This window comes from Eurosta solidaginis, chromosome 1 (genome assembly GCF_040869045.1).
Source record: "Eurosta solidaginis isolate ZX-2024a chromosome 1, ASM4086904v1, whole genome shotgun sequence".
Taxonomy (NCBI): domain Eukaryota; kingdom Metazoa; phylum Arthropoda; class Insecta; order Diptera; family Tephritidae; genus Eurosta; species Eurosta solidaginis.
Window position 1 is genome coordinate 390,917,867 of NC_090319.1, and position 144,179 is coordinate 391,062,045.

General features: G+C 40.1%; 2 protein-coding genes across 3 annotated transcripts; both read left to right on the forward strand.

The window, feature by feature from the left end:
* Positions 1 to 7,017: 7,017 nt before the first annotated feature.
* LOC137245638 (cyclin-dependent kinase 20) lies at positions 7,018 to 57,695 on the forward strand. The gene is made up of 6 exons (XM_067776620.1): positions 7,018 to 7,218; positions 7,284 to 7,472; positions 30,588 to 30,827; positions 30,890 to 30,996; positions 56,943 to 57,066; positions 57,466 to 57,695. The coding sequence occupies exons 1-6, from the start codon at positions 7,018 to 7,020 to the stop codon at positions 57,490 to 57,492; spliced, it is 888 nt and encodes a 295-aa protein (XP_067632721.1). The 3' UTR covers positions 57,493 to 57,695.
* A 20,129-nt stretch (positions 57,696 to 77,824) lies between these two features.
* Positions 77,825 to 107,218, forward strand: Nse1 (Non-SMC element 1). Of its 2 annotated transcripts, XM_067763530.1 has the most exons (4): positions 77,825 to 77,982; positions 78,046 to 78,521; positions 95,159 to 95,363; positions 95,424 to 95,633. In XM_067763530.1, exons 1-3 carry the CDS (start codon positions 77,844 to 77,846, stop codon positions 95,324 to 95,326), a joined length of 783 nt encoding a protein of 260 aa, XP_067619631.1. In that variant the 5' UTR covers positions 77,825 to 77,843; the 3' UTR covers positions 95,327 to 95,363; positions 95,424 to 95,633. The 2 variants fall into 2 exon arrangements, with proteins under 2 accessions (XP_067619631.1, XP_067619632.1); XM_067763531.1 differs by lacking the exons at positions 95,159 to 95,363; positions 95,424 to 95,633 and adding an exon at positions 106,995 to 107,218.
* Positions 107,219 to 144,179: the final 36,961 nt, after the last annotated feature.

The window sequence follows — 144,179 nt, forward strand, 5'->3', positions numbered from 1 at the left end:
TTGCCATCGTACTTAATTCCCCATTTTCGTGCTCGATCCATTACGCAGACGGTAGACGGAGGTTGGGTCAGTTGTCCTGCAAATTGATATGACATATTAGGTATCGTAGGTATGCTTACGCTTTCAATGTTGTTGACTGGGGTTGCTGGTCGACTTCCGAAAGCGGTTCCACTGTTGCCTTGACCTTGTTGATTAGTGGTTAATGTTGTTTTGGAATGCTTTGTTTCCAGCTCTGCGAAACGTGTTTCGTAGCTCGGATTTTGGTTAATAAACTGGGCGAACTCCTTCCTCAACTCGTCGACGGTTCCGCTGTTGTTGAATCCAAACTCGGCCGCGTATGTCAAAAGATCTTCCTTCTTCAGATAATAAATCCAATTTACCTTGACCATGTTGTTTTGTTATATGTTCCGGTGAAATAAAATATATGTCCCCTTATATGTATAAGAGTCCCTGCTCGGGCGCCAATTGTAACGAACCCCGTTAGTCGGGTTTATAGCTGGGGTATAACTCAGCGAATGGGTTCGCCTATACAATAAAAGATGTTGTTTAGCGTTATAAAATAACGATTTATTTAAATCAATAATAAAATCTATATACATACGTATATGACTATAATATATACGTAATCGGTGAGCGTTTTACACACCTCACCGAATCCCTAGTAAAATACGTAATCGGTGAGCGTTTCACACAACTCACCGGATCCCTAGTAAAATACGTAATCGTCGAACGTTTTACACGACTCGGCGGTATACCTAGCATAAACAGCTGGGGTTTGACACCACCAGTTGCTCCGTAGTGGATGTTTAACATAGCCCACTGTATAGCTCACTCTACGACTTCTAAGCCAAGAGTGCCTTGCTTATGAATTTGCCGCTCCTTTTATACCATTTTTGAGTCGGCTTCCGTTGATTTTACAATAAAAGTTCTTAAAGCTAGCTAAGCATCCTAAATGTATGTTTGATAATTCCATTTCTCCTTGTTTGCTTATACGTAAGTATGTATGCTTGTGTATAATTATTTGAGTTCTTACACTCTGCGATAAAAGTTTTCATTATTCTATATATAATTTAATATGTGTCATAATTATATATGTTTTAAAATGTATTTAATTCCAAATGTATGTAAATTCATTTCATATGTATAAATTTTTATAATTCATTTTATAATTGAAAGGTATATCTATATAACAATAGGTAAGTTCATTATATATAAATTATTATAATTTCAGTTTATAGCTGGGAAGCGTATATACATGTATGTATAAGTACATTATAATTCAATTTATACAAAATCCAAATTTGTGGAGGCCCCGAAAGCCTGTAATTTTGGGGTCTTCACACTATGTCGTGACATTTTAAACACCTGTAAACATTTTTCTGTTAGTTAAACTAAAATTGCTGTTAAAGCCTTATTTTATTCATAACTATTGTAACGTTTTTACAAATTTTTTAAATACCCGTGGCAAATTCTTTTGATGGGACCCTATCAATAGAAATCGTTACGTTGTACTCAATTTATGCATATGTCCCACTATGGCGATATGCCTCCTCTCTTAGGTACGAGAAAATGGTCGGTGATCCATGCTGGCCCAGTGCGGAAACATGAAATAAGAACAATTTAATTTTAATAAGATATTTATTAAGAAAAATCTATTTTTCCAAGATTTCTGTTCCGCAAAAGTTTCTATAATATCATAAAAGTTTAAAGATCAGGCTTTACAAAATTGCAATAGAAAGAATAGCCAAGTTACATAAAAAAATTTAGTTTGGTTAGTGTCACCTCTTAATATTTTTTGAGGGTGTGCTCGGCAAATAAATACGTTTACCTAGTGATCGCAGTAAACGCTTCTCACGGTAGGTCGAGCCTACCGCTAAGAACTGATGAAACGCCTCCTTTAGACACAACATTTGCTTCTCTCGGTGAGCTAGACTCATCGTCAAGCATAGAAAAAGCAGTACATCTTATCATCAAATCTTGTAACGCTGCCTTCACAGCAACCTGCCCGGAGATTAAGGTAAGGGGCAAAAAGAAACCCTATTGGTGGAACCAAGAAATCTCCGAACAGAGGAAAAACATCAGAAAACTGTTTAACGAGGCTAAGCGCACTGGAATCTAGGCCCATTATAAGGACGCCTTAAAATCTTTCAAGAAGTCAATCCAGAAAGCCAAACGGGACTCCTGAAAGAACTTCACCAATGAAATCGGAGAAGTCTCAGAAGCCAATCGCCTACGAAAGGTCCTCTCCAAAAACCCATACCTCCCAGCTGCATTCGCACAGCGAACGGAGAATGGGCCACTTCTAGTACGGAAATTCTAGATACCCTGGTCAGCACTCACTTTCCAGGCTGCACCTCTCAACCATATCTCTTAAACACGCAATCTAAACCAGGGCCGTTTCGACCCCTGCACCACATAGTTAGCGAAAAAGGAGTTATATGGGCAATCAAGTCCTTTAAACCCTTCAAATCTCCGGGAATGGATGGAATATTTCCCGCTGAATTACAAGCTGCAAGCGATCTTATAAGCCCGCTGCTAGCTAAAATCTACAAGGCTTGCCTCAACCTCAACCAAGACAAAGATAGTCTTCATACCCAAAGGAGGCAGGATATCGTGCAACAGTCCAAAGGGCTTCAGACCAATTAGTCTGACCTCCTTCCTCCTAAGAGTTCTAGAACGATTGCTGGGCGCCTATATTAGACGATCGGAAAATCTAGCACTAATCTCCAACAACCAACACGCCTACTCTAAGGGCAAATCCGTAGAGACATGCTATCATTACTAAGTTACAGAAGGGACTTGCCTATAAGGAATTCACGCTGGGTATCTTTCTCGACATAGAAGAAGCCTTCAACAACGTTCCACCAGCAACGGTCACAAAATATCTACGTTCACTAGGGGTATAAGAGCCTCTTGTGGAATTCGTCGAGCTCCTTCTAAACAAGAGAAGCATTATTTCTGAGCTGGCCAACTCCTCGCTAATAAGGTATACCAACAGAGAAACCCCCCAGGGGGGCGTTCTTTCTCCTCTACTATGGAACCTGACGGTGAACGCTCTGTTATCTATACTACAGCCCACCGGATGCCAAGTGATTGCATATGCCGATGACATAGCCTTGACAGTTACCGGCAAACACCTTCCGGTGCTTGGCGAACTCTTGCAACATGCTCTTAATCTAACAAATACTTGGTCTAGGGAATGCGGACTCAGCAACAGCAGTGAAGAAACTGAGATGGTGCTTTTTACCCGCAAACGCATTATACCGGAATTTACCCACCCGTCCCTAAATGGAAGGGAAATCAAACTCTCTACCGAGGTTAAATATCTTGGAGTTATTCTAGACAGGAAGTTAGACTGGAAGCGAAATGTGGAGGAGCGATCCCTAAAAACCACAATGGCTCTCTTCGCTTGCAAGTCGACAATAGGAAAAAGGTGGGGTCTCCAGCCCCGCATCGTCCATTGGATCTACACAGCAGTGGTGAGACCAATACTCTTCTACGCCGTCACCGTATGGTGGACGGCACTCGATATCGAATCTAACAGGAGCAAAGTAACGAGAGTGCAGAGGATGGCGGCAACTCTTACTAGTGGTGCCCTTCCCTCCACTCCCACCAAAGCTCTTGAAACCATATTATTCCTTCTCCCCACTGATCTGTTTGGAAAATACTGTGCCTCCTGCAATGCAGCAAGGCTCAACGCCATCGAGCCATGGAGGGACTACAGGTTTGGTCCCACCCGGATCCTGAAGCAGGTCCCAGAAACCTTCTTAAAGTTGGACCATACAATACCGTCCCCTTGCTGGGACAACAAATTCTCCACAAGAATCCCAGAGAGGAACGAGTGGGCAAACGACAGGGAGCCGGGATGTCACGAAATCTCCGTTTCTACAGATGGCTCTAAACTGAACAACAGAGTCGGCAGCGGAATATACTCAGAGAAGCTCAATCTAAGCGAGAGCTTACGCTTACCAGACCACTGCAGTGTTTTTCAGGCTGAACTTATATCTATCTGGGAATCAGCCCTCTATCTTGCTAACCTGCAGGTGACCAATTCTATTTCAATTTTCTCGGACAGTCAGGCTGCCATAAAATCCCTGCAATGCAGCAACATCTCGTCACTAGTGGGTTCCTGGCCACTGTGACATTTCAGGAAACTGCGCTGCGGACGAGCTAGCTAGGGAAGGCACCAATCTGCAAACAATAACCTCCACTGGTTGGGCCAGCCCTCCTCTAACACCTCTCTACGATCTCTATTCACGCATCAAGCAAACGCCAGATGGGCCATGAAAGCTACGTGTAGAATATCCAAGCAAACCTGACCTAAGCTGGATGAAAAGAGATCGGAATCGGTGATACTGTTAAACTGTATCTCTATAAGACCACTAGTGGGCCTTCTCACTGTCTCATGGGCACTCATGGAGCCTATATGGGCCTACAAACAAATGACTTCTGCCGCAGCTGTTGGGACGAGGAGGAGATAGAGAGCGTCGAGCACTATCTGTGCCACTGTCCGGCACTGTCAGAAACCAGGTACCGATGCCTCCACAGACACTCCTTTGAGGATCTTGCGGAGTTTGAAACTGCACAGACAAACGACATATTGTGTTTCATCAGGAAAACGCGCTGGTTTAGCCTCACTGGGGTCTAAACATTCTTCGGAAGTAGGGAAATAGGAAATAGAGCACGCGCGTGGTAGCACAACGGGCCACAACGGCCTACGTGAGTATACGCTTGGACAGCGGAGGTAGCCACTTCAACTTAACCTAATCTAATGATCGCAGTATTTGGTTTCAATGCGAATATATTGAAATGTTGGTAGATTTTTGGGTTTTGGTGGTAGAAGTGGTAAGAAATGAAGATGGTCTAAAAAGTTGGTAGATCTACCAATAAAGTGGTAAAGTCCGTGCACTGGTCTTCAATTTTAATTTTGAAAATGATTGCTCATCTCTAGCTGTGATCACAGGAGATGTAAGAGTAAACAGTAATGCAGTGTATAATTCAGAAAAGCTGCAATACATAAAATCATTTTTTATTATTAATAAATCAGCGCGGTCTCTAATACACGACGATTCTTCTATTTCGTCTCTGAAAGTGGGTTCAAAACTGGGAATTTCTCTGGCAGATGATTCTGATATGTCTTTTTTTTTATATCTTAACAAATTGTAGAACTTTTTAAAGTGGAAGGCTGCAAAAAACTGGAATTTGAAACAATATCATTCATTGCGCGATTTCAGTTGGTTTATAATTATGTCCAATACTCGATAAAATATTTTCACTTTGTACAAACTTTCCGGATCTTGGAGACGCTCATCTACGCAAAGCTCATCAAAATGGCGTTTTACCATCTTCTGGCGAGTTTTAGAAAATTCAGGGGTGATTGATCATTTTTCTGCTACACAATTCGCTTCCATTTTTAAATTTTCAAATTCATGTCGATACCTTTCCAATTCTTCTGAACAAATTTTCAAACGTTTTAAGGCATTTGAAAAATCGATGGCCTTAGACTTAAGTGCTTTAGAGGCTGCATAGATAGTAAGTAGGATCTTGCAATGGAAACCCAATAACATAACAAAATTTTCGTTGTCGATCTTCTTTTTGAGTGAAGCGGTTTCATTTCTTTCATCTGATTTGCAATTTAACAGAATTTTATCGTTAGCGCTTTTTGGACCTCAACAAACCGAACTTTTAAAGCAAAAACGACTTCATAATGTCCAGCCCATCTAGTAGGGTTTAATGTTTTTAATGTTATTGAAGTTAAAGACTCACTTTCTTCATTAGATATAAAACTTGATAAAAATGTATCAATTGAGCATGTTGACTTATTCATTCCGTATGTTCGGAACAATCGTCTCCATTTAAGAATTCGTGGTTTCGTCTTATATTTTGAAAATTATGTATGTACTTATTTGGAATACCTGTTCCGAAAATTCTAAATTAACGTGAATACTTAAACGGAAAAGAGCTTTCCGAAGTTTCAGAATAAAAAGGTAAATACGCCCTGTATAGCAGAATCGCAGCAAACTCTTCTGTCAAAGTTAAGGGCGGAATATAAAGTTCTAAGGCAATAAGCCATTTTCTTTTATTTATTTTTTTTTTTTGATGTCAGTTCATTTTTCATTGAAATCGTCCTATCATAAAATATTTTTCAAAAATTTCCCATTTCAGGCTTTGTTACAAAAACGTCCTATATCAGAATTAGGTTAAAGAACGCTTTATCTCAGAATGCTTTTCATTAACTCCCTCTTATGTCAAAATCATAGTGTACCTATACCAAGTGTGTTCACTAAGCGATAAACGTCAAAACTACAAACAGCCTCGCTCACCTGATGGAAATCTCAGGTCTAGAGTCGCATTTTTGGTCTCAACGACAACGTTTTTGTCTACCAATCGTCTCGACTTTTTCAATTTTTCAATCATTTGGAGCATTCGGTAATGGTATCCATTTTGAATTCGCTGTCATTCCGAATCCAGCGAGTGCCTGTCAGAATGCTTGACAGATAAGTCAACACACTTGTACTTGTACACTATGGTCAAAATGCATTGAAAGAATGACCAAACCAACATAACTCCTTATCGGATCCCGAAATATTTAGTAGAAAATGAATTATTTCCCCCATAACCTATTGGCTCTTACAAATTTATTGTCACTACTAATATACTACTAAAGCTACTTTTCTACTACAACTTTCGCTGAAAGGTATTAAATTATACCCCGTTTTCCTTACTTCGTAAAAGCAAACCGACCAGATTTTTAAATTTGGGAGTGTCAAAGCTCTGTCATCATTAGAGTAATTAATTGGTTTTTTATTAAAGCCAAGGACTGCCATGTTGAGTAAACATTCTTACTTATATAACACCATTTGGAAGCGCGTCAATGGTTGCCTTAGCAACGTTGCATAAATATTTTTAATAACACAAAAAAGGATATCACAACGATTTATTTGTACAGGCGTGGTCATTTAAAAAAAAGTTAAAGTGATATTAAGCTTACTATTAATTAATATAGCATTTTAAGAAATGGAGGACTATGCGCCTAGTCGTTATAAAATTATAGACAAAATAGGCGAAGGTGTACATGGATATGTTTTCAAAGCAATCGATTTGCAAAGGCAAAAGCCTGTAGCTATTAAGAAACTAGCTTTAAAGAATAAATTTGGAAATATTTCTCTAAACACTTTGCGAGAAATAAAGACGTTACAATTTAGCCATTCTGAAAATGTTAGATAATCTTAATGAAGTCTACTTTTCAAATTCTGTATTATGTCTATTATATTAAATTTCAGATAGTATCAATTATTGATATATACCCTGACTTGACTGGACTATCTTTAGTATTGGAATACATGCCGGAGACCTTATACGGAAAGCTAAAACACGAGCCTGCATCATTAAACAGGCAAAAAATTCGAGACTTCACATCAATGATGCTCAATGGGATCAAATATCTGCACAGTATGGGTATTATGCACAGAGTGAGTAGTGTTGGATGTAAAGGTCGTATTTTGAACTCTTTTTTAAAAGCTTATTATATTTGGCTAAAAAACTAGAGATTATAACTTATCATAAGCATAAAGGGAGCCTTGCAAACTACCCCGTCAGAATGCCATTCTGCACATCCAGAATATAGCTTTAACAACTGCAACTTAAGGCATCAGGGCCGCGTGAATGCATGCCGTAAGGCCATATCAGGGCAGCGTCATTTAAAATAGGGCATATAGACTACATAGTCCAGTGCCTGAGAAATAGATCTTAGAGCCACAATAAAAATGGAGGGTTGACGTAAGGATGAGGATATGACAGAACTTTATGTGCATGTGTAGGAAGGAGTCGAATCTGCTGTTTAATGTGTTGATTCAGTGATCAGTAGATCCTACAGGCTGCAAGATCACTGAAACGTCTTCCAGGCGGAAATCGTAGTCGTGTAGAAAGCAGCAGAAATGCTACAGAATGCGTGCTTAAGTTGCATATACATTTTTGAATGAAAAAAAACTTGATTATTCTGTCAATAATGCACCTACAACAACCAAATTTCACGTGTAAGCTGATAGGCCAACTACTAACGACCAGGGCAACCCCAAATATCCAACAGCATATTTTTTATATCACTCCTAACCATTTATGCAGGCGCGATAACCTCTGAAGGGATTTGAGCCCAAGCTTCTCTTCCAATTTGCATCGCGCTCTTATTCATTTTTCCAAATTGGCGAGACTGGACCTACATGCTTTATGTAAACTCCGAACGGCATCTGCAAGGCAGATGAATTTTCACTAAGAAGCTTTTCATGGCAGAATTACACTCGAAGTGTTTCACAAATCACTGCCGAGGGGCGACCCTGCTTAGAAAACTCTTTTCTAATTGAAACAACGTTTTTCCAAACTTGCGATGTTGCTTTTCCCAGGGCGTGAACCCAGGATAGGGCGGCCGCCATGGTAACCATTAAACCATTCAATTATTAATAGATTTCAAAAAAAATATGAAGTTTGAGGTATACTTTATATACTACACTAGAAGACCCGGCAGACATTGTCCTGCCCTAAATTTGGCCTATCTGCATACATTTTAATAAACTTTTCCCGTCTGACTCTGGCCTCCCCCCTCTTCACTTTTTCCTAATCCTTTTATTCACTCCTTCCTCCGTCTTTTTCGCTTCATCTATCTCCATCTTCGTCTCATTCTATCTCTTTCTCAATCTCCTTCTCTCTTTTCTCTTCTCTCAATTCCTTCTCATTCTTCTGCATCCCTTATTGCCTGTCCCAGAGGGTGGTATGTATTTTATTCCAGTCCCACTCCGAGTCAGTTTAATATATATAGATTTTTATTTTTCACACTTCACTATAATATTAAAACAAAATGCAGATATTCGTTGCTTTTGAAATTCGGCTTAAAAAATGCACATAGAACAACTAAAGACTCTCCTGAAAAAAAAATGTCTTAGTACCTCATATCGCAGGCCCCTCAGAAATCCCGGGCCTCTCGCCGGCCCTGGTGATGTGCTATATATGTATATATATACATATTATATGTATGTAAAGTTAAATAAGCACGTGCACAAATATATCCATACCAACTGAAAAGAGGTGTACCACTGCGTATACGTAACATTTTATTATTACGTATAAACAAATAAAAAAATTTGCAATAAAATAATATTGCGACTATAAACTGAGATATAACCTATCCTATATTTCAAGTTAGATCAAACTACACACGGGGTGCAAAACAAATTCAAAATCGGTTCAGTAGGTTAGGAGTCCATTGGCCTCAAAACTGTGACACGTGTTTTTTATATATTAAGATTTTACCATAAATGCATATTTCTGCATATTTTTCAATTAATACTTATTTATAAACACATTTTGCAAAAAAACTTAAAACCAAATGTATGAAATGTATTATTATTCAATGAAGCCAACTTGAGTTTTTAGCCTCTTTGCCAAATTGGCATAGGTATAAAGGACTTAGACGATGATTTTTTGCTGTTATATTTTTACCTAGCTTTTTTCAGCTTGGGTTGTATGTATGTGTGTATGCATGTATTTATGTAACGTAATCTTTAAGTATAACCCTGCAAAAAATCGTGCGATTAATCCCTCAAGAGAATGGACTCCGATTGATCTCTTTTGTATACATTAATTGATCCCCTTTAGTCCCTTTCGTGTGCAGTTGGGATTAGTCAATTTGAAATCTATGTAGACTATTTTAAGAAATATCAAAAAAAACGGCAACGGAATGAGTAAAATAAAAAAGATTACAGGTGATTGAATTGAATTATTCATTAAAAATGCGGAGCCCTATATGGAACCTAATCTACTAAGGCTTAACGACTACGCCAAAGTTAGGGTTACAGTTTAGGATAATATTTTTTATTCCTTTTTGAAAAGCGGGCAAACAACTTTCATCTAATAGATTTGGTGGATTGGCAAATCCTTCGATTGTATTTCTGCCATGAAAAATGCGACTTCTCCCTATTTGAGTCCTTATTGAACCCAAAAGGGACTGGTCTTCATATGTTCTCATATGGGTACCAAGGGGATTGGTCCTATAAATCCCTTTCGGGTATAAATGGGTACGATTATTCTCTTCATAGGTCATGCTCAAACAAAAGGGAACAGTTCAACTCATACAAAGAGATCAAAATTGACAATGGCCGCATACTTCTTTGCGACCCTCCCGGGGTTTCTCAGGGGCCCGCGATTTAGAGGTACTAAGACATTTTATTTTTAATTCAGGAGAGTCTTTAGTTGTTCCATGTGCAAATTTTAAGCCGAATTTGAAAAGCAATGAATATTGATAATGATTTTTTGCCTGGGCCTGGGGAGACAATAAAAACATTAAACAAAACTGTATGTTTACATGAATCCGAAATCGTAAAGTTTTCGTGATGACACTGATGAAGGTTCATCTTCAAAAAGTCTTCCAATAATACCACCAACGCTGTATGAAAGTCCAGATTATTTAAACGACTTCAATATCGGTACCGTGAATAAGGAGTTTTTGCGATCTGAAGAAGTCAACGAAATAATTCGTCGAGGTCATCAAAAGTGCCCTGTTATTTTTCCACGTGATTGTCATGACGAGGCATTTCCTACCCTGCAAAAATTGTTGGATTACGTGTTCCATTTTCTTCATGTTGGAGTACTCTAACAATACTCCTTTGCACTGCGTTTGCGGACCACCATCAGCCGATCATTGCTCGTTTCTTAACGACAGCGATCACGACACGATGACGATCGAACAGAGTTCGCAAAAGTAAAATATCGCATGCAAATAACTAATAATACAATTTTACTTTGGCAACTCTGATAAAATGCAACAGCCCTGCAAAAATTGTTGTATTACGTGTTCCATTTTCTTCATGTTGGAGTACTCTAACAATACTCCTTTCCAATGCGTTTGCGGACCACCATCAGCCGATCATTGCTCGTTTTTTAACGACAGTGATCACGACACGGTGACGATCGAACAGAGTTGCCAAAAGTAAAATATTGCATGCAAATAACTAATAATAAAATTTTACTTTAGCAACTCTGATAAAATGCAACAGCGCACTGGTTTTATTTATACATACTAAAGTATGTATAGAGAAATATTAGTTTCTTTATTTACGCAAATGCTAAATAACATAAGAATATTCGTAGTATAAAATATAAAAGGTGTATTGTCCCTCTTCATTTACTTTCATTTTAAATTAAATTCTCTTCGATAATTCTTTCCGACACAATTCCTCTTTATTACTTTGGCATATGATCCTCTGTGGGTGCTCCATGGAGTACTACAGTGAAAGTACTTTGCAAACAAAGCGAGAGTGGGATCACCTACTCCTCTCCTAGGACATCGCAATGTTAATTGGAGCACATTTTTTGTATGAATACAGATTACATTTGGAGCAGTCCTATACTCCCAAAGGAGTATTCCTTACATTATTTATAGAGTACTCGCGTTTTTTGAAGGGTACCTCGTTGTTAAACAGAATATTGCCAAATGGAGAGAAAGTGGAGTGTGACTGGTTAGTGTGGAGTGCCGGTAGCAATTCTTTTTATTGCCTACGATGCCATCTGTTAAGCACCAATATTTTAAATTTTCAAATTTTTAATCGACCTAAAATTTGTTTTGCGGTTATTCGAAATTCCAGGTATGAAAGAAAAGCTATACGATAAACTGCCATCATACGAAAATACTCAAAATCACATTAAATGTTATATTCAAGGGCGATCTTTACAAAATCTAATTCAAAAGGGGGCTACAATTGATACACTTATCAATGAACAGCTAATCACTGAAACTCAAAAGTGGAAAGAAATTTTATATAGAATTTTGGACACTATTTTGGGTGAAAGAGGCCTAGCTTTTAAAGGCGAAAGTATATATCTTGGTGAACGAAACGATGGAAATTTTTTTGGCATCTAAGATCGCATAAGCCATTATGATCCGATACTTAGAGATCATTTGGTGAAAGTTAGGATTTCACAACAGCACACAAACGTTTACAAGTTCACTATCTTTCCCAAGACATTCAGAACGAGTTTAAAATCACATGAGGGAAACTACATATGTATTATATTAGATCATGGCAAGAAAGCCAAGTATTTTGCTATTATTGTATAGTCTTTCAGACAAAAGCCAAATTTGACTGCGCAAGCACATGGAGATGTTACCGGCATTCTCAAGTACATCAACAAGTTCGAATGTATCTTGCTGTCCTCAATTTGGTTCAAAATACTGACTACCATTAATTAAAGAAACGTGGTCCTCCAAGCTAGAGACCGACATCTAAATGCCTTATTAGCTGATTTGAAGTTGATCAGGAACCGATGGGAAACAATTTTAAACGAATGCAAAACAGTTGTTATTCAATTGAACATCTCGCCAAAGTTTCCGGACATTCAAAAGAGAAAACCCAAAAGACGCTCTGAAGATAATTTAAATGAGATGATTACGGATGATTCAGACTCTGATTTTAAAAACAATACATTCCTGCTGATCGTTGATTCGGTAATCACTGGCATTACTCAATGATTAGCAGCTATGAGAAATTTGAGCGAAACGTTTTCCTTATGTTCAAAACCTGTATACAATTTTCCCCAACATTTGTGTTGCTTAACGTATCTTTTGCACTATACCTGTCACTGTAGCTAGTGCAGAACGTTGCTTCAGCGTCCTTTCAAGAATCAAAAACTTTCATAGATCGTGTTCATCTCAAGAGCGAGTTTTAGGACTTGCCATGCTTTGTTTTGAATCCGTTTTGGCAAGCCAGTTAAACTTTGATATTATTATAAAAAATTTTGCAGCGAAAAAAGCAAGAAAAGCCACTTTTTCATATCCGAATCTTCTATATTGAATAATTAAAATTTATAATCATCATTAAATTTATCAGAAATGTATTAAAATGTTTCCAAATAACTAGAAAAGATTATTTGAAACAAAATGTGGCTGTTAAACAATAATTCTATTTCTATGTTACAATAAAATAGTATAAATAGTAGATATTCTGTGTTAATTTTATTTTCACCTCTTAGTCCAAAATTCACTTAGTTGATGTGGGAAATTTTTTTTTATGTAATCCATTAATAATGATTTATGAATGAGACGTCATTAATTCAAATTAATCAAATGTATTGGTGGATTTTTTTAGGGCGCCCGTAAATTGTTTAGTCCCGGGCCCGGATTTTCTCTCTACGGCCCTGGTAATACGTTCATATTATTCATTAGAATTTATTCCGTAAAGCCATAAAACTTACATACATCGGCCAAGTGGTCTCCCCCAGAGTTGATGACCTGTTTTATTATAATTCTATCACCCTTGCTAGAACTTAGGCGGCAGGTCTTATCATCCCTGTCGAATAATTATGTGAAGAACTTCAAGAGTCCGAAGTTTGTATTCACATAAGCCCCGACTTTAAAAAACCATAATAAAGTCTGGGTAGGTTAAAATGGTGTAATCTGGCTGGCCAATGAGAATTTGTATTTAGATTTTATAATATTGTAACGAATGTTAGCAGCACTGAGCGATGCTATCGTCTATAAGCCGATGCTAAGCAGTGACGTGAATTCACATCCATAAATCAATCATTATGTATCTACATAAACGAAACAATAATTGCGTCTACACATATGTACCATGTACGTATACGAGCAGCGGAGAATCAATGCACAAACACATGCATATATCTGAGATACTCCTGAAAGTATGCAATGAGAAAAACTATAAAATTGTGCAATTGTAGTTACAGCTGAGAAGTTTGAGAGCTGCTGGACTAGTGGATTCTGGCAGCGCCTAGAAGATGCGAACGTTGAAATCCAAGAGTATAAAGGGCGGCAATTATGGAGGCGCTGGAGTTCGGTTTGATTTGAGTTGTCAAGCAGTTTCGACTAAGACGCTATCTAGCGAGCAAGAGCGGTGTTGTTTTGAGTAGTAGAGTTTCATTTGAGCTATCAATCAGTTTGGTTATTAAGCAAGCTATTCGTTGCTCAGTTTGAGTGTTATTGTGAGGTACTTTAATAGAGGCTATTTTGCATTATTACAAATTGGAGTTATTTATTCAACAGTTTAGTGATTCGAGCAGAGAATGCAAGTAAATTCGTTACAATATATATGTAATTTGTACCAAATTTTAGGCAACATGTTTTTGGTTTTAATGTAAAAATACCAAAATGTTGACTTTTTTGGCACAATATTGCCCGCTAATGAAAAGTAACGTTCCGAATTTACTGAAGTTGCGGGATCGAAATAAACGATCTAACTTACTCGGAAAGAAAAGGATATTTAAATTTTCTTGAGTACACTATTGGAAAGGATATTCATCATATAAAATTTCTGGTTTACAGATGTAATAACTCCATTCCGTTTCAAAAGAGCTCTTAGGCATCAAAGGAGTATTAAAAAATATTAAAAATTTTGATGTCGCTTTTTAAACCACAGTGCAGCCATTTATTTTATCCGCACGTTCTATGCTATATTCATCACTTAGTTCGGACTTAAGATAGCAAAGTAGTTATTGCACACATATTCAGTTTCAGACTTTAAGGACTTAAATCTGTGGTCGAATAAAATAATTAAAAAAAAAAAATTTGTTAAACGGTTTTAGGTAGATCCTAGGTATTAGTCATCACAGCCCTCATCAACCTAGGGCGTTGATCAGACAAATAAATAACCGCGTGGATCGCGTCTCTTCTTTTTTTTGCATTGTAATGGGGTTGTGAAATATATTCCAAGTTTCAAGCTTGTACATAGCTTATCGGGAAGTTTCTTAAATTTCAATTACAAAATTCGTAAACAGCGCTCGCTACGCAGTCAAACTAAATAAAACCATTTAAAAAAAGGATATGTAAGAAAATTTGGTGTTATGCCCTAGAATTGAAAAATAAGAATATTATGAACAAAATTGTACATACGTATATGAATGGATTGAAAATATTATTGGTAATGCAATATAATGATAGCGGCTAAATACAACGTTGAGAAGCTCACGAGCTTTATGAGTATTTCGATAACCTCACGAGAAACCGAGTTCTCGAGTCTCGCTTGTGTTCGAGAAGGAATCGTAAGCTCCAGTCTTGAGCTAAACTCTGTATTGAAAACATGTGTTAACTCGTGGAATAGGCTTACGTGGGAAACCACATACAAGAAACGCGCTAAGAACATTACCCATAGGTGGCGTGGAAACGTGTGAACATATTTTATCACGATTACAATTTTTACAACTTTGACCCTGAACATTAGGCCGGGTAGATTTGTGGGGAGGCAAAAAAATCGCCCATTGCTCTGTGAAAATCATATTCTAGGGATAAAAATAAGAAACTTTGCCGAAGGAACCATACCTCTAAAATGAATTCTGATGCCCCCCAATTCGGGTCGAACTTTTGGGTAGGGGCAAATTTTGAAAAATCCCACTTTGACCCATTTAGAGGGTTCCAATCGAGTCCAAATGTATGACCGACCCCCACTAACTTTGGAGGCACGACACACCGATGCCAGTGGCACACCTCCTGGAACTCCCCTGGGGGTTCGCCATACAAACATTTCCAAAAATCGCCGGTTTTGCACTTTACATGAAAAAATCAGCTAAATGGCTATGTTTTTTCTTTATTTTTATTTATTTATTTATAATAATATTTATTATTTATTTATAATAATATCTATTTTTTCTCTTAAGAAATTTATTTAGTCAGAACATATTTAAATGAAAAAATTAATTTAAGTGAGTTATAGAAAAGAAACTAAAAAAAATTATTGTTTGAAGTCTTTTTTACTTTCAAGTCTGGGCAATTTCGCACGGCTCTCTAATTTCGTCGCCATAACAGCCTCTACATTTTCCGGTATAACCCGTTTGGAAACGCTAGCTAGCAATTGAACATGTCGTTCCGTTCCTTGTATGTGTGATGGAATTTTTGGATCATTAAACGGTGGATCATCTTGATTTAAATATTCTTTCAATGTATCGTACGGAATGCTTCGCGTGAATGGTGGTTCAAATACGATATTTATATCATTCAAATTGATCATTTCCGTATAACTTGTGCAATTAAAGTTTATATCTGGTTTTTTATAAACTCTAAGTTCCATTGGCTCGTCAACATCGGTTCGATAGCGTAGAATTTTCTTGATGGCACAGTCGCGCTTTTCTTTGCTATCATCAAACAACATTGATAACAAGATATTTTCCGAATGCGCATAATATGAATTATCTTTAATTACTTGATTGACAATTTTGCGTGAACGAGGTTCTAGAAATCGTGACCAACAAATGAACTTGAAAAATAATGCACTGCCGTACACGACAGAGCTGTAATACTTGATATTGAAGTACATTGGCACATAACATTTAATTATAAATTCAACCAGAATTCTTAAATTTGCATCTGGATTTTCCGTTGTCACATATAATCGTAATAATCTAGCGGCCTTGGTGAGCCACCGAGAATGTATAATTTTTCCTGGTTTGATGTTAGCCAGATCCACCGGAACCACGCCGCTAGAAATTGCATGGGCCACATCGTATAAGTACTTCGAACCGGTGGAAAATTCAATTTTTTCTGGAGCAGGGGGCATATTTTGCAACTCAATTTTCTGGAAGCCGTCCACCACCTGAAAATATATAATAATAAAATAATTAAAAATGGTTGACAATTATAATAAATGAGTGATAGCAATAACTTACCGGAAGAGTTTCACAAGTTTCGATTTGACGGCTTAGTTTTCCGGTCGCCGATCTTGGTCCAGTGCTGGTTGATTATCCAAAGCTTCAACCAAATGCCGAAACGGAAGTTCGTTGAAGTATAGAAGGAAAACGAACCAATGCAATGGTCTTTTTAACAGCAATTCGAATCGTCGTATAATTCCACCGTGTGGGCCAGTGTTTGTTGGCTCACCGTCAGTGCATATTCCAATTAACGCATCCAGTGATATATTTTTATCGTAGAAAAAACCATTTAATTTGGTTGTTTTGTATTCAGCGGTTTCATGTTCCAGTCTTACGTAACCAATCAATTCAGAATTGGGTTCTCTCAAAATAACAAGATGAGGTTCGAATGAAAACGCTAACAAATTGGTATCATCTAACCGTTTGCGAAACACTTCTTGTCTGCATTTCTCTTTTTCTCTGTGAACTTTCGATTTATCCATGATGAGAGGCTTCCCATGCTTATCTTTAATTTTAAAATCTTGCAAAAGAGCGGTTCCCAATGCTGATACTACTCTGTAAGGCACACCAAATCTGTCACATACCAAGGCAAAGTTAAAACAATCGTATCTCCCTGTGTATTGTGAACTTGTGCTTCTAACCATATCTTCTTGAATCGGTGGCGGTGCGTGTGTTGAATCATCGGGATCTTGGTATGTTGGCATTGATGACATAGACGTTGCTCCTTGCTCTTCAGTTTCCATCAGAAATGCATCCATTGTTAGTCTTCTCTGATTATGTTGATCGTGCATGAACTCTTTGAGGCGTTCGGGAACCCAGCCACATGCACATGGAGCTGCCATCAAATCGCATTTACATGTTCCAATGTAAAAAATTGTTTCCAGAGATTTTACATACTCTGTAAATTTTTGGGTGTTGTTTCTTCTCTTGATTTGCTCTTGATACTTGTCAAGCAATTTATTCAATTTATTAAATACACTTTTTTTCAGCATTATTTCCATACCAAGTTTTTCCCAAATTCCAAACAACTTATCTTGTACTTGAATAGTGAATGATTTATGGGAAAACTTTTTTTGTTCTGTTTTAGCACGTTCGCTTAAGTAAAAATAATATCTCAAGATATCCAGATGGGTTGATAATTAAGATCAGTTAAATCAGTAGACACACCAAAAACAGTAACATCATGCTTGGGTATATGACTCATTCGACTTTCGATAGTTGCTTCATCTTGCGGTGTAGAGGATGGTGGATTCATTGTAAACTTTTTGATTTGGAATGGTCACTTCACTTATTATTTTTGTTGAAATATTTTTTTATCTGAAATTAGCACTTCACACTTTGAGTTCTTCACAACGACTTAATGCATTCACAAAAACTGTTGCGTTATGTATGGTCTACGAGACGAGGTAATAAGAATGAAATGGTAATTTCAATTATACCTGCTGTGTCTTGTGGTGGCTTAAAAAAACAACACAAGCAATTTTACGATCTGCAATTGTGTCACAGTGATACATTCATTTTTTAAAACGTGTTATGGTTTCGCATCTATGATGGAAGCAGTAAGGAAGGCGGTCGGCATGATGTGGTGGTGCACAGTGGCTAGTCATTGTCGGCTGGGGCGGGTCCTTGCAAACCTTACTGTTCCTGCTCCATAATCAGAAAAAAAGTCATATCATGCCTATCAAAACGAAAAGCTGTCAAAATCAAAAACCTTGACAGAAGCGCAGAGACCGACTCAAAACGCTTATCAATACAAATTAAAACGGCATCCGGTCGAACCGGATACATTCAAAAATTTAAAAATTCAAAATTCAAAAAAAAAACTAACCGCAAAAAAAAATTACCGAACCGGACATGGCCGGTTACTAACGCTGAAAATCAAACCCAAAAAAAAAAAACGCTGAAAATTTAAAAGAAAACAAACAAAAACAGAAATGGGCCGAATATATAGAGGGGGCGCCGCGGGTGGTGTTGCGACGCCCGGTGCTTTGCCCACCCTCAAAAACCATGGCCACCGACGCACCTAAATTTCGGTGGCCCCTTTATATATTCGGCCTATTTCTTTTTTTATTTGTTTTCTTTTAAATTTTCAGCGTTTTTTTTTGAGTTTGATTTTCAGCGTTAGTAACCAGCCATGTCCGGTTCGGTAATTTTTTTTGCGGTTAGTTTTTTTTTTTTTAACTTTGAATTTTTAAATTTTTGAATGTTAACGGTCTGTCCGTGGCATCCGGTTCGACCGGATGTCGTTTTAATTTGTATTGATAAGCGTTTTGAGTCGGTCTCTGCGCTTCTGTCAAGGTTTTTGATTTTGACAGCTTTTCGTTTTGATAGGCATGATATGACTTTTTTTCTGATTATGGCGCAGGAACAGTAAGGTTGGCAAGGATCCGCCCCAGCCGACAATAACTAGCCACTGTGCACCACCACATCATGCCGACCGCCTTCCTTACTGCTTCCATCATAGATGTGAAACCATAACAAACCGAAACCGTAACCGTAGACCATAACAGCAGACCGTAACAAACGGTTGAATAAAAAACCCACACAACTATGTTTACGACATGAAAATGCATCACAGTGATGCCTTGGTTTTAAAAGGGTTGTAAAAACGCTAATTTCTAATAATTTTTTTAATTTCTTTTCTATTACTAAGTTAAATTCATTTTTTCATTTACATATGTTCTGACTAAATAAATTTCTAAAGAGGAAAATAAACTCCAAAAAGAAAAAACATAGGCATTTCGCTGATTTTTTCATGTAAAGTACAAAACCGGCGATTTTTTGAAATGTTTGTATGGTGAACCCCCAGGGGGTTCCAGGGGGTGTGCCACTGGCATCGGTTGGTCGGGCCTCCAAAGTTAGTGGGGGTCGGTCATACATTTGGACTCGATTGGAGATCTCTAAATGGGTCAAAGTGGGATTTTTCAAAATTTGCCCCTACCCAAAAGTTCGACCCAAATTGGGGGAAATCAGAATTCGTTTTAGAGGTATGGTTCCTTCGGCAAAGTTTCTTATTTTGATCCTTAAAATACGATTTTCACAGAGCAATGGGCGATTTTTAAATCGACCCGCCCTAATGTGCGTGCAAGGCGCTGCTTAGCATCGGCTTAGAGATGGCAGCACCCCTTAGTTTTGCTAATATTCGTAACACTGCCCTTCACCTAAGTCTGATCGTCCCGATCAGACAAATCTCTTGATCTAAACGCTGCTAGCCTCTCCAAATGAACTACTTTTCTACTTCGTGGTTTCCCAATGGTTTGTATGCGGTAGATGGTGTCACTGATCTTCTTCACAACTTTGTACGGGCCTTACCAACTGCACCGAAATTTGGATGGAACACCTTTCCGCCGGTGAGGGTTGTATAGCAGTACCAGATCTCCCTCCAGGAAACCTTCCGAATTAAAGTTGTTGTCATGCCAGTGTTTGATCTTACTACTTATTACCCTGGGCCGTTCCCTCACACTCTGTTGTTTAGTCAATGAACTACTTCATAGAGCTTGCACTTGACGGATTGACTTCGCATAATCAGTATCGTTCTCACGTTTCACAACAGTAGTGCACACCTTCTTGAAACTACACTCGCATTTTTTTTTTTTGGAAATTCGTTGCTTCGTTTTTGTGCGTCCATTAGTTTTTGTCAATGTCAGTGTTTCTCTCGCAGGTACTTTTGATTTTGCTTTATTTGGCCCATTTGATCTTTGACTTTCGTGGTCTTTGTCGAGTCTTCTCCACCAGTACTCGATTACTACTGAACCCTTTCTGCAAACTGAAGTTAAGTGGTATATCCTGGTTCTTATAACGCATCAGCCTTCTCTGCATATCGATCTTGATGTCATGGTCAACCAAGAAGTCCACTCCCAATATGACTTCATCAACAATCTCCGCCACAACGAATTTGTGTAGAACTGTGACCTTTCCAATCAAGACTTCACAGATCACTTCTCCCTGGACTTGGTTATACTCGCCAGTGACCGTACGCAACCTTGTTCCAGGTAACGGTTTTACTCTCCTGTTGACCAAGACAGATCGGATTAAGGAATAAGATGCGCCCGTATCTACAGTCAGTACACTCTCCTTACCATCCAGCTTTCCTTCGAAGGCAAGACTGCTCGATTTTCTTCCAATTTGCGACACAGATATCACAGGGCATTTAATAGCTGGATGTAGCTCTCGATCTCTACATCTTACTCGCTCTTGCTCATCTCCACCAGCTTTGCGTTTATGGCCACACACATTGTTGGAAATATTAATTCAATTCAATTCAATTTATTTAACCAAGATCGCAATTTATTAGAACCAAGATTGCAATGACGATCCTTTCAACGCTTCCATTATTGCGTCTACCCACTCTGGCCTTTCTACTTTCACACGGCGAGCTTTGTACGCTGGATTACACAGAACCGACGCTGTTTCCTGAATCAGAGCTTGTGACACCGTTTCTGCGTATGTTGGCTTTGGATTCGCATATGTAGCCCGCTTCGTTTCCACATCTCGTATACCATTTATGAAGCTCTGGATTTTTACCCTTTCAGTGTATTCCAGGAGTGCGTCCTCATTTGCAAGATCAGCCAATCTTTCAATATCTGAAGCAAACTCCTGCAATGTCTCATTTGCTTTTTGTTAGCGGTTTTGCAACTCAGTTTGGAATATCTGTTTTCTATGCTCGCTTCCATAACGTCGTTCTACAGCAGCCATCAATGCTTCATAGTTGTTCCGCTCTCCTTCGGGAATCGTCTGTAGGATTTCGGCTGCGGGCCACATCAATGCCACGAACAGTGCAGCAACTTTATCTTCCGCATTCCAGTTGTTCACTGCTGCGGTCTTCTCAAACTGTAGCTTGAAGACCTGGAAAGGAACAGAACCGTCAAAGGATGGTGTCTTTACCTTCAGATTGCTTGCTGAAACAGCTGGGCGATTTAGTTGTAACTGCTCCATACGACCTTTCAAATCATCGACTCCTGCCTGAAATTGAGCGATTTTTGCATCCTGCGCTTCCAGTTTTGATGATACCCTTGCTTCCTGTTCTGACAGTTGCGAAGATATGCGAGATTCCTGTGCTTTCACTTGCTCAGCCATATATGTCTTCTGTTCTTCTAACTGTGTTTCCATCTGAGATGTTATACGTTTCTCCTGTGATTGCAGTTGGGATGCTATACTTCTCTTTTGTTCTTCCAGTTGAGATGCCAGTTGAGGTGTTATATCTGTCTTGCGATTCCAGTTGAGATGACATTTGCGATGACATTTCTGAAATACGTGCCTCCTGTGCTTCTATCTTGGATGTTAAACGTGTCTCTTGCGATTCCAGCTGAGATGCCATATATGTCTTCTGTTCTACCAGTTGAGATGACACTGTCGTTATTTGAGCAGATATTGCAGCTAAAATCATGTTCAAGTCTGTGCTCGTAACTGTCTGCGGTGTTTCTTCCATTTTTGTTGTTTCCTCGCCATCAAGATGAAAGTCATACTCTTCCACGTCAATTCCTTCTAATTCCATTGCCTGTCGTAGTCGTTGCTGAAGTTCTAGTTTAATGCCGGTTGTATTCAATCTACGGCTCTCCAACTCCTTCTTCAGTTGCTGGATCTTCAATTCACTTAACTTTGGCATGTCCAAGTTGTATTCGAAGTCTTCGGAATGTATTCAACAATTCCTCTTCTGACACCAATTGTGACGAATTTACCGCAATTCCCCTTATTTGCAATCTTCTGCTAACGTTCGTATGGCTAAACTGTTGAATAAATAACTCCAATATTGAATAATGGAAAAATGGCCTTTATTAGAGTACTTCACAATAACACTTAAACTTTGCAACTAGCTTGCTTAATAACCAAACTGACTGATAGCTTAAATGAAACTGATCTATTGCCCGACAGATAGCGTGCTTAACTGAAACTGCCCATAGCGCCTCTACCGCTGATGCTTTTACACTCTGTGATTTCCTGGTGGCATCTTCTAGGCGCTTCCAGAATTATTTAGTTAGTTATAAATTTCTCAGCTACAACTACAGATGTCTTCTCTCATACCCCATGCGCTTGTATGTGTGAGCGACACTTCCACAATCACAATTGCATACCTTTGGGAGCATTTCAGATAAGATATCTGCATGTGCTTGTGCGTTGCTCTCAGCTGCGTGTACCTACATATGTGTAGACATAATGATTGATTCGTTTATGTAGATACATAATGATTGATCTATGGATGTGCATGCAAGGCGCTGCTTAGCATCGGCTTAGAGATGGCAGCACCCCTTAGTTTTGCTAATATTCGTAACAATATAATAGTATTGGACATTTTCAAGAATGCGGTATACGTTTAACGACAATCGCAAATGGTTGAATCCATAGTCCATGAACTATTTTGAAATGAATTTTGAATAAACTTTTGTAATTAAAAGGGGAATGCTGGCATTCTTTTGATTTAGAAGGCATAGGTAACACAGGTAAGGGGCCACCGAAATATAGGTGCGTCGGTGGCCATGGTTATTGAGGGTGGGGTCAAGCACCGGGCGTCGCAACAACACCAGCGGCGCCCCCTATGTATATTCGGCCTTTTTATTTTCAGCCGTTTTAGTTTTCTTATGTTTCAGCAAGTTAGTAACCGGTCATTAAGGCTGAGTAACACAGCACTGTGCTGTGTTATAGTGTTAACACTCAGTAACGTGCGGCACGCACACGCACACTTATCGATTAATTTATAACACAGTGGCACACTCGATGGCACAAAGCTGACTGTGCAATGCCGCTCAAACTGGTAAATGCTCATAACACAGTAACACGCTCTATAGCACAGAGAATGACACTCAGATCGTAAGTGCACATACATACATAGTCCATTGTGCGTGTGTGTTGATTATATTGCTTTCCATTGACACTTCGCTCAAAACTTATTTATACACATGATACAAATATTACAAGATAAAACCGGAGAGAGGATAATGACATTTAAAAGGATTTTAAAATTCTCACTGCGCTCTCATAATTTTTATTTTATTTTGAGTTTTTCATAAAAAAATGGTGTCCACAGGGGCACTTACTATTCTGTTGATCAGATGATATGACTTTGAAAAATTGGAGTATGAAAGAAGATAAATGTTGCCATGATTTACTCGTCTACGTGGCGTCAAAGGTGGCGTTAGAGGTAAGTAACACAGTACTCTGCTCTGATATTGTGCCTACAGTCATATCGACTTTCGATAATCAGTTATAACACAATTGTGTCAACGCAATGTGTTAACACTGCAAAGTGTGCCTGTGCTACTGTGTTAACACTCAAAAAATAGTGTCATTACCCACCACTACCGGTCATTGCCGGTTCGGTTAATTTTTTTTGCGTTCGATTTTTTTGAATTTTAAATTTTGAATGTTTAACGGTCTGTCCGTGGCATCCGGTTCTGCCGGATGTCGTTCTATTTTGAAATGTAAGCGTTTTGAATGAGTTCTACGCTTTTTGACAGGTTTTTTTTTAAAGGCATGATATGACCTTTTTTCTGTTTATGGCGCAGGACAGCAAGGTTGGCAAGAACCCCGCCCAGCCGACATGACTAGCCACAGAGCACCACTAGATCATGCCGACTGCCTTCCTTGCTGCTCCAATGAAAATGCGATTCCATAACAAACTAGAAAGTCTTAAATCGTGGCGTTCAAACATAAGACATACAATAGTACTTCATAGCAGATTTGTGATTGTGATTGATATCAGGGTTGTAAAAGAATGCACTTTATGCGAATGAAATTCATTCAGTCGTGACTTATTAGTAATTTCGAGAAGTCACTTACTGACTTCTTTTTTTTCAGTGAATTCCTGACACTCTTTGAAACAAAATGTATACAAGGTGCATATAACCATCAAAAGAAACCTAAAGGGAATTATTTATTTTTAGAAGCAACAGCTCTTCAAAACTGTCATTTGATAGAGGTCCTCGAAGTGGCGTATTTAGTATTGTGGAAAATAGTGTCTCCACGGCGTCTGAAGTAGACAGAGGTGTATTATATTTGAGGTACGCCCTTTCAATGGTAGGATAGCGGTGCAAGATGGCTATGTTCGGAGATTTATCGACGATATAAGCTCAGAATTCCTCTTCAATAGATGATTCCGATACTTCAGCTTGCTGGGATGTCTCTTCTGAAAATGATATTAAAAATTGTTTCCAAAAATTATAGCAGATACTAGTAGTACAAGTACATTGTAAAGGTCTACAAGTTGGATATGTAGCAGCACGCATATACTCAGCCACGCTCACCTGATAAAATGCTTGTTGGTTTTTATTGTGGATGCTATTTGGGACTGTTGTACTTCTTAGGTCCAAGAAAAGTGTAGTAGCTGCTAACGAAAACTGCGTAAAATTTTTATTGTAAAATTGCAAAGAAATATCCCTATTTACTTTCGAACGAGCACTTAATTAGATATCTCCTTAAAATTTATATATTTTGGACCATTTTAGTTAACAAATTGTGATACTTTATTACCGGGGGCAATTGCTAAAACACGACCAAAACCGTCAGGGAAGGTATTATTAGAGGCGTTTTTGCGTCGCTTCCAATAATTTGATGCCTTTTTCGCCTTTGGATTATTGATACCAGGACAAAACGCGTCTTTTCATATCTCTTTCCACATTTTTGGACGGGTTATTGCAGTCGACCACGGTTTCAAACTGTTTTTCGCGGAGAACTTTTGAACGGGTAGAAAAACTTAGCACTCGTGTTTGTATTCTTAATGCCGAAATAACTACGTGTCCCCATATACCCAATTGAAGACTTTTGTATAATTTTCTGTAGGACCCATATAGGTGCACTACATTTTCATACTAAATTCGTTCAAAAAAATTTACCATCACAGCAACCCATATCTGATACACAAACAGCGTTGCCATATATTTTTTTTCCAAGTCGTCAAACGCCTCCAAAAAATCGTCAAAAATCTTCATATCTATGGCAACAACCAAAGTTGAGTTAGGACAAAGTTGGGTTATTACCAGGTGACGTACGTTTGTATTCACCGGAAACCAAAATGAGATCGAAGGATTTCATTCAACAATATTAACTTTAAAAGCGCTTTTCTGAAAATTGTCTTTGATTGTTATTTTTGTTGCTACATACCACATATAAACTCGTTTTTAATTCATTTTATTTTATTTTATAAATAACAAAAACGTCTTAAAAGATAAATTTTGTATTACATACAAAAGGTACTTCTTTTCAGTAATTTTAACAATTATTTTTCTTTTGTTTTCTTAGAGCTCGAATCGAACCTCGCATAAACTCCTATATCATTTAAGTTTCTTAGTTATACATTTTCGGGTAAATTCTTTTTTTTAACATATTTATTTGCGCTCTAATTTGATCACACAGTTCAATATAAAAAATAATACAATGTTGTTTAAATTTGACTTCTTCTTGCTCGGAAATGTTATAGGCGATAAGCTTAAGGCTTTACCAAATTATACAATATACTTAAATAGTATTTTTATTTCTGAATACATATTATGTACTTGAAGCCACTCATTCTGGAAAATTTTATTAGCTTTATTAATATTTTGCAGGATATACTTTAGTATGGAGAGATAAATTTCATTCATATCATCCAAGTTATCATTTATACAATTATACACATTGCGCATCAATGTTTCTACACTGCAGAGTAGCTTTAAGTAGGCATACGAAGAGCAAAGTGCCAAAGAATGACATATATATGTAACCTGGAATCATGAAAGGGACCTATTGTGCGAAAACAAGTTTTCGAGAAAATGTGTTTAAAGTTTTTGTTTAACTTGACTCTGTGTAGCGGCCGGCCGTTGTGAACGAATTTTGTAATTAAAATTTAAGTAACTTCCCGATAAGCTACTGAAACTTGGAATACAGTTCAGAACCCGATGACAATGCAGTAATAAGAAAAAAATCTCCAATAGGTTGCGCATGGAGCGCAATATTTCAAAAAATCGTATTTGTGGTCCGATTTGGCTTTAAATGCGATGTGTGTAAGAAAGATAGAAAACTGCGGATTGTTCCATTGGAAAGAGCGTTAAATTTTTTTTATAAGAATCACTCAAAAAGTTAACAACGGTATTTTCGCACAATAGGCCCCTTTCATTATTCCAGGTCACATATACATTTAAAAGCAATAAAGTTAGGAATTTCTTTTTCAAAAATTCGGGCGACCTATGCTTCAAGCCGGTCATGTTATTGGCCCAGTCTGCAGCAAAATCTAGCATATTTTTAGTATAAGGTATACAATGTTCAATAAAGCTTGTCAATTTTAAATAAATGTAATTTCTTGGTGTTTGAATATTTAAAATAAATCTTTGATATTTAAATATTTAAATTAAATCGTCATTTTTCATTACAAAATCGTCCAAGCGTCATTCTAGTTGACAATCGTCAAAATGACGGCGTCGTCAATCTGTCAACGCTGTACACAAATCACACACAGAAGATTGCCCATTGCGCATGTAAACGAAAGATCAGCTGTTTTTTATGGGCAATTCATACGTCATTTACCTTTAGTTCTTGTTTTTTTCTCTCTTTCATTCGCTCAAGCAGTCGTGTGACGTAGATGCGCAGAACGAAGCAATTTTGAACTCGTAAATGCGCAATCTGGGTAGGTGATTTGTGGTGTCAAACGCATGTTCCACGCAAGTTGCACTGAGTTCCACAATAGTTTGGCACGCACTGACTGAAGAGTCAAACGGCAGTGTGCTAGAAAGAGAAAGGAAGTGTTTCCTTCTCATACATATCATACTTGTAAACCTGTACTATGAGTAGTATCTAGAAAAGAAAAACGCAAAGATCGGCTACCGCTTTCCTCATGTTTGTCGTGTCGTTCCGTTTGGTTGAAATCGAATTCGTTGATCACAGTACTTTGAGAAACTCGTTGATATAGGTTACATGCTTGTTTGTATATGACGAATCGAGTGATCGAACCCTTTTTAGTTGAACTTTAGGGCATAGCGCTTCTTCTAAAAAAAAAAATTACCTATCACATATTGTTTTCCAGGCTTCTTCCAAACGGCGCACTGTTTCATGGAGATTATTCATGGCATGGGTTCCTTGGTGGTGGGGAGGGACGGATGGCTTGAAGGTTTAATGTGGCCATATAAATCGTTCCCGAGATGGTCGGGCTAGCACCTTAATGGTGCTGTGTTACCGGAGCATACCGGATCTGTATACGACAAAGGACTATTACATCGATAACACTCCCCGAAGGCTTATCGCTACAACAACAACGACATTTAATGGTACTTCGTTTTAATTGTAGCTTGCGTGAATAAAAGGAAACCTTACACCATACCGTTATCTTTTTGTAAGAACTGTATAGCATCTGCGATTAGTTGCAGCTATTGCAAATATTCCACCTTATATCTAATATCTATAGGGGAATTTCGTCAATTCTAATTTTTCACAGACTACTCAATTTTTCTTTATGGAAAGTTAAACTTTTGGTGGAATCATAAAATGAATTCGTTCTGGGTTTCAATCATATACATATGTTTTGTCTCGATACTGTCCTTGTGGAATGACTTAAAAAAATCAATGATTGCAACACATGAGTAATACGCCAATTACACAGCTCAAGTATCCTTGTGCCAATTATCAATTTGCACAAGGATTTGCCCCGTGTGTGCACTGGTTGCGCTATTTGCGTTGAGAACTGCGCTAAAATCAAAGCGATTTTGATATTTAAGCATGTCTGCAAATATTGCACATGCTTTTTTCTTCGTGTGTGGTGAATGTTACACAGTTTACCTGTGGTTTCTGATAATATAACATCAGTAATTGTTAATATCGAAGGCGTAAGGACCATCTCTAGCTTGTAACAGGAATTCACACAAATTCAATAATACATAATAATTTTTTATACAATTAGAACACGTTTCATTTGTTGCGCTAGTTGAAAAATGAATATTGCGCAGTGCTGCGATGAGTTGAGCTGGTCTTGCAACTAAATATAAAAATTATAAATACAATGGACAATAAACGCTTCTGGTGCGAGTTTTTCGACTTATACTGTGAATTACCAGCACTGTGGAAAATAAATAGTGTTTTTTTATACAATTAGTGCCTTTTTTATACAATTAAAACACATGTTTCGTTTGTTGCGCTACATTAAAAGTGAATATTGCGCAGTGTTTTTGAGCCGTGTATGTCAAAATTTTCATTGCACAAATTCCGTCGTAAGGGAAAATAACCATGTAGGAAAATGAACCTAGGGTAACCCTGGAATGTGTTTGTATGACATGAGTATCAAATGGAAGGTATTAAAGAGTATTTTAGAAGGGAGTGGGCCATAGTCCTATATGTGGATGCTTGTCGAGATATCGCCATAAGGGTGGACCAGGGGTGACTCTAGAATGTGTTTGCACTATCAAATGAAGGGTGTTAATGAGTATTTTGAAAGAGAGTGGGCCTTAGTTCTATAGGTGGACACCTTTTCGAGATATCGCCATAAAGATGGACCAGGCGTGACTCTATAATGTGTTTGTACGATATGGGTATCAAATTAAAGCTATTATTGAGGGTTTTAAAAGTGAGTGGCCCTTAGTTATATATGTGAAGGCTTTTTCGAGTTATCGACCAAAATGTGGACCAGGATGGCCCAGAACATCATCTGTCGGGTACCACTAATTTATTTATATATGTAATACCACAAACAGTATTCCTGCCATGATTCCAAAGGCTTTCGATTTCGCCCTGCAAAACTTTTTCATTTTCTTCTACTTAATATGGTAGGTGTCACCCCATTTTACAAAGTTTTTTCCAAGGTATATTTTGCGTCAAAAAACCAATCCATCCAATCACCATGTTTCATACCTTTTTTCGTATTTGGTATAGAATTATGGCATTTTTTTATTTTTCGAAATTTTCGATAGCGAAAAAGTGGGGGTGGTCATAGTCGGATTTCGCCCATTTTTAATACCAAGATAAAGTGAGCTCAGGTAAGCACGTTAACTAAGTTTAGTAAAGATATATCGATTTTTGCTCAAGTTATCTTGTTAACGGCCGAGCGGAAGGATGGACGGTCGACTGTGTATAAAAACTGGGCGTGACTGCAACCGATTTCGCCCATTTCCACAGAAAATAGTTATCGTCATAGAATCTATGCCTATACCAAATTTCACAAGGATGTTCGACTTATGGCATTAAAAGTATTCTAGACGAATTAAATGAAAATGGGCGGTGCCACGCCCATTTTGAAATTTTCTTTTATTTTTGTATTTTGTTGCACCATATCCTTACTGGAGTTGAATGTTGAAAGTTTCAGTTTTTAATAGAGATCCATTATAAAAATGAGAGTATTCTCTAAATGTCAGCATAATCTCCGCAGTTGGTTTTCTTAGTCTGTCATAAAATCGAAAAAAAAAATCTAAATTTTGAGTTGAATCAGTTTACAATAAAACGTGCGAATTATTCGCAAGAGGATGCATCCTTTTACATCTCTGATCACTTTTCCATCGATGAGAATTTTATTATTCTGGGTTGTTCGGCACGAATGTTCGTCTGGTGTTTCAATTTTAAATATGTTGACAATCAACTTAATTCGAGCGAGTAATCTTTGAATATTTCCCACGATATTCACATTTGGAAGTTAGCTCAGGTGGTTAGAGTACTACACTATAAAGTTGAGCATCTCGACTGGAAATCCACTGCAGCAAAAGTTACAAAATTTAATTTAATTAGAATTTTTTTAAATTTTTCTCCTTTGTTAAGAAAATTATTCCTAAAACCAAGGAAAGAGAAAATCTTGATTTTTTGAGAAAATTACTTGTCTTGATTAAGGCAGGCATTTCTATGGCCCAAAATCAATCCCATTTTGCCTTATTTTGATGGCTCTTTTCCTCGTTTGAAGGGATTTTTTTTTAAGTGTATGACTATGCGCCATAGTGTTTAAATTTTTTTTTATTTTTCGCCGATATCTCCCAAACCACTTACCATGTATGTACCATTTACATTTTCAGGACATAAAACCAGCCAATCTACTAATAACTGACAATGAAAAGCTCAAAATTGCTGATTTTGGTTTAGCTCGTTTATATTTTCCAAAGGATGAAAACAAATTATATTCACCGCAAGTCTCTACGCGTTGGTACAGAGCACCGGAGATACTTTGGGGAAGTCAAAAGTATGGTCCTGCTGTAGACATGTGGGCAGCTGGATGCGTTTTTGCAGAAATGCTAAGAGGAGTGCCGCTATTTTCTGTACATAAGACATAACATTCGTTTTAATCTTTTTTAGCCACGAAAAACGAATTTAATTTTAGGGCTGCACAGACATTGAACAATTGGCTCTAGTTATAAGGACGCTGGGGAGCCCGAGATTAAATGAATGGCCAGAATTGACGTCATTACCAGATTACTATAAAATAAGGTAAATCGTATTAGGCTTCATCGAATGAATCATACTAAAACGATCAATGATCACTTTTAAATGTTTTATGGAGTCAATCTTAATGATTTTTCGTGTCAATATTTTTATAGCCCATTTCGGGATCACTTAACTACAATTTCGGAATCTTTCGAGGAATGGTTTCGTAGTCGTTTCGAATAAATCGGTAATTTTCCGGTATAATTTCAAGATCCCTTCGGGAAATGAAAGGTGACAGAAAAACTGTTGTCTCTGTGTCATTATAAATTGGGAGTGACAAGGGCGAGTATTGTCCGGCTAGTTATTGAACATCCGTTTGATGGCGAGCTGCATGTGAGAAAGTGACTGCCTTGCTTGCTAGAGGATTTCATCGGCAGCGTTCACCGGGCTTCTATTTTGGATCAAACGCCTCGCTATACAAGCGGGTAACAAAATCAAATTGGGTTGTGCGTTGGGACCCACCACATAAAACCAGACTAAGATGAAAATACCAAGACAACTTAGGATAATAAGACAACTTTTGGTGTGATCCTTTTTAATTTCTCCTACAAATTTGCGGGAAGGGATCTACATGTTTTATGCCGATTCCGAAAGGCATCCACAAGCAGATGAATTTTCACTCAGAAACTTTTTTAATGGCAAATAATTGTTTCTAATTGAAATTACTTAGCCCGGGACTTGAACCCAGAATCTTTCAACTACCACCATGTCACAGTGCCCGCGCCCCTCCCCTCGTTGACCCCGCGTTAATATAAAAGTGGTACTTGGTGCCTTTAACCCACCTGTACAAAACTTTAGCTTCCACTACGTAACCTCATCTAATGGATTCATATTCCTTCTAAGCAAAACCTCGATGAAGCCCAAGCCCACAATCCAAGAATGTAGAATTAATGCTCTCCTATCCAATAATAAAAGATACAATATCCAGTTAAAAAACAGTAAGATTATGTTGAGAGACGCAAACAGCTCAATCAAAATTGGGATGGACTTCTTCAAACCTTTCGAAACTAAACGCGGTTTCAGACCGGCGCCCCTAGGAAAATATATGCAAAATCAATGGCGTATGATCACGCCATTAACATCATTGGCCTTAACATCCCGAGAAGCGGAAGGAAGGACTATGTAACGAGGATGTAAGGCAAAACCGTTTAAACAGTGCAGTACCAATTAAGTAAGTAAAGAGGTAACTTTTGAATTGATCCCGAAAAAGTACTGCATTAGCCTGAATTTATTATGAAACCCTAATTTCTTAACATTCCCGAAATGGTTCCGAAATTGTGGAGATTCCATTAGAAAGTGCACCTTGGTGCGGATATAATTTTTCTGATAAAACTGAAGACAGTGTGGATACAAATGTTGTAAAAGTACCAAATGTAACCTTCAAATGAATTTTCAATACGTTTTTCCCCTCTTAAAGTAAAGTGATGATTTAAAAATTTCAATTAGGTTGAAATAGCTCGTTTTGAAAAAGCTGTCAACCAATTTGTGATTTACCTCACAAGTGATTAATAAGAAAAATAACTAGCTTACCATTGTGAATGATAACTAAGTGTGATATCTTATCTGTAAAATGCCTGACAGGATGTTCAATATGGCTACTTTTTAGCGTTTTGACAGGGTGTTCAATATGGCGGCGCCTATCTTCAGCGGGTGATAGAAAGAGATACAGAATGAGACACCCTTCAAAAAACGCGAGTACTCTATAAATAATGTAAGGAATACTCCTTTGGGAGTATAGGACTGCTCCAAATCTAATCTGTATTCATACAAAAAATGTGCTCCAATTAACATTGCGGTGTCCTAGGAGAGGAGTAGGTGATTCCACTCTCGCTTTGTTTATGAGTATTCCATAGGGTACATACGTGAGAGTACTTTCCAAAGTACTTTCACTGTTGTACTCCATGGAGCACCCACAGAGGATCATATGCCAAAGTACTAAAGAGGAATTGTGTCGGAAAGAATTATCGAAGTGAATTTAATTTAAAATGAAAGTAAATGAAGAGGGGCAATACAACTTTTATATTTTATACTACGAATATTCTTATGTTATTTAGCATTTGCGTAAATAAAGAAACTAATATTTCTCTATACATACTTTAGTATGTATACATAAAACCAGTGCTCTGTTGCATTTTATCAGAGTTGCCAAAGTAAAATTTTATTATTAGTTATTTGCATGCAATATTTTACTTTTGGCAACTCTGTTCGATCGTCATCGTGTCGTGATCACTGTCGTTAAAAACGAGCAATGATCGGCTTATGGTGGTCCGCAAACGCATTGCAAAGGAGTATTGTTAGAGTACTCCAACATGAAGAAAATGGAACACGTAATCCAACAATTTTTGCAGGGCAGCGATAGTCAAATACAAATCAGGTGATCCAATCACTTTGGAATTTTGAGGTCTATGCAGAAGATATCACACTTAGTTATCATTCACAATGTAGCTTACCTCATCTTTATTCAATTAAGCTGAATAAGATACCAATTTATGTAAGCCATTTATTCATTGTGGATAAGATAAGTGTGGTAACTTCTGCATAGGCGTCAAAATTACAAATAGAATGGATCACCTGATTTGTAATTGACTATCGCTGTCTCATTCTGTATCTCTTTCTATCACCCGCTGAAGATAGCCGGCCCTATGCGCCGCCATATTGAACACCGTGTCAAAACACTGCCAAAACGCTAAAAAGTAGCCATATTGAACATCCTGTCAGGCAGTTGACGGATAAGATATCACACTTGTTTTATCCACAATGCATTTATTCTTATTATTAGATGTATCGATAAGTATTAGCCTTGTCCCACCCATGACAAAAAAGTCGAAAGTTGTTATTCTAAATTTTGCAAGTCGTTGTTTTATATCATGTTTGTTATACAATGTCATAGGCTCATTTTAACTTAATACAACAATTAAACTTTGACTTCTTCAAAGTTGTTAAGGAATTATTCAACAATGAAATATGTCATAAGTACGCACAAACAGTTGTAAGGAATAAGTAGGTGTTGCTAATACGCCTTATAGTCCTAATCTAATCTAATATATATTATAAATGGGAAAGTTTGGATGTTAAGATGTTTGGATGTTTGGATGTTTAGATGTTTGGATGTTTGGATGTTTGGATGTTTGGATGTTTGGATGTTTGGATGTTTGGATGTTTGTCCAGACGTTTGTCTTTGTGACTCAATAACGCAAGAACGGCTGGACCGATTTGAATGGAATTTTGCACACATATAGCCAATAGTCTAGAAGGATCTACTAGCTATATATTTTTGAAAAGGGGCGTGGTCCCCGCCCCCTAGGAACAGTTATAATTTAATTATTATATTTTTTCGTCTTTGCGACTGAATCACGCCAGAATGGCTACACGGATTTTGATGAAATTTGGGACACAGACAGTAGTCTACTAGCGTAATTTTTTTCGAACATGGAAAGAGGGGTGGGGTCCCACGACCCTTCGAGAAATTATTTTTCATAATTTTTACACATTATAACTTTACGTGTACTGGCCTTCACCAATATCACAGACTCAAGGGGTCAAATAAGTCGAGGGCTTACAAAGTAAGCAGTGACACCCTCCGCCCCCCCCCCCCCCACCCTTTATCACTCCTCTGGTGTAAAATCTATAAATTGTTATAACTCAATATAAATTTTCTCCTAAATCAATAGTTTTTGGTATCTGGTACATACAGAACGAGATCTAGACAATTTTGGAGGAACGATCAGTGGTCCTCTCCTCTACTCCCGCCATCCGCCCTCAATCAATTGTTTTTATTAGCACGCTTTTATTAGCTTTACCTGTATGCTTCTATGTAACTTTTTATTCGCTCCAATGCGCCTGCTGCCTTATTAACATGGTTTTATAATTAGCTTCACCTTATTTGTAATTCCGTAAGGGTCATATCGAGACCCTCCGGGATCATTTCTGGATGGTTTTCGGGATCGGTCCGGGATTACGCCGGGGTAATTTCGGGACTTTTTCGGGACCATTTCGGGATCATTTTGGGACCCTTCCGGGATCATTTCTGTATAGTTTTCGGGATCCGTCCGGGATCCCGTCGGGGTTATTTTGGGACATTTTCGGGACTATTCCGGAATCATTTCGGGACTATTTCGCGATCATTTGGGGACCCTTCCGGCATCATTTCTGGATGGTTTTCGGGATCCGTCCGGGATCCCTTCGGGGTACTTTCGGGATCATTTGCGTACCTTCGAGAGATAAATTCTTGATGGTTTCCGGGATCATTACGGGACTTTTTCGGGGTCAGTTTGGGTCCTTTCCGTAATCATTCCTGGATGGTTTTAGGGATCCGTCCGGGATCCCGTCGGGACCATTTCGGGGCTATTTCGGGATCATTAGGGGTATCTTCCGGCATCATTTCTGGATGGTTTACGGGATCCGTCCGGGATCCCGTCGGTGTCATTTCGGGACCATTTGGGGTCCATTCCGGCATCATTTCTGGATGGTTTTCGGGATCCGTCCGGGATCCTGTCGGGGTCATTTTGGGACTTTTGCGGGATCATTTGGGGTCTCTTCCGGCATCATTTCTGGATGGGTTTCGGGATCCGTCCGGGATCCCGTCGGTGTCATTTCGGGACCATTTGGGGTCCATTCCGGCATCATTTCTGGATGGTTTTCGGGATCCGTCCGGGATCCTGTCGGGGTCATTTTGGGACTTTTGCGGGATCATTTGGGGTCTCTTCCGGCATCATTTCTGTATCGTTTTCGGGATCCGTCCGGGATCCCGTCGATGTCATTTCGGGACTATTACGGCATCATTTGGGGTACCTTCCGGCATCATTTCTAGATGGTTTTCGGGATCCATCCGGGATCCCGTCGGGGTCATTTCGGAACTTTTTCTCGACTAATACAGGATCATTTGGGGAACCTTTCGGCATCATTTCTGGATGGTTTACGGGATCCGTCCGGGATCCTGTCGGGGTCATTTTGGGACTTTTGCGGGATCATTTGGGGTCTCTTCCGGCATCATTTCTAGATGGTTTACGGGATCCGTCCGGGATCCTGTCGGGGTCATTTTGGGACTTTTGCGGGATCATTTGGGGTCTCTTCCAGCATCATTTCTGGATGGTGTTCGGGATCCGTCCGGGATCCTGTCGGGGTCATTTTGAGACTTTTGCGGGATCATTTGGGGTCTCCTCCGGCATCATTTCTGGATGGTTTACGGGATCCGTCCGGGATCCTGTCGGGGTCATTTTGGGACTTTTGCGGGATCATTTGGGGTCTCTTCCGGCATCATTTCTGGATGGTTTACGGGATCCGTCCGGGATCCTGTCGGGGTAATTTTGGGACTTTTGCGGGATCATTTGGGGTCTCTTCCGGCATCATTTCTGGATGGTTTACGGGATCCGTCCGGGATCCTGTCGGGGTCATTTTGGGACTTTTGCGGGATCATTTGGGGTCTCTTACGGCATCATTTCTGGATGGTTTACGGGATCCGTCCGGGACCCTGTCGGGGTCATTTTGGGACTTTAGCGGGATCATTTGGGGTCTCCTCCGGCATCATTTCTGGATGGCTTACTGGATCCGTCCGGGATCCTGTCGGGGTCATTTTGGGACTTTTGCGGGATCATTTGGGGTCTCTCCCGGCATCATTTCTGGATGGTTTTCGGGATCCGTCCGGGATCCTGTCGGGGTCATTTTGGGACTTTTGCGGGATCATTTCTGGATGGTTTACGGGATCCGTCCGGGATCCTGTCGGGGTCATTTTGGGACTTTTGCGGGATCATTTGGGGTCTCTTCCGGCATCATTTCTGGATGGTTTACGGGATCCGTCCGGGACCCTATCGGGGTCATTTTGGGACTTTAGCGGGATCATTTGGGGTCTCCTCCGGCATCATTTCTGGATGGTTTTCGGGATCCGCCCGGGATCCCGTCGATGTCATTTCGGGACTATTTCGGCATCATTTGGGGTACCTTCCGGTATCAATTCTAGATGGTTTTCGGGATCCGTCCGGGATCCCGTCGGAGTCATTTCGGAATTTTTTCTCGACTAATACAGGATCATTTGGGGACCCTATCGGCATCATTTCTGGATGGTTTTCGGAATTCGTCCGCGATCCCGTCAGGGTCATTTCGGGACTATTTCGGGATAATTTGGGGTACCTGCCGGCATCATTTCTGGATGGTTTTCGGTATCCGTCCGGGATCCCGTCGGTGTCATTTCGGGACCATTTGGGGTCCATTCCGGCATCATTTCTGGATGGTTTTCGGGATCCGTCCGGGATCCTGTCGGGTTCATTTTGGGACTTTTGCGGGATCATTTGGGGTCTCTTCCGGCATCATTTCTGGATGGTTTTCGGGATCCGTTCGGGACCCTGTCGGGGTCATTTTGGGACTTTTGCGGGATCATTTGGGGTCTCTTCCGGCATCATTTCTGTATGGTTTACGGGATCCGTCCGGGATCCTGTCGGGGTCATTTTGGGCCTTTTGCGGGATCATTTGGGTTCTCTTCTGGCATCATTTCTGGATGGTTTACGGGATCCGTCCGGGATCCTGTCGGGGTCATTTTGAGACTTTTGCGGGATCATTTGGGGTCTCTCCCGGCATCATTTCTGGATGGTTTTCGGGATCCGTCCGGGACCCTGTCGGGGTCATTTTGGGACTTTTGCGGGATCATTTGGGGTCTCTTCCGGCATCATTTCTGGATGGTTTTCGGGATCCGTCCGGGACCCTGTCGGGGTCATTTTGGGCCTTTTGCGGGATCATTTGGGGTCTCTTCGGGCATCATTTCTGGATGGTTTACAGGATCCGTCCGGGATCCTGTCGGGGTCATTTTGATACTTTTGCGGGATCATTTGGGGTCTCTTCCGGCATCATTTCTGTATGGTTTTCGGGATCCGTCCGGGATCCTGTGGGGGTCATTTTGGGACTTTTGCGGGATCATTTGGGGTCTCTTCCGGCATCATTTCTGTATGGTTTACGGGATCCGTCCGGGATCCTGTCGGGGTCATTTTGGGCCTTTTGCGGGATCATTTGGGTTCTCTTCTGGCATCATTTCTGGATGGTTTACGGGATCCGTCCGGGATCCTGTCGGGGTCATTTTGAGACTTTTGCGGGATCATTTGGGGTCTCTCCCGGCATCATTTCTGGATGGTTTTCGGGATCCGTCCGGGATCCTGTCGGGGTCATTTTGGGACTTTTGCGGGATCATTTGGGGTCTCTTCCGGCATCATTTCTGGGTGGGTTACGAGATCCGTCCGGGATCCTGTCGGGGTCATTTTGGGACTTTTGCGAGATCATTTGGGGTCTCTTCCGGCATCATTTCTGGATGGTTTACGAGATCCGTCCGGTACCCTGTCGGGGTCATTTTTGGACTTTAGCGGGATCATTTGGGGTCTCCTCCGGCATCATTTCTGGATGGTTTTCGGGATCCGTCCGGGATCCTGTCGGGGTCATTTTGGGACCTTTGCGGGATCATTTGGGGTCTCTTCCGGCATCATTTCTAGATGGTTTTCGGGATCCCGCCGATGTCATTTCGGGACTATTTCGGCATCATTTGGGGTACCTTCCGGTATCAATTCTAGATGGTTTTCGGGATCCGTCCGGGATCCCGTCGGAGTCATTTCGGAACTTTTTCTCGACTAATACAGGATCATTTGGGGACCCTTTCGGCATCATTTCTGGATAGTTTTAGGGATCCGTTCGGGATCCCGACGGGGTCATATCGGGACCATTTGGGGTACCTACCGGCATCATTTCTGGATGGTTTACGGGATCCGTCCGGGACCCTGTCGTGGTCATTTTGGGACTTTAGCGGGATCATTTGGGGTCTCCTCCGGCATCATTTCTGGATAGTTTCCGGGATCCGTCGGGAATCCCGTCAGGATAATTTCGGAACTATAAGGGGATCATTTCATTTTTCATCTTTCTTTAAGGGGATCATTTCACCTTCCAGCATCATTTCTGTATACTTTTGGGGATCCGTCCGGGATCCCGACGGGGTCATTTCTGGCCTATTTCGGGATCATTTTGGGGTACCAACCGGCATCATTTCTGGATGATCCGGGATCCGTCCGGGATCCCATCGGGGGAATTTTTCGGGATCATTTGGGGTCCCTTCCGGCATCATTTCTGGATCGTTTTCGGGATCCGTCCGAGATCCCGTCGGGTTTATTTTTTTACTTTTTCGGGAAAATGTCAGGGAATTTCGAGACTGTTCTTGGATCATTTGGGGATCCTTCAGGGATAATTTCTGGATGGTTTTCGGGATCCCGTCGGGGTAATTTCGGGACTTTCACGACTATTTCGGGGTCAGTTGCCCTTAAAGATCATTTCTGGGTGGTTTTCGGGATCCGTCCGGGATCCCGTCAGGGTTATTTCGCGCCTTTTCGGGACTATTTCGGGATCATTTGCGGAACCTTCAGAGATCAATTCTGGATGGTTTGTGGACTTTTCCGGGATCATTTGGGGATCCCTCCAGAGTCATTTCTGGATGGTTTTCGGGATCCCGTCAGGGTCATTTCGGGCCTTTTTCGTGACTACTATTTCGGAATCATTTTAGGACTCCTCCGGGATAATTTCTGGGCGATTTTCGGGATTTGTCCGGGATCCCGTCAGAGTTTTTTCGGGACTTTTTCGGACTATATCGGCATCATTTGCGGACCGTTCAGGAATCAAATCTGGATGGTTTTCGGGATCCGTCCGGGATCCCGTCAGGGTAATTTCGGGACTTTTCGTGACTACTTCGGGATTATTTTGGGACCCTTCCGGCATCATTTCTGGATAGTTTTCGAGATTTGTCCAGGATCCCGTCGGCATCATTTCGTGACTATTTGGTGTCATTTAGGGACACTTCCGGGATCATTTTAGGTCCTTCGAAACTGGTAATTCAGCACACATGGCCGTGGATTTACGGCAAATTATTCGTAATTAAAATTCGGTATGTTTTATCTTTAATATATCACAGCTTTTTCGTTCTATTTTTAAATGAATCCTGTAACGAACTATTACAACTATAATTAAAATTTTTGTAATATTTTAACCAACTAAATACCCGAAAAAGCAACACTGCTTTTATTTAAAAACTTCTTTTTGGTTTTAGCTAATTGTAGTTTCACTCCTTTGTTCTATGAGTAGTAATTCTTTCACCCCTGTCATATCAATTAATTTAACTTAGAAACAAAATGTATTTTTTTTAATTCGAAAAAAGTGTATTGTACTATTCATGTAGGCGTGCCCATCAGCTCAGTTAGTTCTTTTTTTTTACTGTATTAAAAAATAAAATACATTGACAGAAAAAATTTTTAAACAGACAACTTGATAAACAGGCTAACGTGAATAGCACATATATTTTATTTTCTCCTTGCGGACGGGGCCGCGGGTAAAGGCTAGTATATATTATAAATGGGAAAGTTTGGATGTTAAGATGTTTGGATGTTTGGATGTTTGGATGTTTGGATGTTTGTCCAGACGTTTGTCTTTGTGACTCAATAACGCAAGAACGGCTGGACCGATTTGGATGAAATTTTGCACACATATAGCCAATAGTCTAGAAGGATCTACTAGCTATATATTTTTTAAAAGGGGCGTGGTCCCCGCCCCCTAGGAACAGTTATAATTTAATTATTATATTTTTTCGTCTTTGCGACTGAATCACGCCAGAATGGCTACACGGATTTTGATGAAATTTGGGACACAGACAGTAGTCTACTAGCGAAATTTTTTTTGAACATTGAAAGAGGGGTGGGGGTCCCCCCACCCTTCGAGAAATTATTTTTCATAATTTTTACACATTATAACTTTACGTATACTGGCCTTCACCAATATCACAGACTCAAGGGGTCAAATAAGTCGAGGGCTTACAAAGTAAGCAGTGACACCCTCCGACCGCCCCCCCCTTTATCTCCCCCTCTGGTGTAAAATCCATAAATTGTTATAACTCAATCTAAATTTTCTCCTAAATCAATAGTTTTTGGTATCTGGTACATACAGAACGAGATCTAGACAATTTTGGAGGAACGATCAGTGGTCCTCTCCTCTACTCCCGCCATCCGCCCTCCATCAATTGTTTTTATTAGCACGCTTTTATTAGCTGGCGGCCACCGTGGTGTGATGGTAGCGTGCTCCGCCTATCACACCGTATGCCCTGGGTTCAACTCCCGGGCAAAGCAACATCAAAATTTTAGAAATAAGATTTTTCAATTAGAAGAAAATTTTTCTAAGCGGGGTCGCCCCTCGGCAGTGTCTGGCAAGCGCTCCGATTGTATTTCTGCCATGAAAAGCTCTCAGTGAAAACTCATCTGCCTTGCAGATGCCGTTCGGAGTCGGCATAAAACATGTAGGTCCCGTCCGGCCAATTTGTAGAGAAAAATCAAGAGGAGCACGACGCAAATTGGAAGAGAAGCTCGGCCTTAGATCTCTTCGGAGGTTATCGCGCCTTACATTTATTTTTTTTTTATTTATTAGCTTTACCTGTATGTTTCTATCTAAATTTTTATTCGCTCCAATGCGCCTGCTGCCTTATTAACATGGTTTTATAATTAGCTTCACCTTATTTGTAATCCCGTAAGGGTCATATCGAGACCCTTCCGGGATCATTTCTGGATGGTTTTCGGGATCGGTCCGGGATTACGCCGGGGTAATTTCGGGACTTTTTCGGGACTATTTCGGGATCATTTTGGGACCCTTCCGGGATCATTTCTGTATAGTTTACGGGATCCGTCCGGGATCCCGTCGGGGTTATTTTGGAACATTTTCGGGACTATTCCGGAATCATTTCGGGACTATTTCGCGATCATTTGGGGACCCTTCCGGCATCATTTCTGGATGGTTTTCGGGATCCGTGCGGGATCTCGTCGGGGTCATATGGGGACTTTTTCGGGATCATTTGAGGGCTCTTCCGACATCATTTCTGGATGGTTTTCGGGATCCGTCCGGGATATCGTCGGGGTCATTTGGGGACTTTTTCGGGATCATTTGGGGGCTCTTCCGGCATCATTTCTGGATGGTTTTCGGGATCCGTCCGGGATCTCGTCGGGGTCATTTGGGGACTTTTTCGGGATCATTTTGGGGCTCATCCGGCATCATTTCTGGATGGTTTTCGGGATCCGTCCGGGATCCCGTCGGGGTCATTTCGGGACTTTTTCGCGACTAATACGGGATCATTTGGGAACCCTTTCGGCATCATTTCTGGATGGTTTTCGGGATCCGTCCGGGATCACGTCGGGGTCATTTCGGGACTTTTTCGCGACTAATACGGGATCATTGGGGAACCCTTTCGGCATCATTTCTGGATGGTTTTCGGGATCCGTCCGGGATCCCATTAGGGTAATTTCGGGACTATTAGGGGATCATTTGGGAACCTTTCCGGCATCATTTCTGGATAATTTTCGGGATCCGTTCGGGATGCCGACGAGGTCATTTCGGGACTATTTCGGGATCATTTGGGATTCCTACCGGCATCATTTCTGGATGGTTTTTGGGATTCGTCCGGGATCCCGTCGTGGTCCTTTCGGGACTTTTTTTCGACTAATACGGGATCATTTGCGGACCCTTTCGGCATCATTTCTGGATAGTTGTCGGGATCCCGTCACGGTCATTTCGGGACTATTAGGGGATCATTTGAGGACCTTTCCGGCATCATTTCTGTATTGTTTTCGGAATCCTTTCGGGATCCCGTCAGGGTCATTTTGGGACTTTTTTGGGCTAATACGGGATCATTTGGGGATCCTCTAGGGGTCGTTTCATGACTTTTTCTGTTTTATTTCGGGATCATTTGGGGACCCTTCCGGCTTAATTTCTTGATGGTTTGCCGGATCCATCAGGGTCATTTCGGGACCATTTTGGGATCATTTGGGGACCCTTCCGAGATCATTTCTGGATCCGTCCGGGATGCCGTAGGAGCCATTTCGGGATTTTTTGTTACTTTTCCGGGATAGTTTTTGGACCCTTCCGGGATCATTTCTGGATCTGTGCGGGATCCCATCTGGGTCATTTCCGGACTATTTCGGGATCATTTTGGGATCCTTCCGGAATCATTTCTGTATGGTTTTCGCGATCCGTCGTTGATTCCCTCGGAGCCATTTCGGAACCTTTTCTGGAGTATGTCGGGGTCATTTGGGGACTTTTTCGGGATCATTTGGGGCTCTTCCGGCATCATTTCTGGATGGTTTTCGGGATCCGTGCGGGATCTCGTCGGGGTCATTTGGGGACTTTTTCGGGATCATTTGGGGGCTCTTCCGGCATCATTTCTGGATGGTTTTTGGGATCCGTCCGGGATATCGTCGGGGTCATTTGGGGACTTTTTCGGGATCATTTGGGGGCTCTTCCGGCATCATTTCTGGATGGTTTTCGGGATCCGTCCGGGATCCCATCAGGGTAATTTCGGGACTATTAGGGGATCATTTGTGGACCTTTCCGGCATCATTTCTGGATAATTTACGGTATCCATCCGGGATGCCGACGAGGTCATTTCGGGATTATTTCGGGATCATTTGGGATACCTACCGGCATCATTTCTGGATGGTTTTTGGGATTCATCCGGGATCCCGTCGGGGTCATTTCGGGACTTTTTCTCGACTAATACGGGATCATTTGCGGACCCTTTCGGCATAATTTCTGGATAGTTGTCGGGATCCGTTCGGGATCCCGTCACGGTCATTTCGGAACTATTAGGGGATCATTTGAGGACCTTTCCGGCATCATTTCTGGATAGTTTTTGGAATCCTTTCGGGATCCCGTCAGGGTCATTTCGGGGCTTTTTCGGGATCATTTAAGGATGGCTTTCAGGATTCGTCCGGGAACCCGTCGGGATCATTTTGGGACCTTCCCAAGATCATTTCTGGATGGATTTCGGGATTTGTCCGGGATGCCCTCAGGGTCATTTTGGGACTATTAGGTGAACATTTGAGGACCGTTCCGGCATCACTTCTGGATGGTTTTCGGTATCCGTTCAGATTCCCGTCGGAATAATTGCGGGACTTTTTCGGGATCATTGGGGTCCCTTCCAAAATCATTTCTGGATGGTTTTTGGGATTCGTCCGGCATCCCGTCGGGGTCATTTCGGGACTTTTTCTCGACTAATACGGGATCATTTGCGGGCCCTTTCGGTATCATTTCTGGATAGTTGTCGGGATCCGTTTGGGATCCCGTCAGGGTCTATTCGGAACTATTGGGAGATCATTTGAGGACCTTTCCGGCATCATTTCTGGTTAGTTTTCGGGATCCTTTCCGGGTCCCATCAGGGTCATTTCGGGACTTTTTCGGCATCATTTAAGATTGGTTTTCAGGATTCGTCCGGTATCCGTCAGGGTAATTTCTGGACTTTTCCCAGACTATTTCGGGATAATTTTGGGACCCTCCCAAGATCATTTCTGGATGGATTTCGGGATCTGTCCGGGATGCCGTCAGGGTCATTTTGGGACTATTAGGTGATCATTTGAGGACTTTTTCGGCATCACTTCTGGATGGTTTTCGGTATCCGCTCAGGATCCCGTCGGAATTATTGCGGGGCTTTTTCGGGATCATTTGGTGTCCCTTCCGGCATCATTTCTGGCTGGTTTTTGGGATTCGTCCGGCATTCCGTCGGGTTCATTTCGGGACTTTTTCTCGACTAATACGGAATTATTTGCGGGCCCTTTCGGCATCATTTCTAGATAGTTGTCGGGATCCGTTCGGGATCCCGTCAGGGTCTTTTCGGAACTATTAGGTGTTCATTTGAGGACATTTCCGGCATCATTTCTGGATAGTTTTCGGGATCCTTTCGGGGTCCAGTCAGGGTCAATTCGGGACTTTTTCGGGATCATTTAGAGATGGCTTTCAGGATTCGTCCGGGAACCCGTCAGGGTAATTTCTGAACTTTTCCGAGACTATTTCGGGATAATTTTGGGACCTTCCCAAGATCATTTCTGGATGGATTTTGGGTTCAGTCCGGGATGCCGTCAGGGTCATTTTGGTGTTAGGTGATCATTTGAGGACCTTTCCGGCATCACTTCTGGATGGTTATCGGTATTCGATCAGGATCCCCTCGTAATCATTGCGGGACTTTTTCGGGATCATTTGGGGTCCCTCCCAAGATCATTTCTTGATGGATTTCGGGATCTGTCCGGTCATCCCGGTCATCCCGTCAGGGTCATTTAGGGGTGCGTTCGAGATCCCGTCAGGGTCATTTCGGGACTTCTTCGGGAATATATCGGGATCATTTCTGGATGGTTTATGGGATCCGTCCATGACCCCTTAAGGGTCATTTCGGGACTATTAGGTGATCATTTGAGGACCTTTGCGGCATCACTTCTGGATGATTTTCGGTATCCGTTCGGGATCCCGTCGGAATCAATGCGGGAATTTTACGGAATCATTTGGGATTCCTTCCGGCATCATTTCTGGATGGTTTTCGGGATTTGTCCGGGATCCCGTCGGGGTTATTTCGGGACCTTTTCGGGGCTAATACGGGATCATTTGGGGATCCTCTAGGGGTCGTTTCGTGACTTTTTCTGTATTATTTCGGGATCGTTTTGGGACCCTTTCGGCATAATTTCTTGATGGTTTGCCGGATCCATCAGGGTCATTTCGGGACCATTTTGGGATCATTTGGGGACCCTTCCGAGATCATTTCTGGATCCGTCCGGGATGCCGTAGGAGCCATTTCGGGATTTTTTGTTACTTTTCCGGGATAGTTTTTGCACCCGTCCGGGATCATTTCTGGATCTGTGCGGGATCCCATCTGGGTCAATTCCGGACTATTTCGGGATCATTTTGGAATCCTTCCGGAATCATTTCTGTATGGTTTTCGCGATCCATCGTGGATCCCCTCGGAGCCATTTCGGAACTTTTTCTGGAGTATGTCGGGATAATTTAGGGACCTTTCCTGGATATTTTCTGGATGGTTTTTGAGATCCGCCCGGGAGCCCGTCAGGGTCATTTCGGAACCTTTTCGGTATCATTTTGGAACACCTTCAGGGATCATTTCTGTGTGGTTCTCTGGATACGTCTAGAATGGTGTCGTTGTAATTTCGGGTTTTTTGGAACTATTCCGGGAACTTTTAGAGACCCTTCCGGGGCATTTCTGGATGGTTTTCGGGATCCGTCCGCGATAGCGTGGGGGTCATTTCATAGGTTTTTCTGGATAATTTCGGGATCATTTGGGATCCTATCAGGTTATCAGCTCATTTAGTTCTTTTTTTTTACTCAATTACAAAAATAAAATGCATTAGACAGAAAACAAAATTTTAAACAGATTACTTGATAAGCAGGCTAACGCGAATAGCCCATATATTTAAATTTCTCCTTGCGGACGGGGCCGCGGGTAAAGGCTAGTAGATATATAAACTAATTAGGTCCAGAAGACATTTTAATCAAAATGCGACATCTATGAAGTAAGTTTTCTCTTGCCCCTTTAATCTATAAACATTTAATACTTGTAGTTAAAAACTAAAATGACTTTGTATTCCAATTTCAAAGAAATTTAATTTACAGCTTAGTGTCCATCTGTGTTTTATAAAAATTGTTTAAAGTGACGCATTTGATACTCTTCTACTATTACTACTACATCATGCATATCTGCGAAGTTGAATACACAATATAGTAAAAAAACAAAAACTAGAGCTCTTGAAAAAAAAAGTTTTGCAATTCTAAGCCCAATATTATCATTTTTCCAAAAGTCGAAAATTTAAAAAACAAAAACTTTAAAATTATAAAAAAGGTGGGTAATAGCCTAGTTGAGGGGTCGACTGCTAATACGCGTCCGGAGATATTTGCAATTGAAGTTGGCGATTTTCATGTGGTTGTTGTTGTGTGGTACCCCCAAAAAAAATTGTGCATCACCGTGGCGATAGCCACGGTTATAGCACACACCCGGACTTGGCATGGCGTAGCCCAGGGTTATTTTTTATAAGCGCGGCCGAGGGCCGCCAACGCAGAAAGGTGTTCTGCGCAAAAATACTATGGATCCCACCCCCGGTTTCGGAGGTACCCGCGGGTCTTTTTTCGGTTTTTCGTTAATATCTTTTGAACGAGTTAAAATTTTTCTTTTCCGCCTTCGGATTATTGTTTTCGAGATTAATACGCGTCTTTTGACATCTCTCTCGATATTTTTTGACGCGTATTAGCAGTCGAACCACCCTTGAGTAGCTTTTCAATAGCTCTGGAGTTCCTAAAAAGGAGAAACGAGTTCTGCAAAATTTCGGCCAACATTCACATTTTTCCGAAAGTCAAATTTAAAAAAAAAATGCTTTTCAATAGTTCTAGAGTTCCTGACAGGGAGAAAATTAAAAATAAATTGGTGTTGTGAGTAGAATTTCGATAGTTCTTAAGTTCCTCGTTTTCAAGAATTTTCGAGCTTCTGAAAAGCTACTCAAAACCCCTATTTTTTCATTACGAAAATTTTTCTAAATTTTGAACTTTTAGTAAAATATTATCTCATTCGTGTAGAGCAGTTCGCAATGGTTCCAGCTACACTCTTAATGAAACCAAATAACATTGTATAGCTCATTTGTCTACTTGCGAACTTAGAAAAAGAATTAAATGTTTTTGAAATCAGAAATTTAAATTTCCAATGGCAAGCACACAGCCACTATTTGTGTTTCCAATCCTTATTTGATTCCAGCTGAAGGTAACAAATTTTGCAAATTCAAATTTTTCCAATTGGCTTTGATATTTGCGCTGTCGGAATGTATAATAGAGTAAGTGCCCGTGACGGCCAGACCTTTGTCATTTTATAAAAGTTGAAATTTCGTCAGTGCATACTTCCAACTGAAGCAGGATCGTTGGTCTGTTATAAAACTTGAGTCATTGTGACTTTAACAGATATCGTGCAAAAATTTTGCAGAAAAATACACCTTTCTTTCGTCATTTTATAAAGACTGATTTTCATATATGGTCTTCGTCACAATATAAGAAGCCACTAGCCTCATTTCCAAACACTTTCCATAGTAGCTTTAATTAGCCAGACACTTTCATCCTTCTAAAGTCCAAAAAAACTTTCAGCTTTCATTTTATGAAAAAGTAAAGTTTTGCATTACAAAAAGTGTCTGACTGGACAAAGCCACTATGGAAAGTGTCTGGCAATAATGCTAGAGGCTTTTTATATCGTAACGAAGACCATATATGAAAATCAGTCTTTATAAAATGGCGAAAGAAAGGTATATTGTTCTGCAAAATTTTGTTAAAGCCACCATGACTCAAGTTTTATAATAGACCAACGATCCTACTTCAGTTGGAAGTATGCACTGACGAAATTTCAACTTTTATAAAATGACAAATGTATGGCAGTCACGGGCTCTTAGAGTCTAAGACTTAGACTATAAGACTCCGATCAACACAGCTGAAGTTTTATTGGGAAGCTTTTTGTGTTGGCCTCATATTTATTTTTACATCATATAATTTTATTGCATTGGTGCTTTATCGGTAACCGTATCGGTAACCTTATAACAGCTGATTCGACCAACCTTATGGGAATCAATGCAATCGATTATTGGTGCCGCTAAGGTCGTAACCGTATCGTAGCCAACCAATTGGTTTTTGGTTTACCGTCGTAACGATAAACAGCTGATTACGTTAGGAATACGACTACAGCGATACGACATACGGCACCAATGACTCCCGCTTAAATACCTTTCCGTTCGCAGTGCAAATGCCCACCGTAGGTACTTTATGGCCCAAATAACTTATGCCAGTTTCACACAGAAGCTTAATAAAATAATTAGTCCAGTTTTCTACATTAAAGCCCTACCTGAACTCAATCTTCCATACAAAATACAAATTCTTAATTATCTCATTATTGCTTTATTGAATGCCTAATCGAGTGAAAAATCCAGTCGGTTTTGCTTGGTGCTTCGAATTTTATTGTCAGTGTAACAAATGACAATCAAAAATATTTTCAATAATTTACGAAAAATAGAAAAACACGAAAAAATTCAAAATTTAATATTCGCTGCATTTGCTGCAAAAGATAATATGGCTTTTTCGAAAATAGGCACATATGTATTTGGTTAGGTGCAGCATCTATGTGTAGTTGCGCACGCATTTTATTTTGATTGTATTTATAGTGGCAAGCACACAGCCACTATTTGTGTTTCCAATCCTTATTTGATTCCAGCTGAAGGTAACAAATTTTGCAAATTCAAATTTTTCCAATTGGCTTTGATATTTGCGCTGTCGGAATGTATAATAGAGTAAGTGCCCGTGACGGCCAGACCTTTGTCATTTTATAAAAGTTGAAATTTCGTCAGTGCATACTTCCAACTGAAGCAGGATCGTTGGTCTGTTATAAAACTTGAGTCATTGTGACTTTAACAGATATCGTGCAAAAATTTTGCAGAAAAATACACCTTTCTTTCGTCATTTTATAAAGACTGATTTTCATATATGGTCTTCGTCACAATATAAGAAGCCACTAGCCTCATTTCCAAACACTTTCCATAGTAGCTTTAATTAGCCAGACACTTTCATCCTTCTAAAGTCCAAAAAAACTTTCAGCTTTCATTTTATGAAAAAGTAAAGTTTTGCATTACAAAAAGTGTCTGACTGGACAAAGCCACTATGGAAAGTGTCTGGCAATAATGCTAGAGGCTTTTTATATCGTAACGAAGACCATATATGAAAATCAGTCTTTATAAAATGGCGAAAGAAAGGTATATTGTTCTGCAAAATTTTGTTAAAGCCACCATGACTCAAGTTTTATAATAGACCAACGATCCTACTTCAGTTGGAAGTATGCACTGACGAAATTTCAACTTTTATAAAATGACAAATGTATGGCAGTCACGGGCTCTTAGAGTCTAAGACTTAGACTATAAGACTCCGATCAACACAGCTGAAGTTTTATTGGGAAGCTTTTTGTGTTGGCCTCATATTTACTTTTACATCATATAATTTTATTGCATTGGTGCTTTATCGGTAACCGTATCGGTAACCTTATAACAGCTGATTCGACCAACCTTATGGGAATCAATGCAATCGATTATTGGTGCCGCTAAGGTCGTAACCGTATCGTAGCCAACCAATTGGTTTTTGGTTTACCGTCGTAACGATAAACAGCTGATTACGTTAGGAATACGACTACAGCGATACGACATACGGCACCAATGACTCCCGCTTAAATACCTTTCCGTTCGCAGTGCAAATGCCCACCGTAGGTACTTTATGGCCCAAATAACTTATGCCAGTTTCACACAGAAGCTTAATAAAATAATTAGTCCAGTTTTCTACATTAAAGCCCTACCTGAACTCAATCTTCCATACAAAATACAAATTCTTAATTATCTCATTATTGCTTTATTGAATGCCTAATCGAGTGAAAAATCCAGTCGGTTTTGCTTGGTGCTTCGAATTTTATTGTCAGTGTAACAAATGACAATCAAAAATATTTTCAATAATTTACGAAAAATAGAAAAACACGAAAAAATTCAAAATTTAATATTCGCTGCATTTGCTGCAAAAGATAATATGGCTTTTTCGAAAATAGGCACATATGTATTTGGTTAGGTGCAGCATCTATGTGTAGTTGCGCACGCATTTTATTTTGATTGTATTTATAGTTAAGAAGAAAATTGCTGCTTTCCATTTTAACTATTTTTTGTAAAAACGGAATATTTTTTGGGGCTGCTGACAGATGTTCCCTTAATGAAGCAAAAGGCCCTGTATGAAACGGGAAACATAATTATTTCATTAAATATAATTGTGATTCGATTAAGTTTCTGTATGAAAACGGTATTACTCCCTTTTGAGATAGTGAGCACTATGTGAGATTTAGTTGCAGACCAGCACCAGCTATTCTCTGGAAAGCTTCCTCCAAGTTCTTAAGATGTCCTTCAAAGTTCTTTTCCAATGCGATAATGCCCTTAGTGCACGCGAAATCTCATTTTTCAATCCTTTCTTTTCACAAGTACTACAGGTGAGCTCCATGAACTAGCTGATAGGTCTATTACGCCGCAGTCACTCTTCCCGCTTGGCCAGTGGAACACTACGAGGAGCTTGACGGATTGGCCTCGCATCACCACTGTTAATTTTATGAATAACAACGTTGGTTCGGCCTGGTTTGGAACCATCCTGGTCAAATATGCTTGCGTATTTCAGGAGTTGTCTTGTCTTTCTCTGATAATCCTCCTCTACCCCTCCCGTTCATGCAGTGATGTCATCTGAAATATCAATCTTGCTAGTGGAAATGTTTTCCTGAAGCTGTTCACAATTAATTACTACTTCAGCCTCTTGGCATCGTCCCAATATAGTTGCTTTGGTCTGTTTGAGTGGTGACTTGAACTAATCGAGTACTCTCACCTGAATACGTCCATCTTGTTTAGTCATAGCCAGTGTTTTTGTTTGCTGCATCGGCTACCCACAATTTGTTTGTCTCATAATCTCCATCAATCTTTGCCAAGATTACTGCCCCCGATTTTGGTGGTATTTGCTGAATCTCCTCCACCAGGACTCGTTTATTGATGTACCCCTTATTGTAGCCAAGATTTAGTGACACATCCATGTTCTTATTATCTGGCTGTGCATGTCAATTTTGATGCCTTGGTCGACTAAGAAGTCCACTCCAACTATGATTTCTTCAACAATCTCTGCCACTATAAAATTGTTTAGCATCGTGGCGTTACCCTTTGCGACTTAACTGTTATATCTCCCAGAACTTGAGTGTCCACGCCCGCAGCCGTACGCAGTCTTGCTTCATGCAAGGGTCTTATCTTCTTGGTGACAAAATTAGATCCAATGATGGAACGAGATGCGCCCGTATCTACAGTCAGTAACCGTTCTTATCCATCCACATGCCCACCGACCTTCTTCCAATTTGCGAGACAGAGATTATGGTGCATTTAACTGCGGGAGCCAGCTGTCGCCACTTGAGGCCGACTCACTTTAGTTTAATGATTGAGTTGACCTGGAGACTTGACCATCTCCTTCAGCTCTGCGTTTACGACCACCCATATTGTTGGAACTACTAGGGTTGGTACTGCAATAATGTGCAATGTGCCCAGGCTTTCCACACTTAAAGCATTTGACGGCACCATCATTTTTCTGCTGCGTTCCTTTTAATGCTTCCAAAATTGTGTCTACCCAGTCTGGCCTTTCCACTTCCACGCGATGAGCTTTGTATGCGGGCTTACTCAAAAGTGGGGCAGTTTCCTGAGTTAGTGCATGGAATACCGTTTCAGCAAATGTTAGTTTTGGATTCGCATATGTAGCTCGTTTCGTTTCGACGTCTCGTATGCCATTTATAAAACTCAGTTTATTCCACAGGTGCGTCCGCATTTGCAAGATGAGCCAATCTTTCAATGTCTGAAGCACACTCCTGCAAAGTCTCGTTAGATTTTTGGTAGCGGTTTTGCAATTCTATTTGGTAAATTTGTTTCCTGTGTTCATTTCCGTAACGTCGTTCTACAACAGCCATCAACGCTTCAAGCTCTCCTTCAGGAATCGTCTGTAAGATTTCGGCTGCTGCGACTGGAAAAAGCAGAACCGTCAAAGGATGGAGTTTTTACCTTCGGATTAGACGTTGAAGTAATTTGGCGGTTCAATTGTAATTCCTGGATCCGATCTTTAAAAGCATCCATCTCTGCCTCTATTTTATCCTGTCGGCCACTGAAACCTTCATGAAACTGGGTTGTTCTGGTTGTGTAGAGATCTTAAATGATATCTGTGCTGAAATTTATGCCGACATTATAAAATGACCCAAGTCGAACATGTTTTCAAATTGTCCTCAAGTTGTTAAAAAAAAGCAAGTTACCGGAAAATAGTGCCGATTTTTTTTCAAATTCAATATTGGTCTACATTTTAAAAACTTTATCCAGGGTCCTTGTAAAGTTTAAATTATGCAGATGCCCCGAGGGACTATACGATTTTCACGGATGAGTTACGCAATAATGTGCTCTTAGACAGCTTATGATTTCGACGTCGGCGTCCGTGGCCGAATAGTTACTCCCTAACACTCCAAGGTGTTTCTCTGGTGTAGCTCAGCCACATAGCGTCACAAAAACATCCGTCAGGAAGTCTTCGGAGCTATACCTTGAGCTTCTAGGAACGTGACATCGACGAAGGCATGAGTTTGAAGTCGCAGTACTATAGCGTCTGTGCTGGCATATGGTGTGAGGGCCAGGAGGCATTGTAGCGAGTTGTGGTCGAGATTTCTACTGACCGTTTTAGGTTTTCTTTTTTTTCACAGACGCAGTAATACTAGTCCCTAAAATCCTCCCTGGAGTAAGTGATCGAAGGAAGGAGTTACTCCGCAAGGAGTTACTACTGAAATCATTTGAATGATCCGCGATATTTTGTGAAAAAACCCGGGATCTTTACGAAATGGCAAAAACGTTGATTCTCTTATATATAAACAAAACCGTTCCTAAATACCATTTTTTTAAATAGAAAAATCAAATCGCCGCCGGTATATAATAGAGCCTACGCCACCGCCGCCGATAAAGTGATCGACGTAAACCTCTCCTTCAATTACAGCGTTTTAATTGGAAACTGATTGACCATCGCCCGGACTGCGCTGCTTTTATACTCTCAGTTTGCCTCGTTCACCTATTTCTGCCATGGTCTAAACTTTTTGCGAACAGCCATCTCGAATAGTTGCTTATTTATTTTCATTTATGTATCTCTTACTGACTTTGGCCACATACATGTATATCTGCTTGCCTTGATATTGTTTTGCATTTATTTACTAGCAACCAAGGCGAATTTAGTACCAGGTGCAGAGACGTAAATCTGTAGAGAATATTCAACGACGGACAGCAAGAAAAATTGTCAAACTGGCGGTAGGTAATTCACCACATTACCTACTTGAAGATTAGCAAAAAACGCGGTGTTTTCGTTAAAATTTCACAAGAAAAGGTATTGAAAACGTAAAAAAAAGTTTAATTGTGCTTATTATATCAAAATAATATGTGTCTAGCATTGGAATAGACGAATTTCATGCCACATTTCCCCAATGGTGAAGTACACACTCGCGATTTGATGGTTTACTGTTTCCCGCTATTCGTTCGGTTGGCTGTTCTCTATTTTTATACGTTCTCTGACCAGCTGTTGTTATTCCAACAGCGGATTGCATCTTCTTGATTATTTTTCATCAAGCGAATTCAGTATCAGGTGTTTTTATATCAACAGCTGATTGCTTCTTCTATATTATTTTCCATATGTCAGTTAATCGAAATCAATTAAAATTTTCTTTTGACTTGACATTCTTCTACACGGCGAATTGGTTGAATTCGCTTTGCCACCACCTGGTATAGATTCGCCTTACTAGCAGCTTAGTGATGTCGAAATGCTAATATTCGCCACAGTATTGTAACAAATTTACAGCAAATCCTCTTATTTCCAACCATCTGCTAAGTTCGAATCACTAAACCGTTGAATAAATAACACCACTATTCAATAATGCAAAATGGCCTCTCTTTGATTTCCTCGTTGCATCTTCTAGGCGCTTCTGTTCTAGAATCTACTAGTTGGTTATCTGTTATAATTATAACTACAGATGTACATGTATAGCTCTCATATGCGCGTGTGTTTGTGAGCGACACTTCTACAATTATAATTGCATATCTCAGATGAGATATCTGCATGTGTTTGTGCGTTGCTTCTCTGCTGCGTGTACGTACATATGTGTAGACATTATGATTGAATTTTTGATGTGCATTCACGTCACTGCTTAGCATCGGCTTAGTGATGGCAGTACCCCTTAGTGTTGCTAATATTCGAACAGTATGTTAAAGCCCCGCCACATAAGTAGTTTTTCATATAGAAGCGTTTAACGCAATCTTGTGCATGATGTGTAGATTCCAACTTTTATTGCAAGCAAAGCATAAGAGGAAGAATTCGACATTTGTTTTGACTAAGTGTGCTTTCACACTTTGCAAGTGGAATAATTTTTCCTTCTTGTTGGTACTTTTCAAACAACTAAAAACTGCATGTTAACAAATGAATAGGAGACAAAATATGTTAGCAAGTATTTTTCTTGTATAGTGGGTATATTTATAACAGTGCTTCGTGAAATTTTCTATGTGAATGGGCAAGGCGAAAAAACTTCAATCGCCAAGTCTGAAGTTCCTCTATATTTACAAACGCAACATCTTGCGTGAATGTGGCGATGTCACTGGCATGCATTAAAATGCGTTGAACGCATCTACATATATAAAAAATATAATTGTGGCCATTAGTACAATGTACGAAAATTAAAAAAAGAATCTAAATGGTCCCTTCCTTGTAATTAACCAACAATTTAAAATTTTACAAGAGAAGCAAACGATAAAAGTCTAAAACAGGGGTCGACTGCTAATACGCGTCCGCTGGCGAGCGCAGGACATGAACACAGAACGTACTCAACCGTTTCTTCCTGCAGCGCACACTTCCTACACTTTCTGTTACTGACGAGGCCTAACTTATAAGCATGTGACGCCAGAAGGCAGTGCCCAGTCAGTATGCCCATCGTGAGCCTTAAGTCTTCTCTCTTCAGAGATATGAGCCACTTTGTGAGTCTAATATCGTAGGGATTGCACATTATCTTAGAAATTTTGCAGCCCCGCGCTTTTGTTCACGCCTTTCCTGCTTGATGGATCATATGCAACTCCTGTCTCCTTTTGATTTCTCCCAAACGGATTAGGACGTCGACTCAGCGAGTGTTGCACCCTCCTTTGCCAACTCATCGGCCTTTTCGTTACCTTCTATCCCTTTGTGACCGGGAACCCAGTAAAGATGTATGGTCCGGCCTGAGCGAAGTTTATCCAATGCCTCTTTGCATTCCAGAACACTTCTTGATGAAGTACTGTGTGAGGTTATTGCCTTAATCGCATCCTGACTATCAATATATAAATTGACGCGACTGCAGCTTAAGCACGCTTCCTCTAGAATTTCTGCTGCTTTCTTTACTGCTATAAATTCCGCTTGAAAAACGCTGCAGTAATCTGGCAGCCTGTAGGATCTACTTATTTCTGGGTCGACACAGTAAACAGCAGACCCAACCCCTTCCATTAATTTGGAACCATCCGTATACACGTGTATAGCATGTTCTACCATTTCTGCACCCCGACACCAACCTTTCGGTTGCCCGATATTAGATGGCGCTATACTGCTGTGGCCATAAGGCCTGCACTCAAGCTGCCCCGAGCCCTTAGCCTTGTTGCCGTTGCTAACGCGATGTTTGTAGCCGTTAGGTATGGAGGCGCGATGTGTAGAATGGCATACAAAGCTCCTGTCGGGGTAGTTTTTAAGGCTCCCGTTATGCTAATCATTGATACTCTGCATACCCTCTTTAGTTTTTTGGTATACGTACTTTTTGTGTGGTTGTCCACCAAACAAGAACCCCATAATAAAGTATGGGTTTGACAATTGCCGTAAATACCCAATGAGAGAGTTTGGGTGATAGGCCAGACGTGCATCCTAGCATCCTTTTGCATGAATAGAGTGCCGCGGAGGCTCTCTTTTCCACATGGAGTTTCTACAACTTACTATCAAGTATAACTCCTAGATACTTTGTGCTATATTTTTCTTGCAGGGTTACCCCTCGAAGCTTAGGCTTAGTCCAATTAGGGACCTTATACTTCCTATTAAATAATACTAAATGGGTTTTTCCGCGTTCGCGTTTAACCCGACTCCTCCAGATGCCCAGGAATGCACATCCCGAAGTGCCTGATCCATCAGAGAGCTAAGTGTTGTTAGGCATCTGCAGCTTTTGATGACAGAAACGTCATCTGCATATACCGTAAGTTTGACTGTTCCTCCGCCGAACCGCCTAATCGTTTGACTACCTCTCCCAAAATTTTTGGACTCATATTAGCAGTAGAGCGCTGTTCTAGACTATGACCAAGCCAACATATTAACAGTTTCACATTTACTGAATGCAGATTGGCATTTTAAAGTTGCATAACTTTCTTGTTATTGGTACTTAAGCTCTCCTATTTTTAGCGAGGTTTAAGCTAACGAGTGTATTTATGTGTCAGAAGAGAAAGAAATATGCATACATACATACATATGTATATTTTCCAACTTTTATTTTTAAGCTTTCCAAACGCTGTCGGAGTTCACTGGGATAATCTTTTACCTAGTTGCACACAATCTGATGGAATCAATTTAGTATCAGGCTTGGTTGTTTTTAATCCTAAAAATCGGATAACCGCTTCGGAGGTACGTATAACTGATTACATCATGTTACATGTAAATAATTTCAATACTTTTCATTAAATATTCGGATTCTCGCCGTATAACCGAATTGCTGAAAAATGGTCCGGTAGGCCGGATTTCGTATACACGGCACATGTCTACTTTAAACCAAGTTAATTTCGAACTATTTAACTATGGAATTCAATTCCGGTCCGATATATGTACATATCTATGTAGGCGGTGGGGTAATCGTGAAGAACAATAAAAAAGTTTTTACCGAAGTCGGGGTTGAATTTGTATGCTATATCTTTCTTTATGTTCTTGTTTGTCGGATTTAAATTAACCTTTGCGTTCAAAACAATTTACAAATATAAAACGCGAACATAAATATTTCCAATGGTCTTACACCTATTGTATTTTCAGGCACTAAACCACGATTATTTTCAATGACGCATGCAACAGAACAAGTTTTAGCCCATTAAAATGTTAAGTGTTGAATCGATTTATGGCATGGTTGGTCACAAATTTAGAGAAATGAACTTATGAAACCGATGTAAAAGCTGAATATGTAATTTTTATGCAAAGCAGACATATTTTAAGGCCTACTTGATCAAATTGAACTGCATGCGCGCAAACTGGGTCAACTAGATCGTCAAATTGGTATGCTATATCTTTCTTTCTACAATAAAAACAAGTAAATAAACATTTTATAATTGGTAATACTTTGACTTTGAATTGCCAACAAAACGTTCAAAAATGGTGTCAGTTTACGACAACGGTACAAAAAAAAAGATGTATCAAGGTGGACTCATACAATTTTTCCGACAAATTAGCTGACCTTCATGTTTCCTGCTGACTGCGAATGATATCCTCTGAGGAATAAGTACATATGTATGAATCAGCTGAGTCACTTTTCATGGTAGAAATGCACTTGAAAATGTTTCCAAACCACTGCCCGTTATTTCACTCGGAGGTCTTCTTTTGGTTAGTTTTATTTTACTTAAAAAAATTGGCGGAGCTAAGAGCCTATAAAAATCGAAGCGAATTACAAACGCATAAAATAGATCTAAAAAAAAATAGTACTGTCAAGCACTACAGTGATTTGGCCCTGCACCAGTGTTTCGTAGGGTGACCAAGTTAAGTGTGATCTAACTCAGGGCTATGAGTATGTCTCCATGTTTTAGAATCTATGCCAAAAAATTTTCGGCCGTTGTGCAATAGACGTATCAATAAAAACTCCGTCACATAAAACTTTTGGGGCTGCATGGTACGCTGACAGATGACTGTTTTATTGATGTTTGGGGAACATTCATTTTCGACCATGTGATTCGCGAAGTTGGACTTTGATATGATGTTTAGATTCCATGTTTTTGTTGTAATCTCTAATGCGTTCTCTGAACCTCGTTCTCATTTGTCGTCCTGTTTGTTGTTGTTGTTGTTGTAGCAGTGCTTCGACCCACCTAATAGTTGCGACCGATCACAAATTGTCATCAACATCCTCTAACGGGAGTCCAAGGAAACTTTCTGTTTCAACAGGGGTGGACCATACTGAAAGGGGTGTTAGAGGCGTTGGTTCCACATTACAATTAAAGAGATGGTTGGTGTCATGTGGGGACACATTGCACGCGGGGCATACATTTTGTATGTCGGGGTTGATTCTGGATAGGTAAGAGTTTAACCTGTTACAGTATCCAGAACGAAGTTGAACTAGAGTGACTCGCGTTTCCCTGGGGAGTATGCGTTCCTCTTCCGCAAGTTTTGGGTACTGTCTTTGAGCACTGGATTCACCGGGCAATTCCTGGCATAAAGGTCCGACGCCTGTTTGTGGAGTTCACCAAGGACCTGCTTGTGTGTTTTTGCTTCATACCTCTGAGTTCTCAGGTGCCATATTTCCTCAAAATGCTTACGGAGATGACTCCTTAAGTCCCTAGGCGGTGTTGGCTCATCAATCATATGTCTGTTGGGATGCCCAGGTTTCTGGGTATTCAACAGGAACTGTTTGGTTAGCATCTCATTTCTCTCCCTGATGGGGAGTATTCTCGCCTTATTATGTAGATGGTGTTCTGGGGACATAAGAAGACAGCCCGTGGCGGTTCTGAGAGCAGTATTTTGGCAGGCCTGTAGCTTCTTCCAGTGGGTAATTTTTAGACTTGGCGACCATATAAGGGACGCGTAGCATGCAATCGGCTGGCCAATTGCTTTGTATGTGGTAATGAGCGTTTCTTTGTCTTTTCCCCAAGTACTGCCAGCAAGGGATTTGAGGATTTTATTACGGCTCTGGATTTTCGGTACAATTGCGGCTGCGTGCTCACCAAAATATAGATCCTGATCAAACGTCACTCCCAAGATTTTGGGGTGTAGGACAGTCGGTAGCGTAGTGCCATAGACGGGATGTTCAAAATGGTCCACATTTGGGACGTCCACGTTGTAAATAAGGTCGCGGAGGATTTAGTCGGTGATAATGTCAGGTTTCGCGAGGCGGAAAAACTGGAGAGATCAGGGAGGTAGCCGTTTATTCTGTTGCAAAGCCCATCGATCTGTGAGCCTGTGCCTGTGGCCATTATTGTGCAGTCATCGGCGTAGGAAACGATAGTAACGCCTTCTGGTGGCGAAGGTGGGGATAGGACACCACCCTGTGGCACCCCTTATTTAATTCTTCTTGGTTTTGATGTTTCATTTGTAAATTGCACATGGGAGAAGGGTAGACCCTTCCAGGTCTTGCAGTAACGTGCCATGGTTCACCGTATCAAAAGCTTTTGATAGCTCTAGCGCAACGTACTGTTCTATGGTGGGGTTTTGATTTAAACCGCAATTTATCTGGGTGCTAATGGCATTTAGCGCGGTGGTGGTGCTATGGAGTTTTTGGCTACTGGCGATAGGAGAGATATCGGACGATATGACTCTCTTATGTTAGCTGGTTTCCCAGGCTTTAGTAGCGGGACCACCTTGGCCATTTTCCATTTTTCGAGTATGACAAAGGTGGAAAGAGACAGGTTGAAGACATGTGCTAAATATTTGAAACCCTCTTTCCCTAGGATTTTAAGCATCGGCATGGCTATGTCGTCTGGGCCCACTGCTTTGGATGGTTTAGCATGACCGATGGCATCCTCAACCTCTTTGGCGGTGATGGTAATTGTTGACGCGCTGAATTTATGTTTATGTGCGTGTCTGTTGGCCATCTTCTATCTTTGTCGACCGTAGAATGCATTATATATTGTCGGCAGAAAGCGCTCGTGCATTTTTAACACGCTTTTATTAGCTTGGCCTGTATGTAACGGAATCTTTGAGTTTATTTTTCACCGGTTTCTAGAAATCTGATTAATTTGAAACTTTGCATACGTATCAAGGACCGATGACAATGCATTAATGTGATGGTGTGGTGACATAAGGTCAACGGCCATAAGGTCAATTGGCCTTATTACCACTTTGAATGGCCATAAGTTTGATTGACACTTTGCACACATATCAAGGCTCGATGACAATGCATTAATGTGATGGTGTGGTGACATAAGGTCAACGTCCATAAGGTCAATTGGCCTTATTACCACTTTGAATGGCCATAAGTTTGATTGAAACTTTGCACTCGTATCAAGGCTCGATGACAACGCAATAATGTGATGGTGGGGTGACATAAGGTTAACGGACATAAGGTGAATTGAACTTATGACCACCCCAAATGGCCACAGATTTGAAACCTTGCACATAATGCGAAAAACGCATTCCTTTATTAATGATAGAAGTGGATGCATGGTACATCTACGAAAGAGCATACTGGAGCCCTTTTTTAACACGCTTTTATTAGCTTGGCCTGTATCTATGTATGTAACGGAATTTTTGAGCTTAATTTTCACCGGTTTCTAAAAGTCTGATTAATTTGAAACTTTGTACACGTATCAAGAACCGATGACGATGCATTAATGTGATGGTGTGGTGACATAAGGTCAACGGCCATAAGGTCAATTGGCCTTATTACCACTTTGAATGGCCATAAGTTTGATTGAAACTTTGCACACGTATCAAGGCTCGATGACAATGCATTACTGTGATGGTGTGGTGACATAAGGTCAACGGCCATAAGGTCAATTGGCCTTATTACCACTTTGAATGGCCATGAGTTTGATTGAAACTTTGCACACGTATAAAGGCTCGATGGCAATGCATTAATGCGATGGTGTGATGCCATAAGGTCAACGGCCATAAGGTCAATTGGCCTTATTACCAGTTTGAATGGCCATAAGTTTGATTAAAACTTTGCACACGTATCAAGGCTCGATGACAATGCATTAGTGTGATGGTGTGGTGACATAAGGTCAACGGCCATAAGGTCAATTGGCCTTATTACCACTTTGAATGGTCATAAGTTTGATTAAAACTTTGCACACGTATCAAGGCTCGATGACAATGCATTAATGTGATGGTGTGGTGACATAAGGTCAACGGCCATAAGGTCAATTGGCCTTATTACCACTTTGAATGGCCATAAGTTTGATTGAAACTTTGCACACGTATCAAGGCTCGATGACAATGCAATAATGTGATGGTCGGGTTACATAAGGTTAACGGACATAAGGTCAATTGAACTTGTGACCACCCCACATTTGAAACCTTGCACATAATGCGATAAACTCATTCCCTTATTAATGATAGAAGTGGATGAATGGCGCATCTACGAAAGAGCATACTGGATCTCTTTTTAACACGCTTTTATTACCTTGGCCTGTATCTATCTATGTATCTATGTATTCATGTATGTATGTAACGGAATCTGGAGTGGAGCCGAGAGCCCCGGTAATGCAGAGCTCCGAACTCCATTGCACCTTTTGAAGCATTTTACGATAGGTACTTTTAGCTAGTGCAGGCCACCAGACTAAGGCACCATAAAGAAAAATCGGGCGCACAATGGCTGTGTAAATACAGTAGGTCACCTTAGGTGAGAATCCCCAGGAGGTGCCAATTGCACTCTTGCAGGTGAACAGCTCTGCTGCTGCCTTCTTGGATCGCTCCACTATATGGTCACTCCATAATAACTTCTTATCCAGAATGACTCCCAAATACTTGACTTGATCGCTAAACGCTAAGAACGTACTCCCAATTCTTGGCGGTGTAAGATTTGGTACTTTGTACCTCCTCGTGAAGAGAAGGAGCTCGGATTTATCCGGGTTGACTTCCAAACCTGTGGCTGGTTGTACTCCTGGAGCAGCTCGAGGATGTCAGCTGGGTCCGTTGGCGTCACTGGAACCCAGGCTCTAGCCCTTGGTCGTGAGGGGATATTACGCGCCTCCACTACCTTGAGGCGCGCGCCCGGATATACCACCCCTATCAGCATGACGGCGGCCCTATAGAGGTTGACCGACCTGGCGTCGTCACAGGCAATTAGCTTGACATTGCCCTGGAACCACCCTGCATCGGTGTAAGATGGCGGTGGATCAGGGTTGTCTTTTTAACCTTAACGGCCACCGTAGCGAGCACGGCATCGATCCTCTTACACTGTTGTTTCGGGATCCTGCAATCTTCGCTGCTCTCGTCTATAATGCCAATGATTTGCCGACCCTTGGCAATTTCGGCGAAAGACCGCGTCCAGCCTCCCTGCGTCTTGCCCCTTTTCGGTGCCGTGGGGTTGGATTCATCCATGGACCGCTGGCGTTTCGAGGTTTCATCACTCTCAACTAAAACTTTTAAAATTACTTGAACTAAAAAATTAAAAATAAATAATAGTTTAAAAAAACTAAATAAACACGCTTTTATAGCAAACCGAACTAAAAAATAGAAAATAATTTTCAATTAAAAAGAGTTTATATAACAGTAGTAGAAGTTCAAACAATCGTTAATAGTTAATCACCTCAAAATAAAATTTAAGTTATTAACAGAATAATTTAATTCATAGTAAAAAGCGTGGGGTGCTTGATATTGAATGTTACAATCATTCTATTGGCAACTATCTGAGAGGAAAGATATGAAACGTAGTCAAATGCACCCCACGCTTTTTAATCTGAATTAAATTATTCTGTTAATAACTTAAATTTTATTATAATTTTATTTTGAAGTGATTAACTATAAACGATTGTTTGACCTTCTACTACTGTTATATAAACCCTTTTTAATTGAAAATTATTTTCTATTTTTTAGTTCGGTTTGCTATAAAAACGTGTTTTTTTAGTTTTTTAAACTATTATTTATTTCGCATCCGATAGCACTTTATCGCCAAAGGCGATGGAAAGAAACAGGATTCGCCACGGGACAATTGAGTTGGAGAAACTATATATTGCGCTTGAGAGGGTTGCGCTGCTACACAACACCTTGAACCAGTTTGGTATTTTAGTCGCCTCTTACGACAGGCTTCTCGGTTGACCGTAATTCGCTCCCACTCGCAGCCTGTTGGCTTTGCCATCTAAAGCACCAATTCAACTCCTCTAGTTAAGGGATGTTGGTTTGTTGATGCTGAGCAGTGTGCCGTCTGCTCCTTTTTTTTGTTTTTAAAGACTCGGTTTGGACGAATTTATCAGAAACTGCTTGTTTAGCTTCTCATTACGGTCTTTAATATTGTGAGGAATATTAGCATCACTATGCTATTAGTAAATAATAACAACACAGATACAGTAAGCAGCCAAACTTATGTATATGCACACACTTAACCAGCAGCTCGAAGTGAAGAGATATCTCACACACACACGTAGTCATAAGCCGAAGTTGTTACTCACACATACACACGCATATAGCTCAACCAAGCAGGAGATACAACTGTTCTAGAAGACGAAACGTCTAGACTTTAGTAGAAACATGCGGACGAGGCAACAGAGTATAAAAGCAGCGCAAGCTGAGGAACGAGTAATCAGTTTTGATTTATTCAACAGTTTAGCAATTCGAACGTTAGGGGAAGGTGACTAAAAATATGTGAAATCCAAATCCCCAGAATTTGTTACAATATTGAGAACTTCCACTTCTGGGATTTAAGTCTCGCTGTACGGCAGGCATGCTTTCCTTCGGGAGTATTCTACGCCACTTAACCCATCGAGTCATGAAGCTTCCCCCCTTGCTGTCTATCCACAATGTAGCCAATGTTTCACAAAATGCAGGACGAGATCGAAAGAGTCGGGATTGCACATCGCCATAACTGTGGCTTTTCCCATGGTTTAATTATTAAAGGTTACCCATGTAGCCTTAGACCACCCTGTGTTTTTCACATTCCAAACTCCCAAGTCACTCCTAAAAATTAAAAGTGTTATTTCTTTTCAAACTCCTTTCTGAATAATGAACAAAACTTTAAATCAGTACTGAAAGTTTGACATTTCAGAAAAAAATGTTAACTGGATACATTTTTTTAGTTTCGAAAGTTTCTTTTGATAACAATCGTGAACAATTTTATAATTTTGATGTAAATTTTTGGGTAAATTACAAATAAAAACGAAATTTTGTAACAATGTTGAGTACTCGAACTTTATAACTATTTTGCAGATGCCCCAAAACGTGCAAAAAATCCTGGATGATGTGCTGCCCGTATGCTGTAAAAAGGGATCTCCGTTCTTTTTCCATGCAGGCCAGTAGCCAGTGATTGTGGCAATGATCCTAAAGATTTATTTTCTTAAATGATGCATCTCGACCGCCTATCCATCGGTGCCTGTTGCGTAGTTAGCTGCAGCCTAAAGCGACCTCTTGCAGCTGCTGATGATCTTAGACGAAGTGATGGGGGAGTTAAGCGTCATGAGCGCTGCTTGAGTAAGTGCTTGGAAGAAATTTTTTTCGGATGAAAAAAAATTTTTTTGAAAAAAGCTTTTGAAACGCATTTTTCTTCAAATATAGTTACAGGATAAGACCCCATGACTGAAATCCAGGGGGTTAGGGGGCTTAGAATATACTCGCGGTAGGTATGCCTGTCGTAAGAGGCGACAAAAGTCCCAAATTAAAACAAGGGGTTGTATAGCGCAACCCCCTCAAAGGATTGGCAGCGCAATATATAGCTTCTCCAACCCAATTGTCAACCTTACCTACCGGTGGCGAGTCCATGGAACTAGGGAGCGGGATGGCCCAGAAGGTTTAATGTGGTCATATAAATCGTTCCTGAAATAGTCGGGCTAGAACCTTAACGGTGCTTTGTTACCGGAATGTACCGGATCTATCTCCGACAAAGGACCATCAACTTCGATAACACTCCCCAACAACCCCACGAATTCTGCTTGGAAGATACTAGCCGAGTTTGAAAGCGGGCGGACACCGACAGCTAAAATTTATCAGAAGCTTTCAGCTCCTAAACCGCAGTCCATATATCCATCTTAGGATTTATCTATGACGCGTTATGCACACCATCATTTTCCCTCAGTGTCAAATGTGACTAACAGGTTGTTTATTACAGCCACATTCTCTAACAAAGCCCTTACCTAAAGCTTTATCAATTATCATGTCTCAAAAGGAGATTTTTGTCGAATTTGTGCCTTTTTGAAAAAGGGGATTTCTCTACTTCTTCTTCAAAACAAACATGAGTGCGGAGTGTCGCCTTTTTAAAAAAGCTACTTGCGAAACTTCGTGTATTTGAATCATGGGCTCTACCCCAGAAATAATAAAAAAAATTCAAAATTTTATGTGGAAATATTTAATACATTTAAATTAAAAAAAAAATTATTGCGTTTATTTTTTGGAATGAATACAAACAAAAAGATTAAAAATGTGGGTACATAGACAATTTTTAGACTTTTTAAACGTCATTTGGCTCTCAACGGCATTGTGGGTAAAACAAGTGTGTTAACTTCTGCATAGACGTCAAAATTACAAATAGAATGGATCACCTGATTTTTAATTGACTATCGCTGTCTGAATTTGAATCTGTGTCTCATTCTGTATCTGTGAGATAAACATAAATATGTGTGTGCAGTTGAGAAATTTGAAATTAGCCGTGTTTTTTTTACACCTATATACGTCTATGTTTGCGCTTAAAGAAATGCTTATCCTCACTTACATAATGCTTATGAGACCCATCTAGCGGCAACTTGCTACAGAACATGTTGTACCGAAAAGCGAATACACAAACCTCCGTTGGCCATACTATATATCCTATAGATGAATCGGTTGCGGTGAATAGTGGACACACGCCATATGTTGAGGTGAAACATAGACACATATTTCAATTGCATCAGAGTATAATGCGAATTGAAATTTAGATCAATAATGTTTAACGCTTAGCAGTCCATATAAAGTTTAAGTGTAAACGTACATATGTAGATGTAAAAAAAACACAGCTATTGTTTCATTACAAAAGAAGTTCAATTATGTAAGAAACGGTCACAAATCACACACACAAGATTGCGCATTGCGCATGTAAACAAAATATCAGCTGTTTTTATGGGCAATTTTTACGTCATTTTCCTTTAGCCCTTGTTTTTCTCTCTTTCTTTCATTCGCTCAAGCAGTCAAGTGTGGCGTAGATGTGCAGAACGAAGCAACGCATCGTGAATGCGCTATCTTCTGTTTGTGATATGTGAGAAACGGTTGTACCTTGTCGTACCTTGTATAGGCGTTTTTATTAGAGCTGGATTCGATTAAATTTTTTCTGTTCGATTCTAGAAAAAAAAAATTAAATCGAACCAAAACAAAGATATGCCCCTATTACCGTTTACAACTCAACTTAGTTGCAAAAATTGTATTTTACTCTAAAATAGGATTCCCAGGAGTAGTGGTTAGTATCAATGGGACTCACGTTCGCATAATTTCACCTATTTTGGCTGCATCCGAACTGCGGCCAGCCTCGTCCAACTTCGGAATGTCTCTCCATAAAGTCAAAAAATTATTCAATGTAATCCTTCGTTTAAACGTTGTTTTTTCTATAAATGTGTACAAAATTTTTTATTATTGTTTGATTAAAATAGGTTTAACCACCGGTTTTCAATTTTTGTTTTTATTCGGTAACGTTTTATGAGACCGTGCACCATCTAACTCCTATCAAAGGTGGTATCAAAAGACGTATTTCGATCTCCGTTTTTAGGATTCGAAAGCGGAAATTGAAAAGTTTTAATTCTGTCGGAAAATGTTTGCAAAAACCCACAATTTGTAAAAATAACCCTGGGTGGATCGAACGCCTTTCTGCATTAGTGTGTACAAAAAATCGGGCAAAATACAACAACCACATGAAAATTTGAACCGAAATGATATGACAGAAATTAAATTTTTAATTTTTGTTTTCGGATTCTAAAATCGGAGGTCGAAACGTGTCTTTTGATACCAACTTTGAAAATTTTTGTTAAAAATTAGGTGGTGAATCGTCTTGTAAAACGTTACCTTTTTTTAAAACAACTGCAAAATTGTATGAGACAACTGCTAGTAATCAGTTGTAAGATTTTGACATCTTTGACAACTACACCAACACAAGGTTGTAAACGGTAATGCCACAAAAAGTTGTTAGACCAGACAACTCAACCGACATTTTTTTTTGACAGGTTGAGTTGTAATCTGTAATACCAAATTGCAAAATTTCAACCCAACCAAAGTTGAGTTTTAAACGGTAATAGGGGCATTAATTTAAATTTTGCTTATCCTTGTAACAGTGTAATTGCTTACGTACTTAACCATTTACACGATTTTTCCCGACAAATAAAGCTGGACATTTCCTCTGCTTTTTCGTTGCCTACCGACAAAATTGGAAGCATCAAGGAATGCCACATAGGTCTTCACTTGATCCTATCATCGGAGTGAGATAATTAGTATAGTCTTTACCGAAATGCCATACTTGTTGCGTTTTTTTTGAATCTTTTATTTCAAAATGTAAGGAAAGCAACCTTGGGAATATTAACCAATACACTTTCTTCTTTAATACTTATTATTACAATATGTATAATGTTCTCGCTTCGTTTACGGAATTAGAATCGATCTATGTTCAGCGTCATATAAAAAGGAAATATTTATTACATACGTAAGGTAACATGTTCTCAGTATACGTTTTGCAGCTTTTTAATCAATGAGGCATTGTGAATCGAACTAAGTGTGATATCTTCTGCATAGACGTCAAAATTTCAAAGTGATTGGAACCCCTGATTTGTAATTGACTATCGCTGTTTCATTCTGTATCTCTTTCTATCACCCGCTGAAGATAGCCGGCGCTATGCGCCGCCATATTGAACACCCTGTCAGAACGCTAAAAAGTAGCCATATTGAACATCCTGTGAGGCAGTTGACAGATAAGATATCACACTTAGGCCCGCATTATGTATGTAACAGTGAATGTTTGTGTCGCATTCACTCTATGAGATGGGTTTGGTCAAAGGCTGAGGTAAGCTCAAGTCAATCCAGAGTTGGATGGAGGTCCCACTTCCCCCACCTAAATAAATACACAGTAAATTAGTGTTTTGATTTCGAACACACACGCGGCTCTCAGGCAGTGTTGTCACTTCTAAAATCTATTTAGTGGTAGATTTTCAAAAAAAAAGGGTAGTAGATCTCCTAAAAATAGTGGTAGAATTTTTAAAAACATTAAAACCAATTTTTTTCAAATTCAACGAGTAAAACGAACATAACAACTTCAAGTGCATTAACAACATACATATAAAAATCTGTATGAAGACTATGTGTATACTGTATAGGCTTTAGACCTTATCAAATAAAAAAATATAATTAAATAATAGTGGGACTCTCTTCTAGTTTTTAATTCTGAAGTTAGTAGTCGGTAGATTTTGGGCGTTTTTTAATAAACTATTTGGATAAGTATCAAAGAACTTGTCTTAAAAGTTTGAAAATTTGTTTACTACAAAAGCCTTAACAGCTGAAATCGATAATCAAATGCGAACTACCGACCAAGAACTTTAACAAACCATGTGTGAATACGACTAAAGTTAATTTACAGTCTCCAAATATTCCATTTTTCATAACATATAGTTCAAACATATAATAATACTACTAAGAAACCTTAAAATAACAAATTACTTCAATGGTATCCAAAGAATACCAGTAGCCCGAATTTAATGAAATAGACTTGTGCTTTAAAACAATTTCTTTTTTAAATCTTACAACTTACATCCGTGACATCGAAGGCATCCATCGGATACTGCAATCGAAGTCTGAGTGGAATATCGCTCGTATCTCGGCTGCCAGTTCGAGAACGCCCTATCTGAGAATGTTTTTCAAAAACACCATATGTTTTTCTTTTGAAAACAACCTATCTCAGAACTTGATTGAAGAACGCCCGAAATGTTTTTCATAAACGTCCCAGCTTATGTCACAAATTTATTAAATGTAAGCTGAGATAGAGCGTTTTTGAAACAAGTTCTGAAATAGGGCGTTATTCCAAAATTTTCTGGGATAGGGCGTTTGCGAAACGGCGGCAGGGATACGGCGATATTCCACTCAGCAGTCGAAAAATCAGATTATTACAAAGTTTTTGGCACGAATTTCCCATCAATAAAGTTAAATTTTACATAAAATTGTACAAGTTCTTTCGTAAGTGTTATAAAAATCACACATTTCTTTGGTGAAAATTTGAAAAACTTATACAGAGTGTGCTTTACGTTTAATTTTCAACATACCTAAAAACCTTAATTTTAGGTCATTGTGAGCAAATTAAAGAACATAGTCAAATAAATGCAGGCAAATAAAAAAGTGGTAGACTTTTTGGTAGGAGTGGTAGATCCGGAGTTTAACTTAAATAGTGGTAGATCTACCACTATAGTGGTAGAGTGACAACACTGCTCTCAGGCTAAAATATCCACAACCTTGAATCCAGGAGAGAGAGAGAGATGTTCCCTAGGTAGTGTCGTTGAGAATATATTATAATCCAAGGACGACGGCTCTCCGCAGAGAGAGAGTACTAGCTAGCGGTGGCTCAGATGGTGAAGACGGCGGTGGCTCTCGCCAAGGAGTGATAACGGCGGTAGTTAGGATCACGCCCGAAGAGAGAGTACTGGATGACGGTGGCTCTCACCAAATAGCTATGACAACGGGTGGCTAGACTCCGGGATGGGATGTCCGAGGATCGGGAAGGCAATGATGATGGTACCTAAGGCGAAGTGTCGATTAGTGGGACTAACTACAATATATTGGCCCGGATATTCGGCTAGGGTAATAGTGGAGTTTGTCCCCCCGCAGGCGTTGGGACGTGTTCCCCTCTTACCTGAGCCGTATATCCGTGCATTACCCTTCCTCTGAGTAATAGGGGGAGTGAGCCCCGTCTTACTCAGAGGAGATGATGACAAAATATTAGGGTTGCCCAATAGGCCGTAAGGGGAAGTACCATCGGCAGGACCGACCTTGTAACTTTACCCCCCGTCGACCAAAGGGAGTCCCTGGAATATGTGTTAGGGTTGCCCAATAGGCCGGGGGGAAGTACCATCGGCAGAACTGACCTTGTAACTTTACCCCTCGTCGACCCAAAGGGAGTCCCTAGGATATATTTATATTGGCTCTGACAGTCTTCCACGGTAGTGGGGGAATCCGCCACGCCACTGGCATTGGGACGGGTTTCCTTTCTACCCGAGAAAGCTGCTCGTGCATTACCTTTCCAGTGAGTAATAAGGGGTGTAAATCCCGTCTTACCGGAAATGTGGGTAAACCGACAGGGCGTCCGATAGGCAGGGAGGCGTACCATCGGTGGAACCGACCTTGTAAAGCCCCCATTACTGATACTTAGCATAGACTTGACTTGACTTGGCGTAAACTTGGCCACGATTATACTCCACTTGGCGCATACAACCTGGCATCATAATCAGCGTTGAAATTTATTTTTAAATAAATGTCAATTTGTATGTCAAAATGTCAAAATTAAATGGAAACAAACAAATGGCATATCAAAATGTAAACGTCACTTAGAACTTACATGAAAATCAAAATTCAACAGACTTCTAAGTCAAGTTAAGTGTTGCTAAGTTTTTAGTAATCAGTAACATGCAATGTTCATTTAACAGAACTCTAAGTGACAGTTCTCAAGCCAAGTCAAGTCTATGCTAAGTATCAGTAATGGGCCCTTAACGCACCCTCCTAACCCAAAGGGCACCCCTTGTCGACCGCCAATGGCGGCCGGCACGCACTTCATTTACCTACGGCGAAGCGTGCCTGGTGTATTCCGACAAATCATTTTATTCATATGCAACTATGAACACATTGGGAATTATGCTCGCATTGTCGCGCACAGCGCGCACGAATGAAAATTCCCAAGCATTGTGCGTTCGCTGGCTTGCCTTGTGCTTGCGCGATGGTTGTTGGGCCAGTATGTATATATATGTATGTCGGTACATACAATACCAGGGGTGGGCAGTAAATGGAAAATATAATGTTAGGGGTGGGCGCTAAATGGGAAATAGATATTGTGGCATAGCATTTGCTACGTTACAACTCACATTCACCCAGAATTCGTATTTTATAACTTCTTACGTATTCGCGTTTGTCGTCTTACGTAGTCACTAAGTATTCACTGAGACTGTCAAACCCAATACGTAGACAGTATAGCTACTTATTACTTTTGCTATTTCGGAAAACTTTGCAGCATTGTGAATGAGAACTAAGTGTGATATCTTTTAAATAGACGTCAAAATTCGAAAGTGATTGAATCACCTGATTTGTATTTGACTATCGCTGTCCCATTCTGTCTCTCTTTCTATCACCCGCTGAAGATAGGCGCCGCCATATTGAACACCCTGTCAAAACGCTAAAAAGTAGCCATATTGAACATCCTGTCACTTCGGTTTGTAACGTCGTCGCGTTAAGTTCGATTTTCCCCACAACTCAACCGCATGTTATTCATGCGATTTAGGATAAGATGGCGGATAGTGTGGGATAGATTGATTAAAATCTTTCAAAAGTCTTAATAATTGTGCGATTGTCGGTTGTGCAAAAATATATTAGTTGCTATCGGGCAAAATCAATTTAACATTACAATTTTAACAAAAACATTCGGCATAGAAGTGTAATTAAAAATTACAAGAAATAAAAGCTTATACGTAAAACGTTCGTTTTACACATATATATAACTGTTGTGAAATCTAAATGCAAGTAACGGATCATGTAACGGGACAGAGATTGCCTCATGTAATTTTCAAAAATACATATAAAATCCCTGAGGACAAATAACGGGATAGAAAAAATCTGTACATTTTAATGTACAGTCATGTACGCATGACCAGACAAAAATGAATATAAATTCATTAAACGATGAAAATTAATTTAAAAAAAATAAAACTATCTGACCGATCCTTCACCAAAATCGAGGCAGTTTGAATGTCGGATGATATTCAAGTACACATGACGAGAGAAAAAAAAAAAAGAACATAAATTCATTAAAAGATGAAAATTCTTTAAAAAAAAAAAATTAAATTATGCAAATATTAGTAAATAAGCATAACATAACAACTGTAATAAGCGCATTACAATACCTTGTCTAACCTAGTTTCAACTTCACAATTAAACAAATTTCTACACCTTACATATAAATTGTGATGCAAAAAAGCATAAAATAATAACTATAATAAGCGCATTGAAGTGTAAATATTAGTAAATAAGCATAGCATAACAATTATAACAATACCTTGTCTAACCTGTTTTCAACTTTACAATCAAACAAATTTCTACGATTGGAGCTACAACGTTACAATTAAAAAATTAATAATACTCATAAAGAAAACAAGTCACCACTGGAAATTACCCAAAAAGTTGAATTATTTAACAAATAACATGACACAAGATGACTATTTTAATATTATTAAAATGGGAGGATGCCTGAAGCCTCTGGCTTGGGCGTGATGGGGGTATCACTTGCTGGATGGGAGTGAAATTATGATACATACATACATAAAAATATAATTCACGATGAATTGCAAATTTTGAAAAAGCACATGGCAACAAGCCATATATTTAGCAATTACAAGGAGAAAATTTGTGCTACGGGTTTTTACTTTGCGACATATGTTAGCTGCTTATGCACGTCTAAATGTTGCATGTATATAACCCTTATACAAATTAAAAGTCCTCTTGCCATTTATTGGAATTGGAACATTCAATTCCTAAAACTGGAAAAAAAAAGAACATCCTGTCAGGCATTTGACAGATAAGATATCACACTTAGTTATCAATCACAATGCTTTGCAGTGCAATTTTTTCGGAATAACATCGTTTCAACGAGCTGGCAATATTGCAGCGAAGCAGCTGACACCTTGTTTATTTTTCAATATGCTCTCTTATATTGAGCTGTTTTTCATAACTATAGTTTATATATAGTTTTAAATATGGAAAATTCCGTGGAAATTCGAGGCCTTTCGAGTGTGTGTACTTAAACTGGCCACGAGTAGCAAATAAGCGGTGGAATTTTGTATGTTTCTTTATCTTCTTCCCAAGAACTGCCGGCAAGCGATTTGTTGATTTGTTGCGGCCTTGCACTACAGCTGCAATTTTGGTATCATGCATCCCTAGGCACAGCCTCGGTGCAGTTTTAAACGCTAAACTGTTTGTAACGTTAACCTGTTCTTTCTCATAATATAAAAGCCGAAATTTTTTACGAAAAACAAAATTTCTGGTAAACGTCCAGAACAGGGGTCGACTGCTAATCCGCGTCCAAAAATATAGAGTGAGGTGTCAAAAGACGCGTATTGACCTCGACAACAATAATCCGAAGGCGGAAAATAAAATGTTTATCTCTGTCCGTAGATATTTGCAGTTGAAGTTGGCAATTTTCATGTGGTTGTTGTAATGTTGTGTACTGAAAAAAATTTTGTGTACAAAGGGATTTTGCACGCATTTAATTTTGATCCCACCCCATGGGTGGACCGTCCAGAGTAAGTTTTTATAAGCGCGTCCGAAGACCGCCAACTCAGAAAGGTAGATGCCACCCCCGGTTTCGGAGCGACCCGGGGCCATGTTTCGATTTTTAGTTAATAACTTTTGAACGAGTTAATATTTTTATTTTCGTTTGACACCTCTCACGATATTTTTGGACGCGTATTATCAGTCGACCTCTATTCTAGAGTATTACCATTATCATATTATTATAAAATTCGCTCAATGTTCTTTCAAGTTGTATGTCGGGGTTAATTCTGGATACGTAGAGTTTACCCTGTTACAGTACCCAGATCGAAGTTTAGCTAGAGAGGCGCGAATTTCTCTAGGAAGAGTGAGTTCCTCCTCTGCTAGTTCTGGGAATTTTTCTTTGAGTACTAGATTTGCCGGGCAATACCTGGCATAGAGGTCCGACGCCTGTTTGTGGATATCACTGAGGAGCTGTTGTGCTTTTTGCTTCATACGGGTGTGTTCTCAGGAGCCGTATTTCCCCATAATGCTTACGGATATGACGCTTTAAGTCCCTGGGCGGTATAGACTCATCAATCAGATGTCTGTTGGGATGCCCAGGTTTCTAGGTATTCAACAGGAGCTGTTTGGTTAGCATTTCATTTCTCTTCCTAATGGGGAGTACTCTCGCCTCATTATGTAAATGGTGTTCTGGGGCTATGGGGACGCGTAGCGTACACTCGACCGGTCAATTGCTTTGTAAGTGGCAATGAGTGTTTGTCTTTACCCAAAGTGCTGCCGGAAAGAGAATTGAGCATTTTATTACGGCTCTGGATTGTAGGGATAATTGCGGTTGCATGCTCACCAAAATGTAGATCCTGATCGAACGTCTCACCTAAGATTTTTGGGTGTAAGACAGTCGGCAGCGTGATAACATCGACGTGGATGTTCAATATGGTCGACATTTGGCGCATCGATGTTGTAATAAGGAGATGGTTGTTTATTTTATTACCTAGCTCATCGATGGGTGACCCGAAACCTGTAGTCATTGGCGTAGGATAGAATGGTAACTCTGGTGGCGAAAGGAGCTTCGATATGTAGAAGTTAAACAGAACCCCTTGTTTAATTGGTACCCCTTGTTTAATTCTTCTGGGCTTAGGTGTTGCGTTCCCCAATTGTACCGATGTTTGCCGATGAGACAGATAACGTGCGATACACCTTTGAGGCTTAATTTACTACGTTGTTCGGGAATCAGCAGAATCACTGATTTACAAGAAAATTAAAAAAAAAGTAGCACGGAGGTATAATTAGATATTATAGTTATTAAAAAATCCACAATAAAATTATAATTTTTATTTTTCTATTACTCAGAATTAGTTTTTGACATAAATCCAAGAAAATAAGGATCGTGACGAAAGACAGTGACAAAACTGTAGTATAACTTTTGGTTATAATCAGCGACTCATAGGATTTTTTTTTTTTTTTTTTTTTGTTGACTCGTAGAAGTTAGGTTAAAAACTTTTCCTTGGTGAAAGTGTATGGGATTCCGGGAATACCCATAGCATTTTCATGACGAATCATGCATCCTTTTTTATAAAAATCCACACAAAAAAAATCCGGCCATTTATTTTATAAGGCCGAAAATAAAAGTTATATCCGGACTTCTATTTCTTAAGAACAGGATAAAAGTGAAACCCCATAACTAAGATACGGTGCGTCCAAATGAGACGAATTTCTTACCAATCCATTCTCGTAAATATCTGGACTTGAAACCTGTACGGACACTACAATTTTTCCTACTAACACTAGAATCTTGTTATCAAAAACCATAACCAATTGCTGTTGTTGTTGCAGCGATAAAGAAACTCCCCGAAGGTTTCGGGGAGTGTTATCGACGTTGATGGTCCATTACCGGATATATATCCGGTATGTTTCGGTAACAAGCACCATTAGGGTACAAGTTCGACCATCTCGGAAATGATTTAATATGACCACATTGAACCACCAATAATTTTTCCTGAAGAACTTTTATTACAAAGGAATAACAGTTTGGGTCCCTGGCTATAATTTTTATAGGTTTCGCTTTTTTTGTATTCCTGTAAAATTTAACGAAATATGCATCCACATTGAATGAAGCTCTAAAAATAACCTTTATCGGCTGTCTATGGAAAATTTCTATCTTTTTTCACGAAGTGTTAAGATTCTTCAATTTTTACTCAAAAATGATAAAAAACGATAATAAAAAAGCGAAGTGAATGAAGCAAACGCGACCCAGAAGCAAGTGAATATTTTGACAGCAAAAATGAGTGTTCGTGACACTTTGCGCCGCTATATAATACGAAAACTGCAGTCACCGAGAGTCACTGAAGTGAATGAATGGTCTTATATGATACGAATTTGGTTTCACTTGGGTGAAAGTGACTCCTCGCGACGCCGTTAGTTTGATTCCTAATAGCCATCATCGGGTGGCAAAATCCTGAGCCAGATAAATAATTTTGCATGTAAATGCAACAACAACGATTTGAGCCAGATAAATCCAGATAGAAGTCTGGTTCAATTTGTGAGCCAGATAATTTTTTAAGTACTTCTTTTTAGTTTGGCAACGCTGCCTTTAATAAACTTAATTTTTCAAAAATAGATGTCGCTGCTTAGCCTTTCGCCGTATGTTAAATGAAAAACAGCGTGCGAAAATTTCACGACATCTGCTTTCAAGTCTCTCAATGATCGAGAGCATTCCCGTGAGAATTGAGCGTGAGCCGGAGCTGTAAAACCCACTGGATGACTGCAAATGTCAATGAGGTTCTGTATAACTTTCAATTGACAAGATACGGCAATTTGTGTCAGGGTTTGCGTAGTTACAGTTAAAAACTTTATTGAAAATAAAAAGCAATAGGGAATTTAATTGACGGAATTTCATAAAAATTCCCACTTCTGTTTTCTTGTTTGCTGCTGTCTAGGTCATAAAAAGTATTGATTTTATATATTTGTTAAAAGTGTGTTTCTCAATGTTACTCGTGAAGGCAAAACGTGCCGAGGATCCAAGCATTGTGTAAAAGATCTGAATCCGTTATTTTCGACAATCGTACAGGGTTGCATATCTGTGGCAATCATTCTAATCAAAGCACAATCCAGTTGTTTTTTCCGCTCATCTACAGACTGAGACTTCCTTATGTTGTTGTTATTAGGATCAAAAAATGATTTTACAGGAGCTGTTGATGAAGACATTTCCATCAACGTTCGATGTGGCCGCTTCAAGTGATTTAACAAATTGGTTGTATTTCCACCTGTTTTGCATTTTTTTTCCGCACAATTTGCATTTCGCAGAATCGCCCTGCGCTTGACTAAAGTACTTCCAGACAACAGATCTACGAATCTTTGGATTACTTATAAAATTGAATTCCCCTTTAGGGTAACCTCAATTGGCTTACTAGAATCTAAGAATGTGGTATTAATTAGTTTTCATTTCGTACTGAACACAATATCATACCACAAAATAGATAAACACATGTTCTCTATATTGCTTGCCAGAAGTGCGAAGAAATTTCTTTATCTTTCCCCTTTCTCTCGAAGCCACCAACACAATAAAGCTAAATTTATAAAAATAAAAATTACATTTCCTCAAGCGTCCGTAAAGTATATAATGATGAAAACTTCGATGCCTAAAGAATCGAACGATTTAAAAAAAATCGATTCTACATTTCTAAAAAAAGAATCGAATCGAAATCCAGCTCCAGTTTTTATCACGACTAAAAATGTGTCATCGGTAGCATTGTAAATTTTACCAAGTAGCGCAACAAACAGCTGATCGGTGAAAATTCACACATTCACACGCACAGTTCTCGACTCAGTTTCAAAACAAAATTTTAGATTATATAATTCAAATTTTAAAGTGAGATAATCCTTACAAATTTATGTATACAGAATATATATGGCGTTTTTGTTGTTATTAAAACAATAGTTTTATTTATATTAAAGCTTTTATAATTTTTTTTTTTTTAACTTTGAAAAATCTCCGAACACCATACCTTCATTATATGACATTCGACTGCCTAGTCCACTGCCTTCCACTCTATTCGCAACATAACCTCTACTTAAGCTGCCAAACTATATAGTAAACAATGATCGGTAGTTTGTCACCACAACTTATTTCAATATATTCCGAAATGCTGAAAAAATCCTTTTTGCAAACTTGCATCAATCATGGAAGCTTGAGCACTCAACAAATCGACCAAATTTTACAGCCAATTCGGCATTCATGTAAGTATTGTATGAATAACAAACAATGTCCAAATTATCTTTTTGAGTTATGAAATTACATAGATGGTGGAAACGATGAAGAGCATGAACTTAAGAAATTGGTGCAAGAAATCAATAGTGATATCAAAGAGTTTGGCCAGGAATTAAGTTTCGTAAATCATCCGCTAAGCGACACGGAATATCTGGTTTTTGGACTCACATTTGAAACACCTGCATGCCAACTTCAGCATCACTACTCGGAATCAGATCAGATCTATTTTGCAAAATTAATGGAATGCATGGCCAATCAAGAAGACTATGCCATATCATGGGTGGATATGTACAATCTACAAAACTTACCTGCAACTGCCAAGAAGCAATTAACCAAGACGCGTATCCAAAATCTTGTACGAAAGTGGTCTCTCCAGGGCTATTTTTTGGAAATAGAGGATAAAATATATTTTGGTCCTCGTATGATAGTAGAATATGCACGCCACTTAAAAACCTATTACTCCGATCATGTAAAAGACTGTCCACTTTGCAAGAAAGTTGTCTTGTGGGTAAGAAATGGGTAATAGTCTAGTTGAGGGGTCGACTGCTAATACGCTACCAAAAATATCGAGAGAGGAGTCAAAAGACGCGTATTAACCTCGAGAACAATAATCTGAAGGCGGAAAAGAAAAATTTTATCTCTGTCCGGAGATATTTGCAGTTGAAGTTGGCGATTTCCATGTGGTTGTTGTTGTGTTTGTACCCACCAAAAAAATTGTGCATCACCGTGGCGGTAGCCACGGTTAAACCACACACCCGGACGTGGCATGGCGTAGCCCAGGGTTATTTTTTATAAGCGCGGCCGAAGGCCGCCAACGCCGAAAGGTGTTCTGCGCAAAAATACTATGGATCCGACCCCCGGTTTCGGAGGTACCCGCGGGTCTTTTTTCGGTTTTTCGTTAATATCTTTTGAACGCGTTAATATTTTTATTTTCCGCCTTCGGATTATTAATACTGATGTCAAGACGCGTCTTTTGACACCTCTCTCGATATTTTTGGTAGCGTATTAGCAGTCGACCCCTCAACTAGACTATTACCAAGAAATGTTTCATATCGCACGCACAGATTTGATAAGTGATCAACTTTAAATAAAAAACGGTCAAAGTAATAAACTTGATATAAATCGGATGGTATCAAGGCAAATAATGCTGTAGTTGCATAACATTAAAAACCTACAATTTGGAGTTGACTTTACATCTAAGCGTGCGATATATGTTATCATTCTTTTCATAGTTATATGGCCAAATCCACCAAACCTTTGACTTTTTGGCAAACAAATTTTTTTGTTTGCAAACACATGAAAAATCTTTATCCAGATGTCTTGAATTTAAGTGTTTTTTACCCGAGTCTCTTGATTGAAGATAACAGCGTGTTAGATTTATCAGCGGACGGTAAGAAACATTGGACTTATTTTATGATTGAACCAAAGAAGTACAAATTAAAGGGCAAAGAAAAAGGGGCATCTCATTGGAATCTTAAATGAAAGTTATATGGGTACGCTTCAAAAAACGCGAGTACTCCATAAATAGGTAAGGAATACTTCTTTGGGAGTATAGGAGTGTTCCAAAACTAATCTGTATTCATACAAAAAATGTGCTTCAATTAACATTGCGATGTCCTAGAAGAGCTGGTGATCCCACTCTCGTTTGTTTGTGAGTATTCCATAGAGTACATACGTGAGAGTACTTTCACTGTAGTACTCCATAGAGCACCCACAGAGGATCATATGCCAAAGTACTAAAGAGGAATTATGTTGGAAAGAATTATCGGAGTGAATTTAATTTAAAATGAAAGTAAATGAAGAGGGGCAATACAACTTTTGATATTTTATACTACGAATATTCTTATGTTATTTAGCATTTGCGTGAATAAAGAAACTAATATTTCTCTATACTAAAGTATGTATACATAAAACCAGTGCCCTGTTGCATTTTATCAGAGTTGCCATAGCAAAATTTTATCATCAGCTATTTGTATGCAATATTTTACTTTTGGCAACTCTGTTCGATCTTCATCGTGTTGTGATCACGGTCGTTAAAAAACGAGCAATGATCGGCTGATGGTGGCATTGTGAATGATGACTAAGTGTGTAATCTTATCTGTCAACTGTCTGACAGGCTGTTCAATATGGCTACTTTTCAGCGTTTTGACAGACTGCTCAATATGGCGGCGCTTATCTTCAGCGGGTGATAGAAAGAGAGACAGAATGAGACAGCGATAGTCAAATACAAATCAGGTGATCCAATCACTTTGGAATTTTGACGTTTATGCAGAAGATATCACACTTAGTCATCATTCACAATGGAAGGTGGTCCGCAAACGCAGTGCAAAGGAGTATTGTTAGAGTACTCAGACATGAAGAAAATGGAACACGTAATCCAACAATTTTTGCAGGGTAGTACAATTTTTATTGAACTTCTCTTTTGCGGATAAGCTTTTTTTATATTCCCTTAGTTTCTTATTTTTTTTTATACTACATTTAAAAATATTGGGTCTACCCCTCTATAAGGGCACTGACATGACTTTAGCGCCACTACGTTTCACTGTTTTTCTTGTCAAAATAGCGATTGAAGTCCGCCTTGAGAGGGTTGCGCTTCAAAACCCCGTTAACCAATTTGGTATCTTAGTCGCTTCTTACGACAGGCATACAGACAATCACCTGGGGAATACAAATTGGGTACCTTTCCAGAAATTCCATTAAATTAGAAGGTATGGGGAGGGATGGCCTACGAGGTTCAATATGGTCATATCAAATCGTTCCCGATATGGTCGGGCTTGTACCTTAATGGCGCTTGTTAGTGAAATGTACGGAATCTATATAATCGCTCAAATTTCAATCAGTTTCAATTAAAAACCTGTAATTTCAGACTTGTATTGCCTCAATTAAGCGATGCCTCACAAAAGCTAACTGGAAATTAAATTTTATATATTATTACGGCTGTTTAGGTCTAAATCCTAAAAACAATTCATTATTAAAAGTCATTACTTAATAGTATTGTATATGCTGTCGGAATGCCAAGTGATTCCGATTAGCATATTTACTAGCATGACAAACGGTCGAGTATGGTAGCCGCTCTTTTAAAGGAGGTTGGAAAGGACGGTTTTCAAACCCTCCATTGCTCCCAGCATAAGGTAACAAAATTTGGAACATATATTTTTCAGTTGTATTGGTATTTGAAGTTGCCGGAATGTATTAGTCCCCGATGAACGCAGCAAAACACGTATTGGGATGTTGAAAGGAACGTGTTTCCAGACCTGTTAAATTTGAATTAGCATTAGTAATCATTGTAATGTTTCTGCTACATTACATTAGTAATGTTTCTGCTACTAACATTGTTTTTTCATTTGCCAAGAAACAACACAGTTAAGGGATGTCAATTCGACTTGGGAGCAAGATGGCTGCAATTGTCAAAAATTTTGTCAGTCGAGCAAACCTCTTGTGATTGAATCATGGGGAAAATATATTTTCGGCAAAATATAATTTTGATGAGGGTCTGGTAGGATATGTCGAGACACGAAATTTCGAAAAATGTTTTTTGCTTCTGCATTAACGATATACAGTTAATTTCACAAAGGCCCTGACCAACAGACTTCGAAACTGCGCTTTTGACAGATTTTGGTATGATATACATATTAAATAAAATACACCCCTCGTAAAAATGTTATAAGAGTTGAGCCAATAACAACGGAGTTATGCCACTTATAAAGCCGTTTCTGTATTTAGCCATTGTAAATCAGTCTTAAGTATAAAACGGCGGCCGCCGTGGTGTGATGGTAGCGTGCTCCGCCTACCACACCGAAGACCCTGGGTTCACGCCCCGGGTAAAGCAACATTAAAATTTTAGAAACAAGTTTTTTCAATTAGCAGAACATTTTTCTAACCGGGGTCGCCCCTCGGCAGTGTTTGGCAAGCACTCTGAGTATATTTCTGCAATGAAAAGTGAAAACTCATCTGCCTTGCAGATGCCGTTCGGAGTCTGCATAAAACAAGTAGGTCCCGTCCCGCCAATTTATAGGAAAAATTAAAAGGAGCACGACGCAAATTGGAAGAGAAGCTCGGCCTTAAATTTCTTCGGAGGTTATCGCGCCTTATTTTATTTATTTTATTTTAACAGTAGCACGACGCAAATTGGAAGAGAAGCTCGGCCTTAAATCTCTTCGGAGGTTATCGTGCCTTTAATTTATTTATTTTATTTTAACAGTAGCTTGCTGATTAAAAAGGAGCGCCTGCTTCTGCAGGGTGCGTGGTTCGAGATCAATATACTAAAAGGTTGGAAACGACATGTTTTCAAGCTTCTCTTTGTTGTTTTCCTTGTTTGGGATATTTTATTCTCCTTAGTATTTAGCGCATAGTGTTTTGTTGTAACTTGAAAAATGTGAGGTGCGAATCTGATGTTTAGGTTAATATTATTGTTTATTTTTATTATTTTCTTGATATTATTAATTGTGCTGTCGGAAAGGATTTGTGCTTCTGTAAAATTTTAAATTTGTTGATTAAGGACTTAGTTAAGGAACTAAGCTAACGATTAATGCTTTAAGGTTGTTATATAACTGACTGTTGGGTATGACGGAGGTGGCATGTGGCATGTGGCATGCTGGCAAGCCCCTGCTAGCTGTTGTTGTTGTTGTAGCAATGTTTCGCCCCACCTAATAGCTGCGACCGATCACAAATTTTCATCAATATCCTCTAACGGCAGTCCAAGGAAACTTGCTGTTTTGACAGGGGTGGACCATAATGAAAGGGGTGTTAGAGGCGTTGGTTCCATATTACAATTAAAGAGATGGTTGGTGTCATGTGGGGACACATTGCACGCGGGGCATACATTTTGTATGTCGGGGTTGATTCTGGATAGGTAAGAGTTTAACCTGTTACAGTATCCAGAACGAAGTTGAGCTAGAGTGACTCGCGTTTCCCTGGGGAGTATGCGTTCCTCTTCCACAAGTTTTGGGTACTGTTCTTTGAGTACTGGATTCACCGGGCAATTCCTGGCATAAAGGTCCGACGCCTGTTTGTGGAGTTCACCAAGGACCTGCTTGTGTTTTTTTGCTTCATACGGCTGAGTTCTCAGGTGCCATATTTCCTCAAAATGCTTACGGAGATTATTCCTTAAGTCCCTAGGCGATGTTGGCTCATCAATCATATGTCTGTTGGGATGCCCTGGTTTCTGGGTATTCAACAGGAACTGTTTGGTTAGCATCTCATTTCTCTCCCTGATGGGGAGTATTCTCGCCTTATTATGTAGATGGTGTTCTGGGGACATAAGAAGACAGCCCGCGGCGGTTATGAGGGCAGTATTTTGGCAGGCCTGTAGCTTCTTCCAGTGGGTAATTTTTAGGCTTGGCGACCATATAAGGGACGCGTAGCATGCAATCGGCTGGCCAATTGCTTTGTATGTGGTAATGAGCGTTTCTTTGTCTTTTCCCCAAGTACTGCCAGCAAGGGATTTGAGGATTTTATTACGGCTCTGGATTTTCGGTACAATTGCGGCTGCGTGCTCACCAAAATATAGATCCTGATCAAACGTCACTCCCAAGATTTTGGGGTGTAGGACAGTCGGTAGCGTAGTGCCATCGACGTGGATGTTCAAAATGGTCAACATTTGGGACGTCTATGTTGTAAATAAGGTCGCGGAGGATTTAGTCGGTGATAATGCCAGGTTTCGCGAGGCGAAAAAACTGGAGAGATCAGGGATTTTGATATGTAAAAATTTAACAAAAGTGGGGATAGGACACCACCCTGTGGCACCCCTTGTAAAATTCTTCTTGGCTTTGATGTTTCGTTTCTGAATTGCACCGATGCCTGCCGACCACCCAGATAATTTGCGGTCTACCTTTTAAGACATGGGGGAAGGGTAGACTCTTCCAAGTCTTGCAGTAACGTGCCATGGTTGACCGTATCAAAAGCTTTTGATAGGTCTAGCGCTACGAGTACTGTTCTATGGTGGGGCTTCTGATTTAAACCACAGTTTATCTGGGTGCTAATGGCATTTAGCGCGGTGGTGGTGCTATGGAGTTTTCTAAAGCCATGCTGATGACAGGCTAGCTGTAAATTTGTTTTGAAGTAGGGGAGCAAAATGGCTTCAGGCGTCTTGGCTACTGGCGATAGGAGAGATATCGGGCGATATGACTCTCCTATGTTAGCTGCTTTCCCATCGGCATGGTTATGCCGTATGGGCCCACTGCTGTGGATGGTTTAGCATGACCGATGGCATCCTCAACCTCTTTGGCGGTGATGGTAATTGGTGACGCGCTGAACTTATGTTTACGTGCGTGTCTGTTGGCCCTCCGTCTATTTTTGTCGACCGTAGAATGCATTATGTATTGTCGGCAGAAAGCGCTCGCGCATTTTTTCGCATCCGACAGCACTTTGTCGCCAAAGGCGATGGAAACTTTGTCATTGTGCCTAGACGGATTCGATAGGGACTTTACGGTGGACCAATGTTTACCTACACCGGCAGAGAGGTTACAACCGCTTAGGTGCTCCTCCCATTTCACCCGCTTGTGTTCATCCACAAGCAATTTGATGCGTGGGTTTATATCCCTTATTTGGGGGTCGCCGGGATCGAGCTGTCTTATAAGGTCACGTTCTCTCGCTAAACTTGCGGCCTCTGCCGGGAAGTGGGGCCGAATTTCGAACGAAATAAGTATAGGCAGGTGGTCGGATGCCAATGTTACCATCGGCTCCAGTTGACGCAGTTTACGAGCCCTGCGCCCACGATTGATTTTCCTGGCGAGCTGTGACAGCTTCCTACCATACGAGTGGGGGCGTCTCCGTTTATTGTGCAGAACGTCATTTCTTCTATTCGATCCGCCAACATCTCACCCCTACTGTCCGCCCGCAAGTTTAAATGCCATAGATCGTGATGGGCATTAAAGTCGCCTAAGATAATGCGATTATTGCCTGTGAGTAAGGCGCTGATATTAGGGCGGTATCCACTGGGGCAACAGGTGGCATAAGGGATGTAGATGTTGATGATTTCTAGGTTTGCATCGCCTGACCGCACAGACAAGCTTTGACGTTGTAAGACACTGTCCCTGCGGCCGATGTCGGGATAAAATATATGATATTGCACAGAGTGGTGTATGATAAACGCGAGGCCGCCTCCATTTCCGCTCATGCGATCTTTTCTGTGGACATTATACCAGAACAGGTTTGCAATGCAGATCTTGCTGTGAGTTTAGTCTCTTGAATCGCAGCAATGCGGATGTTGTGCCTCTTCATGAAATCGACTATCTCCAAGATATTCCCAGTTAGTCCATTACAGTTTAACTGCAGAATTCTGAAGTGCATAGGGGGAGACGTCGCCACTCTGGGAGTAAGTGACGGGTGACTACGCCTGGGTTGAGGAAGGCCAGGACGCAACTGCTGTTGTGGCCCTGGGACTGGGCGTCCTTGGGCAAGCATTGGGGTACCCGGTAGATTGGGGTTTGCGACCTCGCAACATGGCGCAATGAAACCCGTCGGGTGGTTGCCGTCGCGGAGACCAGAACATCTAGGAAAGTGGCACCGCCAAAGGCAGCAGCTGCATTGGGCGGATGTCGCAAACATATATATTCTCTGCTGGCAAACGGGGTTAGGGACTAAGAGTCTGACCTACACGATTGCTGCCGGAAAAGATGGGGGAGAAGACGGGTGCAGTGGCTGATGCTCAGCATTGCAACCGACTCTACTACGGAGATAGTAGTTATGAGTGGTAGCAGCTGTTTGAGTTGTTGGCGCCGCGGGGCGCGAGCAGCAGCGGGTACTAGTTGTGGCTTGTTGAGCAGCTGGGCTGCTGGAAGGTAGTGGGGGGGGGGGGGGGGCGCTAAGGCGTAGACTACGGGACGCCCTTGGACGTGAACAGCATGGAGTCACCAAATATTTATAAAAGTTACGTGGACGTCGGATTTTGGGATCAAGCCCAGAACAACCTGTCCGATGCAACCATCCCTTACACGAGACACACTGAACAGAGTATGACCGGGGGTCAGGAGACGGACCCGGTCCCGGATTGGATTCGATACCTTCCTGGAGCAAGAGAATATGGAGCAGTCCCGCTGCAAGGAGCTGCTGGGAGGATGACAATTTGCGGGAGGGACGCAACAAATTAAATGGGGTTACACTGAAATGACAGTCCTTGGTCGGGAAAAATCCCGAGTCGCTCCGGTACATAGAACCGACTACCTTGGGAAGCGAGGCGGGTGGTCGGATGCCAATGTTACCATCGGCTGCCAGTTGACGCAGTTTACGAGTTCTGCGCTCACGATTGAAATATCCGGCGAACTGTGACAGCTTTCCACCATACGTGTGGGGGCGTCTCCGCTTATTGTGCAGAACGGCGTTTCTTCTATTTGATCCGCTAACATCTCACCCCTACTGTCCAGCCGCAAGTTTGAATGCCATAGATCGTGATGGGCATTGAAATCGCCTAAGATAATGCGATTGTTTCCAGTGAGTACGCCGCTGATATCAGGGCGGTATCCACTGGGACAATAGGTGACAGGAGGGATATAGAGGTTGATGATTTCTAGATTTGCATCGCCCGACCGGACAGATAATCCTTGACGTTCTAAGACACTGTCCCTGCGGTCGATGTCGGGATCAAATTATGATATTGCACAGTATGGTGTATGATAAACGCGAGGCCGCCTCCATTTCCGCTCTCGCGATTCTTTCTGTGGACATTATACCCAGAACAAGTCTGCAATGCAGATCTAGCTGTGAGTTTATTCTCTTGAATCGCAGCAATGCGGATGTTGTGCCGCTTCATGAAGTCGACTATTTCCGTGATCTTCCCAGTTAATCCATTACAGTTTAGCTGCAGAATTCTGAAGTGCATAGGGGGAGACGTCGTCACTCTGAGAGTAAGTGACGGGTGACTACGCCTGGGTTGTGGAAGGCCAGCACGCGATTGCTGTTGTGGTCCTGGGACTAGACGTCCTTGGGTAGGCATTGGGGTACCCGGTGTTTTTGGGTATGCGGCCTGGCAACATGGCGCAATGAAACCCGTCGGGGGGTTGCCGTCGCGGAGACCAGAACATCTAGGAAAGTGGCACCGTCCATGCCAGGAGCTGCATTGGACGGATGTCGCAAACGTATATATTCTGTGTTGGCAAACGGTGCAAAGGGAGGTAGGGACTAAGAGCCTGTTTCCCTGACCTACACAATTGCTGTCGGAAAAGAGGGGGAAGCAGACGGGGGCAGGGGCTGATGCTCGGCATTGCTCCCGACTCTACTGCGGAGATTGTTGGTATGAGTGGGGGGCGCTAAGGCGCAGACTACGGGACGTCCTAGTGAACAGCAAGGAGCCACAAAAGATTTATAGAAGTTACGTGGACGTCTGGTTTTGGGGTCTAGCCCAGAACAACCTGTCCGATGCAACCACCCCTTACACGAGACACACTGACAAGAGTATGACCGTCCTAAAAAGATTCTTTTCCGGCAGATGCAGCAAAACCATTTCTCAGGACTGGGGTCAGGAGACGGACCCAAATTGGGTTCGATACCTTCCCGGAACAAGAGAATATGGAGCGGTCCCGCTGCAAGGAGCTGCTGGGAGGATGGCAATTTGTGGGAGCGATGCAACAAATTAAATGGGGTTACACTGAAATGGCAGTCCTTGGTCGGGAAAAATCCCGAGTCGCTTCGGTACATAGAACCTACGGTCTTGGGAAGCGCCCCCCTGCTAGCTCGTCGGGTGGGATGAGTTTTTGCTCACCAGCCTTACCTACAGTTATATAAACAAAAAAGAGGTTCATACCTGATATCTACGATAAGGAAGGAAAGCAGAAAGAAAAGGCCTGTCCGTGTCAGGTGGAGTCATCCCTCCCCTTCTGCGGAAAACGTCGTCCTGCATTGCAGCAACGCCCCCTTAGCCTGACATGTGTCCGTCCGTCAATGTCCCATGTCCCTAATCTGTCTAGTCCGTCACGGTAACCTCACATCCACGTCCCCTCTAATGCACCCGTGCAATACCTACACCAATTAGATGCCTATATAGCCTGACATCCCTAGAAACCGTCGAAGCTGCTTTGGTGTTTTCGGTTCAGGGAAATCCCTCACAGCAGCAACTTTATTCGCATCGGTTCGGATGCATCTATCGTCCACTACATAGCCTAGGTATCTAACTTCTTTGAAACAAAATTTACTTTTTTCCACATTAATGGTAAGGTTAGCTTCACGTAAACATTTCGCGACCTTTTCCAACAAACAAATGGGACGCAAAATCTACGGAGCATACCAACAAATCATCTAAATACACAAACACGGAATCACGTAAAGAAGCGGGTATAACCTTGTCCATAAGTCTACACATTCTTTGCGCTGCGTTACACAGTCCAAACGGCATGACTGTGTATTGGCATAGGGGACGCCCTGGCACTGTAAAAACTGTCCTTTCTCTAGATTTCTTTTCGAGCGGGATTTGCCAAAAGGCATATTTTAAATCGATGGCTGAAATGAATCTAGTGTTCTGAAGCCTACTGAGAATCCCGTCGATATTTGGCAGTGGGTACGCATCTTTTATGGTCCACTCGTTAACCTTTCTCGCATCGAGACACAAACGTTTCCTTTCCCCTTTTATTACCATCGATACAGGCGAGCTCCAGCTACTGTTGCTCTCCTCAATCACTCCCAGACCAAGCATCCTATCCAGATCTTCGAAAACTAGCTTTTGGATCGCTGGTGATATATGATAATGTCTCTGTTTTACTGGGAGCTTTTCATCCACAACTTCTATTATATGCTCTTCAACACTAGTTCTACACTAGTTTCCTCTGACGCAACACTTTGCTCTTTAGTCAACACATGCTGCACCACATCAAATGATAAATCGCCCTCGGCGGGTACAAGTTCTGCAACACTACCAAATATCGACGGGATTCCATTTATGTTTGCTGGAAAAGGTCGAGAAATGTTTACATGAAGCTAGCCTTACCATTAATGTGGAAAAAAGTAAATTTTGTTTCAAAGAAGTTAGATACCTAAGCCATATAGTGGGCGATGGATGCATCGATGCGAACAAGGTTGCTGCTGTGAGGGATTTCCCCGAACCGAAAACACCAAAGCAGCTCCGACGGTTTCTACGGATGTAAGGCTAGATAGGCATCTAATTGGTGAAGCTGTTGCACGGGTGCATTAGAGGGGACGTGGATGTGATGTTACCGTGACGGACTACACAGATTAGGGACGAACACATGTCAGGCTAAGGGGGCGTTGCTGCAATGCAGGAGTTTTGTTTAAATCAGCCCAATTCTAAACGAAAATTCCGTGCGAGTTTTTTCCCTTCTCCCATTCCTCGTATTCTAAATAAAAATTCCTTGTGAGTTTTTTCACTTCTCCCTTTCCTCCTATTCTGAACAATGTTCGAAATAGCGGAAACCGGTTATGGGAGAAAAGTAGGTATTATGAATGTGAGGGATAGGGAGATTTCTCTGCCATTTCATAGGAGTTTTTTCACTAGTTAAATTAAAGGGAATGCATCAAAATAGTTAAAGGAAATTGGTTATTTTAAGAAAGAACACTTATTTGTACAAATTTGTGCTAAAATATGTATTTACATTCTACCACAATATTCTCACTGTTAATACAACAACAACAACAACAACCCCAATATTCTTTATTTTAAGTCGAAAAGTATATCATAAGCAACGGAAGAGATCTTCGCATATTTGATACAGCCATCCAGAAATTGGGCAAGGATTTTTTAAGAAGGCTTAAATAGATTTTGGCATATAGCGAAAGGGGAACTCAACTCGACTTGGCCGCCAGAAAATTGCTTTGCAGAATGAATGCAGGCAACTCCGGCGGATTTGTGTTATCCCGCCGGTCTTCTTCTTATGCTCCTCTGTTGATGTTGCTGTGGCACCAATTCATTACTCATTTCAGTGAATACCACATGAAATTCAATAATGTGCATTGTTTATACCTTATTTCTTAATTGCAAACAAATTGGCAACAATAATTAAACTTTACAATTTTTTAAACAAAATAAGAAATGTGCAACGAAATTTCAATTGACAAAACAGCTGACTTCGAAAATTCGAAATTCCTATTCCCCAATTATTCTTCTCCCTAGGAGAAAAGAATTGGAGGAATTTTTCCGCGGGAATAAAAAAATCCGCGAGAACAAAACTACGCGAGAATATTTAGAATTGGTCTGATAACTGTGGGTAAGGCTGGTGAGCAAAAACTCACCCCACCCGACGAGCTAGCAGGGGCTTGCCAGCATGCCATATGCCACCTCCGCCTTACCCCAACAGTCAGTTATATAACAATGGCGCTCAACGCTATAGCCCAGTTTTTTTTATTTTTCCCAAATTTCTATCTATTTACAATTTTGTTTACTTAATTTTTTTTACTTGCTAATTTTAAGACCAATAGCCCAACTCTCAGTTTCCTTTTTTTTTTTTTGCTTCATTCAATTTTTAAAAATTAGTTTTAATTTCTCTGTCACTTTCGTTAATAATCTTCTTTCCTTCGACTGGACAGACGACCGTTATAGTGGCAACATCGCTTGGACACGTTCGATATGATTAGTGCCACTATAACAAATACGAGGGGGGCCTACCGTAGTTGTTCCTTATAAAAGCTGCAACGCTTGTATAAGTGGGATCCTGCGGTAAAGCAAGTATGATAGTAGGGAGACATTTCGAGTGCAGGCCACCTGTTTAAGCTACTGTGCAAGCAGTCCAGCACTGCTTGTACATGAGGTTTACAACGTGCCTGTACCACAGTTGTTTGCGGCAGTGTGGCAGCCAAGTTTTAGGCTATGGCTTCGAGGCTTGATGTGCCACACTGAATGGACGGAGTGACAAGAAGACAAATTTAGTTGACCTGGACTTAGACAAGGAGCAGTGGGAGCATATCTCCAAAGCACTTCATACTGCCGCCGAGGAAAAAATTGGTTACCGGCGGCCACGAAAAAACAACTGGTATGATGAAGAATGCCGCGTTGCAACCGAAAGAAAAGGCGCTGCCTACAGGGCTACGTTAAGGGCGAGCGCGACAAGAGGAGTGTGTGAACGCTATCGTGAGTTGAAAAGGGAAGCGAGACGCCTTTTCAGGAAGAAAAAAGCAGAAGCAGAAAGGCGTGAGTGCGAGGAGCTTGAGCTGCTAGCCACCAGGAATAACGCCCGAAAATTCTACCAAAAAATACGGCGACAGACGGAAGGTTTTAAGACCGGGGCAAACTCCTGTAGGAATGAAAACGGCGGCCTTGTAACTGATGTCCAGAGAGTGCTTAGATTATGGAGGGAACACTTCTCTGCTCTCCTAAATGGAGGCAGCAATTCACCGCGCAGAGATGAAGAACCCGATCCCGCAATCGATGATGATGGAATATATGTCCCCCCGCCCGATTATGACGAAGTTAGAATAGCAATAACCAGATTGAAAAACAACAAGGCCGTGGGCGCTGATGGATTGCCTGCGGATCTATTCAAGTTCGGCGGCGAGGAGTTGGTAAGGCGCATGCAGCAGCTTCTTAGCAAAATATGGGGGGACGAAAGCATGCCCGACGGTTGGAATCTAAGTGTTCTTTGCCCAGTCCACAAGAAGGGCGATACTGCAAAATGCACCAACTATCGTGGAATCAGCCTTCTTAATATCGCATATAAGGTCCTTTCAAGTGTATTGTGCCAAAGATTGAAGCCCACCGTGAACCGGCTGATTGGACCTTATCAGTGCGGCTTCAGACCTGGTAAATCTACCATCGACCAGATTTTCACAATGCGCCAAATCTTGGAAAAAACCCGTGAAAAGAGAATCGACACACATCACCTCTTCGTCGACTTTAAAGCCGCCTTCGACAGCACGAAAAGGAGCTGCCTATATGCCGCTATGTCTGAATTTGGTTTCCCCGCAAAACTTATACGGCTGTGCAAAATGACGTTGAGCAACACCATCAGCTCAGTCAGAATTGGGAAGGACCTCTCCGAGCCGTTCGAAACTAAACGAGGTTTCAGACAGGGTGACCCCCTATCGTGCGATTTCTTTAATTTGATGCTGGAGAAAATTATACTAGCTGCAGAACTTAACCGCACTGGAACAATATACTATAAAAGCGTGCAATTACTGGCATATGCTGATGACATTGATATCATCGGCCTAAACACCCGCGCTGTTCGTTCTGCTTACTCCAAGCTGGAAAAAGAAGCGGTAAAGATGGGTTTGATGGTGAATGAGGACAAAACGAAGTACCTGCTGTCATCTAGCAAAGAGTCAGCGCATATGCGCCTTGGCAACCACGCTACTGTTGGCAGCCATAATTTCGAAATAGTAAAAGACTTCGTTTATTTGGGAACCAGCATCAACACTAGCAACAACATCAGCACTGAAATCCAGCAAAGAATCAATCTTGCCAATAAATGCTACTTTGGACTAGGTAGGCAATTGAAAAGTAAAGTCCTCTCTCGGCGAACGAAAATCATACTCTACAAGTCACTTATCGTACCCGTCCTGCTATATGGGGCAGAAGCATGGACCATGACAACAGCAGATGAAGCGGCTTTGGGAGTGTTCGAGACAAAAATTCTTCGAAAGATTTATGGACCTCTACGCGTTGGCGATGGCGAGTACCGAAGAAGAATTAATGATGAGCTGTACGAGCTATACGCAGACATCAACATAGTCCAGCGAATTAAAACGCAGCGGCTGCGCTGGCTAGGCCATGTTATGCGAATGAAAGATGATGCTCCGGCCAAGAAAGTGTTTCTATCGGAACCCGCCTATGGAAGCAGAGGTAGAGGGCGGCCCCCACTCCGTTGGAAGGACCAGGTGGAAAACGATTTAAACTCCCTTGGTGTGACCAATTGGCGCCGGTTGGCGGAGCGAAGGAGCGACTGGCGCGCCTTGTTGGACGGCCATAACCGTTTAGACGGTTAAGCGCCAATTAAGTAAGTAAGTAAGGACTTAGACAAGTCACTGACAAACGACTCGCATCCACTACGACCTTGCCGAGGTGCAACACCAGCACAAATGTCAAAAAAATTTATCAATTTTTTTGCAACAACAACAACAATAGCAAAGCATTTCTTTTAATACTTCTTTTTACCTATATACATATATCTAGATACATACACGTATATAAGTGCTTATTGAGTTCTCTTAGATACATGTATATACCCATTTGGATTATAAAAATATATGTATACATAAACTTGAATGCATATAAGTCTATAAAATCCCAATTTTTTTTATAGGCTGTTATTGCTATTATTTTATTTTATTTTTTTTTTTTTTAATTAGAAGTGCGGTTTTTTTAGGAAATTAGATCTTATATCCTTTTGAAATTGGACATTCTTGAATTTGAATTTTTTTATCATTACAATTTTTACTTGTCTATATATTTTTCATTATTGAAACCTTATTATTTTTATGTTTTTATATACTCTTTAATTTATGCGAATACAATTTTTTTTCTTTATTGATGGCGTATTTTAATATAATACAATGTTTTCTCGAAAAAAATACATTTTGTGTGAGAAGATAGCTTAACATGTATGCATATTTGCTTCCTACGCTGTCAACTGCGTTAAGTACACTACTTTACATTTAAATTATTTTAGTACATACTAACAAGTGTGTTGTGCCAGCTTAAATATACTGGCGCCAAATTATTTTAACGTACTTATTTACTGTTTTTTTTTTTTTATAAAAAACAAATAAGAATAAATTATCTATATTTGTATTTTACAGGCTAAAGTTATAATCTAGTAACAAGAGGCTTTTAACTTGCCTCTTGAAATGCAAATAATTGGAACATGTTTTAACATTGTCGGGCAATTTATTAAACATTCTAGCACCATAGCTACGTATTGAATTTGTGCTTCTTTGAGGACGGAAAAAACAAGTTTTTATATATAGAGTATTTCTAAAGCTATAGCTTAGATTTCCTGCGAAATTTAAGTCAAGACTATGTTTAATCAAATTGTTTTTGATTTTGAAAACAATGAGCAGTGTCTGTAGAATACTGTACTTTCTAACGTCTAACCTATGGGATTCAAAGGGGTTGTGTAGCGCAACATATAGCTTCTCCAACCCAATTGTCAACCTCACCTTCGAGCGGTGAATCCCGTTTCACTAACAGACGAGGCTCTGGCGACCCCAAGCTCCTCATGGAACTTGGGGGTGGGGAGGGAGGGATGGCCTGAAGGTTCAATGTGGCCATATAAATCGTTCCCGAGATGGTCGGGCCAGCACCTTATTGGTGCTGTGTTACCGGAGCGTATCGGATCTGTATCCGACAAAGGACCATCACATCGATAACACTCCCCAAAGCCTTCGGGGAGTAACCTAATCGCTACAACAACAACAACAACAACGTCTAACCTATTTTCGTAAAGCCTGATAGTGGGAGTTATTCTGGGTAGTAACAGGATATTTTTTATTATTTTGTTTTGAAGTATTTGTAACTCATTTATTTTATTTTCTGCACATCTGCTCCAGATTGGGTTTAAATACGTTAAACGTGACATAAAGTACGCATCGTATAATAGCCATAATTGTTTTCTGTGTATATTATTTCTACTTCTATATATTGCGAAATTTAGCGGTATTAACTTAAGTTTCAATCTAGTTATATGCTCGTACCAATTTAAATTCGTGTCGAACCATATTCTCAGGTATTTCAACTTGTCTACCCTCGTGATAATTTTGTTATCAAATGCGAAACCAGGAAAATCTGTAATGCTCGGTATGGGTTTAAAGTTGTTAAAAATAATGAAATGTGTTTTTTCTAAATTAATTTTTAATAAATTACAATCAAACCATTTTTTTATCTCATCCAAATCTGTCCTAATGTTGGTGATTAATTCTTCTAACGTACTTGCAGAGTACATGAAGGTTCCATCATCAGCATAAAACTGGGGAACACCCTTTAGATTTAGTCTTAGTACATTATTTATATATATTATAAACAGAGTTGCCGCTAGTTTTGATCCTTGCGGTACGCCTGTTATAATTTCCAAAGTGGAACTCGTTGTATTATTTATTTGTATTAACTGTTTTCTGTTAGTTAAAAAGGTTTCAAATATCTTCAGTTCCTTGGCTTCCAAGCCTAGTTCAGCTAACTTACGAACCATTATCTTTATATTTACTGAGTCAAAAGCTTCTGATTAATCAATTGCCAAGAGAGTCACATAATTCTTTTTATCAATATTTTCGTAGATATATTCTGTGCACGATATGCACGCTGCCATGGCGTTGGAGCATTCTACAAAGCCAAACTGGTTTTTGTCAATTATATTATTTTGTGCTAGACATGTTTTTAGTCGATCAAGAAGTATGCTTTCAAATATTTTATCAATGGTGCTGAGTTTCGTTATTGGCCGGTAGTTTGAACATAACTCTTTACTTCCGGCTTTATGTACAGGTACCACGGAGCCTACCTTTAACTCATCAGGACCTAAAACAATCATTAATAAAATTGCAGATCGGCATAGCTAGATGATTTTTGTATTTTTAGACAAACCTTGCGGAGATACCATCCAGGCCGTTTGCAGATTTCGAATTTAAGTTATCTATCGCATTATTCCCTTCCAAGATATTACATTCACTTAAGGTGAATGGAGTTATAATATTATTTGCTGGATTATCCGTGTAATTAATTTCATTTGGCGTTTCAACAACTGTAGTGAAGTATTCATTAAAACTCTTGGCGATATCAGTGCAATTTGAAATCGTTTTTCCCTTATATATTATCTGACTGATATTCACATTTTCATTCTTCTTTCCATAGATTATTTCTTGCATAATAGATCACGTTTTGCTTCCTGAATGTATATTTTCTGTTATGCGATTACCAAAGTATCGCTTTTTCAAGTAGTTAGTCATTTTCCGTGAAAAGAGAATCGACACACATCACCTCTTCGTCGACTTTAAAGCCGCCTTCGACAGCACGAAAAGGAGCTAGCTGCCTATATGCCGATATGTCTGAATTTGGTTTCCCCGCAAAACTTATACGGCTGTGCAAAATGACGTTGAGAAACACCATCAGCTCAGTTAGAATTGGGAAGGAACTCTCCCAGCCCGTCGAAACTAAACGAGGTTTCAGACAGGGTGACCCCCTATCGTGGGATTTCTTTAATTTGATGCTGGAGAAAATTATGCTAGCTGCAGAACTTAACCGCACTGGAACAATATACTATAAAAGCATGCAATTACTGGCATATGCTGATGACATTGATATCATCGGCCTAAACACCCGCGCTGTTAATTCTGCTTACTCCAAACTGGAAAAAGAAGCGGTAAAGATGGGTTTGATGGTGAATGAGGACAAAACGAAGTACCTGCTGTCATCCAGCAAAGAGTCAGCGCATACGCGCCTTGGCAACCACGCTACAGTTGGCAGCCATAATTTCGAAATAGTAAAAAACTTCGTTTATTTGGGAACCAGCATCAACACTAGCAACAACATTAGCACTGAAATCCAGCGAAAAATCAATCTTGCCAATAAATTCTACTTTGGACTAGGTAGGCAATTGAAAAGTAAAGTCCTCTCTCGGCGAACGAAAATCATACTCTACAAGTCACATATCGTACCCGTCCTGCTATATGGGGCAGAAGCATGGACCATGACAACAGCAGATGAAGCGGCTTTGGGAGTGTTCGAGAGAAAAGTTCTTCGAAAGATTTATGGACCTCTACGCGTTGGCGATGACGAGTACCGAAGAAGATTTAATGATGAGCTGTACGAGCTATACGCAGACATCAACATAGTACAGCGAATTAAAACGCAGCGGCTGCGCTGGCTAGACCATGTTATGCGAATGAATTATGATGCTCCGGCCAAGAAAGTGTTTCTATCGGAACCCGCCTATGGAAGCAGAGGTAGAGGGCGGCCCCCACTCCGTTGGAAGGACCAGGTGGAAAACGATTTAAACTCCCTTGGTGTGACCAATTGGCGCCGGTTGGCGGAGCGAAGGAGCGACTGGCGCGCCTTGTTGGACGGCCATAACCGTTTAGATGGTTAAGCGCCAATTAAGTAAGTAAGTAAGTCATTTTCCGAGCTTTTATTTTCAAGGCATGGTACTCAGCTTCGAAGAACAGATTATTCTATATTTGGTTTTCATTTTGAAGTATTTATTTTTTTCCCTAATAATTTTTGAAAGTTCGGAGTTCATCCAAGGGTTCCTATAATCATGCTTAGGTTTTTTAACTTTTTTTGTAAACTGATTTATTTTATTGGATAAAGAGCTATAGAAATCATTAAAAGAGGAGTTTTGTATAATTTCGTTTAGAGAAGTATGGAACAACACACATCCGAACAGCTTTCTACTCTCCACAAGGGAATGCAGCGGAGAGAGTAAATCGCTCAGTGCTACAAATCGTGAGGTCATTTATTAAAGAGAACCAAAAGAATTGGGATAAGTGCATCAGAGACGCACCCTTTGCCCTGGCCAGTGAGATACACAATTCAGTAGGCTTTGCACCATACTATGCCACGTGTGGCATGCCAATGATGCAACATGAGGCATCCTATGAAGTGTGTCGCAAACTAGGATCCGTTAAAGATTCGGATGTAGAGATATATACGCGCGCAGATAAATTAAAAGCAATAAGGGATACTATTATGAGGGAATTGAAGCTAGCACATGAGCGAAGCCAAAAGGTTTACAATACTCGGAGCAAAGGTGTGAAATTCCAAATCGGACGAGTGGTATATCGCCGGAATTTCAAACAGAGTTCACAAATAAATAACTACAACGCGAAACTTGCCCCTAAGCAAGTAAAGCGTATAATCCTCAATGTGATTGGTAACTCCATGTATGAACTCGGCGATACAAGTGGCAAGAAAATCGGCGTATACCACGCTATGGATATCTTTGTTGCGTAATTACATGTTGACTAAAAACTGAGGAAGCTGGTAACAGCTTACAGCGACCTATAACCACCGTGCAGGAGCTTGAGAAGGAAGCTGAACAGCTCGACTCAGACATTAAAACAGCTTTCAATAAGAGTTGCTCCCAAAGAAAGATACGTACACAACGTGATTTGCCTTGGTGGAACAAAAAGCTTGGGCAGCTAAGATGCCAGGCTAGGAAGCTGTTCAATAAAGCGAGAGCTACGGGCGACTGGGATTCATACAAAGTCGCTCTAACATCTTACAATAAAGAACTTAGGAAATCTAAAAGGGCTACCTGGAGAGAACACTGTGAAAAGATTAATGATCTTCCAGCAGCGCTTCAACTACAAAAAGCCCTTTCTAGAGATCACAGAAATGTAATTGGCACGTTGAAAAAAAACAGATGGGAGCTACACCACGCGGCCGGAAGAGATGAGCACACTATTACTCGAAACACACTTTCCTGACTGAACAGCAGGCTATCAATCACCACCTATAATAGCAGATTTGCCAACCATCAGTGGTAATGGAAAAATCCTAGCAACAAAGCTCACCACTGTGAAACAAGTGCAATGGGTTCTGTCTAATTTCAGCCCATTCAAGTCACCAGGACCGGATGGGGTCTACCCTTGTCTGTTACAGCACTTTATATAAGGCATCACTACTGCTCGGCCATATCCCGAGCAGGTGGGCAGAGGTTAAGGTAGTATTCTTACCAAAGCCAGGGACCCCCGAGCAACTGCCCTCGTCGTATCGACCAATAAGCCTGAGCTCGTTTCTCCTAAAAGGTATGGAGAAAATCTTAGATCAGCATATCAGGGAGGTCAATCTAAATAAACTCCCTCTGTGTCGGAATCAGTTCGCCTACCAGTCGGGGAAATCCACGGAGACGGCTATTCATAGTCTCACGGTAAAAATCGAAAAGACTCTAGAGTAAAAAAATATAGCCCTCTGCGCTTTTATTGATATATCAGGGGCTTTCGATAACACAACACATCAACCTATCGAACAAGCTATGATGGGTGCTGTCTATGTTAAAGAGTAGAAAAATCCATTTGGAACTGGGAGGGACAACTGAATCAATTGCGGCCACAAGAAGCTGCCCACAAGGAGGTGTGCTCTCCCCTCTCCTGTGGACCCTGGTCATTGATGACCTTCGGTTAATGAAAATCAAGGGATTTGACACAAGGATATGCAGATAACCTAGTTATTTGCATCACAGGGATGCACGAAGTTACAATATCAGATCACAAGCCCTTTGCATCATAGAGACGTGGTGCGATACCAAAAGATTGTCTGTAAAAACTGTTATAGTGCCTTTCACGCGGAGAAGGAAAGTATCCATCCCAGAACCATCCCTGGGTGGTACAAAAATACAATTCTCAATGGAGGGGTCACACTGGATAGAACCCTCACGTGGAATGCTCATTTGGATGCTATCTTAAACAAGGGAACAAGAGCTTTCTTCGCCTGTACTTGTCTCTACGGCAGAACATGGGGGATTTGTCCAAAAATGGTATATTGGACATTTAATACTGTCGTAAGGCCAATAGTCACCTATGCATCTCTAATTTGGTGGCAGAAGGCCACGCAAAGAAAGGCAACGGGTAAACTAAGCAAACTGCATCGATTAGTTTGCGTTGGCATAACTGGTGCGATGAGAACCGCCCCTGCTGACGCACTTAGTGCTTTAGAGGGAATACCTCCCTTCCCTATTCTGAAAGAAAGAGGCAACACAAGGTGCACTAAGACTTTCAAATATTTCTGAGTTGAAGGAGGGAAATATGAAAGTAATAAGAAAATGCATAGGAAATCCCTCATTACAACTGCGTGACGTAATGTCCCCTAAGCTCAGAATCTCACGGAACTTTGAAATGCCCATTGTGGGAATCCTTATAACGAGCCTGACTCAGAGGTCTGGTACACGGATGGATCGAAATTCGATGACGGAAGAACGGGAGCTGGCATCTATGGGCCAAACTTCAAAAAATCGATAGCAATGGGATGTTACCCCACCATATTTCAGGCAGAAATTCATGCAATAGAGGTATGTGATGGAGAATGTCTGCGGAGAGGCTCAAAATCGAAGAGCATCTACATTATGTCGGACAGCCAGGCGGCACTGCATGCCTTGCAATCCTAAACAGTTACATCTAAGCTTGTGGATGAATGCACTGAAATCCTTAATGCCCTGGGAGCCAAAAACAAGGTTTTGTTAGGATGGGTTCCCGGGCGTCAGGGACATGAAGGGAATGAACATGCAGATTACCTAGCAAAGCAGGGTGCTACATCAGCATTCTACGGTCCAGAGCCCTTTTGTGGACTCACAAAAGCACACACCAGGGAAACTATAAGTAACTGGGAAAATAAACAATTCAGACGTCACTGGATTGATTGCCCAGGGCAAAGGCAGGCCAAACTGTTTATACTTCCGGCAACGAAAGTATCAGCCAAACTCATTGACCTAAGCAGGGAGGACATAAGAACTCTTACTGGGTACTACATGGGACACTGCGGTCTACGATATCACCTAAAATAAAAATGTAAGGTGCGATAAGCTCCGAAGAGATCAAAGGCCGAGCTTCTCTTCCAATTTGCGTCGTGCTCTTGATTTTCCCTTCAAATTGGCCGGACGGGACCTGCATGTTTTATGCCGGCTCCGAACGGCATCTGCAAGGCAGTTGAGTTTTCACTGAGAGATTTTCATGGCAGAAATACACCCGGAGCGCTTGCCAAACACTGCCGAGGGGCGACCCCGCTTAGAAAAATTTTCTTCTAATTGAAAAACCTTATTTCTAAAATTTTGATATTGCTTTGCCCGGGGTGTGAACCCAGGGCATACGGTGTGGTAGGCGAAGCACGCTACCATCACACCACGGTGGCCGCACGATATCACCTAAGTAAATTAAATCTATCTGATACCCAAATTTGTTGTTTCTGTCAGCTGGATGATGAAACGCCGGTTCACATTCTCTGCGAATGCGTCGCTCTAGCTGGGCAGAGACTATCTAGGTGGTGGGACTCTTAATCCCTATGTGATTGGAGTAAAAAGCCTGAAGAGGTACTTAGATACATCAAGAGCCTCCAGATACAAAATTAGGCTGCGAGGTCTTTCACAATAGATATGCACAAAGGTCGCAGTGCTTCCATACCTATTAATAATAATAATTACATGTTGAATGTAATGTTAATAATAATAATAATAATTACATGTTGAATGTCGTTTGTTGTATGTTAAATGTGGATATGTGTGATGTTTTCTAGTTTTGTTTTTGACTTTACCATGAAATTAGTTATTTATGCAATTATTTATACGAGTTCGCCCAGTGGTTGAAATTCAACCACAGGAAAGGAAAGGACAGGAAATGAAAGGAAAGGAAAGGAAGGAAAATCAATGGAAGGGAAATGAAAATAAAAGAAATATAATTTGTCATTTTAATATAATAATAGGAACATTCGATGGGTAATATAATGAATAAGTAAGCTCAAAATAGGGAAATTTTATATTGCTCTGGCAGGAAGGGTATGATTTAATCAATCTGCTTCTCGTAAACAAAAGGTAGGAAAAGGAAAGGTAAGGAAAGAGAATCAATGGAAGGGAAATGAAAATAAAAGAAATGAAAGAAAAGAAAAGTAGAGGAATGGAAAGGAAAGGAATGGAAAAGAAAGGAAGGAAAGGAAAGGAAGGAATATGAATGGAAGAGAAATTAAAGTAAAAGAAAGGAAGTAAAAAGAAAATTAAAAGAAAGGAAAGGAAAATAAAGAAAAGATAAGGAAAAAAAAATTAAGAAAAGATAAGGAAGGGAAAGGAAAGCAAAGAAAATAAAAAGGAAAGGAAAATAAAAGAATAGAATGGAAAAGAAAGGAAAGAAAAGAAATAGACTTGATGAATGATCAGCTATGTATTTTTGTTTAATTTTTATTGTATACAAAGCAACTCCTCGGCCATGCTCACGATTCAGCATAGTACACAAAAACCAAGTACACACAAACAACGTGTCTATAGCATGAATAAGTGCATGTGTAGTGGTGTGACGTTTATGTTAAATTTTTTATATTAAAATGATTTTTCATTTTTTTTTTTATTTACGGATAACAGTGCAGCTCAAAATTTCCTATCAATACATATATAATTTGTATACCTTAGAATTATAGTTTAGCAGAAAACTGTTCCACATTTTTTCATCTTGTCTATTTATATATAAGATTTGTGACTATTTGTATACTTGATCTTACTGACTTACTTATTTATTTATTTATTTTTATATTTTTTATATTCTTTTTATTTATTATAATTTTTTTTACTCTGTGATATTTTCTTCTACTAACTGACTAAAAACTGTGATATAGATTTAGATGCATATCTGTGATATAGGCTTAGATACTTACCAGTGATATATCTTTAGATTTAACCCGCATGTCCTTCTAGTCATTGAAATAGGCATAACTCTGTGATATTAGTTTTAGTAGTAGAAAATTGAATAATTCTGCGTGCTGCCCCTACACGACTTTAACCTAAACCCTGAATAATCTAGAGAATAGGGGATAGCCCGGCTTTAGGTCATGCGACGAGGTCACACGTTAGGATTAAGGATTAGAGACTGCGCTTTGAATTTTTTTTTACGCCCACGCTCCATGTTGCAGGCAACATCGGCGGATGCGAGCCTGTAGCGGCAGCCTGTTGGTTAATGCAGGGTTACCCTGCAAAAATTGTTGGATTACGTGTTCCATTTTCTTCATGTTGGAGTACTCTAACAATACTCCTTTGCAATGCGTTTGCGGACAACCATCAGCCGATCATTGCTCGTTTTTAACGACAGTGATCACGACACGATGACGATCGAACAGAGTTGCCAAAAGTAAAATATTGCATGCAAATAACTAATAATAAAATTTTACTTTGGCAACTCTGATAAAATGCAACAGCGCACTGGTTTTATGCATACATCCCCAGTTCGCGGTTGCATTTTATCAGAGTTGCCATAGTAAAATTTTATTATCAGTTATTTGTATGCAATATTTAGTTTGGGCAACTCTGTTCGATCGTCATCGTGTCGTGATCACGGTCGTCAAAAAACGAGCAATGATCGGCTGATGGTGGTCCGCAAATGCATTGCAAAGGAGTATTGTTAGAGTACTCCAACATGAAGAAAATGGAACACGTAATCCAACAATTTTTGCAGGGATACTAAAGTATGTATAGAGAAATATTAGTTTCTTTATTCACGCAAATGCTAAATAACATAAGAATATTCGTAGTATAAAATATAAAAGTTGTATTGCCCCTCTTCATTTACTTTCATTTTAAATTAAAGTCACTTCGATAATTCTTTCCGACACAATTCCTCTTTAGTACTTTGGCATATGATCCTCTGTGGGTGCTCCATGGAGTACTACAGTGAAAGTACTTTGGAAAGTACCCTCACGTATGTACTCTATGGAATACTCATAAACAAAGCGAGAGTGGGATCACCTACTCCTCTCCTAGGACATCGCAATGTTAATTGGAGCACATTTTTTGTATGAATATAGATTAGATTTGGAGCAGTCCTATACTCCCAAAGGAGTATTCTGTACATTATTTATAGAGTACTCGCGTTTTTTGAAGGGTAATCATATCCGAACATCTACGTAGGTATCTGTGTGCTTACGCCAACAGAGCTATGTATACATGTGTTAGTAACTGGTAGAAAGCAATCACATGTATAGAGAAGTACGAATATGTATCTGTTAGTATATGAGTTCGTGTAAATTTGAAGATACCGTATCCCGCCAATGAAAGATTGTGTGTATCGTTTGAGTGAAAAAAGAAAACGGGAAATTTCAGCTTATGGGGATTGATCACCAAACGAGAAAAAGGCTTCTTTCAATATCAAAAGCGACTTGAACATAAAAGGGAGTGTGAAGTTTATTTTAAAAGTGCCAAAAGTTTTTTTAATTTTTTTTTTCCCTGTTAGCCGTGTTAACGGACCAACAAGCACCGGCCCACGACAAAGAACCGGTATCCTGTACCCTGTCCAGGAGTTATTTAGGTGAGTCCAATGAAGCCCCTTTTTCTAAACCTCTGTGCATGTGAACTAAATAGTGAAAATAAATCGAAAATAGTAATAAAAATGCATAAAATAATAAAATAAAATAAAACCGTAAAAAAATAGTAAAATACCAAATTTCTAATAATAATGTGCATATTAAATAATATTTAAAATACCTTTCCTAAAATAAAATAAAATAAATAATAAAATTAAAATTAAAGTAAAATAAAATGAAAATAAAATTGAAATAAAAATAAAATGCCCCTATTACCGTTTACAACTCAACTCTGGTTGGGTTGAAATTTCGTAATTTGTAATACGGTTACAACTCAACCTGTCAAAAAAAATGTCGGGTTGAGTTGTCTAGTCTAACAACTTTTTGTGGCATTACCGTTTACAACCTTGTGTTGGTGTAGTTGCGAAAAGCCGTCAAAATCTTACAACTGATTACTACCCTTCCAAAAACGTGAGTACTCTATAAATAATGTAAGGAATACTCCTTTGGGAGTATAGGACTGCTCCAAATCTAATCTGTATTCATACAAAAAATGTGCTCCAATTAACATTGCGATGTCCTAGCAGAGGATTAAGTGATCCCACTCTCGCTTTATTGTGAGTATTCCATAGAGTACATACGTGAGAGTACTTTCCAAAGTACTTTCACTGTTGCACTCCATGGAGCACCCACAGAGGATCATATGGCAAAGTACTAAAGAGGAATTGTGTCGGAAAGAATTATCGGAGTGAATTTAATTTAAAATGAAAGTAAATGAAGATGGGCAATACAACTTTTATATTTTTTACTACAAATATTCTTATGTTATTTAGCATTTGCGTGAATAAAGAAACTAATATTTCTCTATACTATAGTGTGTATACATAAAACCAGTGCGCGGTTGCATTTTATCAGAGTTGCCATAGTAAAATTTTATTATCAGTTATTTGTATGCAATATTTTACTTTGGGCAACTCTGTTCGATCGTCATCGTGTCGTGATCACGGTCGTTAAAAAACGAGCAATGATCGGCTGATGGTGGTCCGCAAACGCATTGCAAAGGAGTATTGTTAGAGTACTCCAACATGAAGAAAATGGAACACGTAATCCAACAATTTTTGCAGGGTAGCAGTTGTCTCATACAATTTTTCAGTTGTTTTGAAAAAATTTTACGTTTTAGAAGACGGTTCACCACCTAATGTTTAACAAAAATTTCCAAAGTTGGTATCAAAAGACACGTTTCGACCTCCGATTTAAGAATCCGAAAACAAAAATTAAAGATTTAATTTCTGTCATATCATTTCGGTTCAAATGTGTATGTGGTTGTTGTATTTTGCCAGATTTTTTGTATACACTAATGCAGAAAGGCGTTGGACCCACCCAGGGTTATTTTTACAATTCGCGGCCAAAGGCCGCCAACGCAGAAAGATCTTCTGTGCAAAAAAGCTGTGGATCGGGCCTCGTATTTCGGACCCTAAGGCCATTTTGTGGGTTTTTGTAAATATTTTTCGCCAGAAATAAAATTTTTAATTTCCGCTTTCGAATCCTAAAAACGGAAATCGAAACGCGTCTTTTGATACCAACTTTGATAAGGGTTAGATGGTGCACGGGCTCATAAAATGTTACCAAAAAAAAAACAAACATTTTAAAGCCGGTAGTTAAACCTTTCTTAATCAAACAATAATCAACACTTTTGTATATATTTATTGAAAAACAACGTTTAAAAGAAGGATTACATTGAATAACTTTTTGACTTTATGGAGCGCCATTCCGAAGTTGGACGAGGCTGTCCGCAATTCGGATGCAGTCAAAATAGGTGAAATTATGCGAGCGTGAGTCCCATTGATACTAATCACTACTCCTGGGAGTCCTGTTTTAGAGTAAAATACAATTTTTGCTCTTTGGGTTTTAATCTACTTCGCACAAATATGCTCCTCAATAATATCTAAAACCAGTCCAACACCAAAATCATTTCCACAGCATTTTTTATAGCTGCCATCAGCAAGGAATCTGAGTGTGGCGCATAATTTTAAAATAGAGGTACAGCCTTCCCTCGAAAGCGTTTGTTTCCTTTCAAATCTGCAAAATAACTTCATTTGTAGCTCATCATTTGTCACTTAAACATTTTCTTACTTGGTGCTTGGTAGTGGGATTGGAATGATCACGCGAATGTTTTCCGTATTCGCGACATGTCAATCACCAACATTTTCGCCATTATAAAATAGATTTCATATCATATAATATCTTGTAATAACAAAATCACTTTTGCACATGCTAAGTTTCCGCCACAAATTGATCAGCTGTTCATTTATCTGTCAAATCATCACTTTCTTAGGTTGGCAAAACCAATTCAACTTCAACTGAAATAAGTTTTAATTCGTAATACCAAACAAGAGTTGAGTTGTCTGAAAGTTGAGTTGTTTTAATTACAACCCAACTAAGTTGAGTTATATACCGTAATAGGGGCATTAAATAAAATGAAACTAAAATTAAATTAAAATAAAATTAAAGTAAAATATATGGAAATATAAATAAACAAATAAAGTAATATTTAAATAAAATAATAAGTTAGTTCACATGCATGCTTTGAATTTCTTTCTGAGTCCTTTTCGTGGTCCCTAAGTCACCTCTTTTTTCTGCTCTGAATAGGAAGCCATAGAGCAGGTCAGGCTCAAAAGTCTAAATTACACTAGGACAGCCTAATACTAAATAAGGAGCACATACTAAGCCAGCCTAATATTAAATAAGGAGCACAACTAATCCAGCCTAATATTAAATAAGGAGCAGAGGAAACTCCCCAGGCTGCGACGAAGTTTTACGCAGAAGGGGAGGGATGACTCCACCTGACACGGACAGGCCTTTTCTATCTGTTTTCGTTCTTTAACGTAGATATAAGGTATGAACCTCTTTTTTGTTTATATAACTGTAGGTAAGGCTGGTGAGCAAAAACTCACCCCACCCGACAAGCTAGCAGGGGCTTGCCAGCATGCCACATGCCACCTCCGCCTTACCCCAACAGTCAGTTATATAACAAGGTTCTTCTGTAAAGAGCAACATAATAGTTAAAGGTTTGTTGGATTTGGTCATGTACTAAAATACTAAAATTCAAGAAATAACTTAATCTCCCCACAGGATATAAAATGTTCTCATTGTGAAACTAAAGTACATAAAGAGTGTATACGGACATTTTTAAAGCGAAATTCAAACTGTCCATCCTGCAGTCAATTATGGAACACGCCATTGAATTAAATTCATTAGACATGTACTTTTATACTTCGGAAAAACATACGTTTTGATAAAAAAAAATGTAATACTAATAGTACAAAATAAAAATGATATAAATCTATGTACATAAATATGGTCTTAATTACATTAAGGTACATCCTGCCTTAATCAAATGGATCGGCTGCATGTTAAATTGCAGAAAGATTACATCACAATGGCGATACGAGGCCATGAAATCAGTGGACAGGGGCACGCCGCAGGGAGGGGTGATATCACCTCTGCTGTGGACGCTGGTCATCAACCAACTGCTCAGGCAATTCGATGAGGGACCCGTAAAACTTACGAGGCCACGAAATCAGTGGACAGTGGCACGCCGCAGGGAGGGGTGCTATCACCTCTGCTGTGGACGCTGGTCATCAACCAACTGCTCAGGCAATTCGACGAGGGACCTGTAAAATTTACGGCTTACGCAGATGACGTTGCAATTGTCATAAGTGGAAAATGCCTTCCAACGATTAGTTCTTTGATGGATCGGGCGCTTCGGGATATTCATACCTGGGCATCTAATGTCGGGTTGAAATTCAATGCGGAGAAGACGGATATGGTCTTATTTACAAAGAGGTACAAGGTCCCAAATTGGACCAGGCCTAAGTTAGGAGTGGTGACCTTACAGGAGAAACCTTGCACCAAATTGCTAGGAATCATCCTAGACAGTAAGCTGTCATGGAAGCTCAACGTGGAGGAGAGGGTCAAGAAACCTCAACGGCACTCTATGCATATATAGAAGAATGCTGGGGTGTACGTGGGGCCTATCGCCCTCTCTTTCTCATTGGGTTTTTATAGCGATTGTAAGCCCTATTCTATACTATGGAGTTCTTGTTTGGTGGAAAGCCACACAAAAAACAACATACCTCAAAAAATTAGAGGGGGTATGCAGACTATCGATGCTTAGCATTACGGGAGCCCTGAAAACAACCCCGACGGCTGCACTGTATGCCATTCTGCACATCACACCTGTAGACCTGGTAGCAAAGAACAAAGCGTTAACGACCGCAACCAGGCTCGGTGCTTCGGGGCAGCTTTAGCGCCGACCATATGGCCATAGTAGTATAGCATCATCAATCACAAGACGAACAGACTACATGATTCCCTATCTGCGCTTCGAGGGAGATCTTAAGGCCACAATAGAGGCGGACGGTTGGCGCAAGGGTGCGCAAATGGCGGACGAGGCACATGTACATGTGTACACCGATGGTTCCAAATTAGTGGAAGGAGTAAGGTCTGCGGTATACTGCGCTGATCCGGAAATAAGCAGATCCTTCAGGCTGCCGGATTACTGTAGCGTTTTCCAAGCGGAAATATTAGCCGTAACCAAAGCAGTAGAAACCCTGGAGAATAGCTTAAGCTGCAACCGTGTTAACTTTTATATTGACAGTCAAATAGCAATTAAGGCAATAATCTCGCATAGCACAGCATCTAAATGCGTGTGAGTGTAAGCAGTCTCTGGAGAGAATCGGGACAGGGAGAAGCATACATTTATATTGGGTCCCAGGGCATATGGGAATAGATGGGAATGAAAAACCGGACGAACTAGATGTCCCAATTAGAGCGATTAAGCGAAGGCGAGAGTTGCACATGATCGACCAACCGGGAAAGGCGCGGGTTCAAGCGCGGGGCTGTAAAGTGTCGAAGATTATGTGTAGGTCTTACAACCTTAGACTAACACAGTTGCTTCTATCATTAAAAAGAGAGGACTGTAGACTCATGACGGTATTATGACTGGAAACTGCCTTCTGGCGTCACATGCCTTTAAATTAGGCTTGGTCACTGATAGCAGATGTAGGAAGTGCGGGTTGGAGGAGGAAACGATCGAGCACGTTCTGTGCTCGTGCCCTGCACTTGCCAGGCTAAGACTCCAGCTATTAGGAGTGATACAGCTGTCAGATCTAGAAGCAGCAAGTGGCTTAAGTCCTAGGAAGCTTCTAGTATTTGCGAAGAGGACGGAGTTATTTTATAACATAGGTCCTGGTTTTTGATAGGGTTTTTCAGTTTGGTCGTTAAAACAAACTTCTGGTAACACTACGGACTCAATCAGTCTGTGTGAGGTCCTCATGGACCGGCCAGTTCAACCTATCTACCTATGTACATAAAGGCGGGAATCGTGGCATTTTGGCAATGTACCATTACAGTCCGGTAGTCTTGTAAGCGTAAAGCTTTTTCAAAAAAGGAAAAAAATTTATTTCGTGGAAAAAGAACTTGAAGAAAAAAAGGAACTAAATGCATGGAAAATAACAAAAATCAGTACATAAAGTGGGCACTTTTTTTGGGAACAGTCCTTAGTTCTTCGCGTTGTGTTTTAGCCTCTGGAGTGCCTCTTAAGTCAGGTGACCATATATGTCGACGCAAAGCTACAAACCTTTAAGGACTCGATGAACATTTATTTTTAAACGGTTTCACAAGCTTGAAACTTGGAATATAGTTCAGAACCCGATAACAATGCAATAAAAATAAGAAAAAACTCCGCAAGGTGGCGCATGGATCGATATATTTCAAACAAATGTAGCATGGGAAAATGAATAGATTTGGTTTTTTGGTGAGTGCCAATTAATCGGCACCGCTATTGTATTTGATCGATGCCGATATTCAGCATCAAGAAAATGAATTGCCTTTATTTCAAATATTTTCGGTCTATTTATACAAAAATATTACAAATTCTTATGTATAATTTAATTACTATGTTACATATTTACTTCTGATTCTAATCCTAACAACATAATGCAGCCAAACGTACTCATGCACATTCACATACACATGCAAATAGTTGCAAAGCGTGAGAACTTGCTGGTATGTACATATGAACACGCAAACTCAGCATAATTTTAGTTGTTGTTGTTGTTGTAGCAATGCTCGCCCCACCTAATAGCCGCGACCGATCACAAATTGTCATTAATATCCTCTAACGGGAGTCCAAGGAAACTTGCCAGGGGTGGACCATAAGGAAAGGGGTGTTAGAGGCGTTGGTTCCACATTACAATTAAAGAGATGGTTGGTGTCATGTGGGGACACATTGCAAGCAGGGCATACATTTTGTATGTCGGGGTTGATTCTGGATAGGTAAGAGTTTAACCTGTTACAGTATCCAGAACGAAGTTGAGCAAGAGTGACACACGTTTCCCTGGGGAGTATGCGTTCCTCTTCTGCGAGTTCTGGATATTTTTCTTCAAGTACTGGATTCACCGGGCAATTCCCGACATAAAGGTCCGACGCCTGTCTATGGAGTTCACCAAGGACCTGCTTGTGTTTTTCCGCTTCATACGGCTGGGTTCTCAGGTGCCGTATTTCCTCAAAATGCTTACGGAGATGACTCCTTAGGCCCCTAGGCGGTGCTGGTTCGTCAATCAGATGTCTGTTGGGATGCCCAGGTTTCTGGGTATTCAACAGAAACTGTTTGGTCAGCATCTCATTTCTCTCCCTGATGGGGAGTATTCTCGCCTCATTATGCAGATGGTGTTTTGGGGACATAAGAAGACAGCCCGTGGCGATTCTGAGAGCAGTATTTTGGCAGGCCTGTAGTTTCTTCCAGTGGGTGGTTTTTAGGCTTGGCGACCATATGGGTGACGCGTAGCACGTAATCGGCTGGCTAATTGCTTTGTATGTGGTCAAGAGCGTTTCTTTATCTTTTCCCCAGGTACTGCCAGCAAGGGATTTGAGGATTTTATTACGGCTCTGAATTCTTGGAACAATTGCGGTTGCGTGCGCACCAAAATGTAGATCCTGATCAAACGTCACACCCAAGATTTTGGGGTGTAGGACAGTCGGTAGCGTAGTGCCATCGACGTGGATGTTCAATATGGTCGACATTTGGGGCGTCCATGTTGTAAATAAGGTCGGGGAAGATTTAGTCGGTGACAATGACAGGTTTCGCGAGGCGAAAAAACTGGAGAGATCAGGGAGATAGCCGTTGATTTTATTGCATAGCTCATCGATCTTTGGGCCTGGGCCTGTGGCCATTATTGTGCAGTCATCGGCGTAGGAAACGATTGTGACTCCTTCCGGTGGTGAAGGTAGCTTAGATATGTAGAAATTAAACAAAAGCGGGGATAGGACACCACCCTGTGGCACCCCTTGTTTAATTCTCCTTTGTTTTGATGTTTCGTTTCTGAATTGCACCGATGCCTGCCGACCACCCAGATAATTTGCGGTCCACCTTTTAAGACATGGGGGAAGGGTAGACCCTTCCAGGTCTTCCAGTAACGAGCCATGGTTGACCGTATCAAAAGCTTTTGATAGGTCTAACGCTACGAGTACTGTTCTATGGTGGGGATATTGATTCAAACCGCAATTTATCTGGGTGCTAATGACATTTAGCGCGGAGGTAGTGCTATGGAGTTTTCTGAAGCCATGCTGATGAGGGGCTAGCTGCAAATGTGCTTGGAACTGAGGGAGCAAAATGGCTTCAAGAGTCTTTGCCACTGGCGATAGGAGAGATATCGGACGATATGACTCACCTACGTTAGCTGGTTTCCCAGGCTTTAGTAGCGGGACCACCTTGGCCATTTTCCATTTCTCGGGTATGACAAAGGTGGAAAGAGACAGGTTGAAGGCATGCGCTAAATATTTGAAACCCTCTTTCCCTAGGTTTTTAAGCATCGGCATGGCTATGCCGTCTGGGCCCACTGCTTTGGATGGTTTAGCGCGACCAATGGCGTCCTCAACCTCTCTAGCGGTGATGGTAATTGGTGACGCGCTGAGTTTGTGTTTATGTGCACGTCTATTGGCTCTCCGTCTATCTTTGTCGACCGTAGGATGCATTATATATTGTCGGCAGAAAGCGCTCGCGCATTTTTTCGCATCCGACAGCACCTTATCGCCAAAGGCGATGGAAACTTTGTCTTTATGCTTAGTCGGATTCGATAGGGACTTTACGGTGGACCAAAGTTTACCTACACCGGTAGAGAGGTTACAACCTCTTAGGTGCTCTTCCCATTTCGCCCGCTTGTGTTCGTCCACAAGCAATCTGATGCGTTGGTTTATATACCTTATTTGGGGGTCGCCTGGATCAAGCTGTCTTATAAGGTCGCGTTCCCTCGCTAAGCTCGCGGCCTCCGCCGGGAAGTGGGGCCGGATTTCGGGAATTCTCCCGGCGGGAATGAAATGTGCCGAGGCGGATTCAATGACCTTACGGAAGGCACGCTCCCCTTGGCGGGCATCAGTCGGGATAGGGAGGGCAGCAAAGCTGCTGTCTGTTGCAGATTTATATTCTTCCCACTTTCCTTTTTTGAAGTTTATGAAAGTGCGTTTTTCGGTGACGATGAAGTCGGCGGTACGCTCGAACGAAATAAGTATGGGCAGGTGGTCGGATGCCAATGTTACCATCGGCTGCCAGTTGACGCAGTTTACGAGTTCTGCGCTCACGATTGAGATATCTGGCGAGCTATGACAGCTTCCTACCATACGTGTGGGGGCGTCTCCGTTAATTGTGCAGAACGTCGTTTCGTCTATTTGATCCGCCAACAGCTCACCCCTGCTGTCCGCCCGCAAGTTTGAATGCCATAGGTCGTGATGGGCATTGAAATCGCCTAAGATAATGCGATTGTTGCCTGTGAGTAAGGCCTCGATATTAGGGCGGTATCCACTGGGGCAACAGGTGACAGGAGGGATGTAGATGTTGATGATTTCTAGATTTGCATCGCCTGACCGGACAGATAGGCCTTGACGTTCTAAGACATTGTCACTGCGGTCGATGCCAGGATCAAATATATGATATTGCACAGAGTGGTGTATAATAAACGCGAGGCCGCCTCCATTTCCGCTCTCGCGGTCTTTCCTGTGGACATTATAACCAGAGCAGGTCTGCAATGCAGATCTTGCTGTGAGTTTAGTCTCTTGAATCGCAGCAATGCGGATGTTGTGCCGCTTCATGAAATCGACTATCTCCGTAATCTTCCCAGTTAGTCCATTACAGTTGAACTGCAGAATTCTGAAGTGCATGAGGGGTGACGCCGCCACTCTAGGGGTAAGTGAGGGGTGACTACGCCTAGGTTGTGGAAGGCCAGGACGCAATTGCTGTTGTGGCCTGGGGACTGGGCGCCCTTGGGCAAGCATTGGGGTACCCGGATGATTTGGGTTTGCGACCTGGCAACATGGCGCGATGAAACCCGTCGAGGGGTTGCCGTCGCGGAGACCAGAACATCTAGGAAAGTGGCACCACCCAAGGCAGGAGCTGCATTGAGCGGATGTCGCAAACCTATATATTCTGTGCTGGCAGACGGTGCAAACGGAGGCAGGGACTAAGAGTCTGTTTCCCTGACCTGCACGATTGCTGCCAGAAAAGAGGGGAGGAGAAGAAGACGGGGGCAGGGGCTGATGCTCAGCATTGCTACCAGCTCTACTACGAAGGTAGTAGTTATGAGTGGTATCAGCTGTTTGAGTTGTTGGCGCCGTGGGGCGCGAACAGCAGCGGGTACTTGTTGTGGCTTGCTGAGCAGCGAAGCTGCTGGAAGGTAGTGGGGATACGCTTAGGCGTAGACTACGGGACGCCCTTGGGCGTGAGCAGCAAGGAGCCACAAAAGATTTATAAAAGTTACGTGGACGTCGGGTTTTGGGATCAAGCCCAGAACAACCTGTCCGATGCAACCATCCCTTGCACGAGACACACTGAACAGAGTATGACCGTCCTAAAAAGATTCTTTTCTGGCAAATGCAGCAAAACCATTTCTCAGGACCGGGGTGAGGAGACGGACCCGGATTGGGTTCGATACCTTCCCGGAGTAAGAGAATATGTAGCACTCCTGCTGCAAGGAGCTGCTGGGAGGATGACAATTTGTGGGAGGGACGAAACAAATTAAATGGGGTCACACTGAAATGACAGTCCTTGGTCGGGAAAAATCCCGAGTCGCTCCGGTACATAGAACCGACTGCCTTGGGAAGCGCATAATTTTAGTTGGTTGCGTTTAGTTTACGCCATTAGTGAGCAACTCAAAAGCCACGCGTGCTAAGTGTTTTGTAAGTATACATTAGGGCGGGTCGATTTAAAAATCACTCATTGCTCTGTGAAAATCGTATTCAATGGATAAAAATAAGAAACTTTGCCGAAGGAAGGAACCATACCTCTAAAACGAATTCTGATGTCCCCCAATTTGGTTCGAACTTATGGGTAGGGGCAAATTTTGAAAAATCCCACTTTGACCCATTTAGAGTGCTCCAATCGAGTCCAAATGTATGACCGACCCCCACTAACTTTGGAGGCCCGACCCACCGATGCCAGTGGCACACCCCTGGAACCCCCCTGGGGGTTCACCATACAAACATTTCAAAAAATCGCCGGTTTTGCACTTTACATGAAAAAATCAGCGAAATGCCTATGTTTTTTCTTTTTGGAGTTTATTTTTCTCTTTAGAAATTTATTTAGTCAGAACATATGTAAATGAAAAAATTAATTTAACTTAGTAATAGAAAAGAAATAAAAAAATTATTAGAAATTAGCGTTTTTACAACCCTTTTAAAACCAAGGCATCACTGTGATGCATTTGCATGTCGTAAACATAGTTGTGTGGGTTTTTTATTCAACCGTTTTAAAAAATGAAGGTATCACTGTGACACAATTGCAGATCGTAAAATTGCTTGTGTTGTTTTTTTTAAGCCACCACAAGACACAGCAGGTAGAATTGAAATTACCATTTCATTCTTATTACCTCGTCTCGTAGACCATACATAACGCAACAATTTTTGTGAATGTATTAAGTCGTTGTGAAGAACTCAAAGTGTGAAGTGCTAATTTCAGATAAAAAAAATATTTAAATAAAAATAAAAAGTGAAGTGACCATTCCAAATCAAAAGGTTTACAATGAATCCACCATCCTCTACACCGCAAGATGAAGCAACTACATCAACAACTATCGAAGACCCAATGAGTCTTATACCCAAGCATGATGTTCCAGTCTTACGTAACCAATCAATTCAGAATTGGGTTCTGTCAAAATAACAGGATGAGGTTCTTTTACCATCCTAGTATGATACTTCTCATCAATTTTATCTATCGTTTCTTCTCTTGATTTGCTCTTGATACTTGTCAAGCAATTTATTCAATTTATTAAATACACTTTTTTTCAGCATTATTTCCATACAAAGTTTTTCCCAAATTCCAATCAACTTATCTTGTACTTGAAAAGTGAATGATTTATGGGAAAACTGTTTTAGCACGTTCGCTTGAGTAAAAATAATATCTCAAGATATCCAGATGGGTTGGTAAATTAAGATCAGGTAAATCAGTAGACACACCAAAAACAGTAACATCATGCTTGGGTATATGACTCATTGCGTTTTCGATAGTTGTTGATGTAGTTGCTTCATCGTTCGGTGTAGAGGATGGTGGATTCATTGTAAACTTTTCGATTTGGAATGGTCACTTCACTTATTATTTTTTTTGAAATATTTTTTTATCTGAAATTAGCACTTCACACTATGAGTTCTTCACAACGATTTAATGCATTCACAAAAACTGTTGCGTTATATATGGTCTACGAGACGAGGTAATAAGACTGAAATGGTAATTTCAATTCTACCTGCTGTGTCTTGTGGTGGCTTAAAAAAAACAACACAAGCAATTTTACGATCTGCAATTGTGTCACAGTGATACCTTCATTTTTTAAAACGGTTGAATAAAAAACCCACACAACTATGTTTACGACATGCAAATGCATCACAGTGATGCCTTGGTTTTAAAAGGGTTGTAAAAACGCTAATTTCTAATAATTTTTTTAAATTTCTTTTCTATTGCTAAGTTAAATTCATTTTTAGCACGCTTTTATTAGCTTGGCCTGTATGTAACGGAATCTTTGAGCTTAATTTTCACCGATTTCTAGAAGTCTGATTAATTTGAAACTTTGCACACGTATGAAGGACCGATGACAATGCATTAATGTGATGGTGTGGTGACATAAAGTCAACGGCCATAAGGTCAATTAGCTTTATCACCACTGAATGGCGATAAGTTTGATTGCAACTTTGCACACCTATCAAGGCTCGATGACAATGCATTAGTGTGATGGTGTGGTGACATAAGGTCAACGGCCATAAGATCAATTGGCCTTATTACCACATAGCCATTTAGCTGATTTTTTCATGTAAAGTGCAAAACCGGCGATTTTTTGAAATGTTTGTATGGTGAACCCCCAGGGGGGTTCCAGGGGGTGTGCCACTGGCATCCGTGGGTCGGACCTCCAAAGTTATTGGGGGTCGGTCATACATTTGCACTCGATTGGAGCACTCTAAATGGGTCAAAGTGGGATTTTTCAAAATTTGCCCCTACCCAAAAGTTCGACCCAAATTGGGGAACATCAGAATTCGTTTTAGAGGTATGATTCCTTCGGCAAAGTTTCTTATTTTGATCCCTAGAATATGATTTTCATAGAGCAGTGGGCGATTTTTTTGCCTCCCCACAAATCGACCCGGCCTAGTATACATGTATGTATGAATGTGTTTATTTTGGCTACACTACACAAGTAAGGAAGGCTAAGTCTGGGTGTAACCGAATATTACATACTCAGCTGCCAAATTACAGCTTGCAAAACTTTTAAATTACCTTCTTTTAAATGTGGGCGTTGCCACGCCCATTGTCCAAAATTTGGTAACTTTCTATTCTGCGTCATAAGTTCAACCCACCTACCAAGTTTCATCGCTTTATCCGTCTTTGGTAATAAATTATCGCACTTTTTCGGTTTTTCGAAATTTCGATATCGAAAAAGTGGACGTGGTTATAGTCCGATTTCGTTCATTTTAAATAGCGATCTGATATGAGTGCCCAGGAACTTACATACCAAACTTCATTAAGATAAAAAATAAAAATAGATGTAAGGCGCGATAACCTCCGAAGATGTTTTAGGCCAAGCTTCTCTTCCATTTTGCGTCGTGCTCCTTTTAATTTTTCTCTACAAATTGGCGGGACGGGACCTGCTTGTTTTATGCCGACTCCGAACGGCATCTGCAAGGCAGATGAGTTTTCACTGAGAGCTCTTCATGGCAGAAGTACACGCGGAGTGCTTGCCAAACACTGCTGAGGGGCGACCCCGCTTAGAAACATGTTCTTCTGATTGAAAACTTGGTTCCAAAATGTTGATGTTGCTTTGCCCTGGGAGTGAACCCAGGATCTTCGGTGCGGTAGGCGGAGCACACTACCATCACACCACGGCGGCCACCCACATTAAGATACCTCAAAATTTACTCAAGTTATAGTGTTTACGGACAGACGGACGGACATGGCTAAATGAATTTCTTTTTTCGCTCAGATCATTTTGATATATAGAAGTCTATATCTATCTCGATTAGTTTATGCCGTTACGGATTGCCGTTATGCGAACAAAGTTATTATACTCTGTGAGCTCTGCTCAGCTGAGTATAAAAATTGTATTTTTGGTCCAATTTGGCTCATATTTGGAAGACATATTACATACAGAAATAAAAATCGTATTTGTGCACCGATTTGGCTCATATTTGGAACACATATTACAAACAGAAATAGAAATCGCTTCCTAAAAAAATTCCCGCTAGGTGCCGCATTGATCGAGATATTCAAAAAACTCGTATTTATGGTCCGATTTGTCGCATATATAGAACACATATTACATACAGGAATAGAAATCGCTTTTGTGAAAAAAATTCCCGCTGGTGCCGCAAGGATCGAGATATTCAAAAAATTCGTATTTGTGGTTCGATTTGGATCATATTTGGAACAAATATTACATACAGTTCGGTAGAAGTGACATCAAAATACTTTGGAGTTTGGGGAGGGTCAACCATACGTGGCGCTGAGTCGAGTAAAGCGGCAGTTACTCACGAACGTACGTACCAAAAACGTGTCAGCTGACACGACCTATCTTATGAGTGTGCAATGTAAACGAAAACTCACCGACGTGCAACGCCCGTACGTACGTAGCCCGGAACGTAGAAATCAAAACAATTTTGATTTTTTCCGTAAGAACGTGTCAGCTGATCGCTCTCTCACTAGACAGAGTTGCCTAGTAAACTTTTGTGCGCTAATTTTTGACCGTTTGCAATTTTATGCAAAAACACCTAATTAAAGTTTGAAAAATTTTGAAAATAATTCGAAATAATTATGTAAAACTGCTGATTAAAAATATGTAATCTATTTATACTTATTTAATATGTATTCCGGCCTTTTAAAATATCAAAAATTAAATTGGAAAAAGTTGATGTTTCCATAAGCATACATGCAAAATGGTCAATGGCAACAGTGCTTATCTGTAAACAATACACACATAAATATGTTATGTACATGTACACAGACGCACACATTGATTCCTACGGGCTTGAGAGTTCGGTCAAACGTGCTTCGTACGACAAACGTCCTTACGTACGGCACACGTCGGTGGGTAACTGCCGCATAATGCGGAAGTTACTCACGAACCTATCTTATGAGTGTGCAATGTAAACGAAAACTCACCGACGTGCAACGCCCGTACGTACGTAGCCCGGAACGTAGAAATCAAAACAATTTTGATTTTTCCGTAAGAACGTGTCAGCTGATCGCTCTCTCACTAGACAGAGTTGCCTAGTAAACTTTTGTGCGCTAATTTTTTACCGTTTGCAATTTTATGCAAAAACACCTAATTAAAGTTTGAAAAATTGTGAAAATAATTCGAAATAATTATGTAAAAGTGCTGATTATAAATATGCAATCTATTTATACTTATTTAATATGTATTCCGGCCTTTTACAATATCAAAAATTAAATTGGAAAAAGTTGATGTTTCCATAAGCATACATGCAAAATGGTCAATGGCAACAGTGCGTATCTGTAAACAATACACACACAAATATGTTATGTACATGTACACAGAAGCACACATTGATATCTACGGGCTTGAGAGTTCGGTCGAACGTGCTTCGTACGACAAATGCGGCAGTTACCCACCGACGTGTGCCGTACGTACGGACGTTTGTCGTACGAAGCACGTTTGATCGAACTCTCAAGTCCGTAGGAATCAATGTGTGCGTCTGTGTACATGTACATAACATATTTGTGTGTGTATTGTTTACAGCAAAGCACTGTTGCCATTGACCAGTTTGCATGCATGCTTATGGAAACATCAACTTTTCCATTTTATTTTTTGATGTTGTAAAAGGCTGGAATTAATATTAAATAAATATAAATAGATTAAATATTTATAATCGGCACTTTTACATTGTTATTTCGAATTATTTTCACAATTTTTCAAACTTTAATTAGGTCTTTTTGCATAAAACTGCAAACGGTCAAAAATTAGCGCACAAAAGTTTACTAGGCAACTCTGTCTAGTGAGAGAGCGATCAGCTGACACGTTCTTACGGAAAAAATCAAAATTTTTTTTGATTTCTACGTTCCGGGCTACGTACGCACTGGCGTTGCACGTCGGTGAGTTTTCGTTTACATTGTACACTCATAAGATAGGTCGTGTCAGCTGACACGTTTTTTCTACGTACGTTCGTGAGTAATGCGGCAGTTACTCACGAACCTATCTTATGAGTGTGCAATGTAAACGAAAACTCACCGACGTGCAACGCCCGTACGTACGTAGCCCGAAACGTAGAAATCAAAACAATTTTGATTTTTTCCGTATGAACATGTCAGCTGATCGCTCTCTCACTAGACAGAGTTGCCTAGTAAACTTTTGTGCGCTCATTTTTGACCGTTTGCAGTTTTATGCAAAAACACCTATTTAAAGTTTGAAAAATTGTGAAAATAATTCGAAATAATTATGTAAAAGTGCAGATTATATATATGTAATCTATTTATTTTTATTTAATATTAATTCCAGCCTTTTGCAACATCAAAAATTAAATTGGAAAAAGTTGATGTTTCCATAAGCATGCATGCAAAATGTTCAATGGCAACAGTGCTTATCTGTTAACAATACACACACAAATATCTTATGTACATGTACACAGACGCACACATTGATTCCTACGGGCTTGAGGGTTCGGTCAAACGTGTTTCGTACGACCAACGTCCGTACGTACGGCACACGTCGGTGGGTAATTGCCGCAAAACGTCCGTACGTACGGCACACTTCGGTGGGTAACTGCCGCATAATGCTTGAAACACAATGCCGAGCGACGACGATATATGCCGCGTCGGGCGATGACATTTTTCAAATTACGCCCAGATATTTCGTATACTCAAAACACAATGCCGGGCGAAATTTTCTGACGCTTTTCATTCAGAGTGGCCATTTACAGATATAAAGATGAAAACAATTAAAACTTTTTTAATTCTTTGTTTAGCCTTGACTGCTAAAACACGCCTAAAGTGTTAAGAGCTGTATCGGAAGACACGTTTGGTTCTCAGGAATCTTAATCCGGAGGGCGAACATTAATATTATAACCCTTTAATTTAAAAAATACGGTTAACATATATGCGGCGCACGTTACGTACGTTTCCATAAGCTTGCATGAGCTTCAATTTTTGACAGCGCACGTACGCCGGTTAGTTGAAAACATTCACCCTTATCGCGAAGTTCACGCGGAAAAGTGTTCGCCTTTACTTTTTTTGTTCGGGTGAACTTTTTCCGCCTATCGGCAATTTCGGGCGAACAAAAGTTCACCTCGAAACCGAAGTGTTTTGACAAGGCGAATTCGTCACGTTTTTTTCGCGGCGGCAGCAGCATAAAGTCTTTGGAAGGATTATGTATTGAGGAGTTAGATTGTAACAAATTGTCAGGAAAGAGTCCTTGTAATAATGAGGCACTAAATGAACTAAATAGAATGAGAAATAATAGGCAATTATATAAAAACTAAAAACTTGAAAATAAAATAATTAAATAAAAATTTCAAGTTAAACGGTTTTATTGAAAAGAATACTTACATGGGGTAATAATAATAATAAAAGCTAGAAAATAATTAGGTAGGTCCTAGGTACTAGTCATCGCACTCCTCATTAATGTAGGGCGTTGATCAGACAATTAAATAAAAGCGTTTGGCGTGTGAAATTTCTAAAAACGTGAGACGTAGCATAACCTGATTAAGTTGGTCTTACTTATACATATCGCACACTAACTACAAAAGAGTCACAACTTAAAATTTTTCAAAATCGGTTTTTTCCATAAACCAATTCACAGCACACATCTCTAACTGCCCTTTAAATTTCGTTGTCATTATTTTCTTCTTTAACTGGAAAATTACCGTTATGCCAGTTTTGGTGTTGATTGCATCGCTTGCGCTCTATCAACTAAAGAGTACTATTTTTAGTTGTGTCAATGTGCTTAAGAACAAGTGAACAGTTTTTTACACATAAAGTGTATTATTTTAAATTCTGACTATCTTGTTGCAAAAAACTTTGTTGTGTATTAATTAAAATTGTGTCTTTTTATACGTAAATAGTGAGTAAAGTTGCTTGTATTATTGTGAAATATGCCTTTTTTGATGAAATAATTGTGAATGTACGAGTAGTAAGTTTTCTTAGAAATAGTCATAACTCAAAATTGCTATATATTTTGTCCGTAAACAAATAATTACAACAAAATTTCGTCAACTCATTTTATAATGAAGGTGTCCTTCTATGTAAAAGTGGATTTTAGTATAACATTACAGACGTTTTCACATAAACCGTTTTTCTTCTCCCCTCAACATTTACATTTTTTCAAGTTGTGACTCTTTTGTAGTTAGTGTGCGATATATGAAAATATCATTTGTAAAGATATGAGCGGTTGACTATCAATAGAAATTTGGCGCGGCCCACGCTTTTATTTATTTGTATGGTCAACGCCCTAGATTGATGAGGAGTATGATTACTAGTGCCTAGGACCTGCCTAATTATTTGCTAGCTTTTAGTATTATTATTACCTAATGTAAGTATTATTTCCATAAAACCGTTGCAAGTGCTCACGTCGCCACTATGTTTTGTCGAACGGAAATTGGGTAGGGTTACCGACATTCCACCTCTCGTGAATCCTTAAATCACCAAATTCCAAAGCGGCAACCTTACTGGCAGGTCAATGAAAAGTTCCACAAAAAGAGTGTAAGGGTGGTTTCAAGCCAGGGCGCACTGCTGTTGTGAAACGTCAAATCGCTGCTGATAAGGCAAAGGCAGTCCGTCAACCTCTTTGAAGTAGTACATTGGCCAAAGAACAGTGTGAGACAACGACCTGAGTAGTAAGATGCAACACAGGTACGACGAGAGCAACAGTTCGGAAGATTTCTTGGAGAAAGATTTGGTACTGTTATGCAACCCTCACCGGCGGAAAGGTGTTCCATCAAAATTTCAATGTAGCTGGGAAGGCCCGTACAAAGGTGTGAAGCGGATTAGTGATGTCATCTACCGTATACAAACAATTGCGAAACCACGAAATAGAAGGGTGCTTCATTTGGAGAGGCTAGCAGCGGTTGGATCGAGAGATTTGTCTGATTGGGGCAATACATCACTATGCTGGTAGTAAATAAATGCGCAACAACAGCAAAGCAAGCAGCCACACAAATGTCAATGTAAGCAACAAAGCTAAGAGCGAATAGGATATTGCCCCTATTACGGTTTACAACTCAACTATCTTTCAGTTGAAATTTTGCAATTTGGTATTACAGATTACAACTCAACCTGTCAAAAACAATGTCGGTTGAAGTTGCCTAGTTTAACAACAATTTGTGGCATTACCGTTTACAACCTTGTATTGGTGTAGTTGTCGAAGACATCAAAGTCTGACACCTATTAGCAGTTGTCTCAGAAAATTTTGCAGTTTGGAAAAAGGTAACGTTTTACAAGACGATGTACCACCTAGTTTTTTATCAAAAATTATCAAAGGTGTCAAAAGACGCGTTTCAACCTCCGTTTTTAGAATCCGAAAGCGAAAATTATATTTATTTCCGTCAAAAGATATAAGCAAAAAGTCGGTTCAAATTTTCACGTATTTGTTGTATTTTGCCAGATTTGTTGTACGTACACACACTAATGCAGAAAAGTGTTGGACTCACCCAGGGTTTTTTTTAGAAATTGCGGCCGAAGGCCGCCAACGCAGAAAGGCGTTCAATGCAAAAAAAAACTATGTATCGCGCTCCATATTTCGGACTCTCTCGAGGCCATTTTATGGGTTTTTGTAAATATCTTTCAACAGAAATAAAATTTTTAATTTCCGCTTTCGGATTCTAAAAACAGAGGTTGAAACGCGTCTTTTGATACCACCTTTGATATTTTTTGGTAAAAATAATATGGTGCACCCATTACCGGAAAAAATAAAGAAAAAATATGGAAAGCGGCTAATTAAACCTTTTTATACCTTTTATGAAAATGAAATGGTATATTAATTTTGTAACGAATCTCAAAATTGTAAGTCCTTAAAGGAAAAGAGATAGACCCACCAATAAGTATACCGAAATGATCAGGATGAAGAGCTGTGCTGATTTAGCCATGTCCGTCTGTCTGTTTATATGCAAACTAGTCCCTCAATTTTTCAGATATCTTGATAAAATTTGGTGAGCGGGTATATTTAGGTGTCCGATTAGACATTTATCGGATCCGGCCGGATCGGCCCACTATCTCATATATCCCACATACAACGGATTTTTCTGAAAAGAGAATTTTTGTCATATCTTCCTCAATTTGTCAGATCGAAGCTTCAAACTTCACCATATGCTTTCGTATATTGTACACATTGTTGTCTGAAAAAATTTTACAGATCGGTAGTTATATAGTATATATCCCATACCACCGATTGTTCAGATAAGAGACTTCGCAATTCCTGCCCCATTTTAAAAGCTAGAAGCTTCAAATTTCACCAAATTATTTACTTAATTGGCGCTTAACCGTTTGAACGGTTATGGCCGACCAACAAGGCGCGCCATTAGCTTCTTCTCTCTGCCAATTGGTCACACCAAGGGAGGTTACAACGTTTTCCACCTGCTCATTCCAGCGGAGTGGGGGCCGCCCTCTACCTCTGCTTCCAAAGGCGGGTTCCGATAGAAACACTTTCTTGGCCGGAGCGTGATCTTTCATTCGCATAACATGGCCTAGCCAGCGCAGCCGCTGCGTTTTAATTCGCTGAACTATGTTGATGTCTGCGTGGAGCTCTTACAGCTCATCGTTAAATCTTCTTCGGTAATTGCCAACGCGTAGAGGTCCATAAATCTTTCGAAGAACTTTTCTCTCGAACACTCCCAGAGCCGCTTCATCTGATGTTGTCATGGTCCATGTTGCTGCACCATATAGCAGGCGGGTACGATAAGTGACTTGTAGAGTATGATTTTCGTTTGCCGAGAGAGGACTTTACTTTTCAATTGCCTACCTAGTCCAAAGTATAATTTATAGGCAAGAGTGATTCTTCGCTGGATTTCAGAGCTGATGTTGTTAGTGTTGATGCTGGTTCGAATAAACGAGGTCTTTTATTTCGAATTATGGCTGCCAACAGTAGCGTGGTTGCCAAAGCGCATATGCGCTGACTCTTTGCTCGATGACGCGGGTCTTTCTTTTATTTCTCATTCACTATCAAACCCATCTCTACCACTTCTTTTTCCAGTTTGGATTAAGCAGAACTAACGGTGCGGGTGTTTAGGCCGATGATATCAATGTCACCAGCATATGCCAGCAATTGCAGGCTTTTATAAAATATTGTAACGAATTTACTTGCAAATCCTCTTATTTGCTTTTTCTCTGCTAAGTTCGAATCACTAAACTGTTGAATAAATAACTCCAATTTGTAGTAATGCAAAATGGCCTTTATTAAAGTACTTCACAATAACACTCCAACTGTACAACGAATAGCTTAATAACCAAACTGATAGCTTAAAGGAAACTGACTTTCAAAATAATAGTGCTATTGCTCGCTAGATATCGTCTTACTCGTAACTGCTTGACAATTCAAATCAAACTGAATTACTTCTTACTCGCCTGCACTGCTTTTATAGTTTACGCTGCATACTTCTAGGCTCTTTGATTTCCAGAAGTTACTAGTTGTTTCGGCTACAAAATCGCCAGCCACAACTACGTGCACAAATTATTGCTCTCTCTTGTGACAACTCAGATAAGGTATATGCATGTGTTTGTAGTTTACAGTCTCCCGCACACACATAAGCGTATAAGTAAATTCATCGGTGTGTGACATCTCATCTCTCGCTGCCTTGTATGTAAATGTTGCTCGTCGGAATGTGTACATATGTGTAGACGCAATTATTTATTCGTTTATGTAGATACATAATGATGAATTATTGATGTGCATTCACGTCACTGGTTAGCATCGCTTAGAGACGATAGCATCGCTCAGTGCTGCTAACATTCGTTACACTGCCCTCCACCTAAGTCTGATCGTCCCGATCAGACAAATCTCTCGATCTAAACGCCGCTAGCATCTCCAAATGAACCACCTTTCTATTTTGTGGTTTCCCAATGGTTTGTATGCGGTAGATGGAATTACTGATCTTCTTCACAACCTTGTACGGGCCTTCCCAAATGCACCGAATTTTGGCTGGAACACCTTTCCGCCGGAGAGGGTTGTTTAACAGTACCAAATCTCCCTCCAAGAACCCTTCCGAATTATTGTTCTCATTGTACCTGCGTTTGATCTTACTACCCATTATCCTTAGTCGTTTCCTCACACTCTGTTGTTTGACCAATGAACTACTTCGCAGAGCTTGCGCTTGACGGATTGGCTTGACAGTATCGTTCCGCCGTTTCCCAACAGAAGTGCGCGATGGCTTGAAACCACCCTTGCATGCTTCCTGCAAAATTCTTGCAGTCGTTTTAGTGCGTCCATTAGGGTTTGTCAATGCCGGTGTTTTTGTCGCAGGTACTTTTGATTTCGCTTTGTTTGGCCCATTCGTTTCATCAACCTTTACCTTTGACTTTCGTGGCCTTTGTCGACTTTTCTCCACCAGTACTCGATTACTGCTGAAACCTTTTTCCAAACTGAAGTTAATTGGCACATCCTGGTTCTTATAAAGCATCACCCTTTTCTGCATATCGATCTTGATGTCATGGTCAACCAAGAAGTCCACTCCCAATATGACTTCATCAACGATCTTCGCCACAACGAATTTGTGTAAAACCATGACCTTCCCAATCAGTACTTCACATATCACTTCTCCCTGGACTTGTTTATACTCGCCTGTGACCGTACGCAACCTTGCTCCAGGTAACGGTTTAACTCTCCTGTTGACTAATTCAGATCGAATCAAGGAATGAGATGCCCCCGTATCTACAGTCAGTACACGCTCTTTACCATCCACATTCCCTCTGACGGTAAGACTGCTTGATTTCCTTCCAATTTGCGACACAGATATCACAGGACATTCAATAGCCGGGGCAAGTTTTCGTTCTTTACATTCGACACGCTCTTGCTCATTTCCGCCAGCTTTGCGTTTACGGCCACCCACATTGTTGGAGCTATTGGGACCGGTGCTGCAATGTCGTGCAATATGACCTGGGTTGCCGCACTTGAAACATTTAATAACTCCGGCATTTTTCTGTTGTGATCCCTTCAGTGCTTCCAAAATTGTGTCTACCCATTCTGGCCTTTCTACTTCTACACGATGAGCCTTATATGCTGGTTTACTTAATAGGGAGGCAGTTTCCTGAGTCAATGCATGTGATACCGTTTCAGCAAATGTCAGCTTTGGGTTTGCGTATGTAGCTCGCTTCGTTTCCACGTCCCGTATGCCATTTATGAAACTCTGGATTTTTAGCCTTTCAGTGTATTCCACGGGTGCGTCCGCATTTGCAAGATGAGCCAATCTTTCAATATCTGAAGCAAACTCCTGCAATGTCTCATTTGCTTTTTGGTAGCGGTTTTGCAACTCAATTTGGAATATCTGTTTCCTATGCTCGCTTCCGTAACGTCTCTCTAAAGCGCTCATCAATGTTTCGTAATGGTTCCGCTCGTACTCTGGGATGGTCTGTAAGATTTCCGCGGCAGGCCCTTTCAGTGCCACGAACAGAGCTGCAACTTTATCTTCAGCATTCCATTGGTTCACTGCTGCGGTCTTCTCAAACTGTAGCTTAAAGACCTGAAAAGGAACAGAACCGTCAAAGGATGGTGTCTTTACCTTTGGATTACTCGCTGAAACAGCTGGGCGATTTAGTTGTAACTGCTCCATACGACCTTTTAAATCATCTACTTCTGCCTGAAATTGAGCGATTTTTGCATCCTGCGCTTCCAGCTTTGATGTTACCCTTGCTTCCTGTGCTTCTAACTGTGAAGACATTTGTGCCACCTGCAATGATAAGCGCTCCTCTTGTTCTTCAATCTTTGATGTTATACGGGTTTCCTGCGATTCCAGTTGTGAAGAAATTTGTGTCGACATTTCTGAAATACGTGTTTCTTGTGCTTCAATCTTCGATGTTATACGGTTCTCCTGCGATTCCAGTTGAGATGACATATACGTTTTCTGTTCTTCCAATTGTGATGCCATATATGTCTTCTGCTCTTCCAGTTGTAATGACATTTGTGACGACATTGATGCTACTGTCGATGTTTGAGCAGATATTGCAGCCAAAATCATGTTCAAGTCTGTGCTGGTAACCGTCTGCGATGTTTCGTTTTTCTCTTCAATTTTTGTTGTCTCCTCGCCATCAAGGTGAAAGGCATACTCTTCCACATCAATTCCTTCTGCTTCCATTGCCTCTCGTAGCCGTGTCTGAAGTTCGAGTTTAACGCCGCTTGTATTCAATCCACGGCTCTCCAACTCCTTCTTCAGTTGCTGGATCTTTAATTCACTGAGCTTTGCCATATCCTTGTTGTCTCCTGGAATTTATTCAACAATTCCTCTTCTGACACCAATTGTAACGAATTTACTTGCAAATCCTCTTATTTGCTTTTTCTCTGCTAAGTTCGAATCACTAAACTGTTGAATAAATAACTCCAATTTGTAGTAATGCAAAATGGCCTTTATTAAAGTACTTCACAATAACACTCCAACTGTACAACGAATAGCTTAATAACCAAACTGATAGCTTAAAGGAAACTGACTTTAAAAATAATAGTGCTATTGCTCGCTAGATATCGTCTTACTCGTAACTGCTTGACAATTCAAATCAAACTGAATTACTTCTTACTCGCCTGCACTGCTTTTATAGTTTACGCTGCATACTTCTAGGCTCTTTGATTTCCAGAAGTTACTAGTTGTTTCGGCTACAAAATCGCCAGCCACAACTACGTGCACAAATTATTGCTCTCTCTTGTGACAACTCAGATAAGGTATATGCATGTGTTTGTAGTTTACAGTCTCCCGCACACACATAAGCGTATAAGTAAATTCATCGGTGTGTGACATCTCATCTCTCGCTGCCTTGTATGTAAATGTTGCTCGTCGGAATGTGTACATATGTGTAGACGCAATTATTTATTCGTTTATGTAGATACATAATGATGAATTATTGATGTGCATTCACGTCACTGGTTAGCATCGCTTAGAGACGATAGCATCGCTCAGTGCTGCTAACATTCGTTACAATATTGTTCCATAGCAGTTAAGTTCTGCAGCATTGCATTTCACCAAATGCTTGCGTATAAATCATATATTGTTGGCTGAAAAATCATAGAGATCGGTCGTATATATGGTATTGTGACGAATATTAGTGACACTAAGTGATACTCACATCACTAGTCTGATGCTAAGTAAATGAAGCCAAAACAACAATAAAGCACGTGTATCTACATAAACGAATCAATCATTATGTCTACACATATGTACGTACACGCAGCTGAGAGAAAACGCACAAACACATGCATATATCTTATCTGAGATGTGCTCAAAAGTAAGCAATTATCTGTGGAAGAGTCACTCACATAAACACGCGCATATGAGAAGCTATACACGTGCATCTGTAGTTATAATTTTATAGCAGTATTAGTTACTGCTCCCCTATTACCATTTACAACTCAACTCTGGTTGGGTTGAAATTTTTTTTTTTTATTACAGTTTACAACTCAACCTGTCAAAAAAATGTCGGTGAGTTGTCTAGTCTAACAACTTTTTGTGGCATTACCGTTTACAACCTTGTGTTGGTGTAGTTTTCAAAGACGTCAAAATCTTACAACTGATTACTAAGAGTTGTCTCATACAAATTTGCAGTTATTTTGAAAAAAGGTTTTACAAGACGATTCACCACCTAATTTTCAACAAAAATTTTCAAAGTTGGTATCAAAAGACACGTTTCGACCTCCGATTTTAGAATCCGAAAACAAAAATGAAAAATTTAATTTCTGTCATATCATTTCGATTCAAATTTTCATGTGGTTGTTGTATTTTGCCGGATTTTTTGTACACACTAATGCAGAAAGGCGCTGGATCCACCCAGGTGTATTTTTACAAATCGCGGCCGAAGGCCGCCAACGCAGAAAGATGTTCTGTACAAAAAAACTATGGATCGGGCCTCACACTTCGAACCCTCTAGGGGCCATATTGTGGGTTTTTGAAAATATTTTGGACAGAAATAAAATTTTTAATTTCCGCTTTCGAATCCTAAAAACGGAGATCGAAACACCACCTTTGAGTTAGATGGTGCGTGGAAAACGTTACCGAATAAAAACGAAAAATTTAAAGCCAGTAGTTACACCTTTTTTAATCAAACAATAATCAACAATTTTGTACACATTTATAGAAAAAACAACGTTTAAATGAAGAATTCCATTGAATAACAGCCACGGGCTGTCTTCTTATGTCCCCAGAACACCATCTACATATTGAGGCGAGAATACTCCCCATCAGGGAGAGAAATGAGATGCTAACCAAACAGTTCCTGTTGAATACCCAGAAACCTGGGCATCCCAACAGACATCTGATTAATGAGCCAAAACCGCCTAGAGGCTTAAGGAGTCATCTCCGTAAACATTATGAGGAAATACGGCACCTGAGAACTCAGCCGTATGAAGCAAAAAAACACAAGCAGGTCCTCAGTGAACTCCACAAACAGGCGTCGGACCTTTATGTTAGGAATTGCCCGGTGAATCCAGTACTCAAAGGACAAGACCCAAAACTTGCGGAAGGGGAACGCATACTCCCCATGGAACCGCGAGTCACTCTAGCTCATCTTCGTTCTGGATACTGTAACAGGTTCAACTCTTACCTATCCAGAATCAACCCCGACATACAAAATGTATGCCCCGTTTGCAATGTGTCCCCACATGACACCAACCATCTCTTTAATTGTAATGTGGAACCAACGCCTCTCTCATTATGATCCACCCCTGTTGAAACTGCAAGTTTCATTAGACTCCCGTTAGAGGAAATTGATGAAAATTTGTGATCGGTCGCACCTATTAGGTGGGGCGAAGCACTGCCACAACAATCTGCCCGATTCTGCATTTCGACTTGGATTGGAATTTTTTCAATTTGGCAATTTTGGAATTCTGTGTTCCAATCTCTTTCGGTCCAACTTCGAATCGTTCGATTTTGTGTATTCTGGGGGCCTACTCTGTATTGCGATGCGAAAGAAAAAATACGCGGAATCGCAAAATCGGTACTCTGTATCTTGACATGCGCATGTATTTTTGACTTTCGCATTCACATTTTGCCCATTCGCAATTTTTCTCCCTTTTCGCATTGCCGGCACTCTGTAAAGCGAAAGCGAATGTCAAACAGCATTCATTTTCGCATTTTTCTTGCTACAAGTAATAGGCATTCGCATTGTTCAAATATGTAAGTATTAATTGATGATTTTATAAATTGATATCTTTATATTCATTTAAAAATATATAGGACGACTCAAAAAACAAAACAAACACAAAAGCAACAATTTGTAATCCTAGTGGACTTAAAATACATAAATAAATAACAATTAAATCGAAACCACTTTTTTATAAAGCATTTCTATTTGAAATCATGTCATTTTTTATTTGTTCTCTGATACAACTAGCAATATTTCCCATTCTATGATTTTCCACGTTTTCTGTATTTATCACGTTCACTTCTTCCAGTTCAATTTCTGAACTGGGAGGATTTCTTCATTTAAATCAATCCTTTCTTCATTTAAATCGGTCCATAATGCTACAGAATCCTTTTTTTAATTTGTTCAACAAAAATTAATCGTTTGCCGAAATTGTAATCACCTTGTTTCTTTTGTTCTCTTTCTTTAAGTTTGGTCAGTGATGCATACTCAAGCAAAAAATTTGCGAAAAATAAAAAAGCGACATTGTTAGCGATGCGATTGCGCTACAGAGTTCCAATTACCTTTCGCATCGCAATTTATTTTCGCATCGCACTGCCTTTTGCATCGCAATACAGAGTAGGCCCCCTGCATTTGGATCGTAGTTCCGTTATTCCAAGTTGCAAATTTGTTGGCGGAAAAATATTTTCTTTTAATTTTTTTATTAATTTATAACAGAATTTTAACAAAAATGTAAGTAAAACTTGTTAAGAAACGTAAAAGGCTTGATGATGACTGTTTTTTATATGTTTCCAGGTCAAAAATAACATGTCGATGTCGCACATTGGGGACGAACTTTTCAAAACCACCTACATATCACAAATATTTACCGATTTTAATCATTTTTGTACAGAAATTATTGTAATTGAATTCTGAAGAGACTTACACCGCCCTATTTTTAAAATTAACTAGAAAAAAAAACCATTTTGCAAAATGTTCTTTAAAAGATTGTTTAAACAAATTAATTTTTCAAACGAATGTCAGTTAGCAATACCTACTATCCCTTAAAGTGTATATCATTCTCTTAAGTATTGAGCAAAAATTTTGTCACGAAAGTGATCCATAAATACGTATTATAATATAAAGTTCTGCAAAGAATAGGCTATTTTGCAAAAAATTGTTTAATAAACAAATTAATTTGACGAATCAAGCGATGTGAGTCTCTTCAGAATTCAATTGCGAAAATTTCTGTGTAAACATTCACCCTTATTGTCATTGTCGTCGTCGACATCGCCGTCGTTTTTCAGTCGACGTCACATCGTATCGACGTCGTCGGCACTTCTAGTTCCGACACATAAGCAGTTTTTCATATAGATGAGTTTAACACAAGCTTATGCATTACGAGTAGATTGCACGTATTTTTATGGAGAACGGTACAATGAGCGACAATGGCGCCATCTGATATTGAAAAGTAACCATCTCCCAAATTTTGTTCCAAGCAAATCATAAGAAGAAGAATTTGACATTTGCTTTGGCTAAGGGTGTTGGCACGCTTTGCAAGTGAAATTATTTTTCCCACTGGTTGGTAAATTTTCTAACGTTTTTCGCAATTAAAAACTGCAATATAACAATCGATTACGACACAAAATGTGCTAGCAAGTATTTTTGTTGTATAGGGAGAATGTTTATAACAGTGCTTCGGGAAATTTTGTATGTGAATGGGCAAGGCGTAATAAACTTCAATTGCCAAGTCTGAAGTTCCTTCATATTTAAAAACGCTACATCTTGGTTGATTGTGGCGATGTTATTGCAATGCACAAGCTTGCTTTAAACGCATATATATGAAAAATGTCATTATGTCACGGCCATTGGACAACAAATCGATATTGGCTAAGCTTGTTGAGACGACGACAACTTATCGATAAAACGAAAGAAAAATATACCATCTATGCCATTTCTGGATCAGCTGTTAGTTTTTTTTACTATTTCTGTATCTTTTTTCGCGATTTGAGATTTGTTTAAATATTTTTTTTCAAGATTTTACAAAAATTTTTTATTATAACAGTAGTGCGAGCTGTAGTGACGAAAATAATAAAGAGGAGCTTAGACTCAATAGAAAAAAATCGGAAATAACTCCGATTTTTTCTAGCTCACCTACAAGAACCTCGAATTGTTGCGCACTCCTTATTTTCATTGCATATTAGATGTTTGTGTATTTAATTAATTAAAAAAGAAATGTTTTACTTACAAATTTTCCTTCTGTCGTCAGTAAAAACCGCGTCGACAGAAATGGCGTCGTGTGAGGGCCACGACGACAGCAAATTTGCTTAGCCAATACCAAACATGTGTCGATAGCCGTCAATAGTTATCGAAAACGAAATTGGCAATACCGAATTTAACATGTCGTCGTGAGACGTCGTCGTTCAGTGACAGTGACGACAATGACAATAACAGCTGAATTCAGTAAGTCGTCTCTAGTCACTATTAGAGACTAATTGGGGTGAAAATCACTTTTGAGACAATTTGCCATTCTGTAAGCTGTCTCGCGTCTCCAGCCTCACAAAAGCAATCACTAATTTGTGAGTTGGGCCGGGGCAAATCACAAACGTGAAAATTTCAGAAAAAGTATGAATATTATTTGCGAAAAACGCTTTAAATATATTTTTTTTATTCCTAAAATTAAAATAAGCATAGAAAAAATTTAAAAACAGAAAATACTTAAAAAAACATCAAACTCTATGTGGCGCCGCTGAGATTCGTACCTACACACTTTGGGATTTTCTATAAAAATTGTGATCTGCGTCTTATCAAGCTCAGCCACAATATCACCCAACTTTAAGTTGCCAAAATGCAATGCTATATTATTTGTTCAATGTATGAGTAAATTGTCATTTTGGTGAATTTCGTCGATATGGTGAATTGTTTTTGTGACTTTCGTTTACTGAATACCGAAATCATCTCAAGTCACAAAAATTGTCTCTAAAGGAAAATCTCAAATTTAGAGACTTGAGATGAGACTGAATTACAGAATTCAGCCGTAAAGCTGAAGACATTGCTGCTTTATCAGTAACCGTATCGGTAACCTTTTAACAGCTGATTCGACCAACCTTATGAGAATCAATGCAATCGATTATTGGTGCCGCTAAGGTCGTAACCGTATCGTAGCCAACCAATTGGGTTTTGGTTTAAGCCGGAGTCATTGGTGCCGTATGTCGTATCGCTGTATCCGTATCCCTAACGTAATGAGCTGTTTATCGTTACGACGGTTACCTAGGTTACAGATACGGTTACCGATAAAGCACCAATGTCTCTAGCTTTAGGGTGATTGTTGCAATCGGTTGATTTTTCAAACCTGTAAAGGTGCGCGCATATTACGCTAAGCGACACGTAGCGGCAGCGGCGCCTCACAGAGCGACATATTTTGGCAATTCACATTAAGCGGCAATCGAGCGACACATTGCGGTAAAAGTTTGTGTTTATTTTTGTTCGCAAAATGGACGACACAGTGTTTGAAGCTGTAATTATTTCATTTTTGTGCGAAGAAGAGGAAAGGAAAAGAAAAAGGTCGTGGCTATGGGTCCAAGACATCTCATCCTCAAGATACGACGAAGGAGAGTTCCACACTCTTTTGCCCAGATTGAGAAAAGATGGTGCAAAATTCTTTGCATGTATTCTTGAGGCAATTCACACCTAGCGGCAGCAGCACTGCGCGACACTTCCCAACGCGGTTTTTTTGCCTAGTTGATCAAATTTGCCGCGCTGTGCCGGGTCGCGCAGTGCTGCTGACGCTAGGTGTGAATTGCCTCATAAGAATACATGCAAAGAATATTTTGTAGTGCAGCCTAATGTGGCCTTACCTTAAGTGGTTTTGAATTAAATTAGTGCTTAATCCCCAATGTGTGTCGAAGTCCTTGGACGTGTTTGCCCCGCAAAAATATCTAACACATACTTGAAAGCATCCTTATTAAGTAGGTTTTGTTTTGAACCTAAATAAGTCATTAAACTTTACCACTTTTATGTTAAATTTCTTACAATTCGTCACTCATCTCAAATGGATTACACAAATCTCGCAATATTTGCCTTACCATTCTCGCCTGGTCATTTTCGTATGCGTTGCTTTCCAACTCTACAAATAATGCCGCGGCTATTGATTCCATTATAATAGACGCTATAACTTTTGGCTGTTCGTTGGGTCTAGTTATATGCCAAAGAAAGCTGGTGGAGTAGAGGAAGGTGAAGCGGAAACGTAAACAATCCTTGCGGAAAGAATAAATAAATCTTCAAAGTATTTTAGGCCAGTGGAGTTAAATTAGCATCCATAAAATTCAGAAAATGTCAACTATATTCGTGCAGGAATCCGTTTTAACAAAACTTGGTGGCCACGGCAGGGAATTGGCCAAAAGAACGACAAAAATACACTTACAATTATGAAAGCGCTTCATTCAAAAAAATATAACACTGCGGCAATATATTCTATTGTTTTTTTTTGCACAAAATGGCGTGGATAATAAAATATAAACGTTTTTCAGTATTTTTACAAATTTTCTTTAATTTATTTTGTTCCAATGTTCACACATTCCGTACAAACAGCTGGTTTCGCAAAATCATTTGCTCTTCCTCTTCTCGTTACGATTCCGTCGTAATGGAGAATACCCATCTTCGACTAAAGAGCGTAGAACGGGAACGTAATCGAAATGCAGAATAGGGGTGTAATTCGTGCAGGAATCCGTTTTAACGACAAAAACACACTTACAATTATGAAAGCACTTCACTCAAAAAAATATAACACGGCGGCAATATATTCTATTGCTTTTTTTTGTACAAAATGGTGTGGATAATAAAATATAAACGTTTTTCAGTGTTTTTTTTTAATTTTCTTAAATTTTTTTTGTTCCAATGTTCACACATTCCGTACAAAGAGCTGATTTCGAAAAATCATTTGCTCTTCCTCTTCTCGTTACGATTCCGTCGTAATGGAGAATACCCAACTTCGATTAAAGCGGAGCGTAGAACGGGAACGTAATCGAAATGCAGAATAGGGTCTAAAGTTATACGAACGTGAGTCCCATCGATACTACCCACTACTCCTGGGAATCCTGTTTTAGAGTAAAATGCGAGTTTTGAAGCGCTTTGCTCCTCTGCAGTCAATTGGGTTTTATTCCACTTCGCTCAAATATATGTTATACACAGCCATACAACATAGGTTTGTGTATCCGCTTTTCGGTACATCCTATGATGTAGCTAGTTATGGGTCTCCTAAGCATTATTTAAGCGTTTTACGCGCAAACGTAAACGTACACGGCTTTAATTTTGTATAATAAAACTTGCAAGATTCAACGTTAAATCCTCTCAGATGTCAAAATCTCGAATAAAGCTTTAGGTGGAAGTTATGCTATTAGACAGGCACTCCACGGTCCATATATTCAGCCCAATTCTAAACGAAAATTCCGTGCGAGTTTTTCCCTTCTCCCATTCCTCGTATTCTAAATAAAAATTCCTTGAGATTTTTTTCACTTCTCCCTTTCCTCCTATTCTGAACAATGTTCGAAAAAGAGGAAACCGGTTATGGGAGAAAAGTAGGTATTATGAATGTGAGGGAGAGGAAGATTTCTTTGCAATTTCATAGGAGTTTTTTCACTAGTTAAATTGAAGGGAATGCATCAAAATAGTTAAAGGAAATTGGTTCTTTTAAGAACACTTATTTGTACAAATTTGCGCTAAAATATGTATTTACATTCTACCACAATATTCTCACTGTTAATACAACAACAGCAACAATATTCTTTATTTTAAGTCGAAAAGTATATCATAAGCAACGGAAGAGCTCTTTGTATATTTGATGCATCCATTCAGAAATTGCGCAAGGATTTTTAAAGAATGCTTAATTAGATTTTGGCATATGGCGAACTCAACTCGACGTGGCCGCCAGAAAATTGCTTTGCAGAATAAAAGCAGGTAACTCCGGCGGATTTGTGTTAACCCGCCGTCTTCTTCTTATGCTCCTCTGTTGATGTTGCTGTGGCACCAATTCATTACTCATTTCAGTGTATACCACATGAAATGCAATAATGTGCATTGTTTATACCTTATTTCTTAATTTGAAACAAATTCGCAACAATAATTAAGCTTTTCAATTTTTTAAACAAAATAAGAAATGCGCAACGAAATTTCAATTGACAAAACAGCTGACTTCGAAAATTCGAAATTCCTATTCCCCAATTTTTCTTCTCCCTAGGAGAAAAGAATTGGAGGAATTTTTCCGCGGGAATAAAAAAATCCGCGGGAACAAATTCCGCGAGAATATTTAGAATTGGTCTGATTATGAACACCGGCAGAGGTTGCAGTTCTTATTCTTCTATTTGACTCGTTTGTTTATCGAACAAATATTTTTATGCCCCTATTACGGTATACAACTCAACTTAGTTGGGTTGTAATTAAAACAACTCAACTTTCATACAACTCAATTCCTGTTTGGTATTACGAATTACAACCTCAGAAGTGATGATTTGACAGATAAATGAACAGCTGATCAATTTGTGGCGGAAATTTAAGCATTAGCAAAAGTGATTTTGTTATTACAAGATATCACTTTGTTTTGTAACGTCGTCGCGTCAAGTTCGTTTTCCCCACAACTCAACCGCGTGCTATAAAAGGACTAGAGTTGTGCTTTTTCGTTCATTTCAGTGATTCGATTCTTTAGTTCTTTTTCTGATGAACGAACAAGTTGTTCTTTTTGTTCATCTGTTCTTTTTTGCTTTCAAGCTAATTTGTTCACTGCTGCTTGCACCCGCGAAAAAAGCCAACAAGTATAGATGAGGGTGTGTATGCAGCAATGCTTTGTGTAGGTATATTTAAATGTGTTATGAATAAATAAGTTAATATATACATATATGTTTAATTAACTTCAAAAAAAGTTACAAATTTCGGAAGATCCAGGAAATTGAAAGAGTACAGACAAAAATTGTAAATATGATCTTTTCAAGTTTAATAAATGTAATAAGTTTCTTACAAAAGATGTTTTTCATAATTAGTCCATAAATATCAGTGCCACACTGTTGTATAACTGACTGTTGGGGTAAGGCGGAGGTGGCATGTGGAATGCTGGCAAGCCCCTGCTAGCTCGTCGGGTAGGGTGAGTGTTTGCTCACCCGCCTTACCTGCAGTTATACAAAAAAAGAGAGAGGTTCATGCCTGATATCTATGAAAGGTGGAGTCATCCCTCCCACTCTGCGTAAAACCTTGACGCAGCTTTGGACGTCGCTGTGACTCCTAAATTTAGCAACGTCCCCTTAGCCTGACAGTTGTCTGTCCGTTACGGTCCCATGTCCCTAGCCTGTCTAGTCTGTCACAGTCGCCTCACACCCACGTCCCCCTACATTGCACTCGTGCATCACCCACACCAATTTAAAGTGTTTAGCCGCTCGTTCTGAGATAGGCTCAACTCATTAAACTAATGAATATGGTAGTTTGAATTTCTTCATAAAACGTTACAAAACTCTTTATTAAATAATTATCCTAATATGATGATCAAAGATTCAAAAAAAAAATTCAGTTGTATTGATTTTTCCTTAAGACTAATTAGTTGGAACTAACTCTATCTAAGATATGTATATTCGTAACTAAAAATAATAAAGATGGGGATAAAAGTTGCTAAATGGAAGATAATAGGGAAAAGGAAGTTTACTTTTGGGTTTATTTAATGGAAAGATTGTGGATGGAAAAAAACTTAACAAAAACCCACGGAAAATCCAAAAGTAAAAAACTTGGGATTGAAAACTACTAATGATAAATGAAAAAGGACTTTAGCGGAAAAAAGGAATTGGAAATGCAAAAAAAGTGAACTTCAAAGTTATTAAACTTTATCGTAAAAAATTTTAACATTGAAAATTACTAACGGCCATTAATACTAAATAAAAGATATTGCAGACGCAAATGCATTTAAAAAAGTAAATAGAATGAAAAAAAGTGAATATGAAAAAAATGCGGTTGACAAAAATGTAATTAAAAGTTCGATTGAATAAGTGGATTTATCGGATCGCCCCTGTAGCCCAACAACTCCCCAGCCTCTGCTGGGCTCCAGTAGATTTGTTTAAAAAAAATGGATATATACGTATGTTTGTATGTATTAGGTAATGTTAATAACTTATAATATATAATATATAAATTCAATTTAAAACAACATCCGGTCGAACCGGATGCCACGGACAGACCGTTAAACATTCAAAATTTAAATTCAAGAAAAAACTGTCAAAAAAAAAGTAACTAACTAACGATCAAAAAACTAACCGAACCGGAAACGACCGGTTACTAAATCTGAAAAATCAAAGAGGGGAAAAAATAAGCTGAAAAATAAAAATACAAATAAAAGGGCCGAATATACAGAGGGACGCCGCGGGTGTTGTTGCGACGGCCGGTGCTTAGTCCCACCCTCAAATAACCATGGCCACCGACGCACCTAAAATTTCGGTGGCCCCTTACCTGTATGCCCTAAGTGCCTTCTAAAAGAATAGGGTAGTCAACATTCCCATTTTAATTACAATATTTATTCACAATTCATTATAGAAAAAAATATATATAAAGTTCTAGCTAGTTTTGGTTATCATCGTAGGGGGTTGGTGATTGTGTTGGTGTTGTTGGTTGCGAGTGTATATAAGTTACATACATACATACTTGATCTATGCACATACTATTTTAGTGTTATATGGTTTAGCCCCTTACTCATTTTGCCCTTACATTAGTATGTTGTTACAATAATCACTTATTATATGCTTTGTGGTAAAACTTATTTTTTTGAGTGTAACTAAATATCAATTTGGTATAACGCGCATATTATAATGATAATAATAATAGGTAATATGTACTAAGAAAATTTGTTACAAAAGCAATAAAGATAAATTTTATATAACGCTATGCATTATATGCACGTATATTACCTTCTTCTGGTGGTTCGAACAATATTGCTAGCAATAGTAATTCATATATGTATATATATATATATATATATATATATATATATATTGTACTTGAATGATATAAGAAAAGAAAGTTTAAATCTTCTAGCCGATTCGTGCATAAAATTTCCTTTTTTTTTCCTAACATTTTATGGGTGAGCTCCAAAATGAATCGCTAAAACGTTTCACGTGATTGCGTGAGCTAACTTCAAACATTTTAAAGCGCCAAAATATATTCTTAAAATGATAAAGAAAAGGGTATGCCTTTTAAATTTTTTTTTTTTTAAATCTAATGCTTAGGTAGGTATTAGATAAATGGAATTATGCTCGTGAATTGCTGAATACAATTTTAGTTATATCTAAAGAGTTTTGTTCAATATAATGTGTCTAAGATGCATTCACAAATAAACGGCGTATGTTGGAATTAGGGTTAGCGTTCTAACAGGTAGGTGCTGCTTGACCTGGCTGAGACAAAACTGCCTGTTTATTTGTGAACAAACCTTTAAAATGTGTAAATATATTAACTGCGTTTTCAACCTTTAATGTCTTGTCAAGTGGCAAAACATACGCGTTCATGTGGTAATTCTTTTGGTTAGATAAATATTACAAGCTAAAGTTACATAGTGGCAATCATTTATGTGTGACTTTTCTTCTATAAAACGTTAAACTACCTTTTTATCTTTTAGGTTGATAATTCGAAGGTAAAAATGTCGTAATTTTGACAAAAAAAAAATCGATCCTTGTCGAATGGTTCACCCGGGCTATATAAAACCCTCCAAGTACCACTTGGAAGTTCTTTTAACTACCCTGCAAAAAATGCTCTAGTCATTCCACGCCGTTGGACTAGTTACTATACATCATATGTTATGTTCTTAGTCATATTTGCATGGGCGTGGGTAAGTTTCGTGACCAGAATTTTTTTGTAGGGTAATTACATCTAAATGTATACCTTGCTGTTTGCTTCTTTTGCTGCGCCTCCAGCTGATGTTTCAGATGTTGGAGTCTTGGTTGTAATTGTGGTACTAATCCAATCATGCAAGTACCAAATTTTGTGATTATTATAAGATTTTTAGCGCTGGGATTTGGAATTTTAGCCACTTTGCGTATACAAGTACGATGGTGGCAGGGCGTTGAATCTCGTACACGTCGTCGCAAGCGTTGGGAAGACGAGGAGCAAGACGCTGCTGTTATTTCTTGTTTATGCCCGTGATACGCCACTTTGTTGCAATCTATAAAGACACTATTACGTTGAGCCAAGAAACCAGTGATGTACTATATAAACGTAATGATATATGTATGATGATGATCCTCCCAACTTGCTAGAACAGCAGGGCGCCGCGACAATTGTTTAACGCGATTCCGTATTGTTGGTTTATGACTGATTCTACGTTCAACAAATATGTGCATATGTAACACATGCAGTTTTAAGGTTTAGTTGATTGGCGTTGATCACCATAACTTTTATAAGTAATTATTGGCGTAGTTGAATCATTTAAACTTTTCAATACATAGCAGCAATTCCACAAAATAGTTCCCGCTTTTATTGTGCATCAGCCTTCGCAGTATGTATTTGTGTATATTTTCTTTTGCTCTTCCAATCTTCCTTGCACCAGTAAAGGATTATTTCATAGAACTTTGGAAAATGTTCAAGTTCTACCCATTGAGTTTAAATTCTTCTCAAGATGACTTACTCGAACTTTACGCTGCTGGAACCTCGTGCTAAAAAAAGGAATTTTTTTGTAGTGATGGCCGGTCTGTCTTTTTTCTTGTCTTCGATATTTTTTTTATCACCACTTTCGCCACATCGCTAGGTGTGTTCGCGTGAACACGCTCCCAAGTGGGTCGTAGCAGCAGACCGTAACAAACCTGCTTCGCTTTGAAGACCTGACGATGAAGCGAACAGGAAATCGGATCATCTGTGGGAAGCTACTGCCAGGGATCTCCGACGACAAGCAACGTGGGGCACGACTCACCCCTGAGATAAGAGTCTCAAAGTCCTACTACGAAGCTAGCCGGGCAACATAGGTCTATGAAAAAAAATTAAGTCAAGCTGGGAATAATTTCTGTTTCCTAGTTATAAGGGCTTTGCGGCAATTAGACATTTGTTATGGAGAACTCGTCAAAACTCCTAAAGATGATTTCTAGTGGGTATCGCTCCCACAGGAATGCAAAACAAAAAAAGTGTAGACATTTTGATCTGGAGAACTCGTCAAAACTCCGAAAGGCTAGTCCGACCTAAGTGTGGACTGCCAGGGTGTTCACGGTCCTCGGTGAGTACGCGTGTGAACAACCTATGAGGTCACTGCTCGGGGAGAATACTGGGCGAGATGTCCCCGACCGCCAAAACGCCCAGACAAAAAAAGTCCAATTGGTGGGTATATAAAAAAAATCAAATTGTAAATTGGCAAAAGAAACGCCCTTGTTGGTTCATTGCGGACGAATATCCGAAGCATGGAAGCGACCTATCAATTTCCCGTTTAGGTCCTCGAGATCATACAATGTATTGCCTATCTTTCGAAGCACGCGACATTTCAGGTATTTGGGTAGGAATTTGGCGTTAATGCCCTGTTTGAAGTTACTTAAGGCAAAGTTTTTTCGGAAAACTTCCTGACCTTCCTTGTAGTTGACCTGTCTAGAGCGCTTGTTATAGGTGGTTACTCCCCTATCCTTGGCCTGATCTAAATTTCTACGGATCTGCTCGCGAATATTAGTCAACTTGTCAGCTCGGCTTACTACCGTAACTTGGTCTTCCCGAAGGCTGCCGAGTTTCCCTAAAATGTTGTACGTTGAGGCATGCTGGACCATGTTTTGGCCATATAATGCAAAGTATGGAGAACACTGAATCGCCGTATGAAAATCACTTCTCAAAACTGATAAAATCTCGGGTATATGCTTATCCCAATCGGTATGGTCAGGTTTATCTTTCAGGAAAATCCTAATCTTAGAAACAATTTCTCTGTTGACGCGTTCGGATGCGTTCGCTTGGGGAGAATATAGCCCCGTCCTCACGTGCGTCACCCCGTAATTTACTAAAAATTGGTTCATTTCCTTCGAGATAAACTGTTTACCATTGTCACTGTGAATAAACTCAGGGACCCCTACAGCTGGAAAATTTTCTGAAGCGAAGTAATTTATAACGTTAACAGTGGTGGCTCTCTGCATGGGCTTTAGCCAAACGTATTTTGAAAAATGGTCTAGTACTATGAACAGAAATTGATTTCGCCGCTTAGATCTCGGATACGGCCCTAGAAAGTCGCAATATAACCGCTGAAATGGCATTTCGGATTCAAAGGTACTCCCTATAGGTGGTCTCGACTGCTGATTGGTGGGTTTTACCGTTTTGCAGGTGTCACAACGCTGGGCGTAGTCCCTGACGTCCTTAGCCTGCTGCGGCCAGAAGTACTTCTGCCTAACACGTTCTAAGGTTTTCTGCCATCCGCCATGGTAACTCCGGTTAGCGTCATGTGCTAATCTCACTGCTTCCTCAGTCAACCCTTTTGGCAACCATAAACGCCACAGCAAGTCTTCTTCCCCTTCCATCCCCTTACGAAACTTAACTCTTTTGAAAATTACACCGTCCACAACTCGTAAATCCGGAAGTGATTCCTCGTTTTCGGTGACGGTCCGAATTAAGTCTAAATACTCGTTGCTGCTAAATTCGGGAGAGACTAAATCTATTTCTCCGGGTGTGGTAGTAAAAGTTAACTCGTCAGCATCAAAACGCGACAGTGCGTCTGGTACTACATTCAGGGTGCCTTTACGATGTTCCATTCTAAAGTCGTATCTTTGCAGTAAGAGTGACCATATCGCTAACCTCCCGCTTAAGTCTTTCTGTGTCATCAACCACTTGAGACTGGAGTGGTCCGTAATAATCCGAAAAGGTAATCCTTCGACATAGGGTCGGAAACGCTTCACGCTGATTATGGCTGCAAGACATTCCAGCTCGGTTACTGTATAATTGCGTTGAGCATTATTCAGCTTTTTCGACACGAATGCGATTGGATGCTCAGCGCCCTCATCATCGACCTGGAACAACACTCCGCCAACACCTACTTTGGAAGCGTCACATTGTATTACGAATTCCCTTGAAAAGTCTGGCTGGGCCAAAACAGGGGCGGAACTCAAAGCTACTTTTAGCTTTTCGAAGGCCTCTATAGCTTCAGAGGTAAGCTTGAACGGGCCTGCTGGCTTACGAAGACAGTCGGTCAAGGGACCTGCCAAGTCAGCAAAATTGGTAATAAACGCTCGGTACCAATTCGCCATGCCCACAAACCTACGCACTTGCCGAGGGGATTTAGGGATCGGGAAGTTTTGCATTGCTTCTACTTTTCCCGGATCCACTTTCAGACACCCGCTGCCTATCAAGTATCCTAAGTAGCGTATTTCCTTCTGACAAAATTTACTTTTATCCACGTTTATTGTCAGCCCTGCGTTTCTCAAACATTGGGCCACTTCCGCTAGCAATTTCAGGTGATCCTCAAAATTAGTGCTACATACCATCAGATCGTCCAGGTAGACAAAGACGTTCTCTCGCAGGCGCGAAGGGATTGCCTTGTCCATCAGCCTACTCATAGTCTGCGG

Coding starts and splice junctions, on each gene's coding strand:
- LOC137245638 (XM_067776620.1), top strand. CDS start 7,018: ATGGAGGACTATGCGCCTAGTCGTTATAAAATTATAGACAAAATAGGC. Junction 7,219..7,283: donor AATTTAGCCATTCTGAAAAT/GTTAGATAATCT, acceptor ATTAAATTTCAG/ATAGTATCAATTATTGATAT. Junction 30,828..30,889: donor GAGGAGTGCCGCTATTTTCT/GTACATAAGACA, acceptor ATTTAATTTTAG/GGCTGCACAGACATTGAACA.
- Nse1 (XM_067763530.1), top strand. CDS start 77,844: ATGATCGGTAGTTTGTCACCACAACTTATTTCAATATATTCCGAAATG. Junction 77,983..78,045: donor ACAGCCAATTCGGCATTCAT/GTAAGTATTGTA, acceptor GAAATTACATAG/ATGGTGGAAACGATGAAGAG. Junction 78,522..95,158: donor GCAAGAAAGTTGTCTTGTGG/GTAAGAAATGGG, acceptor ATATTTTCGTAG/ATATATTCTGTGCACGATAT.